Below are 107,692 nucleotides of genomic sequence, written 5' to 3' on the forward strand. Positions count from 1 at the left end.
CCAGCTGTGAACCGCACCCAGCTGTCACCCAGTGCCACCATAGCGAGATGTGACACCACATCCAACGGTGTCACCACAGCCCCCGTGTCCCCGCAGCCACTCCGCGCTGTCCCTGGGGTGGTGCTGGGGCTGTTGTCGCCTTTCCCAAGGGTCCCTCTCCCTTTCCGTGTCCCCTCCCTCGGGTCCCCCCCTCGGGGGGGTGGCACACACGGTGTGGAGTGCGGTGACACCTGGTGGTGGCTTCCCGCAACTGCAGGGATGTGCGGGTCTATAGTTATAAATATATATTTATATATTTTAAAAATATGTATATTTTAAAATATATCTTTATATATTTAAAAATATATCTTTATATATTTATAAATATATTTCTATGTATAGATAGAGATATATATGTGGATAGAAATGTCTGTATATATATACACTATATATAATAAATATATATAAGATATATATATATATTTTAAAAATATATAATGTCTGTATATATATATGTATATACAGGTGCCTGTTTGTGTTCAGACCCACCTTCATATATATCTCTTATCTATATATATTTATATAAATATATATATGTGTGTATATAAGTCTGTATATTTATATATATATTTGAAAAAACACACCCTGTATAAATTTTTAATATGTGTATATATGTGCATGTAACCACAGCCATACAATATATATTATATATTACATATTATATATATAATATATATACACTGTATAGTGTATATATAGTATATATGATACATATTATATATAATACATATAATATGTATTATATATGTAATAATACATATATAAACATATAATACCTATACTACATTATATATAGTATATATTATGTATTATATATAGTATAAAATACACTATATCAATGTAATATATCCATTATACATAATGTATTATATACATTATATAATATATATAACATGAATGTGTCTATTTACATTTACATGTGTATATCTATAAACACATACCTTTGTATATATTTACATATATATACACATGTAAACCCAGTTTTTATATGCTTTTATTTATTTATTAATTTTATATATATATAATTATATCTATATATATATACAATATATATATACACACACACTCAGGAGACCTTTCTCTATTTCTATTTTTTTAAAATTTATTTTCTCTATTCCTTTCTCTATTTTTTCTCTATTTTTTCTCTATTTCTTTTCTCTATTCCTTTCTCTATTTCTATTTTCTGTTTATTTTCTCTATTTCTTTTTTTGATTAATTTTCTCTATTCCTTTCTCCATTTCTTTTCTCTATTCCCTTCTCCATTTCTTTTCTCTGTTCCCTTCTCCATTTTTTTAAATTTATTTTCTCTATTTCTTTCCTCTATTTTTTTCTCTATTCCTTTTCTCTATTTCTTTTCACTATTCCTTTCTCTATTTCTTTTTTCTATTCCTTCCTCTAATTCTTTTTTCTATTTATTTTCTCTACTATTTTCTCTATTTCTTTTTTCTATTCCTTCCTCTATTTCTTTTCTCTATTTCTTTTCTCTATTCTTTTCTCTATTTATTTTTTCTATTTCTTTCCTCTATTCTTCATTCCCTATTCCTACATTCCTTCTCTATTTTAACACGGAATTCCCAAGAATTGATTTCAGGGAATGGGAGGCACAGGACGCGTCCCCTGGTGCCACCAAGGTGTGACAGAAGCCACCTGAACACTGAGACCACAGAGCAGCCAGAGCACGACACCTTTTATTCCAAAGCTGCAAAAACCGAGCTCTAAACTTTGGATTTGGCTTCAGGATTGGCAACAACGAGGGGAAAACCAGGGATGAGACCCCCAGGAAAACATTCCCAGGCTGGGATGTGCTCAGGGAGGGAAGGAGGGAGCTCTGGCCTCACTTTTCCCTTTTCCTGCTGCTTCCAAACCCAAGGCTCAGCTTTTCCTCCCCGAACCGGGGCTGTTCTCTGCAGGCTCCTCGGGATGAAGCTGAAATTTGGGATCTCAATTTGCAGGATGGACACAAAAAATCCAACCCAACAGGATTTGGCGTGGATCAAGCTGGAAATTTGGCCTCGAGGTGGAAGGAGGGGGAACTCTTGGGGTGGAGAGGAGGCTCAGCCTCATCGCAGAGGATCCAGGATGAATTCACAGCATCCTGGTCACCACCATGGCCAGGAAATCCTCGTAGCTGAGGCGGACGCTGCCCTGCAGAGCCGTGTCCTTCTCGCGGAAGGCGTCGGTGAGGCTCTGCAGCTGCATGCAGATGTGGATGAACCGGTCCAGCTGGATGCTGGGATTGGAGGAGCGCTGGGAGTACCTGGCCAGCAGCAGCTGGCTGAACTGGGGGCTCAGGTTGTAACCCATCTGGGAGAAAGCTGGGAGCGAGGAAAATCTGGATTAAATTCTGGATTAAATCTCCCACCGCCCTTCCCACCCTTCCCACTCAGGGTGTGCACGGGCAGGGCTCTCTAGAGCAACCAAACCACAAATTCCAGGCATTTTTCCTTTTACACACACCCAAGAGCTCCTCCCAAAAAACCACTCAAGGCTGAGGGGGAATTCGTGCACTTCACCACCTCCAGTGGAAAAATTCCCAAGCTGCTCTGGAATCCCCACTCCAGGAGGAATTCCAGTTTCCAGCAGGGAACAGTGCTTGTGAGGAGGGGTCAGGACAGGCCAGGTCGGTGGTTTTGCCCCTCACCCACCTTGCTGGAGCTCGCTGAAGCTGATGGAGCCCGACTGGTCCCTGTCATACTGCTGGAAGAGGCTCCTCCACTGCTGGATGAAGCGGAGCAGGGCGGAGAAGCCGTAGACGTCGATGCGCCCCGAGCGCGTCTTGTCAAACATGTCTGGGCAGGAACAGGGCAGGGAGGAGTGGAAAAGCTGCAGAAACTTCCAGGGAGCTCCAGGATCCACGCCACGGCTCCCTGGAATGGTGCTGTGATCCCAAAATTCCCCCCTCACCACGATTGTGATCGACTGGGACCATTCAACCCAAAGCTGGTAAGGAATGGCACCAAAAGCTGAGGTTGGGAAATTCTGCATTTTTTTGGGCTTTCCCTCCCTTTCCTCTCTGTCTTTATGGGATCTGGGGTTTGTGCAGAGCTGGGATTTCCTTTCCCAAGCCGAATTTTGGGCCCTGCACTCATGTCCTGCTGCTTGGTGTGCCCAGCTCTGGCCCAGCCGGGAAAAGGGGAATTCTGCCGGGACGGGCTTCAGCCCAAATCCAAACAAACCAGATGAGCAGCAGGAAGAGGGGAAGGAGATCCCAAACTCACTGATCATGAGCAGACAGGTGTCATCGTTGAACGAGGACCAGTTGTTGTTGACCAGCGCCTGCTTCAGCTCCTTGACGGAGATGAACCCGCTGTGATCCGTATCCACCGTCTGGAACCAGGAGAACGCCTCGGGATCCACCCCTGGGGGGGCATTCCCTGCGTGGGGAGAGGCCATCGGAGCTGTTACCTTCCCCCGGGACAGGCCAGGGGCTGGGCTGGCCCCGGGGATGGCTCACGGGGACGGGCAGAGCTTCTCCTCCCACGGGTTTTACAGCCCGGGAAAAATCCGGGAAAAGGGGCTGGGAATGTTCTGGGAATCAGAGGCTGGAGGAGCTCGGGGACGGAGAGGACACCGGGCACACGGTGCTCGGGCACACCGGGACACGGATGCGGGGTTGTAAAGCTTTAGTGCTGCCTGGCACTTCCTCTTCCTCCTCCTCTTTCTCCTTTCCCTCCTCTTCCTTCTCCTCCTCCTCCTCCAGGATTTCAAAACAATAAACCGGGACGTTGGATTTCATTCTCGTGGTGGCTTCTGCTGAGCTGGGGACACCCTCAACCCCCATCTGTCCCCCGGGGCACGGGACTGGGGACTCCGCAGCCCCCCGATCCCGTTCCGATCCCCATCGCTCCCCTCTTTGTCCCGGGTACCGCGGCACGGAGAGCCCCGGACTCACCTCCCGGGGCCGCCCCGCCGTAGGGTCCGGGCTGGGGGCCGCCGTAGGGACCGCCGGGCGGGGGTTGCCCGTAGGGTCCCGGGGGTGGCCCCCCGCCGTAGGGACCCCCCGGTGGAGGTTGCCCGTAGGGTCCCGGGGGTGGCCCCCCGCCGTAGGGACCCCCGGGGTAGGGCCCGACCGGGGGGGGTTGTCCTGCACCGGGGAAAGCCTGGGGAGGGGACAGAGCCGGTGTGAGGCGGGCACCGGACACCGGGCACCGAGATGGGCACGGGGATGGAGCTCGTGTCATCCACTCTGGACCCACCCCCAGACCAGCCCCCGGTCCGATCCCCGCCCCCGGTCACAGTCCCGGTCCCGGTCAAGAGTCCCGGTCCCGGTCCCAGTCATGCTCCCGGTCCGTTTCTGGTGCCGCTTCGGGTTCCGGTCCCAGTCCCGGTCCTGGTCCCAGTGCCCCTCCGCCACTCCTGATCCCGATCCCGATCTCAGTCCCAGTCCCAGTCCTAGCCCCAGTCCCGATCCCGATCCCGATCCCTGTTCCCCGCTGCCACTTCCTATCCCGATCCCGGTCCCAGTCCCAATCCCGATCCCGGTCCCAGTCCCGGTCCTGGTCCTAGTGCCCCTCCGCCACTCCTGATCCCAATCCCGGACCCAGTCCCAGTTCCAGTTCCAGTTCCAGTTCCAGTTCCAGTTCCAGTCCCAGTCCCGATCCCGATGCCGGTCCCTGTTCCCCGCTGCCACTTCCGATCCCGATCCCAATCCCAATCCCGGTCCCAGTCCCAGTCCCGATCCCGGTCCCGGTCCCTGTTCCCTGCTGCCACTTCCGATCCCCATCCCCATCCCCATCCCGATCCCCATCCCCATCCCGATCCCATCCCGATCCCCATCCCGGTCCCGATCCCGGTCCCGATCCCGGACCTGCCCCGGGTACGCCATAGCGCGTCCTCCGCCCCGGCCGCGCCCCGATGACGTCACACAAAGTCCCAATGTCCATTGGCTGTGCTGGGTGGTGACCACGCCCCCTGGGCGGGGCGCAGGCAGAGCGGTGACGCGCGGGGAGCGCGCGCCCGAGCGGCGCCTTAAAGCGGCAACGGCGCCCGGGGAGGTGGGGCCCACCGGGCAGGGAGAGAGCCGGGAGCGGGGCCGGAATTCCCCGGAAATCAGCCCGGGAGTGGGGCCGGGATCAGCCCGGGAGTGGGGCCGGGATCAGCCTGGGAATGGGGCTGAGATCAGCCTGGGAGTGGGGCTGGGATCAGCCTGGGAGTGGGGCTAGGATCAGCCTGGGAATGGGGCTGGGATCAGCCTGGGAATGGGGCCGGGATCAGCCCGGGAATGGGGCCGGGATCAGCCCGGGAGTGGGACTGGGATCAGCCCGGGAGTGGGACTGGGATCAGCCCGGGAGTGGGGCCGGGATCAGCCTGGGAGTGGGACTGGGATCAGCCCGGGAATGGGGTCGGGATCAGCCTGGGAGTGGGACTGGGATCAGCCCGGGAGTGGGGCCGGGATCAGCCCGGGAATGGGGTCGGGATCAGCCTGGGAATGGGGTCGGGATCAGCCCGGGAGTGGGACTGGGATCAGCCCGGGAGTGGAGCCGGGATCAGCCCGGGAGTGGGGCCGGGATCAGCCCGGGAGTGGGACTGGGATCAGCCCAGGAGTGGGACTGGGATCAGTCCGGGAGTGGGGCCGGGATCAGCCCGGGAGTGGGACTGGGATCAGCCCAGGAGTGGGACTGGCCACCCCACAAAATGCGGGCTGAGGTTCCCCTGGCAGATTCCCGTACAGGTTCCCCTGAGATTCCCGTAGGAGCAGGGCAGGGATGGCGGTCTGGGATTCCCAGGAATTCCAGGCAGGATCAGGCTCAGCCCAAGAGGGGTCAGACTGAGAATAGGGTGAGAGTCCCTGCAAGCTGGGATGTCCACGGGAATTAGTTTGGGATCCCTCTAAAGGCAGAACTGGGATCCCACCAGCTCAGGGCTGAGATGAGAGCTGGGATGTCCCCAGGAATGGGGCTGGCATGTCCCCAAATCACGGCTGGGATTGCCCCGAGACAGAGCCAGGATCCCCTGGGATCAGGACTGACATTCCCCATCAGTCCCACGGAGCTCGAGGTCACCGTGTCCCCAAGCAGAGTGGCTCAGAACTGTCCCGAGCATCATCCCTCGGTGACACAGCTGGTGACACAGCTGGTGACAGAGCTGGTGACGAGGCAGAGAACCACGAGCCACCAGCACAGGTGTATTTTGGGGGCAGGATCCACCCGCCCCCGCGATTGTACAACCCCCGAGCCCCACCCCACGGGCACGGCCCCGGCACAGCGGGGGAACGACAGGAACAATATAAACAGCAAATTCGGGGGGCGCGGGGGGCGCAGCACCCTCAGCCGAAGGGACCCTTGACGTTCTTGGGCTGGAAGAGCGGCTGCTCCATGGGCACGGCCCCCAGGCACTCGGCGGGGCTGCAGTGCCCGGTCTTGCCCGGCTGCCCGGTGGCACCGGGAGGTCCGGGGATGCCGGGGATGCCCTGCTGCCCCACGGGGCCCGGGGGACCCATCTTCCCGTAGCCTGGTGGCCCTTGGGGACCTGGAAGAGATAGATGGTGGGTGGGGTGATAGGGTGAGGGGGTGGTAGGAAAGCTCAGAGTGGGGTTGGGGGGCTCAGGGAGGGAGGGGGGGCTCACCTGGGGGTCCCGGGGGGCCGCTGTCCCCCATCAGCCCCACGCCTTTCTCGCCTTTCTCTCCTTTGGCACCCGGCTCACCTGGGACAGAGGGGGGTGGGGAGGGGTGAGGTTCGGGCACGGCAGGGACACGGCAGGGGAATGTACTGGGGACACTGGGGATGTACTGGGGACACTGGGGATGTCCTGGGGACACTGGGAATGTACTGGGGTAACCAGGGACATCCTGGGGACAGTGGGAATGTCCTGGGGTAACCAGGGACATCCCGGAGACACCAGGAAAATCCCAGGAACTATAGGAACGCCCTAGGGGCACTGGGAATGCCCCAGGGACACCGTGAAGGTCCTGGGGACATCCAGAATGTCGCAGGGACACCGGGAACGTCCTGGGGACAATGGGAGCACCCCAGGGACACTGTGAAGGTTCTGAGGACATCGGGAACACCCCAGGAACACCGGGATCACCGCAGGGACACCGGGCACACCCCAGGGACACCGGGAACGCCCCAGGGACACCGGGAACACTTCAGGAACACCGGGCACAGCCCGGGGGACACCGGGATCACCGTAGGGACACCGGGATCACCAGAGGGACACCGGGAACGCCCCGAGGACACCGGGATCACTGCAGGGACACCGGGAACACCCCAGGGACACTTGGAACGCCCCAGGGACACCGGGATCACCGCAAGGACACCGGGAACACCCCAGGGACACCGGGAACACCTCAGGAATATCGGGCACAGCCCGGGAGACACAGGGATCACCGTAGGGACACCGGGAACACCGGGAACGCCCCGGGAACACCACAGGGACACCGGGAACACCGCAGGGACACCGAGAACACCCCAGGGACACCGGGAACGCCCCGGGGAGCAGCACGTACCCCTCATTCCCGGCACTCCCTGCCGCCCCTCTCTGCCGATCTGGCCCGGCATCCCCGGCGAGCCGGGGGGTCCCGGCCGGCCGGGCAGCCCGTCCTTGCCGGGGGGACCGGGCCTGCCCGGGGCTGCCACCATCTCCACCGGGAATTGCAGCCGCGAGGTGTAATAGGCCATGCGTTCTGCGGGGACACGGGCCGAGCTCAGCGGGACAAAGCGGCGACACGGGGAGGGTCCCCGAGCCTCGTCCCCACCCCCCCGGTACCGTCAAACATCTTGTTCAGCTCCTGCCGGATGAACCTCTTGACCTCGTCGTAATTCACCACATCTCCCTGCGGGGGGACACGAGGGGACACGCGAGGGGTCCCGCGGCAGGGACACGGTCCTGTCCCCACCCCCCGACAATGCCACCCGTCCTTACCATCATCCCCGGGGGTCCCGGTAGCCCGGGGCTGCCCGCGGGGCCCGGTGAGCCCGGGGGTCCCCTCTCCCCCGCGGGTCCCCGTGGTCCCACGAGCCCCATGGAGCCGCTTTTCCCTGGACCCCCGGGCATTCCGGCTCTTCCCTTCTCCCCGGGGTACCCCCTCTCTCCGGGGGATCCAGCGTCACCCTGCGGACAGGAAAAGTTCAGCTCGGGGTGCGGGGACAGCTGTGGGACATCTGGTGGCTCCCATCACCTTCTGTCCAGCCGGTCCCGCCACGCCCGGTTTTCCTGGGGGTCCCTGGAAAACAGGAGCAGCGTGACAGGGATGTCACCACCCTGGGGACACCCTGGCCAGGCAGAGGATGCTGCAACCCAGCGCTGTGTCCAGAAAAATTGGAGAAATTCCTGCTCCTACCTCCTTCCCAACGGGTCCGTCCGGTCCCTGCTCTCCCTGCGAGGTCAGAGAGGGGCAGAGTGAGGAGGTGACACCGCAGGGCCACCCCCGATGTCCCCGCTGCTCCAGGCTCGTGCTGCACTCACCGGTGGTCCCGGGTGTCCCGGGGGTCCCGGCTGTCCTGGCATTCCGGGCAGACCCCGCTCCCCCACGGAGCCGCGCTCGCCCTTCAGCCCCTGTGGGAGGAGGGGTCGGGATTGGGGATCCCAAACCCATCCCGACCCCAAATCCCAAATCCCAAACCCCAACCCTGGCTGTACTCACCACCCCAGCGAGGCCAGCGGGACCCGGCTGTCCTGGGCTGCCGGGGGGTCCCTGGGGACACAAACTGAGGGGGTCACCTGCGGGTGGCAGGGGATGTCCCCGCACCGCAGGGATGGGGTCGTCACGGGGGGGTGGCTCCAACTTACGATGAGCCCTGGGGGTCCCTGCCGGCCTTGGGGTCCCATGGGTCCGGGGTCACCCTGAGGAAGGCGAGGTGAGGAGGAGGAGGAAGGGGAGAGGGTGGTGACAAAGGGCTGCCCAGCTGTCCCCGCCCCTCGCTCACCTCGGCTCCCGGCCGGCCCGTGCTCCCCGGGGGGCCGGGTTTGCCGCAGTCACCCTGAAAGGACAAAGGGACATCAGGGACAGAGCGATGAGTGGGTTCCCAGGTCCCTGGGGGTGTCACCAGCCAGTGTCACCCTCGCTCACCTTCGGTCCTGGGAGCCCTGGGTGTCCTGTCTTGCCCTTGAAGCCCTGGAGAGAGGAAAGAGCTGGGTGGGTCACAGCAGGTCACAGCGGGTGGCCCTGACCCTGCAGGGTTGGTCCAGGGCCACCACCCGCAGCTCAGTGTCCCCAGTGTCCCCTGGTGGGACAGTCCCAGCTCGGGGGACCCCGGGAGGGGTGACAAGGAGGGGTGACAAGGAGGGCTGGCACTCACCGGGGGACCCATCATCCCTGGTGGCCCAGGGGGACCAGGGTCACCCTGGGGAGAAAGAGACACAGGTTGGGGGGGTCCTGGGGGGTCCATGGGGTCCTTTTGGGGTTCCCATCCCCAGAACCCAGAGCCTCACCCTCAGCCCTGGCTTCCCGTCCTTGCCATCCAGTCCTTCCAAGCCAGCAGGGCCCTGTGGGGACAAGGGGACAATGGCACAGGGAGGGTTGCACTGGGGAGCTCTGGGGGTCCCTGAGGGATTTGCTCAGGGCACCCCAGGCTGTGGGGACAGATCTGTGGGAATGGGAACAGATCTGTGGGAATGGGAACAGAGGCCTGGGGGTGGGAACAGATAACTGGGGGTGGGAGCAGGTCCCTGGGAATGGGAACAGGGCTCTGGGAATGGGAACAAGTGACTGGGAATGGGAACAGGGGCCTGGGAATGGGAACAGGGGCCTGGGGGTGGGAACAGGGGCCTGGGAATGGGAACAGGGGCCTGGGGGTGGGAACAGGGCTTTGGGAATGGGAACAGGGCTCTGGGAATGGGAACAAGTGACTGGGAATGGGAACAGGGCCCCAGAAATGGGAAGAGACCCCTGGGAATGGGAACAGGGGGCTGGGAATGGGAACAGATAACTGGGGATGGGAACAGGAGTCTGGGAATGGGAACAGGGCCCTGGGATGGGAACAGGTCCCTTGGGAATGGCAACAGATTTTTGGGAATGGGAACAAGTCACTGGGAATGGGAACAGGGCTCTGGGAATGGGAACAGGTCCCTGGAATGGGAACAGATCCTTTGGGAATGGGAACAGGGCCCTGGAAATAGGAACAGGGTTCTGGAATGGGAACAGATCCCTTAGGAATGGGAACAGGGCTCTGGGGATGGGAACAGGGTTCTGGAAATGGGAACAGATAACTGGGGGTGGGAACAGGGCCCTGGGAATGGGAACAGGTCCCTGGGAATGGGAACAGGTCCCTGCGGTCGGGAACAGCCGTTGTTGCTCCCGGGAGCACCCAAGGGTGACACGAGGGCTCTCACCTGGATTCCCGGGGGTCCCGGGGGCCCGGGGGGTCCGGGCATCCCCGTGGGGCCTCGCATGCCCTCGCTGCCCTGCAAGAGCCACAGCAGGTGACAGGGACAGGGACAGGTACAGTGACAGGGACAGCAGGGGCTGCCACCACACCCAGCCACAGCCCGAGGGACAAACGGTGACACCGCGGAGCCATCGCCCGGGGGTGGCACTGTCCCTGGCACTCACCTTCTCGGCCACAGGCCCTGGTGGCCCGGCTGGACCAACCTTTCCTGGGAAACCAGGGGGACCCTAAAGAGAAGAGGGATGTGGAGTGAAGGGGGGATCCCAGCCCATAAATCCCCGCTTATTTTATTGGGATTGATCTGGGGCTGCTCCCTGCACCTCATCCCCCTTGTAGGACCCCCTGTCCCCATCCCTGGCGCTGTGGGGACATGGGGACACACAACCCCATGTGCTCCAAAGTCCCAGTGGGATTTACTCACCGGTGGTCCTGGGAAGCCAGGCTGGCCCTGGAAACCCTGTGGAGAGACAAGAGCTGAGCCAGACCCCACAGCCAGACCCGACAGACAAACCCCACACAAACCCCACACAAACCCCACAGCCAGACCCCACAGACAAAACCCCACAGACACACCCCACAGCCAAACCCCAAAAACAAACCCCACAGCCAGACCCGACAGACAAACCCCACAGCCAGACCCCACAGCTAGACCCCACAACCAAACCCCACAGCCAGACCCACCAGGGGGTCCTCCTGGTTCTGTCCCTTTTTGGGGACACTCACCTGGTCCCCCTTCTCTCCAGCACTTCCCGGGAGGCCGCGCTCGCCCCTGGGACCCTGTGGGGAGATGGGGTTGTGGGATCCCAGAAATTTGGGGTTTTTTGAGCTTTCTGACCTCAGCAGAACACTGCTTTTGAGGCCTTGGAGACTCAAATTCAAATTTCCAAATCTGAGTGGTGAAGTTAAAATTGCGGGTTTTTGTAGTGAAATAGAAGTTTGGGATTTCTCGTGGTGAAGGGTTTGGGATTTGGGGTTTTTATAACACAGCAATAGGTGTGGGACAAGAGGGAGGATTTTGGGAGGTGTCTCAGTGTTCATCTTCCTTCTTCTTCATCATTTCAGATTGGACAGTGTCACACTGAGGTCATGGGAATTTAGTTATCAGGTTAAAAATATAAATAATGTGGGTATTAATTCTCTATTGCACTGTTCAGCTTGTAGCAGCTGGATCTTCCTCCATTTCACTCTCTTCTTTTTGATGAGATTTACTTTTTGATAAGATTTAATGAACGACCAAACCCAAACATGAGAAAATCCGTTTCCTTTGTGTGTTTTTTAATCCTGGCTCTGAGTGAAGGCAGAAGAGACTCCAAACAAAAACAGACCCCCAATGGAGCAGTGCAAAAAACAGCCAGCACTGCTACAGGGATGAGGGGGTGGGAGCACCCCACAGTCACCCCACAGAACCCACAGAACCCCACAGCCGCCCTACAGAACTCACAGAACCCACAGCACCCACAGCCACTCCACAGAACTCACAGCACCTATAGCCATCCCCTCCCACCCACAGCACCACAGCCCCCACAGCACCTGTAGCCGCCCTACAGAACCCACAGCACCCACAGCAACCCCACAGCCCCCATAGCCACTGTACAGCCACCCTACAGAACCCACAGCATGCCACAGAGCCCCACAGAACCCACAGAACCCATAGCCACCCTACAGAAACCACAGAAGCCACAGCCACCCCCTCCCACCCCACAGCACCCACAGCCACCCTGCAGCCACCCTACAGAACCCACAGCACCCCACAGCACCTATAATCACCCTACAGAACCCACAGAACTCACAGCACCTACAGTCACCCTACAGAACCCCCATACCCACGCCACAGCCCCCACAGCCACCCCCTCCCACTCCACAGAACCCACAGCCCCCACAACCACCACAGCCCCCATACCTCCCCTCACCCCTCAACACCCCACAGCACCCACAGCCACCCTACAGCCACCCCTCAACACCCCACAGCACCCACAGTCACCCCACAGCACCTATAACCACCCTACAGAACCCACAGAACCCACAGCCACTCCCCTCTCACCCCACAGCCCCCACAGCATCCACAGAACCCTACAGCACCCACAATCACCCCCTCCCACCCCACAGCACCCACAATCACCCCCTCCCACCCCACAGCCCCCAGGCTGGGCACTCACCGCTGGCCCCACAGGACCGGGCAGCCCATCCACGCCAGGGGGTCCCTGCAATGATGGGAATGGGATCAGGGGGGTGTGGCTGGGAGGATCCCGGCCCCACAGGGAGGGGACACCCGGGGATCCCCCAACCCCACAGGGAGGGGACACACGGGGGATTCCCCAACCCCACAGAGAGGGGGTACCCCGGGGATTCCCCAGCCCCACAGGGATCAGGGACACCCCGGGGATTCCCCAGCCCCGCTGCCCCCCTTGGGGCGGGGCCCTGGGGTCTCACCAGCTCCCCTTTCTCGCCAGGGGGTCCCACGTAGCCTCGCTCGCCCTTGATGCCCTGGGGAAGGAGGGTGACAAGGTGGGACACGGGGCAGGGGGGGGTTTGGGGCAGGGGGGGCATTTGGGGTAGGGATGGGATTTGGGACAGGGATGGGATTTGGGGCAGGGATGGGATTTGGGGTATAGATGGAATTTGGGGCATTCGATGGGATTTAGGGTATGGATGGGATTTGGGGTATGGATGGGATTTGGGACAGGGATGGGATTTGGGGCACAGATGGGATTTGGGGCACAGATGGGATATGGTACAGGGATGGGATTTGGAGCATGGATGGGATATGGGGCATGGGTGGGATTTAGGGCATGAATGGGATTTGGGGTATGGGTATTGTTAGGACAGGTACAGGGATAGGATTTGGGGCATTGGATGGGATTTGGAGCATTGGATAGGACATAGTACAGGTATGGGATATGTGGCAGAGATGGGATATGGGGCACAGATGGGATTTGGGGCATGGATGTGATTTGGGGCACAGATGGGATTTCGGGCATGGATGTGATTTGGGGCACAGATGTGATTTGGGGCATGGATGGGATTTGGGGCACAGATAGGACATGGGGCAGGGATGGGATATGGCACAAGGATGTGATTTGGGGCACAGATGTAATTTGAGGCACAGATGGGACATGGGGACACAGCCACACCACGCTCAGGGTGCAGATGGCCGTGACACGCTGAACAGGGCACTGGGAATGTGTGGGATGGGACTGGATGGACAGGACAGGGACGAGCCCTGCAGGAATACGGCGCTCTGTGCCCACCAGTGTCCCCCAGCTGTGACATGGGGGGGGTCTCAGGAGGGCCATGGGGACCCCCGAGGGGGTTGGGGGCCGGCAGGGACAGCCTGGTCCCCTCAGTACTCACGGGAAGGCCGGGGGGCCCTGTGGCCCCGGGGTAGCCAGGTTGTCCTGGAGGTCCCTGTGTGTGAGGATGGTGACATTGCAGTGCCACCCTCCAGGGGCCACCAGTGTCCCCCTGTCCCCTCGTTCCCCAGCACTCACCGGCTCCCCCTTGGCTCCGGCCAGCCCCGCAGGGCCACGCTCCCCTTGGAGACCCTTGGTGGGGAGAAGAGAGGAGATGCAGGGGGGTCTCCTACAGCCCCTCGGGGCTGTGCCCACCTGGCAGCAGGACCTGGCACAGCCCTGGGGTCTGTGGGACCGGCTGGGACCCTGCCTGGGCTCCCTCCACCCCTGGCACAGCCACAGGCACCGGGGGCAGTGCCCAAGGTGTGCTGGGGACACTCAAACCCTGGCGCTGTCACTCTGGGGGGAGCTGTGTGAGGTGCCCAGCGCTGGCTCCAGCCCTCAGCACCAGCCTGGTGTCCCCCGTCCTCCCAGGGTGACACAAGGACAGCCTGGAGCGCCATGGGGACCTCCGGGGTGGGTTAGTGACACGGTGCCGAGGTGACAGAGAGTGACAGGACACTGGCACACCGCAGAGCACGGCCCACAGAGAGCCCCAGAGAGCCCCAGAGAGCCCCAGAGAGCCCCAGAGAGCCCGTGGGGTGACGGTGACATTAGTGACACGGCGAGGGGACACGAGCAGGAGCGCAGGATCCTCCGAGAGCCGCCGGCACAGCCCCACCACCGGCTCCTGTGGGGAGCGAGCGGGGCGGGAGCAGGAGGGTGGAGATGAGGATGAAGATGATGGAAATGGAGATGAAGATGATGGAGATGAGGATGGAGAGAGATGGAAATGGAGATGATGAAGATGAGGACAGAGAGAGATGGAGATGATGGAGATGAGGATGAAGATGAAGGAAATGGAGATGAAGATGATGGAGATGATGGAGATGATGAGGATGGAGATGATGGAGATGAAGATGGAAATGATGGAGATGGAGGCTGAGTGACCACAGGAGGAGGAGGAGGGTGAGCCCAGGCAGCACCGGCCACACGCGGGATCCTCCTGGTCCCCACGAGGGCTGTCCCCGGTGACCATTCTCGGTGACAGGTCACCCAGCCGAGGTGGCAGGTCCCGCGGTGGCGAGTCCCCGAGCTGAGGAAGATGATTCTGGAACGCCGGGTCCGCCGGGACCCCCTGCTCTGGGATGGAGGGGTGGGAATGGCAGGATGGAGATGGAGTGGAAGGGGAGGGGCAGCTGTGCTGCGGCTGCTCCCGCCGGGGACAGGGACAAGGGACACAGCCAAACCAAGCGACAGCGACACAGGGCACAGAGCGGAGCCGTGCTGCGTGCTTACGGGCAGTCCGGGTGCGCCCGGCGTTCCGGGAAAGCCTGGGGGGCCCTGAGGGGAGAAACAGCGAGGTCACAGCTTGGAAAAGGCGCTGGGGGAGCCTGGGCTGAGCCCTGCGGGTGTCACGGAGCTCCTGCTCCACCTCCGGGCCGCCAGCAGCTTCACCTCCTTCTCCAGCCTCCATGGGGACATCCGTGTCACACGTGTGCCTCTGTCGCCACGGCCCCCTTGGGTTACCTGCTTTTAGGGGCTCCGAGCCCCCCAGAATCCCCCGCCCCGGGCAGGGTTACTTACGGTGGGTCCGGGTGGTCCTGGAGGTCCGCGCAGTCCTGGGGAGCCCTGGGGAGGGATTGGGGGGTGCCGAGTGTGACCACAGAGGTGGGGACAGCCCTGAGAGCCACCAAGGAGCTGCCAGAACTCCCAGGATGGGCTGGAATGGAAGGAGAGGGTCCGGGGATGGCTCGGGTGGCACCCACCTGCTCTCCTCTCTCTCCTGGCATTCCTGGGGCACCCGGCAGCCCGGGGTCACCTGCGCAGTCAGGGCTGTCACCCTGCGGGGAGTGGGGACACGTCAGCACCCCGGGGTGGCTCTGCCCACCACCCACCACCCCCACAAGCAGGGGAGAGCGCTGGATGCCCAGCAGGGACCATCCCTGGTGTGACCAGGACAGCAGCGTCACTCACCCGAGCCTCCTCCGCCCGCGGGAATTGGGCAAAGCACTGCAAAAAACAGCCCGGAGTCACCCAGTGCGACAGAGGACAGAGCCTGTCCCTCCTCAGGACTGTCCCCGCGTTCCCAGAGAGTCCCCAAAGCGCGTCCAGCTCCCACAAAATCCAATTTCCCCGCACTCGGGAGCGGCTCTCCAACCTCACCCCCGCAGGGCCAGGGGATGTCAGGGGATGTCGGGCACCAAAATTCCCACCCTAGAGCTGTGGGGACACTCACCCGGGCACCCGACATGTCCCATCCCCCCGAAATGATCACCCAGGGGTGTGGGGACACTCACCCTGCCATGTCCCATCCCCCGAAATTCCCACCCAGAGCTGTGACACTCACCCTGCCATGTCCCATCCCCTCGAAATTCCCACCCAGAGCTGTGACACTCACCCTGCCATGTCCCATCCCCTCAAAATTCCCACCCAGAGCTGTGGGGACACTCACCCTGCCATGTCCCATCCCCCCGAAATTCCCACCCAGAGCTGTGACACTCACCCTGGCATGTCCCATCCCCTGAAATTCCCACTCAGAGCTGTGACACTCACCCTGGTATGTCACATCCCCCGAAATTCCCACCCAGAGCTGTGACACTCACCCTGCCATGTCCCATCCCCCCGAAATTCCCACCCGGAGCTCTGGGGACACTCACCCTGGCACAGTTCTCGCTGCCAGGGGCTCCTGGCATTCCCCCATCCCCTTTCTCCCCCTCCAATGCCCCGGGAGCTTCCAGGGCTGCCTGCAGCTGGGCACAGTCCCCGCACAGAGTCTGGGGGACAAAAGGGGGGTCAGGGGCGCTCTGAGGGGTCCCTAAGGACAGGAGGGTGACCCCAACCCCAGCGTCTCACCTTCAGCACCTCGATGTTCCTCTCAGCCACGACGGCCAGAGGGCCCTGGAAAAAAGAGGGAGGGATGGAGGGAGGGATGGAAGGAGGGATGGAAGGAGAAGGGAGGGATGGATGGAAGGATGGAAGGATTGTCCCCTCCATGGCGCAGCAGAGCAGGGGACATCGCCACAATTGTCACCACCTACCAGGTCTCCAGCCGGCCCAGGTAGTCCGGGCAAGCCGTTGTGTCCCGGCATTCCCTAAATCCACCAAGGGAACCGAGGGAATGTTCAAATCCTGCGCTAAAAGATCAGGATGGGTCCCTCTCTCCCGCTGCTGTCCCCTCTCCCATCGCTCACCTGGCGGCCGGGGGCACCGGGAGGGCCGGGGGGGCCCGGAGCTCCGGGGGGGCCCTGAAAAAAAACCCAAAAAATAAATAATCAGAGAGAGGAGAGGGGTGAAAGGGGGTGGGAGAGGCACGGCGGGGGTGGCACCGACCTGCGGGCCGGGCTGGGGCTGCCACGACATCCCGGTCCATAATCCTGGGGCTCCCTGCGGGGGAGAGACGGGGAGGAGAATTCGGGAGGGTGGGATGGGACCGGGGGTGACACAGAGACAGGAGGGTGACACAGAGCCGGGGGGGTGACACAGGGGTGACACAGAGCCATGAGGGGTGACACAGAGCCGGGGGGGTGACACAGAGCCATGGAGGGGTGACACACAGTCATGGGGGGTGACATAGAGCCATTGGGGGGGTGACACAGAGCCATAGGGGGTGACACAGAGCCGGGGGGGGTGACACAGAGCCATAGGGGGTGACACAGAGCCGGGGAGGGTGACACAGAACCATGGGGGGTGACATAGAGCCAGGGAGGGGTGACACAGAGACAGGGGGGGTGACACAGAGACAGGGGGGGTGACACAGAGCCGAGGGGGGTGACACAGAGACAGGGGAGGTGACACAGAGCCGACGGAGTGGGTGATACAGAGCCATAGGGGGTGACACAGAGTCAGGCAGGGTGACACTCACCGGCATCCCGTTGTAGTTGGGGTCCTGGCGGGGGCTGGAGGGGCAGGAGCACTCGCCGGGGTCTCCCTGCGGGCACAGGGGGTGAGGGCAGGGCAGGGCAGGGCGGGGGTGGCACGGGGGGCACGGCTCCACCCGGACCCCCACTCACCTTCTCTCCCTGGGCTCCCTTCTCCCCCTGCCAGAGGAAAACGGAGACGGGGTTAGGACAGTCCCCGGTGTCCCCCACCAGTGGTCACCACTGTGGTCACCCAGCCCCTGGCACAGCCCCTGGCACAGCCCCTGGCACCTACCGGCTGCCCGCTGGAGCCGGGGAGCCCCCGCTGCCCCTGCGAGGAAGAGGAAGGTGAATTAAAGGAGGAAGGTGAGTTAAATCTCCAGGATCGCGGTGCCAGCAGGGTGGCACTGCCCCTCCTGCAGGACAGGACATACCGGTGGCCCTGTGACGCTGCTCCCTGGTGGTCCCGGGGGTCCCGTGGCTCCTTTGGGGCCCGGAGATCCCTGCAGAGGAAGGACAGCAGGAATGGGGGGCACGGGGGACACCGAGGGCTGGGGGACGCTCCCTTACCTTGGCTCCTTTCTCTGCTGCCGTCCCTGGGGGTCCCTGAGGTCCGGGGGGGCCCTGGGGGGCAGGACAGGGGGTTGGTTCCCCCAGTGAGGGGACAACGCTGTCCCCAAAGCCAGCACAGCGCACACAGGGGGTGGCAGGGGTGTGACCCCCCCCACTCCCTGCCCCATCCCCCTGGGCACCCCAAAACCCCAAATTCTACTCACGGGGGGGCCGGGGGGTCCGGTGCTGCCGGGGTCTCCCTGGGGAAAGCAGAGTGTGGGAAAGCCACCAGAGCCACCCGGCATGGGACAGCAGGGGACAGCACAGACACCCCAAAACCCACCTGTGCTCCTGGCTGGCCGATCCCCCGCGGTCCTGGCTCACCCTGTGGGCACAGAGGGGCAGGGAGGTGTCTCCAGGACCCCAGAACTGACACAGAGGGGCAGGGAAGTGTCCCAGAACCCCACACCCAACCTCTGCACCCCAGAACTGACACAGAGGGGTAGGGAGGTGTCCCCAGGACCCCACAACTGACACAGAGGGACAGGGAAGTGTCCCCAGGACCCCACTATGGACACAGAGGGGCACGGAGGTGTCCCAGGACCCCACAACAGATACAGAAGGGCAATGAGTGACCCCAGGACCCCACTATGGACACAGAGGGGCAGGGGGATGACCCCAGGACCCCACACCCAACCTCTGCACCCCACAACTGACACAGAGGGGCAGGGAGGTGTCCCAAGACCCCATATCCAGCCCCTGCACCCCACTATGGGCACAGAGAGACAATGAGTGACCCCAGGACCCCACTAAGGACACAGAGAGACAATGAGGTGGCCCCAGGACTCCTTTATGGACACAGAAGGGCAATGAGTGACCCCAGGACCCCGCTATGGACACAGAGGGACAATGAGGTGACCCCAGGACCCCACTAAGGACACAGAGGGACAATGAGGTGACCCCAGGACCCCACTATGGACACAGAGGGACAATGAGGTGACCCCAGGACCCCACACCCTCCCCCCCACTCACCTGCAGCCCCTTCGGCCCGGCGGGGCCCTGCACCCCCGGCAGCCCCGGCTTCCCCTAAAACACAGCAGGGTCACCCCGAGGACACGATGCCAGCGGGGGCTGTGGCCGTGGGGCGGTGACAGGAGGTGACAGGAGGTGACAGGAGGTGACAGGAGGTGACACTCACGGGTTTGCCCGGCTGGCCGATGCCCGGCGGGCCCTGCTCCCCTCTGGGTCCGGGTTGTCCCGGGATGCCCATCACGCCCGGCAGCTCCCCGAGCACGGCGGGGCGGGGCTCGCAGGCGTCCCCCTGCGGGGAGGGGACAGGACAGGGGATGGACGTGTGGGTGACACCGCGGGGACGGGGTCCAGCTGCCCAAAATGTGTCACGATCTCACCTTGTCGCCTTTGGGGCCGGCTGGTCCCCTGATGCCCGGCTCACCCGCCAGTCCGGGGACACCGGCCATGCCCGGCGTGCCCGGGTCCCCAGGGCTGCCAGCGTCACCCTGGCAAAGAGAGGGGACAAGGTGGCACGGGGAGGGAGGGGACAGAGCCCTCTGTCACCACTGGGAGCCACCCGCAGCCCCTCTCACCTTCTGTCCCTTCTCGCCAGCGCCGCCGGGTCTGCCCTGGGGACAGGCAGGGATGGGTCAGGGTGGGACATCCCCCCAAAAACGGGACACAGGGGACACGGGGGGACACGGGGGGGCACTCACCGCTCTGCCCGGGGGGCCACCAGGACCCCTTTGTCCCGGTGGCCCCGGCACTGCCAGCACTGTCGCTGTCCCCTGGAGCGCTTGCGGGCCGGGAGGGCACTGCCCGCATTGCTCGCCCTGCGGAAGGACATCCCGGTGGCTTTGGGGACCGCGACACGACGGCAGCGAGGGGGGTCACGGCCCTCTGTGCCATCCAGGCCTCAGTTGGAGGTGGCAGGGACAGGGAGGGGACAGCGGTGTCCCCAGGGCTGGGCTCACCTTCTCTCCCTTGAGCCCCCGCGCACCCGGATCTCCCTTCTCTCCGGGGATTCCCTGTGCCAAGAGGTGACAGCAGAGGTGACACCGCGGTCACAAAGCTCGGCTCCGGCACCTCCAGACCCCTCCTGCACCCCTGGGCTCCCCACCCTAAACCCCCGCAGTGTCCCCACTCACCGGCCTGCCCGTGGGTCCCACATGGCCACTGTCCCCCTGGAACGGAGCAGGGCCGGGATCAGGATTGGGGTCGGGATCAGAATTGGGGTCAGGATCAGAATTGGGGTCAGGATCAGAATTGGGGTCGGGATCAGAATTAGGGTCAGGATCAGAATTAGGGTCAGGATCAGAATTAGGGACAGGATCAGAATTTAGGGTCAGGATCAGAATTAGGGTCAGGATCAGAATTGGGGTTGGGATCAGAATTGGGGTTGGGATCAGAATTGGGGTCAGGATCAGAACTGGGGTCAGGATTAGGGTCAGGATCAGAATTGGGGTCGGGGTCAGAATTGGGGCCGGCATCAGAATTGGGGTCAGGATTAGGTTCAGGATCAGAATTGGGGTCAGGATCAGAATTAGGGTCAGGATCAGAATTGGGGTCAGGATCAGAATTAGGGACAGGATCAGAATTGGGGTCGGGATCAGAATTGGGATCAGGATCAGAATTGGGATCAGGATCAGAATTAGGGTCGGGATCAGAATTGAGGTCAGGATCAGAATCCCGACCCCATGGGATGACCCAGCCATTCCCGCCCCTCCCAGGGGTGTGAAAAGGGGACAGGGAGGGGGGCAGGGAGGGGACAGGGAGAAGGACAGGGACGGTCACTCACCTTCTCGCCCTTGATCCCAGCCAGGCCGGACAGCTCCTGCTGGACACCCACATGGTCACTCAGCGGCACCCCCGGGGGTCACCCCGCCATCCCGGGGGTCACCCCGCCATGGGACAGGGGGGTCCCACCCCGGAACTCACCGGCAGCGCCCCCGGCTCCCCCTCGAGCCCCTCGGCGGGGCCGCGGCGCAGCGCGGAGAGGACGCGGAGGTCGCAGGACTGGCACGAGTCCCCCTGGCACGGCAGGAGGGGACAGCTCAGGGGCTGCAGCGACCGAGAGGGGGGTGGCACGGAGGGTCACACACTCACCTTCTCTCCTTTCACCCCCTGGATGCCCGGATCTCCCTGGCAAGGAAAAGCAGGAGCTGGACGGTGCTCGGTGTCCCCCAGGTGGATCTGGGGACAGCCCAGCCCTGCCCGTGTCACCTACCCTGTCCCCTTTGGGTCCCGCGGGGCCGGGTGCGTCCTGAGGGAACAGAGGGAACATCAGGGGTGCTGCGGTGGCCCCGCCCTGCCCTCCACCCCGATAATCCCCGTGCTCAGACTCACCGAGACCCCATCCCTGCCGGGCGCTCCGGGTTCCCCCCGCGGGCCCGGCTCGCCGGGAATTCCGATGGCACCGAGCATCCCCTCGGGGACACTGGGACACACCTGGCACGGCTCGCCCTGCCCGGTGGGAGCAGTGAGGTTTGGGGGGCTGAGGGGTGACCCCCGGGGTGTCCCAGGTAGCCACCGCAGCCACCCTGTCACCGTCACCGCACCCACCTTGTCTCCTTTGGGCCCCACGAGTCCGGGGAGACCCTGCGGGAGGAAATTGGGGAGGGGGCTGCTTCAGGGACCCCCCAGCAGCGCCTCCAGCAGCCCGGAGCTGGCCTGCAGCCGCGTCACGGGATGATCCCGGTCCCAAAGCTCGGATCCCGTCACCTCTCCGGCCAAGAGCAGCCCCGAGCCCGAGCCAAGGAACCCGGCCCTGACCCGCCTTCGGCTCCCGGCTCTCGCTACTCACGGGTGTCCCAGGCGATCCTCCGGGTCCAGGAGCTCCCGGGCTGCCCTGGAGCCAGAGATGGGAAAAGCTGAGCTCAGCAAGGGGGGACAGCACAGCCCTGAGCCCTCTGTGACATCCACTGTCACCCCCAGGGCAGATCCTTGTGCCACCCAGAGGGAGTTTGAGGCTGGCTCTGGGCATGGGGGGCAGCTGGGACCCCCTTCCCTCCACTCACCTTCTCTCCCTTGGCACCTGGGGGGCCACCGGGGTCACCCTGAAAGGGACAGAGGGTGGTGTCAGCCCCGCTGGGGTGGCACCATGGTGACACCGCCGTGTCACACGGCTCCTCACCGGCTTCCCTGGAATGCCAATCCCTGGAGAGCCCGGCTGGCCCGGGGGTCCTGGCTCACCAGCCAAGCCCTCAGGTCCCACGAGGCCAGGATCACCCTGGAGGACAGTTTGGGGGGTTGTCAGTGCTGGCAGTGCCACCAGGTGTCCCATCTGTCACCCCCAAACCCCCCAGGTACCTTCTGGCCCTTGGGTCCCACCACGCAGATCTCTCCAGGCCGGCCCTGCCAGGGGGGGAGTGGGATGTGAAGGGTCCTGGGACGGGACCCCCTCCCCTGGGGGATGCCCAGGGGGTGCCCAGGGGTGCCCAGGTGCCACCAGCACTACTCACATCACGGCCAGGGCGCCCTGGCTTGCCCTGCAGGCCCCCATCGCCCTTCTCACCCTTCTGGCCCTGCAGGATGGACACATGTCACCCATGGTGCCACCCGTGGTGTCACCCAAGCTGCCAGATTGGTGCTGGCAGGTCCTGGCACCTCTGCCACCATCCCAGGTGTGATGTCACCTCACAGGTGGGCTGGACTCACCTTCTGTCCCTCAGTGCCAGCTGGACCTGGGAGTCCCTGCACGGGAAAAAAGGGACAAGTGGGTGCCCAGGTGGGCTCGTGCAGGTGCCAGGTGGGCTCGTGGAGGTGCCAGCTGGGCTCCTTGGGGTCACCTCTGCTCCTTTCATGGAGTTGGACCCGCCCCCCAGCCCAGCCCAGCCCTGCCCAGCCCAGCCCAGGGCAGGGCCACCCCCGCAGTGTCCCCACACCTTGTCCCCAGTGTCACTCACCGCCTGCCCACGCTGCCCCTTCTCACCCCGAGGCCCCTCGGCACACTGGGAGGAGGAGGAGGAGGATGTGAGGGGGAGGCAGAGATGGGGAGGGGGTTTGGGGGGGTTTTTGGGGGTTTGGGGGTCTCACCTGCACGGGGCCGTCGGGGTGGGTGCGCACACAGTCCATGCCCTGCGGAGGGGGAGGTGGCTCAGGGATGAGGGTGGGGGGGTTTGGGGGACAGGGACCCCGCAGGGAGCGGCCCCCCAGCAGGAGGGGACAGGGCAGGGACAGCAGGGACACTCACACGGTCACCCTTCTCCCCTTTGCTGCCGGCTGTGCCAGGGAGGCCCCGCTCGCCCTTGGTGCCCTGCGAGAGAGGGAGGGAGGGAGAGAGGGTGACAAGTGGGCACAGGGAGGGTAACAAACCGGTACAGGGAGGGTGACACAATGGGCATAGGGTGGGTGACAAACGGGCACAGAGTGGGGAACAAGGGGACACAGGATGGGTGACACAACAGGCACAGGGAGGGTGACACAATGGACACAGGGTGGGTGACAAACAGGTATAGGGAGGGTGACACAACAGGCACAGGGTGGGTGACACAATGGATGCAGTGTGGGTGACACAGTGGGCATAGGGTGGGTGACACAACAGGCACAGGGAGGGTGACACAATGGGTACAGGGTGGGTGACACAATGGATGCAGGGTGGGTGACACAATGGATGCAGGGTGGGTGACAAACGGGCACAGAGTGGGGGACACAAGAGGACACAGAGAGGGGTGACACAACAGGCACAGAGTGGGTGACACAACGGGCACAGGGAGGGGAACAAGGGGACACAGGGAGGGTGACACAATGGGCACAGAGTGGGTTACAAACGGGCTCAGGGTGGGTGACACAACAGGCACAGGGTGGGTGACAGGGGGACACAGGGTGGGTGACAAAGGGACACAGGAAGGGTGACACAATGGACACAGGGTGGGTGACACAACGGGCACAGGGTGGTTGACACAACAGGTACAGGGAGGGGGACAGAATGGGCACAGGGTGGGTGACAAAGGAGTAGAGTGGGTGACACAACGGGAACAGGGTGGGTGACAGGGGGACACAGGATGGGTGACAAAAGGACACAGGGTGGGTGACAAACAGGCACAGGGTGTCCCCAGGTCCCTGTGTGTGCCCGCAGATCCTGGCAGGAACGCTCTGGCACAGCATTCCGGGTGTCCTGGATGGTGACAAACCCACCTTTGGACCTGGGGGGCCGAGGGTGACCTGTGGGGACAGGAGAAAGGTGTCCCCAAGGGGGCTTCAAACAGCAGCAGCAGAGCTCTGAGCCTGCCACGGTCCCCATCCTCCTAAGGTGTCCCCAAAACACCCCCCTGCCATCCCCCCCAAACTCCAGCCAACAGTTGTTGCAGGAATGGAACCACATCTGGAAAGAATCAGGGGCTCTCCAGATGTTGCCCTGGGGCAGGAGGAGCTGTGGGGTGGTGGGGGGGGGGGGTTGGTGGCAGCACCCGGTGGCTTTTGTCACCCCCAGCTCACAGCCCAGCCCACGTGCAGTGCCACACTCACATTTCCTGGGGTCACTTGGGGTGAGCAGGGAGGGCACTGGAAGAGACAGGGATGGAAGCTTGGAGCAGCTCCACGTGGCACCCCAAAACGCCACAGCACCCAAAACCTCACACAACAAACCCCACAGCACCCAAAAACCCCACCGCACCCAAAACCTCATAGCACCCCAAATCCCACAGCATCCTAAACCTCACACAACAAACCCCACAGCATTCAAAACCTCACAGTATCCAAAACCCCACAGCATCCCAAATCCCACAGCACTCAAAACCTCACAGCACCCCCAAACCCCACAGAATCCCAAATCCCACAGCACACAAAACCCCACAGCACTCAAAACCCCACAGCAACCAAAACCCCACAGCACTCAAAACCTCACAGCACCCCAAACCCCCACACAACAAACCCCACAGCACTCAAAACCTCACAGTATCCAAAACCCCACAGCATCCCAAATCCCACAACACTCAAAACTTCATAGCACCTCCAAACCCCACAGAATCCCAAATTCCACACACCAAACCCCACAGCGCTCAAAACCTCACAGTACCCAAAACACCACACAACAAACCCCACAGCATCCCAAATCCCACAGCATCCTAAACCTCACAGTATCCAAAACCTCACAGCATCCCAAATCCCACAGAATCCCAAATCCCACAGAATCCCAAATCCCACACACCAAACTCCACAACAACCCAAACCCCACAGCACTCTAAAAACCCACACCCCAAACCACACAGCACCCCAAACTCCCACAGCAGCCAAAATCTCACACACCAAACCCCACAGCAGCCAAAACCCCACAGCACACCAAACCTTACAGTATCCCAAATCCCACAGCACCCCAAACCCCACAGCAACCCAAACCCCACACACCAAATTCCACAGCACCCCAAATCTCACAGCACACCAAAACTTCACAGCAGCCAAAACCCCACAGCACCCCAAACCCCACATAACAAACCCCACAGCACTCAAAACCCCACAGCAACCAAAACCTCACAGCACCCAAAACCTCACAGCACCCCAAGCCCCACACAACAAACCCCACAGCACTCAAAACCTCACAGTATCCCAAATCCCACAGCACTCAAAACCACACAGCACCCCCAAACCTCGCAGAATCCCAAATTCCACACACCAAACCCCACAGTACTCAAAACCTCACAGCATCCCAAATCCCACAGCAACAAAAACCCCACAGTAACCAAAACCCCACAGCACTCAAAACCTCACAGCATCCCAAATCTCACAACACCCCAAACACCACACAACAAATCCCACAGTACCCCAAACCCCACAGCATCCTAAAACCCCACACTCCAAACCTCACAGCACCCCAAACCCCACAGCATCCAAAACCCCACAGTCACTGCCCACCCCCCGTGCACCCCACACCCGTGGGGATCCCCCTGCAGCAGCTCCCCCCAGCCCTGGAGCTCCCTGGGCTCAGGGAATTCCTGGGTGGAGAAGGGAAACCCTCGGTGTGTTGTCCCTGGGGAGGTGACAGGGGCTGCCCTGGGTCTCCCTGCACCTTTGTGGCCTGACCTCGGCTCTGCTGGGCCAAACCCGCTCCAGGCTGATCCCAGGGACTGGGGACAGGCAGGACGTGGCTGTGTCCCCATGGCCTCCACCCCCCTGCCCTGACCTGCACCCCTGTCATGATCCCACTCCTGATCCCACTCCTGGCACCATCCCACCCCTGGCAGGACCCATCCCTGTCACGATCCCACCCCTGGAACGATCCCACTCCTGATCCTACCCCTGGCAGGATCCCACCCCTGGGGGGATCTCATCCCTGTCACGATCCCACCCCTGGAACGATCCCTGGCAGGATCCCAGCCCTGATCCCAGCCCTGATCCCACCCCTGGCAGGATCCCATCACTGATCTGCACCCTGGGGGGATCCCATCCCTGTCATGATCCCACTCCTGATCCCACCCCTGGCAGGATCCCACCCCTGGAACGATCCCTGGCAGGATCCCACCCCTGATCCCACCCCTGATCCCATCCCTGATCCCACCCCTGATCCCAGCCCTGGCACGATCCCAGCCCCAGCACACAGCGATAAATCCCCGCGGTGGGATGAGGAATCCCAGAGACATTGAGGGATGAGGAACGGGAGCGCTGGAGACGTTTCCCAGCTTGGCAGCGCTCCGGAGACGCTCGGAGGGAACAAAGAGGCCCTTGGCCACAGCTGGGATGGCTCCAGCAGCAGCACTGAGCCAGTGGGGCCTCAATCCCTGCTCGGGGGAGCGGAGCAGCCGCTCTGCCCGGCGTCCCTGCAGCGCTGCGAGTTCCCAAATGTGGCAGGGACAGAGCCAGCCTGGGGCTGGGACAGCGGGTGACACCTGGGATGGCGCTGGAAGGGGAGCAGAGCTGGAAGGGGAGCAGAGCTGGGTGTGCCAGGACCGGGACGGCCTCACCTTTTCCTTGGGATCGTCCCTCAGGCTGGTCCTTCCCGAGGCTCTCCCCGGCTCCTGCAGGGAGGGAAGAGCCGGGATTATCCCACCGCTCTCGGTGAATCCCGGGTTATCCTGCCCGGGAAAGGATGAGGCAGCGGTGGCACCGCAGGAACCTTCCCCTCCCTGATTCCCTCCGGTCACCGGCACCTCCCTCCCGAGCCTGGCACGGGCTGGAAAAAGGGAGGCAGCGATTTTCCAGGGGTTGGAACGACTTGGGTACACCGGGACAGGCATGGGATGGGGACAGGGATGGGGAGGGGATGGGGATGGAGATGGGACAGGGATTGGGATGGGATAGGGACAGAGTTAGGGATGGAGATGGGGTGGGGATGGAGACAAGGATGGGGACGGGGATGGGGAAGGGGACCAGGATGGGGTCAGAGACAGGAATGGGAACCAGGATGGGGACGAGGATGGGGACCAGGATGAGGTCAGAGCTGGGGATGGGACGGGATGGGGCTGGGGATGGGGTCAGAGCCAGGAATGGGACTGGGGGTGGAGTTGGAGCCAAGAATGGGATCGGGATGGGGTCGGGGATGGGGTCAGAGCCAGGAATGGGACCGGGATGGGACGGGGATGGGATTGGATCCAGGAATGGGACGGGGATGGGGTCGGAGCCAGGAATGGGAACAGGATGAGGCTGGGGATGGGATTGGATCCAGAAATGGGATCGGGATGGGGCTGGGGATGGGGTCAGAGCCAGGAATGGGATCGGGATGGGACCGGAATGGGGTCGGAGCCAGGAATGGGACAGGGATGCGGCCGAGCAGGCGCTGCCGGAGCTCACGGTGCCCAGCGGCTCCTCCAGGCAGAAGCAGCGGGTGAACACCCGGCCCTCGGGCTGCGGCACCATCTCGATCAGGTTGCTGCTCTGCATCAGCTCCGCTTGCCGGCGAGTCTTGGGCGCTTCGGTCTGGCACTGCAGGGAGACAGCGGGGTCACAGGGACGCTGCCGGGGGACAGCGGGGTCACAGGGACACTGCCGGGGGACAGCGGGGTCACAGGGACACTGCCGGGGACAGAGGGGTCACAGGGACGCTGCCGGGGACACGGGGGCAGGCAGCACCAGGCGGTGACACAAAGGGGACAGACCTGTCCTCACTGCGCTCGGTTTCCCCTGTGGGGAAAACCCTGAGGGTGCACTGGGCAGTTCCAGGGTCCGGCTGGGGTTGGGGTGGGGGCTCAGGGACACACAGGGGTACTCAGGGACACCCAGGGACACTCAGGGGCACTCAGGAACACTCGGGGGCACTCGGGCACACTCAGTGGCATTTAGGGGCACTAAGGGACACTCAGGTGCATTCAGGGACACTTGGGGACACTCAGGGGCACTCGGGGGCACTTGGAGACACCCAGGAACACGCGGGGACACTCGGGGGCACTCGGGGGCGCTCGGGGACACTCAGGGACACTCAGGGGCACTCGAGGACACTCGGGGGCATTAAGGGACACCCAGGAGCACTAAGGGACACTCAGGGGCACTAAGGGACACTCGGGGGTAGTTGGGGGCACTCGGGGGCACTCAGGGACACTCAGGGACACTCAGGGACATTTGGGGACACTCAGGGGCACTCAGGGGTATTCAGGGGAACTCAAGGACACTCGGGGTACTCGGGGGCACTAAGGGACACTCAGGGGCACCCGGGCACACTCAGTGGCATTCAGGGACACTTGGGAACACTCATGGACACTCAGGGGCACTCGGGGACACCCAGAGGCACTCGTAGGACACTTGGGGGCACTCAGGAGTGCTCAGGGACACTTGGGGACACTCAGGAACATTCGGGGGCACTTGGGGACACTCAGGAACACTCAGGAACACCCAGGGACGCCCAGAGGCACTCACCCCTCTGGCCGAGATCTCGCAGCACCCCTCCTGCCTGGCCAGCTCGGCGTCACAGTAGATCTGAGCTTGCTGGATGTCAAACTGCGGCGGGACACGGGTGGCAGGTCAGGGCTGTCCCCAACCCCGCGGGCAGAGCTGCCCTGAGCCCGCAGCCACTCACCCGGACCGGGGTTCCCCGCACGGCATCCAGCCCCAGGAAGGTGTTACCCTCCGGGGACAGCGCTCGCCGCGGCCCCAGCGGCTTGGAGGAGATGGAGGCGCAGTCCAGGTGCACGGACACGGCGTGGCCCTGCACGGCCACCACCACCTTGTGCCACCGCCCGTCGAACAGGGATGCGACAGCCTTGCCCGAGAACACAGCGCTGACGAAAGTGGCTCCCGGTGCCCTGGACTGGAACTCCAGGCTTTTCTCGGGGCCGTGCACGGACAGGGAGAGCTGGGCACAGAGGGGACAATGTCACACTCAGGGACAGCTCCTGGCTGTTCTCTGACACAGGGCACAGAGGGGACAATGCCACGTTCAGGGATGATTCCTGGCTGTTCCCTGACACAGGGCACAGAGGGGACAATGCCACGCTCAGGGACAGCTCCTGGCTGTTCCCTGACACAGGGCACAGAGGGGACAATGCCACGCTCAGGGACAGCTCCTGGCTGTGTCCTGAACAGGGCACAGAGGGGACAATGCCACGCTCAGGGATGGCTCCTGGTTGTTCTGTGACACAGGGCACAGAGGGGACAATGCCACACTCAGGGACAGCTCCTGGCTGTTCTGTGACACAGGGCACAGAGGGGACAATGCCACGCTCAGGGACAGCTCCTGGCTGTTCCCTGACACAGGGCACAGAGGGGACAATGCCACGCTCAGGGACAGCTCCTGGCTGTTCCCTGACACAGGGCACAGAGGGGACAATGTCACACTCAGGGACAGCTCCTGGCTGTTCCCTGACACCCGGCACAGAGGGGACAATGCCACACTCAGGGACAGCTCCTGGCTGTTGTGTGACACAGGGCACAGAGGGGACAATGCCACGCTCAGGGACAGCTCCTGGCTGTTCCCTGACACAGGGCACAGAGGGGACAATGCCACGCTCAGGGACGGCTCCTGGCTGTTGTGTGACACAGGGCACAGAGGGGACAATGCCACACTCAGGGACAGCTCCTGGCTGTGTCCTGAACAGGGCACAGAGGGGACAAAGGACACTCAGGGACAGCCCCTGGCTGTGTCCTGAACAGGGCACAGAGGGGACAATGCCACGCTCAGGGATGGCTCCTGGCTGTTCTGTGACACAGGGCACAGAGGGGACAATGCCACACTCAGGGATGGTTCCTGATTGTTCCCTGACACAGGGCACAGAGGGGACAATGCCACACTCAGGGACAGCTCCTGGCTGTTCCCTGACACAGGGCACAGAGGGGACAATGCCACGCTCAGGGACAGCTCCTGGCTGTTCTGTGACACAGGGCACAGAGGGGACAATGTCACACTCAGGGACAGCTCCTGGCTGTTTTCTGACACAGGGCACAGACGGGACAATGCCACACTCAGGGATGGCTCCTGGCTGTTCCCTGACACAGGGCACAGAGGGGACAATGCCACGCCCAGGGACAGCTCCTGGTTGTTCTGTGACACCCGGCACAGAGGGGACAATGCCACGCTCAGGGACAGCTCCTGGCTGTTCCCTGCTGTCTCCTGTCACATTCCCGGCCGTACCTGGGGGTATCCCTGCCGGTCGGTGACCTGGAACAGGTACCAGTGCTCCCCGGTGCTGTTCTTCTTCAGCAGCAAGGTGACCACCAGGGTGAAGGAGGGGGGCAGCCCCCGGGGGAACACCTGCCTGTGGGGACAATTTTTGGGCTGGCTGAGCCTCGTGGGGTGCTCTGGGGATGGGGTTGGCACCAAGGCTGGTGACACCCATCCACAGGGCACTTTCAGGTGGCAGCATCACCCTGACACCCCCCTCCCGTGGGTCCTGCCGTGATCTGTCCCCTCTGGTGGCACCCCAAATGCCACCACAGTGGATTCAGCCCCACACTGCACCCCAGAGATTTTCCTGCTGGGGTGGCTGCAGCTCTCAGGCTCTCATCCCAGAATTGAGTCCTTGGGAAGGCAGGGAATGCATCCATCATCCCCAAGGCAGCCGTGGCAGCTTTTCCCCAGCTCGCCCACAGCAATTTAAGCACTGGAAAGATTTGCTCCAGGCTCTGCTCCGCTCCCAGCCTTGGCTCCACACCCGCGGCTTTCCAAGCCACTGCTCTGGAGCTGGGCCAAGGGATGGGGATTGGGACAAGGCCAGCGCTCCACGGGGCACGGGGACACCCCGATGGGCACTTGATGGGCACCCACAGCATTTCACAGCCTGGCTCTGGGGCTGTCCCCACGCCCAGACTCCCCAAGGTTGGATCTGGGATTCCAGAATCTGCCAGCCAAGAGCAACACCAGCCTGGAGCACCCACCCCAAACCCATGCAAGGATTTGGCTGCCCGGGCTGGATCTCCTCACCCTCTGGAGAGCCCCGTGCCCGGCAGAGCTCAGTGCCAGCCCCGGGGCGAGGTGGGGACAAACCGCAGCCATTTCCTGCAGGAGCAGCTCCCCAGGACCTGGATCTGCTCCTGCTTTGCCACGCTGCAGCATCCCTGCCAGCCCTGGCACCGTGGGCACCAGACATGGAGGGGACAAAGGCCAGTCCCCCTGTGGCCCCCCTGCAGCCCCCTCCACACCTGCTCGGAGCTTTTCAGGACCCCAAGAGCTCTGATTGCTCAGGGTTTGGCCACCAGCCAGCAGAACCGTGGCAGCCCAGGGTTTGCTTTCGAGGAGGAAGATGTTGGGGCAGCCCAGGGTCCCCCAGTGTCCCCACGGGTGGCACAGACCTGCCTGGCATCCCTGGCACGAGCTGAGGGCAAAGCCCACCCAGACCCCACGCCCGGGGATGGTGCCTGGAGGAGCTTTGGGTCACCTGAGGGTCACTCAGGGGTCACCCAAGGCCACCTTTTGGGTCACCCAGGGTCACTCACTGCGTGGGCTGGACCAGGGGCACGGTGCCCAGGCGCAGCACCGCCGGCCCCCGGGCGCTGGGGATCTTTTTGATGGACGAGATCTTCAGCAGGTCGAACCTTTTAATCAGGTTAAAGCCTGCAGGACAGAGCAGGGGACATGAGACGTGGTCCTGGGACAGGTGACAGCACCCAGGCAGGACACAGAGCCCGTTCTGGGGTGTCAGGGATCCCCTGAGAGGGAATTTCCTTACCTGTGACATTCTCATACTTGTCCCCAACCAGCTCCTCATCCCAGAGCTGCGGGCACAGCTCCCCTGTGAGGGAAACCAGCACATCGCTGTCACTGCAGTGTCCCCAGGTGGGACACAGAGCTCCCCAAGCCCAGGAAGGTCTCAGGGTGCTGCCAGGAGCCAGCACTGACAGAACAAATCCCGCTCCCACAGCAGCTCCCAGAGCAGCTCGGAGGGGACAGAGCTGGCCCTGCCACCTCCCAGGTGAAATGTTTAAATGTTTTCCCCAGCTCTGTTTTGCCTCCAGACAGCCCCGCGGTTGGAATAAGCACCAGGAGACTCGGACGGGTGCCAGGGACACCCACAGTGGCACCGAGAGCTGTCCCATCGCGGTGACAGCTCGGAGCTGGTGGCCTCGGGGACAGGAGAGAGGGTTCAGGCAAAGGCTGAGGCGCAGGAAATGCCGTGTCAGGCGCGGTCACGGGGATGTGCTGCTGTTCACGGGGATAAATCACAGCCCCGGCAGCACCGACCCACCTCCAGATGCGCCAGATGTTGGGAGGTGCGAGATAAAGGAGTAAACAAGGGGGTGGGAGAGGGGGATTTGTTTTGTCTCCAGACAAACCGGCCCTGGAGGGGGATGGGCACCAAAGATTCTCCCACCTCTTCCTTGGGTGTTCCTGGGGGGTCTCTGATCTCCCCTACCCTCTGTCCAGGAGCCTGGCACCACCGTGGCTTGTGCCCCAGGCTGGTCACAGGGCCAGCAGTGTTTGGGGACACGATCTGGCCATGGGGACAACAGCCACAACCACAGCAGTGGGAGTTGTGAGTGTCACAGCCGGGCAGGGGACACAAAGCAGAGCACAAATCACCCCGAAGCCTCTTCCAGCCCTGCTGCTGATCCCGAGGGAAAATCTCTCCTGTCCAACCCTCCGTCCCTCAGGAAGGGCCGGGACATGGACACGGGCACGGACACGCCGCGGCGGGCAGCAGGAGTGGGTGACAGTGACAGTGACGGTGACAGTGACAGTGGCAGCGACAGTGACAGTGACAGTGACAGTGGCAGCGACAGTGACAGTTACAGTGACAAACCCGAGCCCCCCCGGGCCGAGCCACCGCTCCACCCCCTCCGAGCCTGATGCAACCCCAGCGTCGCTCCCAGCGGCTCCTCCCCCGCAGCCCGGAGCTCATCCCAAATCGGGACCCAAATCAGGCCGGGGACACCCCCGGTGTGGCTCGGTCATTGTCCCCCTGTCCCCAGCCGCACATGGACATCCCCCAGCCCTTCACCATCACGGCCTGACCTCGCAGCTGGAGCCAAACCTCCCTGTGCAGCTCTGAGCATCCTCACCCTGCCCGGAGCGGTCCTGGCTCACCTGCCCCGCCCGGACCCGGCTCCAGCCGGCCCCGAGTGTCCCCTGGCCGGACAGTGGCCAAGCCCCATCCCTCCCTGTGGTCAGGGCTGTGTCGGGGTGTCCCGGGCTCGCACGGGATGCTGAGCTTTGCTCAGGGTGTCTCCGGCCACCTGGGGCTGCCCCACAGAGGTGAGGAGGGACGTGGCTCCCAAACCCTCACTCCCGGTGGTCCTTACCTTCCTCCGGCAGCAGCTCCTTCCCCTGGCAGGCGCTGAGGAGCCCGGTGAGCACCAGAGCCCAGAGACCCCTCATGGTGCCCGTGGCAGAGGCTCAGGGCCTGCAAGGGAGCAGTGGGGTGGGCACCTGGTGGCCACCACCAGCCCATGAGGTTGGCCACACCGGGAAAGCCACCAGCACGGAGTGGTGCTGACTGCTGACCCTCCTGGCCGTGGCTCGGTGATGTTTTGGGGGTCAGAGTGGCTCCCATCCATCTGCTCCACACCCACCCCAAGCCTCAGCGTCCCAGCACCCCTGGGTGTCAAAGCCCAGCGTCTGGATTTGGATTTATGCTTGGGATTTACTCCAAACATTTGGAAATACCGTGACTGAGGTTGCCTGGAGTGGAACCGGCACCTCCTGCGTGCACCCCCCCGGGAAGGGCTCTGCACCCCCCGCTTTATCTCCGTGTGGATCCCGGGGTGTCCCCGCAGGTCACCCCGACCTGGCCTCCCTCCTGCTTCCTGCCACGAGGCAAGCTCGGGCTGCAGGCAGCGAGCCGGGGCCGGGACAGACCGGACACGCTCGGCTCCAGGGGCTGCTGCCAGAGCGGGACGTGCATCCCTGTTCTCCATCCCACGCACAGCCCCGGGACCCCCGGCACGGGGCCACCCCTGCCCTGCCTGCTCGGGGCTCTCCCGCACCCCCAGCTCCTCCCAACCCCGCTGTCCCCAACCACAATCCCTTCACATTTGTCCCCTGCGCTGTCACCCCGCTCCCCTGGCCCGGCATTGCCTACACCCCCCACGCCCCAGCTCCGCTCCCCCCGTCCCCTCCCCGCCTTCCCTGCTCCGCACCCTCCGCACCGGCGGGTCCCCGCGGCCCCGGGGCGTCATTAACTCCGCTAATTAACGGGGAATCCCCCCTCACCCTGTCCCGTCCCGCAGCAGGGCCGGGCTCTGCCGGGCTCCGCCTGTCCCCGGTGCGGGGCCGACCCGGGCTCACCTGCGCGGGGCTCGACGGGGACACCGGGAACTCCTCCGGGGGACACCGGGAACTCCACCACGGGACACCGGGAACTCCGCGGTGGGACACCTCCGGGACACCGGGAGCCTCCGCGCCGCCCCCGCTGCCTTCCCCGCCTCCCTCCGGGGGGGTTCCCGAGCCGCCCCCCAAGCGCTGCCCGCCCTCCGCACCACCCCCCCAACCCGGGGGGGCAGCACCGCCGCTCGCCTTCGCATCCCCGCCTTTCTCCTCCTCCTCCTCCTCCTTCTCCTCCATCCCCGGGCGCCTCCCCCGGCAGCTCCTTCCCTCCCTCCCCACCCCCTCCGAGTGCTGGACCCCGGCCCAGCAGAGGGGAACCCCAGTCCCGGGGGTGGGGTGGGGTGTAGCCCATCCCTGCGGAGCGGCTCTTCCTCCCCACAGGGAGCTGAGAGCAGCACCTGCTGTGACCCGCGGGTGGCACCGCTGGTGGCACCGCTGGTGGCACCAGAAGGAAGGACGGTGTCCCCCAAGGATGCTCCTGCACTGGCACCACCCCAGGAGCAGCCCCAGGCAGACCCCGAGGCTCGGGGACAGCCAACCCGCTGTGTGACACGGAGCTGCTGTCCCCTCCCTGCGCCCTGGGGTGGCTTGGGGACAGTCTGGCTCTCAGGGCGAGGTGCCCGGGGGTCAGAGCGCTGAGACGGGATCGCTGCCACCATCGCTGCCGCTGGCACCGCCGCTGCTCCCACGTCCCCAGCAGCAGCAGCAGCAGCGCTGCTGATTTCCCAGAGCTCTGCCAAGCCCCGGAGGGATCCGGCGCCCATCCCGGCTCCCAGCATCCAGCCCCGCGCCGCTGCGACGTGCCAGCCTGGAATGCTGCCCCGGGGCCTGGCTGCCCGGCTCTGCTCCATCCTCCCATTCCCGTGCGTGCCAGGCCGCCCTCATCCCCCAAAAACAGGCAGGGAACGAGCCCAGCTCGCGAAATTTTGGGTCTGGGAGGGTGCAAAGCATCCGCTGGCATCTCCATCGCAGTGCTGGGATGGCACGGGACGCTCGGGATGGCTCAGCTGCGTTTTTTCCCAAATTGTGATGGATCTATTTAGGCTGCAGCTTTACAGACGCGTGAGGGACGCACGGATCTCCATAAACTCGCTAATTAACAACTGCTAGTTAGGCAGAGGCAGTAAGTGAGCTGTCGTGGCAGCCCCAGTCCCGGCGACGTGGTGACAACGCTCCCGCGAGGTGCCCGCTGAGGTAATTAAGGGTAATTAAAACAAGTGGGAACGAAAACACAGCGAAACTTTTCTCGTTCCCACATTTGGGATGATTGTTCAGCTCGATTGTTCTTTGTTTGGGGCCACCCAGCAGCGATGAACCCGGGCCGGGAGCTCTGGGGGGGTTGTGTGTCCTGTGGGTGGGGGACACGGCCCCAAAAGTGTCCCCACACCCCATCCCAACCCCAGAGCAGAGCAGGGATGAAGGGCAGCCCCATCCCATCCTCTCCAGCTCGCGGGATCCTCAATTCTTCTGCAAAACGCTTCGGAGGGGTCACAATCGAGGCGCCCTTCCCGTGCCTCAGTTTCCCTCACTTCCCAAGGGTGTCCCCAACCCCGGTGGCACAAAGCGACCCCGACACACCCCGGTGTGGTGGCAGCGGCCTGGAAAACCCCGCTCCGCGCAGCTCCCGCTTCCCGTGGCTGTTCCAGCGTGCACGGGATCGGCATTTCCAGAAGGAAAAAGAATCTGGATCCCGCCTCCCCAGAAGCGCCGCTTGGAGCGGAGCCGAGCGGGGGGATGGAAAGCAGGATCCTGGATCCCCTACCCACCATCCCAGCATGGAAAAAAAGCAGAGGCACGCTGTGTTTCCAAGAAACTGCCGCGCCGCCTGCCAAAAAACACGAGCCGGAGCAGAGCCCGATAATTTTCGGGTTGGAGACAATTTTGCCTCCGAGCCCGAAGCGTCACCGCGGCGGTTTTGTTACCCTGGGGCTCCCCACTTCTCACACAGCTCTACACCCTCAAAAAAACTCCCCAAATCCAGGGAATGAGGGTTGGGATGACGCTGTCCGGACCGCCTTGGCTCGGAGGCAGCTGCCGGCCTGGCCAAGGCACAGGAGGGAATTCCTGCGGCGAGGATTTCAGCGGCTCAGCATTAATTTCTGCACAATTCCTCCCTCCCTCCCCGCCTAATTCCAGCCAGGAAGGAAAGCGCCTGCAGGAATTCTTTCCAGCTTCGTCGGGCCGTTTGTGTCCGCGGTGCTAGAGCAGCACTTTTGCCTCTTTTTGGTGAAATTTCTTTCTCTGGAGAGCGGAGGGCGAAGCTCTCGCGTCCCCCCCCCCGCGGCCCCGCAGCCTCAGAGCCGCTTCTCCATCATTTCCGCCCCCCTAAACCGCACATTTTTGGCACTGGGGGGACACAGCCTGGCTCCGATGGGAGCTGCAGATGGAGAAAAGGCTCCAGAGCTCTGGGATCTGCTCTGACCCACCCCGCACCCCCCACCCCGCAGGATTTGGGGTTGTCCCTTGTCCCTTATGTTGGGACACGCCACCAGCCCGTGCCTCTCGCCCGGGCTCCGTTCCCTCGCCCCATCTGGCGGCTCCGTGAGTAATAAAAGCTGCTAATTGCCAACAGATGCCCCAGGAAACCCTGACGCTGCCTCTCGCGGCTGTGTTTGGCCTTGGGAGGAGAGGAGGGGAGCTGGATCCCCCCAAAGAAGGGGGCGGGGGGTTCCCAGTGCGTGGCAGAAAGCGGAGCCGGAGGATGTGGCAGGATTGGGGACATCCCAAGGTGTCCCTGACCCACACCCTCCATGGGGCTGGGAGCCACAGGAGAGCCCCTGGCTGTGCCACCCACTGTCCTGAGCCCAAAATCCTGGTGTTCGTGCCAGCCCCCTCCCCGCGCAGCTGGATCCCCCTTAGGAGGTGGCAGTGGAATAATTTGGTTCCTTCCACCCCCTCCTCTTCACTCCCACCGCCACGCTGGAGCCCCCAAATGTCTCTCCCAGCGCCACAAACACGAACTGGGCGCTGCTGGGATGGACTGGGCGGTGAAATTGGAACTTCCATGCCCTGGGGGCTGGGGAGAAATCCTCCACCCCAGGGGTCACATCCTGTCCCAGTGACCGGCACGGGCGTGTTGGGGCTGGGAGTGGCATCTCCTGTCCTGTCCTATGGTCCAAACTGGGCAGTGCCAACCCGAACTGGGCAGTGCCAACCTGAACCGGACAGTGACCACCAACCCGAACTGGGCAGTGCCAACCCGAACTGGGCAGTGCTAACCCAAACTGGGCAGTACCGACCCGAACTGGGCAGTGCCAACCTGAACCGGACAGTGACCACCACCCCGAACTGGGCAGTGCCAACCCGAACTGGGCAGTGCCCACCAACCCAAACTAGAATGGGGTGGATTTTTTGGGCAGGGGGCTGCAGACAGAGCCGGGATGTCCCCACTGGGTGACAGCCACCCCCAGGAGAAGCACGAGGCGGCGGCCGCGGCCCCACGGCACCACAGAGAGTGAACTTTTATTTCCAACAACGACAGCACCTGCCCCGTGGGGTGGGGACGGTGGGGAGGCCTGGGAGGGGGCGGCCGCGGGGGTCCCGGGCTTTTGGGGAGGGGGGAGGTTCCCGGGGGGCGGCCGCTCGCGTGCACACGGTGCACGGCGTGAAGAAACATCCCGGTAGAAAAGAACGAAGGTCCGAGGGCCGCGACGGCCGCTCCTGCCCCGGGGAGGGTGCAGGCGTGAGCGTGGGGGAGCATTTTGGGGAGGGGGCGATGGCGCGGGTCCCCTCCACACCCGCGCCAGGGGGGTGGCAGGAGGAGAACGAGTGGGAAGCGACTCTCCCGAGGGGGGGGAACGGCTCCGGCCAGGCAGGGACCCCCCCTCCCCGGCTGCCCCGGAGCGCGGAGCAAACCCAGCGCGGCGGCTCCGGGGCCGCGCACGGGGCGGAGGTGGTGGCGATGGGCGCGGGGCTCACACCTCCGTCTGGAAATCACCATCGGCCGCGTCCAGGCCGGCGCAGGGGCTGTCCCAGTCTGCCCGGCACAGCTCCAGCCGGTCCCGCTGGGCGCTGGGCAGCGAGCCCAGTGTCATCGCCTTGAATGTGCTCCACGGCTTGGGCGGTGCGGCCGGAGCCTTCGGTCTCTGCTCCTCGGGGCCGGTCACATCCTGCGGGGGGACGGGCAGCTGTGACCTGGCTTTGTCCCACAGTCCCGGGGATGGGATGGGACAACCCCCAGAGGGAGCTCAGGGACTTACATTGCCCGTGCTCTTGTCCCCGCCGCCCGACGAGACGCTCCACCGCTTTTCTCGCTGCGGAAAAACCCCAGCGCTCAGCCCCTCGGTGTCCCCAATGTCCCCGGGGTGTCCCAAATGTCCCCGGGGTGTCACAATCCATGCAGGAGGAGGTAAAGGGTTGCCAGGTGCAGAGCAGGGCAGGATGGGGCCTCCAGGACCTCACCTTGGAGGAGCCGGTGGATGGAGCCCGGTACCGGTCCAGCGTGTGGAATTTCTGGTTGAGCTCGTGGTAGAGCTCAGAGTGGCGTTTCCGTGTGTGCATCACCTTCTGCGGGGGCAGAGCAGAGCCTGTGGCCATCGGTGCTGCCCCCTGTCCCTGTCCCTGTCCCTGTCCCTGTCCCCGCCTTCCTGAGCCATCCAGAGCCCACTCCACGCTCGTCATCGGTGTTTTAATCCAGAGCCAACGCTTGTTGCTGCCTGGTCTGAACCCCTCAGAGCCGCTGGAGGGGTTAAAGGGAGTGGGGACAAACTGCATCAGTCCCCCACGATGGCACTGGTGACACCTCCATGGCAGTGCTTACCTCGAAGTCCAGGTCAGAGTACCGCAACCTCTTCCTCTGGCAGGGGGACAGGCAGGAGCAGGGGGAGGAGACGGAGAAGAAAAGGGAAAGGTCTTTGCAGGTCCGGGATGAGGGCGAATCAGGCTTTAGGGGCTCATGCCAGCCCCAATCCATGCCCGGCTGGGGGACACGGAGCTCATCCCGCCAAGGGAGGGATGGCACGGGGGAAAATCCATGCAACCCTTCAGGAACACACACATGCCACCCCCACACGTGTCCCCACGTGTCCCCAGCCCCCCGCTCACCTCCAGCGACCCCACTTTCATGGCAGAGCCGGGCACGGTGCGGGGCATGGTGCGGCTGCGCTCGGACAGCTCCGAGGCCAGGATCTGCCTCACCGTGGGGTGCTGCTTGAACTGGAGGCCGTAGGGAGCCTTCACCGTGGCGTAGGGCTGGTTCAGGTTCACATTGACGTGATCCACGGCCACAAAACCGGGGTAGGCATCCCCTTCTGCCGCCGGGCGCCCCGTCCCGCCGGGTACCGCCTCCTCCGCGCCGCCACCGAGCGTCCCCTCGTCCCGGGGAAAGGGCTTGAGGCTGCCGGTGCGCCGGGGCAGCATCATGTAATCGCTCTCTCGGGGGGGCTCGGGGGCCCGGATCCAGCCGTATTCCAGGGGCCTCAGGCTGCTCTCCGTGCACAGGTAAACGGGACCCGGCGCCTCCAGGCTGAGCTGCTGCGCCGGGGGCTCGCCCAGCTCCGTCAGCCCCGCCACCACGTTTGGTGTCATCTTGGGCACCTGCACCAGGATGCTGGCGGGGGGGATGTTCCCGGGAAGGGTGGAGAAGCCCAGGCCGCCCTCCGAGGTCGTGTTGAGCTTGGGGTCTTCGTCCCCGTCCAGGGAAATGCGGGACAAGGTGCCCGTGATGGTGGCGGGGTTGCAGGTGTTCACCTCTTTGAACAGCACTGTGGGCAGGGAGCGGGGTCAGAGCCAGCCCTGAGGGTGCCACGGAGGGTGGGGGGGACACGGGGGACACCCCCCCGGCTCGTGCTGCCTGTCCCTCGCAGGTGTGGCACGGCGACAACAGAGGAGAGCTCACCTGTCTGACACGCCAGGTCAACGTCCTTTTCAAAATCTGTCTATAAAAATCCAGAAAGAGGGGAGAGAGCGAGAAGAGAGAGGAGAGAAAGAGAAGGAGAGAGACGGGGAAATGAAGCAGCACGGCCGGCACGGGCAGCGGCGGGGTCTCCAGGGGGGGACCCACTCACCAGGATCTGCACCTGCCCGTTCTTGCAGGAGTCGGGCGAGTTTTCATTCTCCTCGCTCCTGCACCCCCCCATCTGACACTTGACCACGTCCTGGACCTGCGGGGACAGAGCCGGTCACGGCCCCGCGGCCAGGGCTGGCCCCCGGCGCCCCTCCGGCGCCGCCCCACCTCTCGGCGCAGGAAGCCGTGCACGGTGATGATGACGAAGCCCTGGACGGAGTTGAAGACGGCGAAGAGGACCTGGAAGAGGATGGAGCGCCGGTCGGTCATGGCGAGCACGGCCGACATCCAGGTCAGCGCCAGCAGAGGCAGGACCACGCAGGAGCTCCACAGCGATGCCCTGGCGCAGGGAGAGAGGGGTCGGGGTGAGCCCGCGGGGTTGGGGTGCCCCGGGACAGCCCCCCCCGAGCACCGCCCCCCTCCCTCGCAGCACCTCCCCGAGCCTCGCCCCGCGCCCCACGAGCACGGCCGGGGCTGTGTCACCCAGCTGTCCCCTCCTCCTCGGTGTCCCCAAGCCAGCGCTGGCTGGGAACTGAGGGCTGAGGGGACCTGTGGGTTCCAGCCCTCCCCCAACTCAGGTGTGTCCCTGTCCCCACACAGCCACAGGGTGCTGGGGGAGGGGACGCGGGGTCACCGCCACCGTCCCACGGCCACCAGAACAGCAGCGAGGGGATTTTTTTTCCTCTCTTTTTTTTTAAGCAGTGAATTTTGGGGCTGCCTCTGTTGTGACTAAACCCCCCAGTGAGGGGGAACTTGGACACCCCCATCCCCAGGTCAGAAAAGAACCCCCCAACCCCAGCGATGAGGTGACCTGCCATGGGAAGCCATGCCATGCAGACGTGATGGGACACCCCGCCCCGAGCACACAGCATCACCCTTCCTTCCCTTCAGAAACCCCCAACCCTCCCTGAACCCCTTCGGGGAGATGCCCAGAGCCCCCCCCGCGCTGTGCTCGGGGCGGGGGGCGCGGCGGGCACGGGACGGGCACTAACATGGCACTGCTGGCGGTGGCGGAGGTCATGGCCGCGCTGGACACCACGCCGCACTTGGTGCATTTCAGCAGCAGGCTGCCGCACGGGGGGGGCTCGGAGCTACGAGCCCACCGCCCCCCCGGCGCCCCGCGGCCAGGACCGGGCCAGGACCGGCCGGGGTTTGGTGGGGGGGGGGGATGCAGGCACGGGGAAAGGGGTGGGGGGAGCAAGGCAAGGACGGCGGGGAGGGGATGGACAGATGGATGGACAGATGGGTGGAGGGATGGATGGATGGACGGACACAGGCAAGAAGCAAATGGGAGGAGGAGAAGAAAGAGAGAGAGAGAGAGAAAGAGAGCGCCGGGTTAGTCGGGGGCGGCAGCTGTTAATGGCGAGGGGGGGTGGCCAAGCGGCAGGGGAGGGGGCGGGCACGGAGGGGGGGATGCGCTCTGCGGACCCCCCTTCTCCCGAGGGTGGCTGCCCCCCAAATTCTGCCCCACCCTCGGGCTTGGCCCCCGCCGCCCGCTGATGCGGTGAAACCTGCCCCACCCTCACCCTGTGCCGGGGTTCCCCCATGCCCAGCCCTGCAGGGGGTTGGGGGGCGGGGGGCAGCCCCAGGGACCCCCCCGCGGGGCGCAGGGCACTTACCCAGCTCGCTGCTTTTTGGACTTATCTGAAATGCCGTCGCGGGACATGAGTTTGTTGAAGACGATGATGCCCACCAGCATGTTCACCTGCGGGAGGGGGGGTTCAGGGCTGGCACGGACCCCCCCTGCCCGCGGCAGCAGCTGCCACCACCCCCCCCGGGTGGGTTTTGGGGGGTCCGAGGCTCCCGGGGGCAGCTCACCAGCACGATGACGGCTGCGGGTCCCACGAAGGCGTAGAGCAAACCGCCCTCCAGCGAGAGCCAGCAGCTGCAGGGGACCGTGGGTGGCACGTCAGGGGACAGCCCTGTGGCCATGCCCTGCTCGTGGCCAGCCCACAGCAGCCCCCCTGTCCCCTGTCCCCACGTACTAGCTCGCTGTCCCGTAGCCTTTGGTCCGTGTGAAGCCGACGGAGACGGCGACCACGAGGGCTGGCAAGCCTGGAGAGGGGACACCAGGCTGCAGGAGCTGGGGGAACGTGGCATTGTCCCCCCCCCCAACCTCTACCAGCCCCAGGGGTGGGGACAGCGATGACCCCGTGACCTGAGGGTGCCACAACCTACGCCGTGCCTCAGTTTCCCCTCTGATGAGTCTGGGGGTACCAGGATGGGTGAGGGGTACCAGGGATGGGTGAGGGGTGCTGGGATGGGTGAGGGGTGCACCCCCTCCCACCCACACCCGGATCTTACCCCATCCCAAGCACAGGAAGCGCTTCCTGACCAGGCGTGTCCGGATCCGGCCGATCACCGCCAGGTAGGACTGCCAGGCCTCGGTCAGCACCCAGCAGAAGGACGAGAGGAAGAAGAAGTGGAGGAAGGCGGCGGTCATGGTGCACACCCCCTGCAGGGTGGGGACACGGGGACATCAGGGGGACACGTGCCTGGCACTGCAGAGGTTAAACCCCCACGCCCACGGCGAGGTTTGTGTCAAAGCCAGGAGCGGGCGGGGGATTTAATCCCGGGATCAAATTAATCCAAATCCAATCTGCTGCTGCGAGCCAGCAGGGGACGAGACGAGCGGCCTGGGACCCCACCGAGGGTGGTGACAGGGTGGTGGCACCCACCTTGCTGAGCATCTGGGACTGGCCCACGAGGATGAGGATGTTGGAGGCCAGGATGGAGACGCAGAAGTTGAGCAGGATGATGGAGCGCTCCGACTTGATGAACCTGCGGCAGGAGCGGCGTGGGGCCGGGGAAACAACTTGTCCTTGTCATTGTCCTTGTCCTTGTCCCTGTCCCTTGTCCTGTCCCTGTCCCTGTCCCTGTCCCTTGTCCTTGTCCCTGTCCCTGTCCTTGTCCCTGTCCCTGTCCCTTGTCCCTTGTCCCTTGTCCCTGTCCCTTGTCCTGTCCCTGTCCCTTGTCCCTTTTCCTGTCGCTGTCCCTGTCCCTTGTCCCTGTCCCTGTCCCTTGCCCCTTGTCCTGTCCTTGTCCCTGTCCCTTGTCCCACACTGCCACAAGGCAGCGCTGACCTGGGCCAGCCCAGGCATTTTCTCCCACCCAGATTTTCCATTCCCATTAATCCCATTGCTGCTGAGCCTTCCCCGGTGCCGTGTCCCCCTTTGTCACCCCCTCCCCACACGGCCCCACACCCCAGGTGCCCCCCAGGTGCCCCCCAGGTGCCCGGGTGCCCTCGGGTCACCTCCAGAAGGCGGCGTAGATCACCAGCAGGGTCAGCAGGGCCATGCAGGACACGGCACAGCCGATCATCAGCGGCACCGACGGCGTCCCCGAGGGGTCCATGGCCTGGGGGGACACCGAGGGGACTGACTGAGCCCCCCCACAGCTCCCTGCCAGCCCCCTGCCCCCTCTGCACCCTCCACCCCCTCACTGGAGACCCCACAAGGGGTCAGTGACAGTGGTGGCACCTTCCTGGGGACCCCACGCCAACATGGGGTGGGGGGCCAGGGCTGCCCCTGCCCACACAAACCCACCCTGCTGGGGGTGCTGGGGGTGCTGGGGGGTGGTTTTGGGGGTCCTGGGGGTCCTGGGGGTGCTGGGGGTGCTGGGACCCCTCCCCTGCCTGGTGCTGGCCACCCCCACCCCCCAGTGCCCACCCCACCTAGCAGGACACGCTCTGTGCCCATCCCTCTGAACCCCCCCTCTCTCAGCCCGGGGGTCACCCCCCGGTCACACCCCGTGTCCCCAGGCTGTCCCCACCGTGTCCCCTACCAGGTCTTTGGGCAGCTGGGCGAGGACGGCGAAGGTGGCGAGCTGGCGGCACTGGCATTTGGTGTGCGCCGGGAGGGTCTCCAGGGTTTGGCAGCTCTCCGTGTCCCAGTTTCCCAAGCCAGCATCCCTGATTAATGGGCAGAGAGCAGGGAGAGCAATTTGAAATGATCAAACACGAGCAGCCCCTCGCGCCTCTCCGTGCTTAACCCCTTCCTGGCCGTGCCTGGGTGGAGGTGAGGAGGGGGCAATGCCAGGGGACCCCCAGGAGCACTGCCAGGGGACCCCCCGAGCTCGGGGAGGAGGGGGTGAAGCTGTCCTTGCCCAGGGATGATCCTGCTGGGAGCGGGGCACTGGAAAGGCTGCGGGTTTCATCATCCCATACAGGTTTGGGGGGAGGAAACACCGCAGAGAGGGGTGGGGGCAGTGCCAGGACAGGTAGGGACAGCCCCAAGAGTCCCCTGGCACCTGTGTCCCCTCCCAGGAGGGTGATGAGTCCCTCTCTCTATGGGAATCCCTCCTTCCATGGGGATCCCTCCCTCCACGGGGTCCTCTCCCACCATGGGGATCCCCAATTTTGGGCACCCCTCTGCTTTAATGACCCCTGTGCCATGGGGACACCTCCTGCCCTTGGGGACCCTCCTGTCGTGGGGACTTCTCCTGTTAGAAAGGATCTGTCCACCATGGGAGCCCCTCATTTTATGGGGACCCCTCATTTTATGGGGACTTCTCCGTTTATGGGGACCCCTCCTTTTATGGGGACCCTTCCCTTAAAGGGATTTCTCCACCATGGGGACCCCCCCAGTGAGGGAGCAGAACGGGGGTGACCCTGCCATGCCCAGGAAGAGCCACCACAGCTCCCAGCACGTCTGGAAAACCGGGCACTGGGTCTGTGGGACAGCTGGGGACAGTCCCTGGCGCGGAGCTGAGCCCTGCCCTCATCACAGCCAGCACCTCCCCACCAGTTCGGGGGATGAACTGGAACCAGTGACCCCGAAGTGCGGCGCACCCGCGGGTACCTGGGCAGGGGGGCTGGCAGTGCCCTCCCTCAGCCCGCAGCGCTGCCCGCCCCCCTTCCTGCCCTACTTTCCCTCATTCCTGCCAGTGCTAACAAATCACATCTGGCAGCCTGGCGCGGGCGGCCCCGCGGCTCCGGGGCCACATCGATCCCGCGGGAGCGCCAATCACCCGTGCCGGTGGGGCTGGGGTGCGGGAAGGGATGGTGGCGGCTCCTCGTCCCTGCTCCTCATCCCTGTTCCCATCCATGTTCCCATCCCTGTTCCCATCCCTGTTCTCATCCCTGTTCCCCCATCCCTGTTCCCTGTCCCTGCTCTCCCATCCCTGTTCCCATCCCTGTTCCCATCCCTGTTCCCATCCCTGTTCCTTTCCCTGTTCCGTGTCCCTGTTCCCATCCCTGCTCAATCCCTGTTCCCTGTCACTGCTCTTCCATCCCTGATCCTTTCCCTGTTCCCCCAACCCTATTCTCCGTTCCTATCCCTGCTCCCCATCCATGTTCCATCCCTCTTTCCCCATCCATGTTCTCATCCCTCTTCCCCCATCCCTATTCCCATTCCTATCCCTGCTCTCCCATCCCTGTTCCATCCCTCTTTCCCCATCCCTGTTCCTTTCCCTGTTCCCTGTCCCTGTTCCCATCTCTCTTTCCCATCCCTATTTCCCATTCCTATCCCTGCTCTCCCATCTCTGCTCTCATCCCTGTTCCCATCCCTGTTCCCATCCCTGCTCCCACCCCTGTTCCCATCCCTTTTTTCCCTTCCTGCTCCAACCCCTGCTCTTCCATCCCTTCTCCCACCCCTCTTTTCATCCCCGTTCCCATCCCCATTCCCATCCCCGTTCCCATCCCTGTTCCCCCATTCCCATCCCTGATCCCATCCCCACTCCCCTCCCTCCCAGCAGCCCCGACACCAGCACTGCCAGCCCCGCCCTGTCACCACTGTGTCCCCATGTCCCCATGTCCCTGTGCCCCTGTGTCCCCGTGTCCCTGTGTCCCCGTGTCCCCTGTGTCCCCGTGTCCCCATGTCCCTGTGTCCCCGTGCCCCCGTGTCCCCCTGTCCCCATGTCCCCATGTCCCCTGTCCCCGTGTCCCCGTGTCCCTGCCCCTCACTCACGTCCTCGAGTAGTCCCAGGTGACACACTGCGGGTGGGACGTGCCCTGCGGACACGGGGACAGGTTAGAACCACCCCCCAGCCCTGTCCCCACCCCACGCGGAGATGCGGCCCTTGGGGACATCCCAGGGCTGGCACGTCCCCACCGTGGGCACAAATCGGAACTGCCCGGCTCTCGGTGCCTGCAGGTGACAGGTGGGACTGGGGAGTGACACAGGGATGGGACAGGGGGGTGGCACATCCATGGGGTGGGAGGGGACACTCGTGGTGGCGATGACACAGGAGCATTGATGATGAGGAAGGGCCACACCGTGGGAGGGGACACTCACAGTGACAGTGTGGGACAAGGGACATTTGTGTGGGTGACACACAGGGGGACGCAATGACAATGTGGGACAAAGGGCACTTGTGTGAGTGACACACGGGGTGACACAATGACAGTGTGGGACAAGGGACACGTGTGAGGGTGACACACAGGGGGACACAATGACAACGTGGGACAAGGGACACTTGTGTGGGTGACACAATGACAATGTGGGACAAAGGGCACTTGTGTGAGTGACACACGGGGTGACACAATGACAGTGTGGGAGGGGGACACATTCAGTGATGATGAGGGACACGAGCAGTCACGGTGTGGGAAGGGGGACACGGGTTGGTGACGTGGGGAGGGGGACACACATCGGTGACACTGGAGGGGGACACTTACATTGATGTCATGGGAGGAGACACATTGGTGACATGGGAAGGGACACTCACGGTGACACGGGAGAGGGACACTCACACTGGTGACATGGGAGGGGACATTCCCGATTCCAGGGAAGGGGACATTCATTGATGACATGGGAGGAGACACACTGGTGACATGGGAAGGCGACACTCACACTGGTGACAGGGGAGGGGACATTCCCGACGCCTGGGGAGGGGACACTCACACTGGTGGCATGGGAGGGGACATTCCCGACGCCAGGGGAGGCGACACTCACATTGATGATGTGGGACAGCTCCACCAGCACGAGCGGCTCCGCGGGCCGGGTGGGCGGGCGCACGGTCACCGTCAGCACCTTGGAGGTGACAGCCAGGGGGCTCCTGCGGGAAGGGACACGGGCTGTGACAGGCCGGGGGACAGCTGGGGACACCGCGGGCGGTGCCACTCACCTGGGCGGGGGCAGGATGAGCCCCAGCGTGCGGTACAGCACCGCCCCGATGACGAAGTGCGACGACTCCTCGGCTTCTGCGGGGAGAGGCACGGGTGACTCGCTGGACTGCCAGATGTGGGCCCAGATGTGGGCCCAGATGTGCACCCAGATGTGCACCCAGATGTGCGCCGGCCCCGTGGTCACCTGGGCACGCCCGGGGGTGCCGCTCACGGGTGTGTGAGAGAATGGGAGCCAGGTGTGAGCCCACATCTGCACCAGATGTGCGCTGCCGTGCGTGCAGATGTGGAACGACTCCAGATGTGTGCGCATACGGCCGGGCACTCCCAGATGTGCAGGCTCACACTCATGCACAGTTCCAGATGTGCAGGCTCACACACATATTCTCATCCAGATGTGCACTTGCGCGTGCCCATTCATACCTTTGCACACACCTGCCCACTCCCAGATGTGCACACTCACGCACAGCTCCAGATGTGCAGGCTCACACATGCATTCACACACGTGCACAGTTCCAGATGTGCAGGATCTCACACACGCATGCATAGTTCCAGATGTGTAGGCTCACACACTTGTGCACAGTTCCAAATGTGCAGGTTCACACACACGTTCACATCCAGATGTGCACTCGCACTTGTCCATTCACACCTTTACACACACCTGCCCACCCCCAGATGTGCAGGCTCACACACGTTCACATCCAGATGTGCAGACACACATGCACATTCACACCTGTATGCACACCTGCCTACTCCCAGATGTGCAGGATCTCACACACACGTTCACATCCAGACGTGCACTCACACATGCACATTCACACCTGTATGAACACTCCCAGATGTGCACACTCTCAAGACCTCCAGATGTTCAGCCTCACACATTCAAGCACAGTTCCAGATGTGCAGGCTCACACACTCAAGCACAGTTCCAGATGTGCAAGCTCACACACACGTTCAATCCAGATGTGCACTCACACATGCACATTCACACCTGTACGAACACTCCCAGATGTGCACTCATACCACCTCCAGATGTGCAGGATCTCACACACTCAAGCACAGTTCCAGATGTGCAGCTCACACACTCATGCACATGCAGATGTGCACTCACACATGCCCATTCACACCTGTACGAACACTCCCAGATGTGCACTCCCACCACCCCCAGATGTGCAGCCCTGCACACCACACACCGTCCCAGGGCCATTCAAGCAGGTCCACCCAGATGTTTCCCCCTCCAGCTGTGCGCACAGCTGGGCAGCGCCGCTCACCGGCCGAGGCGAGGCTCAGCACCTCCCTGGGGATGAAGAGTTTGTCCTCGGAGCTGCGGGCCCAGTCCTTCATCCCCCGCCGCCCCCGCATGGGGAAGTTGATGTCGCTGGACACGGCGCTGACGGGCTCGCGCTGGATGCTGGTCACTGTTGGGGACACCGTGGTCACCTCCCGCTCGCCGGTGTCCCCTGGTGTCCCCACCCCGTCCTGCCGCTCACCGAGGTTGTCGGTGACGATGAGGGAGCTCTGGAAAGCCTTCAGCGCGTTCCCCACCAGGTGGATGAAATCCTCCACCACCTTCATCAGGTGCACGGAGCCGGGAGACACCTGTGCGAGACACAACCAGCACCAGGGATGTGTCACCACGCTGGTGCCATCCTTTGGTGGGGACATCCCAGCCGCCACCACCCCTCACCTGCTGAGCATCCTCCCACTTCTCGCGATTCTCCGCGTCCACCATGTAGCTCACCACCTGGAAGAAGCGCTGCGGGGACGGGGCTCAGCGGGGCTGGGCACCGCCCAAACCGCCGCCACCTCCCCGGGGAGGGGACCCCGGCTGTCCCCCTGGCCGCTACCTGCACGTCCTCGGAGGATGGGATGTAGGTGGCCCTCTTGAAGGTGTCGGTGACGTTGCGCAGGATGTCCACGGAGAAGAGCAGGTCCCCGCTGTAGTAAGTCTTGCGGGCCATGAGCTCCAGCAGGCTCCGCACCACCTGGGACATGCCCTCCCCTGCCAGCACCCGCTGGCCCTTGGCCAGGTGCTCCCGCAGCTGGGACAGGGGTGGGGACAGCGGTGTCACTCTGTTGTCACCACCCCCCGGCAGTGCTGAGTGTCGCTTATGGTCCCCAGAGCCCCGGGGACACTGCAGAGCTAATTAAGGTAATTAAAGGAGAGGCGGGATGGGAGGGGGGAGGGAGTTCAGAGGGGTTTGGGGACATGCAGGGTGCTCTGGGGACATTCACAGGGGTTTGGGGACATTCACAGAAGTTTGGGGGCATTCACAGGGGTTTGAGGACATTCACAGGGGTTTGGGGACATGCAGGGTGCTCTGGGGACATTCACAGGGGTTTGGGGACATTCACAGGGGCTTGAGGACATCTGTGGGGTCTGGGGGCATTCACAGGGGTCTGGGGACATTCACAGGGGTTTGGGGACATTCACAGGGGCTTGAGGACATCTGTGGGGTCTGGGGACCTTCACAGAGGTTTGGGGACATTCACAAGGGTTTGGGGACATGCAGGCTGATCTGGGGACTTTCACAGGGGTTTGGGGACATCTATGGGGTCTTGGGGCATTCACGGGAGTTTGGGGACATTCACAGGGGTTTGGGGACATCTATGGGGTCTTGGGGCATTCACAGGGGTTTGGGGACATTCACAGAGGTTTGGGGACATTCACAGGGGTTTGGGGACATTCACAGGAGTCTGGGGGCATTCACAGAGGTTTGAGGACATTCACAGGGATTTGGGGACATGCAGGGTGATCTGGGGACATTCACAGGGGTTTGGGGGCATTTACAGGGGTTTGGGGACATGCAGGGTGGTCTGGGGGCATTCACAGAGGTTTGAGGACATTCACAGGGGTTTGGGGACATGCAGGGTGATCTGGGGACATTCACAGGGTTTTGGGGACATCCATGGGGTCTGGATGGGCATCCTCCCCATCCCAAAAGCCTTTTCCCAAACACTCAGGAGCACAACTCCAACCAGAACCACCCTCCAGCTCTGGGATGGGATCCCCATTCCCACCCCACAGGGGATCCATGGGGATCTGAGGGAACCCTCCTATCCCAAAAACCATTTCCCACAGCCACAGCCTGTGTGGGATCCCCTTCCCAGCCCACCCAGCCTCAGTTTCCCCATGCCAGAGGGGTGAGGCAGCTCTCAGGGATGGGACAGAGCCCCGGGGACAGGGACAGGGGACAGAAGGGGCCGTGCCAGAGCGGGCACCTACTGAGAGATGCAAGTATCTGTACTCGTGGGAGACGCAGCGGGCAAAGCTGGGCACACCCCAATAGGCGACGCCGTGGGGGCTCAGCAGGCACCGGCGGCTGGCAGTCCCTGTGACAGTGACAGACATTTGGGATTGGGGCTGGCACTGAAACCCCTTCCTGGCACATCAGTGCCACCCACAGATCCCTGTACAGCTCCAGGGCCAGGGGATTTAGGGGTGATTGACCCCAGTGCCACCCTCTGTGCCTGGGATTTGGGGGTGCTCGTCCCTGATGTCACCCACAGCTCCTTGTCCTGCTCCAGGTGGTCTGACCCCAGTGCCACCCCTGGGGCTTTGGGGTGGCTCAACCCCACCAGGCTCTGCTCTGCTCAAAGGCCAGGGGGATTTAGGGGTGCCTGACCCCAGTGCCACCCTCTGTCCTTGGAGTTTAGGGGTGCCTGACCCCAGTGCCACCCTCTGTCCTTGGAGTTTGGGGGTGCCTGACCTCAAAGCCACCCTCTGTCCCTGGGGTTTTGGGGTGCTTTTGACCCCAGTGCCACTCTCTGTCCTTTGGGCTTTGGGGGTGCCTGATTCCAAAGCCACCCTCTATCCCTGGAGTTTAGGGGTGCCTGACCCCAATGCCACCTTCTGTTCTTGGAGTTTGGGGGTGTCTGACCCCAGTGCCACCCTCTGACCCTGGAGTTTAGGTGCTTTCGACCCCAGTGCCACCCTCTGTCCTTTGGGCTTTGGGGGTGCCTGATTCCAAAGCCACCCTCTATCCCTGGAGTTTAGGGGTGCCTGACCCCAATGGCACCTTCTGTTCTTGGAGTTTGGGGGTGTCTGACCCCAGTGCCACCCTCTGACCCTGGAGTTTAGGGGTGCCTGACCCCAATGCCACCCTCTGTCCCTGCAGTTTGGGGGTGCCTGACCCCAGTGCCACCCTCTGTCCCTGGAGTTTGGGGGTATATGATTCCAAAGGTACCCTCTGACCCTGGAGTTTGGGAGTGCCTGACCCCAGTGCCACCCTCTGTCCCTGGGGTTTGGGGGTGCTTTTGAACCCAATACCACCCACCACCCCTTGCCCTGCTCCAGGTGGCTCGAGCCCAGTGCCATCCTCTGTCCCTGGAGTTTGGGGGTGCCTGACCCCAATGCCACCCTCTGTCCCTGCAGTTTGGGGGTGCCTGACCCCAGTGCCACCCTCTGTCCCTGGGGTTTGGGGGTGCCTGATTCCAAAGCCACCCTCTGTCCTTTGGGCTTTGGGGGTGCCTGATTCCAAAGCCACCCTCTGTCCCTGGAGTTTGGGGGTGCCTGATTCCAAAGCCACCCTCTGTCCTTGGAGTTTGGGTGTGCCTGAACCCAGTGCCACCCTCGGTCCTTTGGGCTTTGGAGTGGCTCAACCCAAATGCCACCCACTCTACTCTGCTCCAGTTCAGAGAGGTTTGGGCCACTTATCCCTCATGCCACCCTGAGGTTTCGAGGTGCTCAACCCCAAAACCACCCAGTCAGCCCCGCTCCAGCCCCGAGGACACCCGCTGTCACCTGTGGCATTGGGGGGACATTTATTGTAGATGATCTCCCCGGCCGCCGTTTTCTTCCAGGTCATCAGCATCACATACTCGTCCTTGCACATCTCGTGGTAAGCTGGGGTGGAAATGATGGATCAGCCCTGCCCAGGTGTGGGGTGAGGGGCGCTGGGGTGGGGGGTACCCCGTACCTGGGCACTTCTTCTCGTTGCAGGTCTTCACCTCCTCGCCGCTGCCCTCGCAGGGGTAGCCCTGCATGCCCGTGCCCTCGCACATGCGGAAGCGCCGCTGCCAGCCGGTGTCGCAGGTCTTGGAGCACAGGCTCCAGTGGTTCCAAGGACCCCACTTGCTGTCTGCTGTGAGGATGGGGACACTGTGGGACACCCGGCTCGGCGAGCGGGCAGTGGCACCCATGGGTGCCGTCGGCGCTGCCCCCCACGCGCGCCGTGAGCCGAAATCCCGCGGGGTGTGAAATCCATGGATGGGTGACTGAAATCTCCTCGAGAGCAGACTGGCATCCTGCTGCAGATGCCACTCATTCCCTGCCACCATCCATGGGCACCGTGGCACGGCCACCACCTCCCTCCATGGCTGCCACCGATGCCGTGACCTCTCCCACAAAACCGGGAGCGGGATGAACAGGACAGGGTGGAAGGACAGGATGAGGACCCCGCGGTCCATCCTGTGCCCGGTGTCCCCCACGCCCAGCCCCGTGTGCGCACGTGAGATGTCCCTCATGCTTCCACACCGCAGCCACCTGCCACCGACGGGTCCCCAACACGAGGACAGCGCCAACCCTCCAAGCTGAGCCACACCCTGGCATCACCCTCAGGCGGAGCGGAGGGGGCTGGCAGCACTCCGGGTGTCACCGGCGGTGTCACCGCGGGTCGTGACCGTCACCCCCCGCTCCCCAAAACCGCCGAAGCGCGCGGGGCCTTACTGGGACAGGTGGGGTTGGAGCACTCCCGGGCGTCGGCGTGGGCGCCGCGGCACTCGGCCCAGCCGTGGGCCGAGACGCTGCACTTGCGCGTGCGCTGCTGGGTGCCGTTGGCACAGGTGACGGAGCAGCGGCTCCAGGCGCCCCACTCCAGCCACTGCCCTTCCACTGCGGGGACAAGGACAGCGGCGTCAGCTCCCTCCGCACGGCGGCCGCGCGGCCCCCGGCTCGCCCTGACCCGCGCCGGGCTCGCCGGGCAACGGGTGCGACCTATGGATGTGCCAGGTGGGATTGGCACGGTGCTGGGGGTGGGGGGTGTCACTGGGACTGGTCCCCATGGTGGCTGTGACGTGAGGGACACGCTCAGGGTGGGGACCTGGGTGTTGCTCGCACCGCACTTGGTATTTTTGGCATCCTTGGCATTGCTTCCAAGCGAACCCAGCATCCCTGGTGTCACTTCTGGCCAAATCCAGCATCTCTGGTATCAGTTATGCCAAATCCAGAAGCTCCAGCATCACTTTCCAACCAAATCCAGCATCCCTGGCATTGCTTCCAACCAAATCCAGCATGCCTGGTATCATTTCCAACCAAATCCAGCATGCCTGGTATCATTTCCAACCAAATCCAGCATGCCTGGCATAATTTCCAACCAAATCCAGCATGCCTGGTATCATTTCCAACCAAATCCAGAATCCTTGGCATCGCTTTCAACCAAATCCAGCATCCCAGGCATCACTCCGAATCAAACCAGAATCCCTGGTGTCACTTCCAACCAAATCAGAATCCCAGGCATCACTTCCAACCAAATCCATCATCCCTGGCGTCGTTCCCTGCCAAGCTCAAGGCTCCAGCAGCCTCTCCACAGGACTGCAGTGGCCAAAGCTGTGCCACGGGTGCCACGTCGCTGTCAGAGCTGCTGCCAGCTCTGCTGCCTGCTCTGAACTCCCTGCCAGCTGTGTGACGTGGGGTCCCCATGGGGACACCATCCAAGACACAGCATCCCTGCCCATCACCACAGAAACCCCACAGCCACCACCACGACCACTCCTGGCACGCAGGAGGAAGGGACAGATGTGGCACTGCCACCTGTGTGCAGACAGACCCTGCAGCCGACCCCTTTGTCACAGTGTCCCTGTGGGAAGGAGCCACCTCCTCTGTGGTCCCCAGGTTGGGGTCTGGAGACCCCAGCACGGCCAATGTCACCGATTTTGGATTTGCAGCGGGGACAGCACGGATGTCCCGGTGTCCCAGCTCCCCATGGCGGTGCCACCCATCCCTGGCAGCACGGCTGGCGCCGTCTCCTGGCATTCCCGGCGGGAAGAAGGAGCGTGGGGAGAGGGAGGTACTGACCGGGGCAGATCGCGATATTGCAGGGCTTGGCCTGCAGCTCGGGGCCCTCGCAGGCCATCCCTCCGCGCCGCGAGGCCGCGCAGCGCCGCGTCCTGGTCCTGGCCCCTCGCCCGCAGGTCACCGAGCACAGGCTCCACGGGGACCACTCCTCCCACGCGCCGGGAACTGCAACACAGCACAGCCGAGGGGCTCCAGCCTCCTCCTCCTCCTCCTCCTCCTCCTCGTGTCCCTCCCAGGACACAGACAGGCACAGCTCCCTGCGCTGCCTGTCCCGTCATTGTCCCAAATCCCTGAGCTGGCAGCGGTGCCGCTGTCGCCCCTGCGCTGCTCCAGCCTCCCTTTTGGGGTCCGGGCACTGGCGGCGCACGTCCCCACAAAGCCACACACGGGTCACCCCAATCTCTGTCACACACCGAGCACACCGAGCACGATCGCAGCTACGGGAGCTCAGCGCTCCCAGGAAAGGATCGGGGCCGTCCCAAAGGAGCCTCGATGTCCCCAGGGTGCCACGACAGGGCTGCACCCCCAGGTAGGGAGCGGAGAGGACACCGAGTGTCCCAGAGGTGGAAATCCCTTGGGACAGCCCAGGTTGGGACAGGGCAGTGCCACCGTGGCACCCTGAGGTCCTGCTGATTCCCACACGAGACGCACGGACAGCACCACGGACAGACAGGACCCTCGGCATCGTGTCTGTCACACCCCTGTCACCTGCCTGTCACCTGCCTCGAGGCACCGAGCAGCTCAGCCCGGGAACCCCTCGGAATGCCAAGCTCCAAACCCCCCAGGTTCCAGCACAAAACCTCGGGGGCGTCCAGGAGGAGCCCACAGCTGGCCAGGGGATGGGATGGCAAGGAGCTCCGGAGCCAAAACCCCGGTAGCAACCCCGCTGGCAGGGCACAGGGCACAGGGCACCCACTCCAGACACCTCCCTTGTGGTTTCCCAAGAGAGGATGGAGGATGCCAACAGCACTCGGAGCATCCCAGCGCAGGGTGGGCACCAGAACCGTGCCAAGCCACCCTCCTCATCCAGCACAGCACCCTGAGCACACCCCAGAGATGTCCCAACAACGCGTCCTCTGTGTCCCCACCCGGCTGCGGGGAGCCAGCAGCGCAGTCCCGCCGTGTCCCAGGTGGTGTCCCCCGTGCCCCGGTGTCGCCGGTGTCCCCCGTACCTGGGCAGGTGGCGGTGTTGTTGCAGGTGCGCGTCTCCCGGAGCAGCCCGCTGCACAGCGTCCCGTACGGAGAGGAGACGCAGGAGCGCGTCCGCACCTGGGAGCCCTGGCCGCACGTCAGGGAGCACACGCTCCACTGGGACCACTCCTCCGCCGCAGGGTCCCCTGGGGGAGACAGGGAGCCTGAGAGCCCGCGGGGGACATGGGACGTGCCACCAGGGAGGTGGGCGGGTGGCACTGGTGAGAGCAGGGGTGAGGGTGGGGTGGTGTGGGTGACGGGGACAGTGGGGTGGTGTGGGTGACAGGGGTGAGGGTGGTGTGGGTGACAGTGGTGGCATTGATGGTGGGGTGGCGTGGGTGACAGGGGTGAGGGTGGGGTGGTGTGAGTGACAGGGGTGGCACTGAGGGTGACACTGGGCTCAGCACCAGGTAGAGCTGGAGAAGGGGTTGGGACCCAGGATGGCAGCTGGGGTGAGGGACAGGATCCACCCCGGGAGGTGCTGGCGATGCAGGCAGGGCAGGCAGGGTGAGCAGCAGGGACAGGATGGGCAGGGTGAGCAGGATGGGCAATGGGCAGCACGGACAGCACAGACAGGGTGGACAGTGGGCAGAGTGAGCAGAGTGGGCAGTGAGTAGCACGGACAGGGTGAGCAGAGTGGTCAGTGGGCAGGGTGGGCAGGGCAGGCAGGGTGAGCAGGGTGGGTAGCACAGACAGGGTGGGCAGTGGGCAGTGGAAAGTGAGCAGTGAGCAGTGGACAGTGATCAGCACGGGCAGCACAGCCAGGGTGGGCAGTGGGCAGTGGGCAGTGGGCAGTGGGCAGTGGGCAGTGGGCAGTGGACAGAGGGCAGTGGGCAGTGGGCGGTGATCAGCACACCCAGGGTGGGCAGTGATCAGCACGGACAGTGATCAGCACACCCAGCCAGGGTGGGCAGAGGGCAGTGGGCAGTGGGCAGCGATCAGCACGGACAGTGATCAGCACACCCAGCCAGGGTGGGCAGTGGGTAGTGATCAGCACGGGCAGTGATCTGCACACCCAAGGTGGGCAGTGGGCAGTGGGCAGTGATCTGTACACCCAGGGTGGGCAGTGGGCAGTGATTAGCACAGCCAGGGTGGGCAGTGGGCAGTGGGCAGTGATCAGCACGGGCAGTGATCTGCACCCCCAGCCCTCCACAGCTCCCTCTCCCCGCCCCGTCACACGCTGACATTTCCAACACCCGGCTCTCATGAAGGTTGATGATGTCTCTGAGGCTCTTGGACAGCCCGGCAGCAGAGCCCATCCGTTTCAATTAAACTGGGATAAATGGGGGAGGGCTCCAAAGGGCACCGTTCATCCTGGAGACAGGCAGGACGCGGGCTCCGTGTCACCCGCGGCGGTGACAACGTGCTGGGGTTGCTCTGTGTCACACAGAGCCACCACTGGGGTCACCCAGGAGCTCTCAGTGGGGCACAGCCCCTGTGAGCAGCCGAGTGTGGCCGGGAATTCTGGAATTCTGCACACCAGGCACATGGAGCAGAGCCGGGGCTCATCCATCTCCCGCTCGCCTCCGAGCCCTCCGACCATAAATCAGGGAGGCTGAGGAGGGGGGAGCAGCACGCTCAAATTACCCAGATGGATTTGCCAAATAAATACATTTGAACGAAACAATTAATAGATTTTTTTTTTCTTTTTTTTTTTTTTTTTCTGCTTTACAACCCTCGGAGGAAAGTGCAGAGGAAAAAATATATAAATGGAGCAAATTAAGGCAGTGCGTGGGCAGGAAGCTAAAGGGAGTCACTCCATCTTTGTCACCCCTGCCCAGGTGTGCGTGTCACCAGTGTCCCCTCCCTGCCTTGTCCTGGTACCTGTGTGTGTCACCAGTGTCCCTCTGCCCAGGTGTGCGTGTCACCAGTGTCCCCTGTACCTGTGTCACCAGTGTCCCCCTGCCTGGTCCTGATACCTGTGTCACCAGTGTCCCCTCCCCAGGTGTGTGTGTCACCAGTGTCCCTCTGCCTTGTCCTGGTACCTGTGTCCCCCGTGTCCCCCTGCCCAGGTGTGCGTGTCACCAGTGACCCCTGACTGTTCCTGTACCCATGTCACCAGTGTCCCCCTGCCTTGCCCTGGTACCTGTGTCACCAGTATCCCTCTGCCCAGGTGTGCATGTTACCAGTGTCCCCTGCCTTGTCCTGATATCTGTGTCACCAGTGTCCCTTCCCCAGTTGTGCGTGTCACCAGTGTCCCCTGCCTTGTCCTGGTACCTGTGTCCCCCGTTTACCCCTGACTGTTCCTGTACCTGTGTCACCAGTGTCCCCCTGCCCAGGTGTGTGTGTGTCACCAGTGTCCCCTGCCTGGTCCCGTACCTGTCTGGGCCATGTAGACCCCGGGCTCATCCGCTGACCGTGGCCATTGGGTCTTCACCTTCTGGTTCTCCTCGACCGCATTGCCTGGGAGAGAGAATCGCCCAGATGAGAGAGGGCAGGGACGGGGGTGGGGACAGGGATGGGGACAGGGATGGGCACAGGGATGGGGACAGGGATGGGGACAGGCCAGCACAGGACATTTCAGAGGTGTACAGGGATGTCTGGTCCCATGCTGAGCACCCTGATACCCCTGAAAGCAAAACCTGGATGAGAATCACCAAGCACACCCCCAGCCCCCCAAACCTTTGTCACAGTGACCCCAAAAGTGTCACAGGGATGGCAGCCAGACCCCAGCCCAGGGTGCCACGTCCCTGGTGCAGGCAGGGTGTCCCTGTCCCCGCAGTGCCAGGCAGAGGTGCTGCCCCGTCCCCACTTCTCAGCTCGCTGCAGTGAGGTGGCACGAATTTATGGCTCGGCTCACCAAAAATAACAAGTGATCCATCAAGAGCACTTGCCGTGAAATTAAGTGGCATGTGCGAGGCTCGGCGGGGGACGCGGCTGCAGGCGCTGGGGACGCCTCCCTCGGCCTCCCCCACACCCCCCAGAGGGACTCTTGTCCCCAAATCTGTGCCGTGGAATTCCCACGGATTCATCCCTGCTGGATGTGCTGTGAGGGGACAGGGGCACAGCACCCCCCCAGGGATGTCACCCCCCAAAAATGCTGTGGTCACCGCACTGCTGTGACATCCAGGAGAGCAGGGGGGTGCCAGCCAAACACAGCGATGTCCCCAAGGTGTGGGGGGGAGGTGACACAGGGACGTGGTGGCTCCCACTGGGACACGGAGTGGGGACAGGAAGCACAGCCTGCTCTGGCACTGATTGTGCTGTCTGAAAAATCCCCAAATTTGCCGAGTTTTGCTTTAAATCAGGGTAACCCAACTCGCTGGCACCCTCAGATTCCCACTCCAGAATGTGGGACATTCCTCTCCATGGAATTCCCGGGAGACACAGGGAGGACACGGGGACAGTGAGGGGGTGCCCAGGGGGGCGTTTGGGGCCTGAATTCCCCACAGGGCCATCCCCCTCCCCAGGAACAGCAGAATTACACACAGAACAGCAGGAGCTTGGGGAAAACCATAAATCCTGAGGATATATGAGGGCGTTCTCCCTGGCTGTGTTCGACAGAGACACCAAATTCAATTTCCTTCAGAGAGCACTAAATCCTCGGCTGTCACTGCCGGGAGGCTGAGCCAACCCTGGCAGCAAACCCCACCCTGCCCGGGGGTCCCAGGAGGTGATTTTGGGGACATCTGGGCTGTTCCTTTGGGGCTGGTTGTGTCCTTGTCCCAGCAGCACCTCGCTGGGGGTTGGTTTCTGAGCAAGGATGGGTTTGGGGTAAGGGAAATCCAAAATTGGAACTGCTTGGCCTCGATGCAGCAGGGTCACCTGGAGGTCATCAAAAAGAAGTGGGGTCACCTTTTTGGGGGGTCTTTAGAGGGGACACATCCCTTTAAAACCTGGAGCAGCACTGCTGAACTCACCCAAAGCCACCCCACAAAAACTCCAACCCATCCACGCTGTCCACCCACGTGCCTGGATCCCCCTGGGAGAGCCCCCCCTGGGCGGGGATGACGCGGGCGCGGGGGACCCCGGGGTCAGCGCTGTGGGGAGGCTCTGGGAAGGTGCCAACCCCACGCTGCTGCTGCGGAGGAGCCGCTGAGATCAGCGCTGGGCGCCCGCCAAGCCTCGGCTCACAGGCGCCATTCAGCCCCCCGGCCCTGCGTGCCACCATCCCCCTGAAAGGCGACCATTCTCCACCCCGGGGGGCCGGGGGGAGGCCAGGTGGGAGCCCGGGACCCCCCCTGGATGCATGAAGGGCGCTCTGTGCTGTGGCCCCGCGGCTCAGCGCGGTGACACCAAGGGGGGACGGTGGCAGCGGTGTGGCACGAGGGGTGGTCGAGGCTGAGTGTCACCCCCGTGGCTCGGGCACGGCAATAGCACTGAGCCCCTGGGCACTGCAGCCTTTAATTGAACGTCAAATGTAATTTGGAGAAGGAGCCGGAGTTTGTGCTGCAGCCGTGGCAGCCGGAGAGGAGGAATGTGGCACTGAGAGCTGCCAGCTCTGCAGGGACCCCCCTGTGCCAGGCTTGGGGAAACAACTCCGCTGAGACACCCCTGGGGATCTGCTGGGGTCGCTGGAGGAGCATCCTGATCCTCCATCCCATCCTTATCCTGATCCTCCATCCCGTCCTGGAGCCCCTGGGGGAGTATCCCACTTCTCCATCCCATCCTGGAGCCCCTGGAGGAGCATCCTGCTTCTCCATCCTATCCTTATCCTGATCCTCCATCCTGTCCTGGATCTTCTGGAGGAGTATCCCACTCCTCCATCCCATCCTTAGCCTGCTTCTCCATCCCATCCTGGATCTGCCCTTTTCCATCTTGTCCTGCATCCCATGTCTCCATCCTGTTCTGGATCTCCCTTCTCCATCCCATGCTGGATCCCCTTTTCTATCCCATGCTGGATCCTATTCCTCCATCCCATCCTGGATTCCACTTTTCCATTCCATCCTGGATCTCCCTTTTCCACCCTATCCTGCATCCCATCTTACATCCCATCCTGCATCCCATCCTGCATCCTGTTTCTCCATTCCACCCTGGATCCTATTTCTCCATCCCATTCTGTATCCCCCTTCTCCACCCCATTCTATATCCCATTTCTTCTTCCCATCCTGGATCCCATTCCTCCACCCCATCCTGGATTCCACTTTTCCATTCCATCCTGGATCTCTCTTTTCCACCCTATCCTGCATCCCCAGGCCATCCTGCATCCCATGTCCCCATCCCATTCTGTATCCCTCTTCTCCATCCCATCCTGCATCCCATTTCTTCATCCCATCTGGGATCCCCTGGAAGAGCATCCTGCTTCTCCATCCCATCCTAGATCCCATTTCCCCATCCCATCCTGGATCTCATTTCCCCATCCCATCCTGGATCTCATTTCCCCATCCCATCCTGGATCTCATTTCCCCATCCCATCCCATCCCATCCCAGATCCCATTTCTCCCCAGACACCCCCGGTCCCCACAGTGTCACCTCTCGGGCACAGGGTCAGCCAGGCCGACCTTGGGGCTGGCACCTGACCCTGCCATTAATCTCTTAATCACCCACGGGCAGTGGCGTTTAGAGGGGGAAAAAAATCATAAAAGGGGAAAAAAACCCATAAAATGAAATCAGCTCAAGCAGCTCCCCTCGGGATGAGGCGATTTAGAGCCCTGCAGCTGTAACGGACCGGGGATTTAGTGGGGGATCTGTCTGTAATGACATTTAACTCCTGAAATAAATGCTAAAACCCAATGAAATTATCTCTACACCCCCAGCCCGGCCCCGCCACCTAATCTGCCGGATAAAGACCCCGCACAGCCCGGTCAGGGATTGCTCCACCCCCCCATCACCCTGAGCCTGCTAAAGGGAACATCTGGCCAGATGTGTGCCACAATCACCTCGCCGGGCAGCACCGGGGTGAGGCGGCGGCGCCGCACAGATCCCGGTGCCGGCTGCTTTATCCTGAGCCGTTCCTACAATCCCGGAACGAGCAAATGGCCTCATTCCGCCTGGTTAATAGCCCGGCCGCCGTGCCGTGACATCCTGCCTGGAAAAACAAGGGCCCGGGCTGCAGCAGTCAAGGGTAATTTGCCACGGGAAAGGGTCATTTTACCTGCAAATTGTTTTCCACGTCTCCACCAAGGCAGAGCGAGCTGGCTCCCGCTCCTGCCCCGTGCCAGGGAGGTGGTGAGCAGGGTCAGGGAGCCACGTGGCAGTGCCAGAGCAGCTGTGGCATCAGCCCTGGCAACCCTGGGGTCACCCAGGCATGGCTGAGCCACCCAAGCTGCAGCTCCACGGGTTTGAAGTTTGTGTGGATTCCCTGCTCCATGCACAGTTGGAAACTCCCAGCAATAAGGGAGGATTCATCCATCCCATGGATTCCCTGCTCCGTGCCCAGTATCCCATTGGAACCTACCAGGACCAATCCATCCCTTGGATTTCCTGCTCCATGCACAGCACCCTCCTGCCCTAAGGAGTGTGTTCAGGCAGGATTCATCCATCCCATGGATACCCTGCTCTGTGTCCAGTGCCCAGCTGGCACCATCCTGACCCAGGAGTGGGCTCAGAGAAGATTCATCCATCCCACGGATTCCCTGCCCCATGCACAGTGTCCCATTGGCACCCTCCAGGATCCATTCACTGCACAATTCCCTGCTGCATGCACAGCACCCTCCTGCCCTGAGGAGTGTGCACAGGTAGGATCCATCCATCCCATGGATTCCCTGCTCTGTGTCCAGTGCCCCCATGGCACTTCCAGTGCCTCCTTGGCACTTCCAGCCCCAGGATTCATCCATCCCACGGATTCCCTGCTCCATGCCTCATGTCCCATTGGAATCTCCCAGCCATAAGAAGTATGCTCAGGTAGGATTCATCCATCCATCCCATGGATTCCCTGCTCCATGCCCGTTTCCCAGCTGGCACTTCCAGCCCCAGGATTCATCCATCCCACGGATTCCCTGCTCTGTGCCCAACGTCGCATTGGAATCTCCCAGCCATAAGAAATGTGCTCAGGCAGGATTCATCCATCCATCCATCCATCCCCTGGATTCCCTGCTCTGTGCCCAGTGCCCCCTTGGCACTTCCACCCCCTGCACAACTCCCTGCCCCACACACAATCCCCACAGAATCCATTCCAGGACCCCAAGCAGCACCCAGGCACCCCCTGCCCTGCACAGGGGGCCCATCCCCGCTCCCCACTCACCGTGTGGCACCTCGGGCAGGTCGAGCTCGTTGGCATTCGCAGAATGCAGCTCGGTGGGGCAGCAGTCGGGCTCGGGGGGCGCGGGGGTGGGCTCAGGGTGAGCAGGGGGCCGGGTCCCGTTGCGCCGGGGGGCAGGAGGAGTCTCAGCCTGGCAGCTGCACCCAGCGTGGGTGAAACCACAACGGCGAGCACCGGGAGCCTGCAGACACTCCTCGAGCCAGCGGCACAGCACGCTGCAGGTGAACTGGCTGGAGTTGTTGTTGTTGATGAGCAGCACCTCCACGAAGCGGAATTCCAGCGCTTGCGGCTCCAGCAGCCGCGGCGCCGCCTCGGGCTCGGCCGCCAGGCACAGCTGCACGAAGTTCTTGTCGAAGTGCAGGAAGGTGAAGGGTCCCGTGCCCTCGCACAGCTCCAGCTCGGCTTCCTCGTCCTCCTCCTCCTCCTGCTGCTGCTCCGGGTGCCGGGGGGTGGGCGCGGGGCTGGCCTCGCCCCGGGGGTCGCAGGTGTAGTTGGCCAGGTAGTGATCGAGCGGCAGCACCATGGGCGAGAAGTGCGTGCAGACCTGCTCCTCCCGGTTGAAGCGGAGGTAGAGAGAGTACTTGGTGGGGTCGGGGTTCTCCAGGGTCCAGGAGCAGCCGGAGGAGATGGTGGGGAACAGGTCCTTGAGGGAGAAGGAGCCGTAGAGGACGCCGGAGGCCAGGGCGGAGCAGGCGCTGGGAGCCGGGTCGAAGCCCCGCGTGAGCCACAGGACAGACGAAATCACAGCCAGTAAGAGGGGACCAGCAGCGGTCATCCTATGGCATTTGCCCTGCGGACAGACAGATGGACACGTGGACAGAGCTTTACCGGGAGGTTTGGTCATTGTGGGGCTGGGCTGGGGGTCAGCAGGGTCCGGCTGGTGTGGGAGCAGCGTCCCAGTTACCCCACGTCCCCACCTGGTCTGTGTCCCCATCTGCCACCTCTCAGAGTCACTCCCTGTTGTGCCAGTGAGTCCCCAGGTTGGGGACAGTGCAGCACAGAGCGAGGACTTCACCCCAAAGCCACCAGAGCAGAGACCCAGCCCCACAGATCCCCACTGCAGTGACCCCCCACCCTCGGCTCACCCCCCCAACCCGATCTGGGCGAGCACAGCCTGGGCAAGGAGCCGCCAAACAACTTCAGACAGGGCTACAAAATCCCTCGGGGCTAATCCTGGTGCCCTGGAGCACGGTGGGGACAGGTCGGGGTGCACAGTGACACCCCAGCACCGTGGTGTCCCCACATCAGCCCAGAGAGCAGGCACAGAGTGAGTAGTCACCACTCAGCACAGATTTCTCGGATACCTCTCTGGGAATGCAGAGCATCACCGTGAATGGCTTTTTAATACCTCATTAATAAAATAATGCACGCGCTGGCCTTATTAAGTGAGCCCGGAGCGCGGCTCTACAGAGGCCGAGGCCGCCGTGCACGTGTCAGCATCACTCAGCCTGTGCCCGTGGCAAGGGGACAGCCCTGGGGACAGCAGGGGACATTCAGGAGGTGGCCACAGGGCCAGACGCCATGGCAGAGGTTGATTCCAAAATCGCTGAGGTCGCCGCTCGCCTCCGCCCAGCCGTGTGCTGGGGATGCCGAGCGCTTGGCACGGAGCGGGGATTGCTCTTCTCCACCCCCAGACAGCAAATCCCGCTCCAGAGCCACCCCTGGCCGAGCTGGTGATACTGGGGCATCCCCCGGCTCACCGGGAGGGACGCGGAGCCTTGGCCGAGCCTGCGCTGGAGCCACTCCGGGGACATTAGAGAGCTAAAAATATCTCATGCAACAGGCTGGAGCTGGCTCCGCCGCCCCGGCAGCACGGGGGGGGCTCGGTGCTGGCAATTCCCCCTCTCCGGGGCACGGGAAAAGGGAACTGGGGTGGAGCCAGAGGAAGCACAACCGAGCTGGACCTCCCCGATGCAATCAGGGGGATGTGGGGCAGAAGAAAATCTCACTTCTCGGGAGTAACTCCCAGCCGGAGACCCCAGGAAATGCAACAGGAGAGACCCAAAAGAACCAAATTCCGACTGCAGCCGGAGCGGGGAGCACCGAGGGGCTGGGGACCCCCAGAGAGCTGCAGCCCCTCCGCTGCTCCGGGAGAGCCGGGGGTGGGGGATGGAGAGGAGGAGGGAGAGGAGGAGGAGGGAGAGGAGGAGGAGGAAGAGGTCAGGCAGGGACACGCTGCTGCTCTGCAGCGAGCTCCTGGGGCTCCCGCAGCCTGGCAGGGACACAAGATGGTGCTTGCTTCCCTCGGAGCAGCGAGCGGGGACGCTCCGGCACCACCATCCGCCCATCCATCCATCCATCCATCCATCCATCCATCCATCATCCATCCATCATCCTTCCATCCCTCCCGCTGCCCAGCCGCCCGCTGGAAGGCTCGGGGTTGGACACAGCCCCCGCCTCACCTCTCCAGGCACGCATGATCCAGATGTTCTGGGATACAGGGAGCTTCCTCCCAGCCCCAAAATCCTGCCGAGGCCGCGGCTTCCCGGAGCCCTGAACGGAACCTGGCAGAGCTCGCCCGGCACCAGCCTCGTTCCCTGCAGCGCTGGAGCCGCCGCCGCTGCCGCTGCTGCTGCAGTGAAAATATTTCACCGAGCTACGAGCCGGGTCGAGGAGATCTTGAACATCTGGGCCACCGAGTCAGCCGGAGGGGTGAGGGGTCAGCATCACCCCCAGCCGGCAGCGCGGAGGGGACCTGGAGTTCTGCGGTGTCACCGTGTGCGCTCCCCGGCTCGGGGGAGCCCGGCCCGGCCGCGGTGCCCGGGCACGGCCGCGCTGGCATCGCCCCCGCTGCCTCCAAAACCGCCTCGCTCGGCGCTGAACGAACCACCCGGCAGCTGGAGACCACCCAGGGACCCCTCCCCGAGCCCCGCTGGGGAGTGTCTGGGGCTCCCTGGGGACAGCGATGTCACCCGGAGCACGGCGGGCACAGCCTGGCACGCTCCAGCCCCTTCCATCTGCCTTTGTTCCCGCCCGGGCGCAGGGAAGGGGGTGGGTTTAGAGCTTTAATTAAAGCTTTTAAAGAGCCATCACAGAGCTGGGAAGCGGCCGGGCGGGCGGAAGCGACAAACCGGGCTCCACGTCCTCGGAGAGCGGTCCCTCTCCATCATCCCTGCTGGAATATCGCTCCGGGAAAAGCAGGATCCGGCCGGGGCTCGGCTCTCCCTGGCCACGGCACGGCACTGCTCCCGACGCACAAACAGGTTGTTTCCCTGAGGATGTTTTTTGCCTGGATTTTGGCTGGATCCCCGTCCAGCTCCATCATCCCGGCACGGCAGGAGCCCAGATCGTGACGGTCTCCAACCAGGAAATGCCAGGGACAAGCAATCTATCCCCCAAAAAAGTGATAAATGGGCAGCACTAACCCCCTCGGCATCAGTAATCTGAGAAACGATTAATGGCAGAGGTTTGGGGGTGAAGGGATGTGGTTTTTAACCCAACTGTTCTTTTAACAGGCTGTAAAAAATACAAAATCCATGGGAAAAAAGACCTGATCTGTGAAAATTCCTAACATGAACGTGGCTTAGGATAAAGGAATAAAAAGTAAGGAAGGGCTGGGGCATCCTGGGTGGTTGATTCACCGTGGAACAGCCTCGCTTCCCTGCCGAAAGGAGCAGGCTGTGAGGCACAGCCGTGAGGCTCCATCCCATGGGATCCCATCCCTGCCCACCCCGAGGTGACAGCGACAAACACGGCGCCACAGGGAGCAATTCCCAGCACCCTCCAACCCCTGGCATCTTCCCTGGCTGTTCAGAGGCATCCAAAACACCTCCATGGGGACTCCCAGCACCGTCCAACCCCCAGGATCTTCCCTGTCTGCTCAAAGACATCCAAAACTGCTCCAAAACACCTCTATGGGGACCATCAGCACTCTCCAACCCCCAGGATCCATCCTGGCTGCTCAAAGGCGTCCAAAACACCTCCACAGGGACCTCCAGCACTGTCCAAACCCCAGGATCATCCCTCACTGCACAAAGGCGTCCAAAGCTGTTCCAAAACACCTCCATGGGGACCTCCAGCACACTCCAATCCCCAGGATCTGCTCTGGCTGCTCAAAGGCATCCAAAACACCTCCACAGGGACCTCCAGTGACATCCAATCCCCAGAATCTCCCCCCACTGCACAAAGGCATCCAAAACACCTCCATAGGGACCCACAGCACCCTCCAATCCCCAGGATCATCCCCCACTGCTCAAAGGCATCCAAAGCTGCTCCAAAACACCTCCATGGGGACCCCCAGCCCCCCCCCAACCTCTAGGATCTTCCCCAGCTGTTCAGAGGCTCCAAAACACCTCCACGGGGACCTCCAGCACTGAGCTGTGGAGTCCTGAGCCTTCCCAGCCCCTCCACCAACAGATCAGCCCCATTCCTGTGAAAAATCCTCTCTGCAATCCCAGCCTCCAGCCCGGGAACGCAGAGCCCAGCACGGCACACACGTGTGCACACACAGACACCCAGCAGGGACAGCGACACCCCAGCTGCTCTGCCACCATTCCCCCAGTGTCCAGGAGCAGGTTTTCCCCTCCCTTCCACGATCCCAGGTCTCCTTTCTCCCTCTGGCTCCCCGGCGTGCTGCCACGGCCTCTCCTGGAGCCGGCAGGCTGGCAGCGGTGCCGGGCTGTAATTAATGGTGCGGCTTTGCCAATCCCTGGCGCGGCCTCGCGAGCACTGGCAAGCACAGCCCTCTTTATTTATTTTACTTAACTGCTGTTGGTAAAACTCCACTCCAAAAGCAAGGCCGGGAGACAGCACAGAGAAATCTCTGCCGAGATTAGGGATTTGATTTCGTGCTGCCTCTCCCCACCCCGGCCCTGGAGGCAAAGCCCCCCCTGGGTTGCAGGGGCTGCAGCAGCCACGGTCTTTTCCAAGGAGTTTCCTCCACATCCTTGGCCACCAGCTCAGTTTCTTCCACATCTCTTTTCCATCAGCTCCAGGAAGGTTCAAAAGGAGGTTCTGAGCCCCAGCAGCAGGATCTGAGCTCATCCCAAACAGCGGATTTTTTTCTCATCCACACCCAGTGCCATGAGAACCTCCGAGGTGCTCCAGGGAGGAGAAGGGGCCTGACTCCATCCTGCTCTGGGAGGGCATCAAGGAGGAGCAGACAGGAGCAGCACAGGGGGGACACGATGACCCTTGTGAGCAGCCACAGAGCTTCTGAGGTTTGGCGACCCAGCCAGGTGGCCCCGAACCAGCCCCGTCCCCATCAGAGGATGGGCCCGTGGTAGGAAATGAGTTTGCAGGGCCTCAGTCCAAATTCCCATGGAGAAGCGTTGAGGCAGCCCAGGGTTGGAGCATCATCTGTGAGGAGTCCATCCTGCAGCCCCCATCTCGTCTGAACAGCAGGGGGTGTGGGGATTTGGCAGCGGTGGGGACACCCGGGCTGATGGAAGTCCCATCTATTCCCACAGCAGTGCCAGGGCAGAGCTCTGCACCGGGAAGAGCCGAGCACCCATCTCCAGCATGGCAGGGAGTGACTCCAGGCAGAAAATTTCACTGCCAAAGGTTCTTGGAGGTGCTGAGAAGAACCAGAGGAGCTGGAAGAGCTGGCAGTGTGTCCCAGTCAGTGCTGGAGCCCCTCTGCCACGCGGCTCCTGGTCCGAGAGCGAGCGCCAGCTCCGAGTCCATTTTCTCTCCAGCACAGCCCGGATTTGTAGGATCCTGGCTCCTCGGATCAAAGCAGGGGCTGGTGACAAGGCTTGACAAGCAACTGGGCAGGCCTGGGAGAGGAGCTGCTGCCAGGCACAGCGGGGCTGGCACTGCCACACAGCCACATCCACTGCCGCCGTGCCATCACCAAGGAGCCCTGCTGGGAATGGGGAGCGGACCCTCCCTGCCGAGGGCGGCTGGAGAGCAGCCAGGTGACGCTGACGGTGACAGCGACAACAGCTGCGCCACCCCGCTCCTCCCCGTGTGAGCCCACGGGGCTGGGTGCCTCCCCACGACCCCCCTCAGCTCAGCCACGGCCTTGAAGGGAGGGACGAGTCTGTCCCCAACCGCTGGGAACAACCCCAGAGGCTCAGCTCAGAGCCAGCCCCGTGCCACCAGCTCCACGTGTGCCCCGCACAGAACCCCCGGCCGGGCTCTCGGCCACCCCGGGGCCACCTCCCCGCGTCACCGGCGGCCCCGGCTGCTGCCAGGCGCCAGCCAGCACAGCCAGCAGTGACATGACCTAGAAAAGCGAAGGGTTGTTCACACGCCGCGCTTCCCCCCCCCCGCCGCTGCTCCCGCCGTGCGGCTGCGGAAAAACCTTCCCGTCCTCAACAAGTGACCGGCGTGGGGCACACGCCTGGCAGCGCTCCGTGCCACCACCCCAAGGCTCTCAGAAGCCTCCCCGGGCAGGGTTGCAGCTCGCCCCAAGCCCCGCTCGCCACCTGGCAGCCGCACGTGCCCGCGGTGGCACACGCTGGGTGCCCACGTGTGCCCTCCCGCACGCCCACGGGTGCCGTGGCACCGTGCCCCCCGCACCACGCTGGCACCGAACAAAGCCCCACACGCGGGGGGAGGGCTGCAAACCCACCCACGAGCCCACCCACCCACTCACCCACCCCCGGGGATCCGCCGACGCGCTCGCCCACGTGCCCCCGGTGCGTGCCGAGTCCCCAGGGCCCTGCCCGGCGTGGGGAGGGGGTGACAACGTGGGGTGACCGAGCCCGCCGAGCACCCACGCTCGCCAGGCTGGCACAAGCCACACGTGTGCCCACAGCGGGGATGCCAGCAGGGAGCCCCGCACCCACCCGTGGCCTTGCTGTGTGACACACCACGGCACCGCGGTGCCACGCGTGTGCCCAGGAACGCGCGTGTGCCCGCGGACACGCGTGCGGCCCCTCCGCCGTGGGGCTGGCACCGTTTTAAAGGCGAGGTGTTGGAAACGGCGCCTGGAGGGGGGCACGAGAGTCCTGAGGGGGAGCGGGACCCCCGGGGAACCGGGGAGAACCGGCAGAGGGGGGAAGAACCGGGGAGCGGCGGAGTAGGAGGAGGAAATCGGCGGCTCCGGGAGATGAGGGGAACTGGCAGCCCCGGATCTCAACCAGCCCCGGTACCGAGCCCTCCGCGCCGCCGCAGCCCGGCGCAACTTCCCGGCAGGGCCGGGGCCGCCTCGGGGATACCGAGCACCGGGCACGGGGCACCCGCGGTGCCGCGGAGCGGCTGCAACTCCCCGTTCCCGCAGCCCCACCGCCGGGGCAGGAAAGTTGGCCGCGGTTGGGGTGGGAGCTGGGGGGGGTCCCCGGTGGAACCGGAGCTCTGCCACCCGGCAGCACCGGCCGCCGCAGCCCGCATCGGCGGAGAGCTGCCGCCCCCGCTGCGCCGCGCCGGGGGGGAGCGGAGCCGCCGCACCGGGGAAGAGCTGGGGGGGGGATTCACCGACAACAGCGTGCACCGGAGAGAGGGGAGGGGGGGGGATATCGGTGCACCGGCGAAGGGGGTCGTGGCCGCCCTTACCTGCGCTCCGTTAGCAGCGCGTGTAGCCCCGGCGCGGCGCGGCGAGCAGCGGGCTGGCCATCCCCGAGCGGCGGCGGCGGCGGCAGCCGGTGGTGCCCGGGCGCGCCCGGGGGAGCGCGGCGGCGGCGGCGGCGGCGGCGGCAGCAGCGCGCGGGGCCGGGAGCGGGGCCGGGAGCGGGCGCGCAGCGCGCCGGGCCCCGGTGGCGGCGGCGGCGGCGGCGGATGCGGTGGGGAGGGGAAGGGAAGGGAGAAGGGGGGGGCTGGGGGAGCGGGGGGCGCGGGGGCGGCGGCGGCGCGCGCCGCTCGGGCACTTGCTGCATGCGCCGGGCGCGGGGCGGTGTGTGACAGCACCGGGCACAGCGGGGACCCCCCCCCAGCCTCCCCTCCCCTCTCCCCGCTCCGCCGCTCCCGCCCCCACCGTGTGTGTGCGGGGGGAGGTGACCCCCGGGCTGCCGCTGCTGCTGCTGCAGCGCTGGGGGGGCGGCGGGGGCCGCACGGGGGGCGGGGGGTGAGCGCTGAACACGCACATGGAGGGGGGGGGTCGCGCTCTGGGGGTGGGTGGCGGGTCCCATCCATCCCATCCCCTCCAAGTGTCACACGCGTGGAGTGGGTCGTGCACGGTTTTGGGGAGGGGGGATGTGACGCGGGGTTTGTACCCGAGGCGCTCGGGGATGTGTGGGGTGCGGGTGTGCGCCCCGTGGGTGTCCCCACACGCGTGCAGGCCTCGGGGGGGGGTCTGCAGGGGCGCAGGGACGCTGAGAAATGGGGCGGTCACACGCACAAGTGGGGGTGACACGGAGCCAGCACCTCGGGGGGCTGCAGAGCTGCGGTTTCCCACCAAAAGAGGAAGCACAGACTGCACAAACTTGAGCATCTTGGTGGCCACTGGCACAGGCACTCCCCTGCAGCCCCGGTCCTGCTGCTGGCCAGGGCAGGGGTGTCAGGGCCACCGAGCCCCGGGCGTGCAGCAGGAGCTCGGCAGGATGCGGCACGGCCTGGCTGCCACGCTGCGGGAGCAGCGCAGCTGGAAATGCAGCACATTCCCTCTGCTGCTGTCCAGCTCTGCCGGACACATCCTGCCCAGCGCTGCGCTCAGCCCGGCCGTGCTCAGAGCTGCCCCTTGTCCCCTCCATCCCGCCCGGACAGCACGGATGGAGAGGGCAGGAGGCAGTTCCAGGACAGCTGCTCGGCACCCTGGGGATCTGTGGCTCAGCACCGGCTCTGATCCATCCTGGGAAGTGCAGGATCGCATCCAGCCCAGAGCTTTGTGCACTTCAGCTCCTTCCCTTCCTGGCATTCCCTTTTCCCAGTGCTTCCCTGCAGTCCCTGGGTGCCTGACCCAGAGTCCCCAGCCAGCCACTCACACCCTGCGGGTCAAGGCTGAGAGAAAGCAAACCAGCTTTTCAGGCTGGTTTTTATCCCGAGGAGAAAAGCAGCATTAGCTCCGCCGGAGCTGGAGGATATTCCCGACCCCGGCTCTGTAAATACAGCTCAGCGCAGCTCCGTGCATGAGCAATCCCAAAACCACGGCTCCCTGGGCCATTCCCGGCTTCCCACGAGGTGTTTGCTCCCTCAGCCAAGCAGCCCAGCACGGCTCGGGGGAATTGGGAATTTCCAAAGGGATCTCTTGGCCCGGCTGACACTGCCTGGCGAGGAAGGCGGGATGAGGCGTGGGATGGAGAATGCAACGTGGGATGAAGGATGCAACGTGGGATGTGGGATAGAGCGTGGGATGTGGGATGCAATGTGGGATGCAGGATACAACGTGGGATGTGGGATGCAACGTGGAATGCACTGCAGGATGCGATTCAGGATACAAGGTGGGATGCAGGGTGCAATGTGAGATGCAAGGTGGGATGCAGGATGCAACGTGGGATACAGGATGCAACGTGGGATGCACTGCAGGATGCCATGCAGGATGCACCACGGGATGTGGGATGCAGGATGCAATACAAGATGCAACAAGGGATGCACCCCCGTGGGGTCTTCCCTGATCCTGGCTCGTGTCACTGTGTCCCACAAGGCCACCACCCCCTCCTGCTCCTCCCTGCCAAGTCCCCTGTGCCCCAGGAGGGCAAAGAGGAGCTGGGGGGCTCCGGCTCTGGGGGTGCTGAGCTGTGGGAGCGGGAGGCACCCACTGTTACCAGGACAACTGGGTGCTCTCCCGAGCCGCTTGTTGCTGCTGCTGCATCCCTGCAAATCCTCAACGGGGGGGTGCTCATCCCCTCCCGGCCCCAAAGCACAGCTTGGAAAAGCACTGGAGATCCCCCCCAGCTGTTCAGGGTGAGGGGTCTGAGCCCCCATCCTCCTCCTCAGCCCTGGGATGTGGGAAAACACCGATCCGGCCTCTGCGGGGCTGGGAGCGAGCGGAGCTCCTCGCAGGGTGTAATTAGAGGTGGTGACACCAGGGCTTTATGGCTCGCTGGGAATCACAACCCGTCCATTAAGGCGATAATAACCCGCTGGGGTGACACACGAGGTCCCCAGTGCCACCTGTGTCGTTGGGATGGGGCACACCGGGACAACAGAGCCCTCCCCAGGCACCCGGGCCCGCTGCTCCCAACACAGAGCTCTTGTTTCCCCTTCATTTGGCACAGAAATCAGGGACAGGGAAGAGTCACCGAGGTGGCAGCTGCTCTGTGCCCAGCGAGGATCCAGACAAGAGTTGAGTCCAGCTCCTGGCCGGGGGTTTGGGGATGCTCATCCAGCTCCCTCCGCAGGGATTGTCCCCCCTGAGCAGGGCAGGGAGCTTTTCACAAAGGTTTATCAGGAGCCCCGGAGCAGCCGGTAACCACAGCCGCTTGTCTGATTCGCTTCTCGTAAACTTGGCGGCGAATCGCTCCAGCGGGAGAACAAAACCAGCCGTGAGCGGGGGGAGTTGGGGCTGCAGGATAATCCGCTCCGATGGCAGCGCCCCCGGAGGAGCTTTCGCCACTCGCTGGTGTCACCACCGGGCGGAGGGACGGGCCCTGCCCGAGGCCACCGCTCCCTGCCGGGGACCTTCACACCCTGCGGGTGTCAGGGAGAAAAACCCAGGAAAAAAGAGAGAGTGAAGAGCAGGTGATGAGAGGCAGAGGAAGGGCTGAGTGAATTATGGAATAAATTTCACTTTGTGGTTTGTTCCGCACTAGAAGTCCATCCTGAGTGGCTCCCAGGCCTCTGGATGTGGCTGCTGTGCCCACCAGGATGGATTTCTGCTCAGCATCCCCATTTTGTGTAGTCAAGGATGGATCAGGGTTGATCCTTGCCCACCTGTGCCAGGTGATGCTGTGGCACAGGGCAAGGCCTGAGCTGCCAGGCACGCTGGGGAGAGTTTTGGGGCAAAATCCTGGAATTTCTGCTGACCTCCCTGCTGAGCCTGCAGGACTGAGGGATGAGCACAACCCCACTGGGATAAATGTGGGATTTTCACCTCCGGGCGCTTCCTGGGAGATCCTCCCTGCCCCAGAGCAGCCTGGCAAGGAGCAATCCCACCCTCAGCCCCTTCTGCAGCTCCATCCACCGGAGCCATCTCACTGCCCAGCCCGGCAGCAGCGGCCAGATCACGCCTGCACTCGAGCAGCCGCTCCAGAAGAGAGGAACTTTGCATAAATATTCATCTCGATTAATAAACATGAGGGCTGCAGAAAGCCCGGCTGCAGCGGCTGCTCAGCCTGGCAGCAAGGAGCTCAACCCCGACACCTGAGGGGTTTTGCCCAGCAGGAAAACCCAGAGGTTGGATGTTGGGAAATCGCTCAGCCGCGTCCTTTGTTCCCTCGTTAGAGAGGGGGTGGCATCTCCCCGGGGGACTGGAGCCCAGTAAGATCGAAATGGGGACACTGGGAGACAAGGGAACTGCCCTGGTCACCCCTTGTGACAACCCCACAGAGTCCCAGTTCCCTCTGGGTGTGGCTGCACTGGGATGGAGGCTCTGGAATAGCCCAAAACCTCATCTTGGTTCCAGCGAGGCAGCGAGGACAGGGCCATGGCCATCCCCGGTGACAGCCCCACAGTGCTGGGGACAGCTGGCACTGAGGCTGTGGTGCCACCCCGGAGCAGCTAGAGGGGTAAATCCAGGAATTCCCATCTCCTGTGGGGGAAACTGAGGCACGGGGGAGGTGACAGCGACAGAAACAGCAGCTCGGAGGCGGCGGGGCCAGGTGACGCGCGGTGGCACCTGCGGGACGCTGCCTTTGTCACTCCGCCAGCAACCCGGGGCATAAACAAGTGCCTGACATTTCCACACAGCCGCCAGGCCCTCGGATTAAAGCAGAACATAATTAGCAAATTAATCAGGAGACAATAGGCGCGGATCTGAGGCTGCCGAGCTGTCACCGGCTCCGCGCGGAGCTGACCCCGGGCATGTTCGGGGCCGGGGATGGCCGCGAATTATTGTCGCTGTGTCCCTTCCCTTGGATTTCCCCGGGATTCCCTGCCCCGTCAGAACCCTGGGAATGAGATCCCCAAAGGGCAGCACCTTCCTCTGGCTCAGCGGGACACGCAGAATTCGGGAATCAAGGGTGAATTTACATTCTGCCTATTAGACACCCGGCAAACACGGGCGAACCTCGTTCAAACACATTCCGGTGATAAAATGATATTGACTCTGAGTAATTAAAAATCATTTCCATATTCAAATACGCCTGATTGAGGAGAAATAGCTTCCCTTTAATTGCCTGGAGGGGAGCGGAGCAACTTTGGGAGCGTGCAGCCCCGGTAAATGCATCTCCGCTTGGCAGCGTGAGAAAGGAGGGGAGGAGGAGGGGAGGAGGAGGAGGAGGAGGAGGTGTAGGAAGAGGAGGAGGAGGTGGAGAAGGTGGAGGAGGAATGGAGGAGTGACGGTGTGACCCTGCTTCCCTCTCTGGTCCCCAAGGATCAATCCCGGCGCTTCTTCCTCTCCCTCATCCCAGGGTATTCCAGGGAAATGCCCCCCGTGGCAGCAGGGTTGCAGGAGCAGCCCCCAAAAAATCCCTGTGGCTCAGGAGGGGATGCTCTGGGTGAACCTGGTCACACCAGCACCGGTGACAACCCCATAGAACCGGTGACAACCCCACAGCACTGGGTACAGCCCCACAGCACCGGTGACAGTCCCACATTACTGGTGACAGCCCCACAGCAGTGGTGACAACCCTACAGCAAAGGTGACAACCCCACAGCAGCGGTGACAGTCCCACAGAATCGGTGACAACCTCACAGCACCGGGGACAGCCCCACAGCAGTGGTGACAACCCCACAGCATCAGTGACAGCCCCACAGCACTGAGGACAGCCCCACAGAACCGGTGACAGCCCCACAGCACCAGTGACAGCTCCACAGCAGCGGTGACAACCCCACAGCAGCGGGGACAGCCCCACAGCACCAATGACAGCCCCACAGCAGCGGTGACAGCCCTACAGCACCAGTGACAGCCCCACAGAACCAGTGACAACCTCACAGCACCAGTGACAGCCCCACAGAACCGGTGACAGCCCCACAGCACCAGTGAGAGCCCCACAGCATCAGTGACAGCCCCACAGCACCAGTGACAGCCCCACAGCACCAGTGACAGCCCTACAGCACCAGTGACAACCCCACAGCAATGGTGACAACCCCACACTACCAGTGACAGCCCCACAACATCAGTGACAACCCCACAGCACCGGGGACAGCCCCACAGCACCGGGGACAGCCCTGCCCCAGCTCTGTCACCAGTCCCAAATCCCCATTTCTCCCCCCCACACCACACCAGCCACCCGAGTGCCACCCGAGTGCCACCGCGCTGTCACTGTCACCGCTGGGACAGCGAGGCTGCCGGGGGAGGGTGCGGAGCTGCTCTGGAGCCCCTCCAGCCCTTCCCTGCGGGATTTTGGGCTCCGCTTGGTTTCCTAGGGAAACCGGGCTGCGGCTGAGCTCAGCTCCGCGCGGGGGGAGCGCAGGGGCGGGGGTGCAGGGGGATTGGGGGGTGCAGGGGGGGTTTGGGTGTGGATTTGGGGGTGCAGGGGGGATTGGGGGGTGCAGGGGGGGATTTGAGTGAGCAGGGTGGGATTTTGGTGAGCAGGGGGGGATTGGATGTGGGTTTGGGTGTGCAGGGGGGGTTGGGTGTGGATTTGGGTGTGCAGGGAGTGATTTGGGCATGCAGGGAGGGATTTGGGTGTGCAGGGGGGATTTAGGTGTGGATTTGGGTGTGCAGGGGGGTTTGGGTGTGCAGGGTGGGATTTGGGTGTGCAGGGGGGATTTAGGTGTGGATTTGGGTGTGGGTTTGGGTATGCAGGGGGGTGTTGAGTGTCCAAGGAGGGATTTGAGTGTGGATTTGGGTGTGCAGGAGGGAGTTGGGTGTGCAGGGGGATTTGGGTGTGGGTTTGGGTGCTCAGGGTGGGATTTGGGTGTGCAGGGGAGGATTTGTTTGTGGATTTGGGTGTGCAGGGGGGGTTGGATGTGCAGGGAGGAATTTGGGTGTGGGTTTGGGTGTGCATGGGGAGGTTGGGTGTGCAGGGTGGGATTTGGGCATGCAGGGAGGGATTTGAGCATGGATTTGGGTGTGCAGGGTGGGATTTGGATGTGTGGGGGGGGGTTGGGTGTACAGGGAGGGATTTGGGTGTGGGTTTGGGCATGCAGGGTGGGATTTGAGTGAGCAGGGTGGGATTTGGGTGTGCAGGGGGGATTGGATGTGGATTTGGGAGTGCAGGGAGGGTATTTGGGTGTGCAGGGTGGGATTTGAGTGAGCAGGGTGGGATTTGGGTGTGCAGGGGGATTTGGGTGTGGGTTTGGGTGTGCAGGGGGATTTGGGTGTGGGTTTGGGTGCTCAGGGTGGGATTTGGGTGTGCAGGGGAGGATTTGTTTGTGGATTTGTGTGTGCAGGGAGGAATTTGGGTGTGCAGGGAGGGATTTAGGTGTGGATTTGGGTGTGCAGGTGAGGTTGGGTGTGCAGGGTGGGATTTGGGCATGCAAGGAGGGATTTGAGTGTGGATTTGGGTGTGCAGGGTGGGATTTGGATGTGTGGGGGGGTTGGGTGTACAGGGAGGGATTTGGGTGTGGGTTTGGGTGTGCAGGGAGGGATTTGGGTGTGCAGAGAGGGATTTGGGTGTGGATTTGGGTGTGCAGGGGGGTGTTGAGTGTCCAAGGAGGGATTTGAGCGAGGATTTGGGAGTGCAGGGAGGGTATTTGGGTGTGCAGGGGGGGATTGGATGTGGGTTTGGGTGTGCAAGGGGGTGTTGAGTGTGCAGGGTGGGATTTAGGTGTGGATTTGGGTGTGCAGGGAGGAATTTGGGTGTACAGGGGGGATTTGGGTGTGGATTTGGGTGTGCAGGGGGGCTTGGATGTGCAGGGAGGAATTTGGGTGTGGATTTGGACCCATCTCAGAACAGTCCCAGGCCCATCCCAGGCCCATCCCAGGACAATCCCAGAATAATCCCAGGCCCATGCTGGGACCATCCTGAATCCATCCCAGGTCCATTCTGGCCCCATTTTGGGCCCATCCCAGGACAATCCCAGCCCCATCCCTCTCCCATCCCACTCTGCTCTCCAGGGAAAAATCCGGAATATAAACCCAGAGCAAAGAGAGCTAAAACTCCATAATTAAAGGGAAAAAATTTTCCAGGCTGCTGGAGACAGGAGAGGATCATTGTGTTTGCCTCCCACATCCCAGATGGATGCACGAGGGCCGCAGACAACGCCGGGGAGCGCGTGGAGAGGAGGAGAGGAAGGGTGTGAGCGAGACCGGGACGTGTGTGAGCAGAAATTGAATTTTTATCAGCTCCTATGTAGATTGTGTTTATTCATCTGTCTCCTCTCCATCTCCCCCTGCATCTCCCTATTTCTTTGACAAAATTACTTTCCTCCTTCGGCCTAATTTTGTTTGTACAGATAGCAGCTGCTTCCTCCCCGTGCTGGAAGAAAAAGTATCCAGGTAAATGAGGTGTTCATGTCCCCAGCACAGGTTGGAGCAGCTCCCTGGAGCAATATCAACCCCTGGCTCCATCCCAAAAAATCCCAATTTGGGGAATTAAAATCCCATATTTGGGGTTAAACCCCCCTTATTTGGGGCATTAAAAATTCACATTTAGGGGGTTAAAACTGCACATTGGAGGGGGTTAAAACTCCATAGTTGGGGTTAAACTTCCCTTGTTTGGGGTATTAAAAATTCACAATTGGGGGGTTAAAACTGCACATTGGGGGGGGTTAAAAATCCATAGTTGGAGTTAAACTCCCCTTTATTTGGGGGGGGTTAAAACTCCATATTTAGGGTTAAACATCTTTTATTTTGGGGGTTTAAACTCCATAGTTTTGGGGTTAAACATCTTTTATTTGGGGGGGGGGGTTAAAACTCAATATTTGGGGTTAAACCCCCTTATTTGGGGCATTAAAATTCACATTTGGGGGGTTAAAACTGCACATTGGGGGGTTCAAACTTCATATTTGAGGTTAAACCCTCCTTATTTGGGGGTTAAAACTCCATATTTAGGGTTAAACACCTTTTATTTGGGGGGGTTAAAACTCAATATTTGGGGTAAAACCCTCCTTATTTGGGGGCTTAAAATTCCATATTCAGGATTAAACCCCCCTTATTTTGGGGGTTAAAAATCCACGTTTGGGGGGCTAAAACTGCATATTAGGGGGCTCAAACTTCATATTTGGGGTTAAACTGCCCGTATTTAAGGGTTTAAAGCTCCATATTTAGGGTTAAACCCTCCTTATTTGGGGGTTAAAACTCCACATTTGGGGCTAAACTCCGTATTTGGGGTTAAACCCCTGTAGGGAAACTCTTCTAATCCATATTAAGTGTCCTGCCAGGGGAGATGAATGGAGCTGGGATGATCCTGAATAACAATCAGGGCAATTCTTTTTCCCCCAAACACCGTTCTTGGCAGAACCTTTCACTCCCCCTCTCCCCTCCTGGGCTGGATTCTCTGGGAATTTTCAGGAGAGACGCCCGCGTGAGGCTCTGGATGCTCCCAAAATTTAGAAACCCTGCAGGGATGTGCGACCCCAAATCCCAAAAATTATCTCAGGAAGATCCACAGAGCAGGGGACAACCCAACACCGATCTGAACACCCCAAAAACAGCCTGAAAACCTTCCCAGGGCTTTGACAGGGGGTGTTTCCCAGGAAAACGAGGGCGAAAAAGGAGCCACGAATCTCTTTGTGCTCCCTGGCACGAGGGAAACTCAGTCTGGTGATGGATTTTCCCCCAGGGCCACCATTAAAAATGTATGGAATTGCTCATGCAAAGTCCCGCTTGCACACGGGGCTGTTGTGGGGACATTAAAACCGGCGTTTGTCACTCACTCCCTGCTCGCAATTTGCTCCCGTTTATTATCGGCAATGAACCGCCGGCTATTCTGGTTTTTTTGGTTTTTTTTTTTGTTGTCTGAGCTCTCCCAGGCTCGCCCGCGGGGCCAGTCCCACCCCAAAAACCGGCACCCAAACCCCCCCTGCCATGGGGGAAGCACTTTTTGGGAAAGCAGGAGAGGATTGGGGTGCTCAGAACTCTCAACATCTCAGTCCCTGTCTCCTCCCCGCTCCTTTCCCGTGTCTGAGTGGGGTTAAGAGAGGATTGGGATGCTCAGGATCCTCAGGATCACGGTCCCCATCCCCTCCCAGATCCCTCCCCACATCTGAAGGGGGTCAAAGCCCACAAGGAGAGGATTGGGATGCTCAGGATCAGGCTCCTCGTCTCCTCCCAGATCCCTTCCCAGCTTTGAGGGAGACAAAACCCACTTGGGGTGAGGCCAGGAGAGGACTGAGACGCTCAGAATTCTCAGGATCAGGGTCCCACATCCTCTCCCTGCTCCTTTCCCAACTCTGAGAGGAGGCAAAGCCCACCAGGAGAGGACTGGGGTGCTCAGAACTCTCAGAATCAGGGTCCCCCATTCTCTCCCAGCTCATTTCACAGTTCTGAGAGGGGGCAAAACCCACCAGGGAAGGATTGGGACGCTCAGAACTCTCAGAATCAGGGTCCTACATCCTCTCCAGCTCCTTTCCCAACTCTAAGAGGGGGTAAAGCCCCCCAGAAGGTTTTTTGATACTCAGGGTCCCCAAATCCTTTCCCAGCTCCTTTCCCATCTCTGAAAGGGACCAAAGCCCCCCCAAGAGAGGACTGGGGTGCTCAGAACTCTGAGGATCAGCGTCCCCCATCCTCTCCCAGCTCCTTTCACACCTCTGGGAGGGACCAAAACCCTCCAGGAGATTTTGGGATATTCAGGATCAGCCCCCACATCATCTCCCAGCTCTTTTCCCACCTCAGAGAGGATTGGGATGCTCAGAACTCTCAGGATCAGGGTCCTCCATCCTCTCCCAGCTCCTCTCACACCTCTAGGAGGGACCAAAGCCCTCCCGGGAGGAGGTTCAGGAGCATCAGGACATTCAGAATGGAAAAGGATTTCTCTTCACCTACAATCCAGGTTCTCACCCAGCCCCATCCCTCGTTCCCTTCCTCCCTCCAGGCCAGGCTGGGTTGGGAACCTCCAGGAGCCGAGGAAGGGACAAAACCCAGGGGACACAGCCACAAAACCCAGGAGACACAGCCCAGGGAGGGCAGGAATTTGGGGATATCGCGGCTCGTGTCCCTGCCTGGGAGGAGGAGCAGCGCTGGAATCACAGAGCGCTTCCCCTCTGCTCTCAGAGATTTCACCTCGGCGTGCACGTCCCTCCCCGCCTCAGCACCTTGCCGAGTCAAAAAGACAAATTTCCCGATGCTTCAAAAGCTGCTGAGAGCCACAGCTCAGCGCTCCGGGGCCATCGCTCACCGCCAAACAGCGCCTGCCGCCCTCCCCTGCCATCCCAAATTAAAAATTGGGATTTTCAGGGTGTGCTTTTCTGGTTTTTTGGGGGGATTTGTGCCTCCAAACCATCACTGACACAGCCAAAGGGCCCCTGCTGCCCTCCCCTGCCGTTAAAAATTCCAAATCAGGATTTTCAGGGCTCTTGGTGAGGGGGGTGAGCACAGGGAGAACCTTCAGGATAAAGCGGGACAAATTTCCAGCAGAACCGAATCCTCCTGAATGAACAATGCCTTCCCTCTGTCCCAATCCCAAAATTCCCAACAGAACTGAATCCTCATGAGGGAACAACCTCTTCCCTCCTTCCCAACCCCAAAATTTCTGGCAGAACTGAATCCTCCCGAGTGAACAATCCCTTCCCTCCATTCCAACCCCAAAATTCCCACAAAAGTCGAGTCCTCCTGAGTGAACAACCCCTTCCCAATCCCAAAATTCCCAGCAGAGCCGAATCCTTCCAAGGGAACAACCCCTTCCCTCCTTCCCAACCCCAAAATTTCTAGCAGAACCGAATTCCCCTGAGTCAACAACCCCTTCCCTCCTTCCCAACCCCAAAATTCCCACAAAAGCCGAGTCTTCCTGAGTGAACAACCCCTTCTCTTCATCCCAACCCCAAATTTCCCAGCAGAACTGAATCCCCCTGAGTCAACAATCCCTTCACTCCATCCCCAACAACAAAATTCCCAGTAGAACCAAATCCTCTCAAGGGAACAACCCCTTCCCTCCTTCCCAACCCCAAAATTCCCACAAAAGCCGAGTCCTCCTGAGTGAACAACCCCTTCCCTCATTCCCAACCCCAAAATTTCTGGCAGAGCCGAGTCCTCCTGAGCGAACAACTCCCTCCCAAATCCCAAAATTCCCAGCAGAACCGAGTCCCCCCGAGGGAACAACCCCGGGCACGGTGGGGTCAGGGTGGCACCGCTGCCTTCGGAGCTGGCCCGGAGCCGCAATTAGTGAATTAATTATCGAGCGGTAACGGAGATTTCATAGCCCGGAGCTGTCACATCACCAGTGTTTTGTCAAGCGAGATGACGAGTGGTGGAATTATAACTGCTGGGGGGGAAGAAAAGAGGAGAGAGAGACTTGCAGGGAGAGGGGAGGATAAAAATATAAAGGGAAGAGCTTGGGAAGAACAAGATAAGTGGGTTTTGTTGCTAATGGAAGCTGGCACAGAGACAGAATCGCAACTATTAGAAGACAACACACTACGCTACGAGTGGCTCTGAATGATCCTCTTAATTAACGGCGAGCACAAAAGGAGCCCCTGCCCACCCCCAAAGCCGGCGGCGCTGCTGGAGGAGCAGCCACCGCTCCGTGAGGACGCCCACGGATCCAGACCGTGCCCAGCAGCGACACGGAAAGAGGAAAAACAGGAAAAACCAGCACGAGGTTGTCACCTCAGCCAGGCCCAGGCACGGGGAGGGTGGCACTGCTGGATTCGGGCACTGACACGATTTTCCTTCCCCACCCTCCCCTTTTCTCCTTCATCTCCCAGGGCCAGATTGAAGCTGCGTATCCAGCGCGGTGTAAAAATAACAGCCCGCCCTCCCACTTGGGAAATGGATTCCTGCGCTTCCCACCCGGCTCCGGTTTAAAATATCCACATTTAGATGCAGATTGTGCTGCTCCCCCCCACCCAACCCTGCACCGCCTGCTGCGGAGCCCGTGGGTGGCCGGGACCTCGTCCTGCCGCTCCACCCCAGCCCGAGGTGGCGACAGAGCTCCCGGAGGTGCCAGCTGTGCCCTGATGCTCCTCGCTAAAGCTGGGAGGTGACACAGAGCGGTGGCACTGCCAGGGAGCTCATCCCAAATCCAAACCCCCCCTGCAGCCAGCCCCGGCTGCTCCCCCTTCCCCAGCACGAGGAGCAGCAGATGCCAGGGATGGGGAGGGGATGAGGAGAACGTGGGCAGCCGTGGCTGCGCCCTACTTTCGCAGGGCAAAAATCTGGAAAAAATCTGGAGAGGGGAAGCGGAGCTGTCGTGTGAGCGAATCCGGCATCTGCGCCGGCTGGCAGAGCTCAGAACCACGGCCCCGAGCCCTCCCACGGGGACAAACCGGGCCGGGGAAGGAGGACAAGCGGTGTGAGAAGGAATTTTGGGGTGTCCGGAGTGGGATCATGTCCATGGAGCTGGGGGATGTGGGGCAGGAGAGGTGTGAGAAGGAATTTGGGGGTGTCTGGGGTGGGATTGTGCCCATGGAGCTGGGGAAGGGGAAAAACGGTGTGAGCAGGAATTTTGGGGTGTCCTGGGTGGAATCATGTCCATGGAGCTGGGGAAGGGGGACAAGAGGTGTGAGAAGGAATTTCGGGGTGTTCTGGGTGGGATTGTGCCAGTGGAGCCGGGGGATGTGGGGCAGGAGCGGTGTGAGCAGGAATTTCGGGGTGTTCTGGAGTGGGATCATGTCCATGGAGCTGGGGAAGGGGGACAAGCAGTGTGAGCAGGAATTTCGGGGTGCCTGGGGTGGGATCATGCCCATGGAGGCAGGGGATGTGGGGCAGGAGGGATATGAGCAGGAATTTCGGGGTGTCCTGGATGGAATCGTCCCCATGGAGCCGGGGGATGTGGGGCAGGAGCGGTGTCAGCAGGAATTTTGAGGTATCTGGGGTGGGATCATGTCCATGGAGCTGGGGAAGGGAGACAAGAGCTGTGAGCAGGAATTTTGGGGTGTCCTGAGTGGGATCATGCCCGTGGAGCTGGGGGAAGAGGAACGAACGGTGTCAGCAGGAATTTTGGGGTGTCTGGAGTGGGATTGTGCCAGTGGAGCCGGGGAATATGGAGCAGGAGGGGTATGAGCAGGAATTTCGGGGTGTCCTGGATGGAATCGTCCCCATGGAGCCGGGGGATGTGGGGCAGGAGCGGTGTCAGCAGGAATTTTGAGGTATCTGGGGTGGGATCATGTCCATGGAGCTGGGGAAGGGAGACAAGAGCTGTGAGCAGGAATTTCGGGGTGTCCTGAGTGGGATCATGCCCGTGGAGCTGGGGGAAGAGGAACGAACGGTGTCAGCAGGAATTTTGGGGTGTCTGGAGTGGGATTGTGCCAGTGGAGCCGGGGGATGTGGAGCAGGAGGGGTATGAGCACGAATTTCGGGGTGTCCTGGATGGAATCGTCCCCATGGAGCAGGGGGATGTGGGGACAAGAGGTGTCAGCAGGAATTTCGGGGTGTCCTGGATGGGATTGTGCCAGTGGAGCCGGGGGATGTGGGGCAGGAGTGGTGTGAGCAGGAATTTCGGGGTGTCTTGGATGGAATCGTGCCCGTGGAGCCGGGGGATGAGGGGATAAGCAGTGTGAGCAGGAATTTCGGGGTGTCCTGGATGGGATTGTCCCCATGGAGCCGGGGGATGTGGGGCAGCAGCAGCAGCAGCAGCCGCGTGCTGTAACTCCAGAGGGGAGGGGAGGGAAGCGATGGGTTTGAAGGAGCCGCCGCGGGGCTCCCAGAGGGATCTTTGCCAGCTTCTCAAAGTGTTTAATTCCTTCCCCTGGAGCAGCCCAGATTGATGGCAGCGCTCCCGAGCTTTATCCCTCCCTCGCAGCATCAGGAGGGATCCAGGGAGCTGCGGAGCTTCTGCCTCCACCAGAATCCAACCCCGGGGCAGAGCCCGATCCTCCCCAAATTCCTGCTGAGCGCAAAACCTCCCCCGGCGTGAGTTCCCTCCCGGGGTGATCTGGTGACGGCGCTTGGCCAAATTTGGGTGGAAAACCCCAGGATTTAAAGGAGTTTCTGGGAAAAAAAAAGGGTCACGGGTGCCAAGGGGAGTTCACAAATCCATCCTCGCCCCCCGGCAAAGCTCCGTGTCCCAGCATTCCCCGATCCCTAACGCCTCCCGGGCTGAGGTTGGCAGGAAAATCATCATTCCTGCTGAAAAGGAGGAGGCAACAGGGCGAGCACAAACAGCATTTACATATCCTTAATTCTATTTTAGCACCTCTCGGGTTATTTTTGTCGCGGCAGGAACACAACAGGAGTGCAAGGCCAGAGAAAGGGCAAGGAACGGCTCGGAATGTGGGACAGAGGGAGAGAGAAAATAAATCCCGGGCATGGGAATGGCTGAGAGCTGGGGCCTGGTTTGCTCCTCCGGGTGGGACAAAGGGACACGAATGTCACCAAACCCGTGTGCAGTGTGGGGGTGAGGAGGGGACAGTCACATCCCGGCTGGGAAAGATGCAGAGGGGACAGGAGAGGGAACAACAGAGGGACAGCAGAGGGGACAGGAGAGGGACAGCAGAGGGACAGCAGAGGGGACAGGAGAGGGGACAGCAGAGGGGACAGCAGAGGGACAGCAGAGGGGACAGCAGAGGGGACAGCAGAGGGGACAGCAGAGGGACAGCAGAGGGGACAGCCCCGGAGCCGGAGGGGACAGGCCAGGCCTGGCTCTGCAGCATCCTTGCCCTGTTGCCAGGACAACGGGATGTGACGGAGCCACCTCCATCCACCCGGGCCGGCTGCGGGGCGCTGGGGCCACAGCAGGCGGCTGGTTCGGGGTGCTGGGGACATCCCCAAATCTCGGCTCCACGGGAAAACCCCCCAGGAGCCGCCTGCAGCCAGAGGGCACAGTGGGAACAGCGGGATGGGATCACTGGGACAATGGCACATCCCGGTGGGGGACACAAGGCACAGCCCCGGGGCTGCCACACCGCGGTGCCTGTGACCCTGCAGCGACAGCGGGGGTGTCACAGGGTCCTGTGTGTCCCTCAGCCCCGGGCAGGGGGCGGGGAAGCCCCGAGGCTCCGAGCAGCCATAAGGTGCGGCTCTGTCGCCGCGCTCCTGGTGCCATGGCAACCTCTCCCTGTCGGCTTAATTACAGAGCGGGGGGCCGGGTCTGCTCCGGCCCTGCTCACTGCCTACTCACTGCCTACTCACTCTCTACTCACTGCCTACTCATTCACTGCTCCGGCTCTACTCACTGCCTGCTCATTCACTGCTCAATCACTACTCCATCTCTGCTCTTTCACGGCTCATTCCCAACTCATTCCCTACTCACTCCATGCTCTTTCCCTGCTCCATCCCTGCTCCATCCATCATCCATCATCCATCCATCCATCCATCCATCCATCCATCCATCATCCATCATCCACCATCCATCCATCATCCATCCATCCATCATCCATCCATCCATCATCCATCCATCCATCCATCCATCCATCCATCCATCCATCCATCATCCATCATCCATCCATCCATCCATCCATCATCCATCCACCCATCCATCATCCATCCATCCATCATCCATCCACCCATCCATCATCCATCCATCATCCATCCATCATCCATACATCATCCATCAATCATCCATCCATCATCCATCCATCCATCATCCATCATCCATCATCCATCCATCCATCATCCATCCATCCATCATCCATCCATCCATCCATCATCCATCATCCATCCATCATCCATCCATCCATCCATCCCAACTGGAATTCCAAGCAAAGCCAGACCAAACATAACGAGGATTTCCACTTTCAGTCACCCCAGGCCTTGCTGGAACCATTCCCAGCTCAACATTTCCTCCTTTTTCCCTGAGGAAACCAATTTGGGGTTGGATCCTCCATGGGGGCCATACAGGAAAAATCCCTCCCACCCAAAGCAAATCCCAAACAATCAGGGATGTGACATCTCCATCCCCAAGTGAAGCTCCCTGCTCAGGGCAGGGCTCTGGCTATAAAATCTCTTTGTAATTAATTACAAACAATTATCCTCCCGTGGCAGCTGACCCCGACCCCGTGCCCGGGCAGGTGGGGCCTGGCTGGTGGGGATTTGATGCCCTCACTGATCCCAGAGAAATCCCACATGCTGTGCTTGAGCCCCTCTCCAGGGACAGATTTTGGAGGACTGGAAAGGCTGTGGGAGGCAGAGAATCCCTGGGAGGAATTCAATTTATGGCAATTTAAAAAAAATGAGAGAGGGGAAAAGGAACCCTTTGGAGCTGTGGAGAGCGTGAGAAAAAAAAAAAAGAGAGAGAGAAGCGAAAATATAAAAAACCAACCCAAGCCAGCAGCGGTGCTGGGTTTCAAAGGTCACCTCTGGGCATGAATTTTAATTTCACACAGGAGTTTTGTTCATTTGTTAATTATTTTCAGATGAAAAGGGAGATATTCCTGCAGAGGGTGAGGAAAGGGCCACGGCAACATTTGAATTTCAAAGGCGAGGCTGTTTGCAAGGGAAACACAAGGGGAGAGAAGGGAGGGAGAACCTGGGGAGGAGAGGGGGAGGCTGGAGAGGTGGGGACACGCCGAGGGCACGGGGACTCCAAAAAAAAAAAAAATCTGGAACTGCATCCTGATCCTCTTTGAGGGGAATATCGTGCACAGCACGGGAACACATCATGGGCTGGGGCATCCTGTGCCTCCCGTCCCCTCCAAGGAATGGGAACAGCGGGATGGGCGCTGGGATGAGGGTCCCAGGATGTTGGGAATCTCAGGAAAAATCCCAAAACCAGCTCCAAGAAGGATTTTTTTACCTCTCCACAGGTTTTGCAACCCCAGGAGGAGGAGGAAGAAGCAAGAAAAAACAGCTGGAAAGATCCAGGCAGGGAATAAACCAAGGAATGCTTTTGGTTTTTGGGGAATGGATTGGGGCACCTGTGCCTCCTCTGCTCTCCAAGGAATGAGAACACCCGAGATGAGGTTTATAGGATGTGAGGACCTCAGAAACAATCCCAAAACCAGCTCCAAGAAGGATTTTTTTACCTCTCCATAAGTTTTGCAACCCCAGAATGAGGAGGAGGAAGAGGAAAAACAGTCGGAAAGATCCAGGCAGGGAATAAACCAAGGAATGCTTTTAGTTTTTGGGGAATGGATTGGGGCATCCTGTGCCTCCTCTCCAAGGAATGGGAACAGCGGGGTGAGCCCTGGGATGAGGGTCCCAGGATGTCGGGAATCTCAGGAACGATCCCAAAACCAACTCTGAGGGGGATATTTTTACATCTCCACAGGTTTTGTAACCCCAGAATGAGGAGCAGGAAGAGAAAAAGCAGTTGGAAAGATCCAGGCAGGGAATAAACCAAGGGATGCTTTTAATTTTTAAGGAATGGTTTGGGACATCCTGTGCCTCCTGTCCCCTCCAAGGAATGGGAACACCCGAAATGAGGTTTATAGGATGTGGGGACCTCAGAAACAATCCCAAAACCAACTCCAAGAAGGATTTTTTTACCTCTCCATAAGTTTTGCAACCCGAGGAGGAGGAGGAAGAGGAGGAGGGAGAAGAGAAAAAGCTGTTGGAGAGATCCAGGCAGGGAATAAACCAAGGAACGCTTTTCCTCCTCCTTTTAGCTTTTAGGGCAGGCGTTTGCTTTTTATGGAGCATCACTTAAAACACAAAGGAGGGAATTAAAGCTGCCCCCACCCCCGAGGGCAGCGCAGCCGGAATTCCCAGCACTTCCCAGCATCCTGAATCCCAAATCTGCTCCTTCTGGGATGGAGCACATCCCTGGAAACGCGCCTGGATGGAAGGAGAAGGGGATCACAAATTCCCACCCAAGCAAATCCCACCTGGAATTTCTCCTTCCCGGTTTTCCTTTTTCAGCAGAGCCGGGAATTCCCAGGAATTCGCCCCCCAGGAAGGGCCCTGCCCGTTTTAGGGACACAAAATGTGACCCCACGGATGGCAGGAGCAGAGTGATTTCCCCATGGATAAAGGAAATATTTCCCTTCTCCCGATAAAATCATTTATCCCATGAGAAGGGGTGGGAGGGAGGAATCTCAGGAATCTTCCCCAAAACCCCCAAACCCTCCCCGCTGTCCCTGCCTCAGTTTCCCCTCCCAGCTGGGCACGAGGAGCGATCCTCGGCGAGAGGAGGATTAGGAGGATTCATCCTCATTGCTCTTCAATTCCCACTGAAACCGCCGGGGGGGATTCCGCTCAGCTCCTCAAATCCAGGGAAAAGCCCAATTTCCACACTTCTGAGCCCGTCCTGATCTCCTAAAACCCAGCGATTTTCTGCCTGATGAGGAATTAAACCTCGCTGGAGGAGTGGATGGTGGGGCAGGGGATGATCCCTGGGATGGGAAGGCAGGAAAAGGCCCTGGTGACCCCAAAAAGAGGAGAAGAGAACACCCCAAATCCTCATCCCAGGAGATTCGTGTCCCACCCCATAAATTTTAGTTTGCCCTTCTGGCTAAAGAGGCAGCAATAAAATTAAGGATAAAGTTATTAACGAAGGGAAGCAGCCCCGTTTCCCTTCTAGATTTGGAGATTCCCGGTTGAATTCCTGCTGGAATTACAATTCCCGGTGGCACCGGGGCTGGCAGTGCCACAGCCCCGAGCTGAAGCCACCCCCTGTCCCCACCCTGTGTCCCCACCCTGTGTCCCCACCCTCTGTCCCCACCCCCGGCACCTGCGCTGAGATCGCTCCGTATTTTTTTGAGGCTCCGAGAAAACACCGAGCGGAGTTTTTGCAAAGATCGGGCCGCATTTAAATGCAAATTGCGTTATTTCTGTCTCGGAAAAAAAAAAAAAATTAAAAAAAAAAAAGCGTCATTAATACATTTTCTGCAATTTGGAGAAATCAGTGGCAATTATTTTTTTCGCGACGGGCCATTAGCCAACTTTCATTTGAAAGATGGGGGGGAGAGGAAAGAAGAAAAAACAAAAAAAAATCTGAAAGAAATCATTCAGTGACTGACACATTTCCTCCCAGGTCTTCAAGCTGCCTCGAAGAATTATTTGGAATAATTACAAAAGGGAAGGAGCTAAAAGTGCTTCCAGGAGGCGGATGAGCACCAATCCAAGTGTTTTTTCCAAGGGATTGATGCAGCACGTGCGTGCTCGGATCGGCAGGATGGAATTTTGGGGCTCTTCAAGGATAATTTTGGGTTGGGAAGGGCTTAAAAACCAATCCCAAGCTCTGCCCAACCTGGCCTTGGGCGCTTCCAGGGATGGGATATTCAGGATTTTTCCTGGAGCTGTGAATATTGAGGGTCCAAAAGCGTTTCCTGCTGTTCGTGCCCGGGTGGTGAAGGGTTTGGGGAGGGATTTGGAGGATGGGGAGGGAGGAAAAGGCCTCACATATCCACACATCCAGGTGGTTTCTGCCTCTGGTCCCCGCTGGAATTGTGATCTCCCGCCCTGCTTTGTTAAATGAAAGGGAGCTGAGAGGAGAAGCGGAAAAAGAGAGATCCGTGGGGAGATAAAAGGAAAAAAGGACCAAAAAAAATTGAATAAAATAAAAAAAAGGGTCCTCGCTCTTGTTCGGGTTGCTCGGGGTGAGCAGCGAATTTCCATAATGCTGGAAGTGCTCGTTAAGTGACAGTCCCACCCCTGGAGCCTGCAGGGCTCTGTCCCCACCTGGAATGCACATTCCAGCCTCTCCCGGCTGGGATTTGGGGTAAACCAGAGGTGCCAGTATGACCTGGGGACAATCCTGACCCCATTTCTGGGTGGGATTTGGGATAAACCAGAGGTGCCAGTGTGACTTGGGGACAATCCTGACCCAATTCTCAGGTGGGATTTGGGATAAACCAGAGGTGCCAGTGCCAGTGCGATTTGGGGACAATCCTGACCCCATTCCCAAACGGGATTTGGGATGAAGCAGAGGTGCCAGTGTGATCTGGGGACAATCCTGACCCAATTCCCAGGTGGGATTTGGGATAGACCAGAAGTGCCAGAGTGACCTGGGGACAATCCTGACCCCATTCTCAGATGGAATTTGGGATAAACCAGAGATACCAGTGCCAGTGTGACCTGGGGACAATCCCGACCCTGCTCCCAGCTGATTTTCCTCATCCTCCCTCCCTGCTCACCCTAACAGGGCAGCAACCAAAGCAAAGATCCCCAAAACCACCCAAAAATGGGTGGGGAGGGACAAAATCCGATCCAGAAACCACAAACCCATAAACCCACAAGCCCCTAAATCTCTGTTTCCTTTTCCTGGGTTAATTCCAGGCTCCTTTTCCCAGGATAATTTATTTTCCCAGGATAATTCCTTTCCCTGAGTTAATTCCAGGCTCGTTTTCCTGGGTTAATTCCAGGCTCCTTTTCCCAGGATAATTCTGGGCTCCTTTTCCCGGGATAATTTATTTTCCCAGGATAATTCCTTTCCCTGGGTTAATTCCAGGCTCGTTTTCCCAGGATAATTCCTTTTCCCAGGCTAATTCCAGGCTCCTTTTCCCAGGATAATTCCAGGCTCCTTTTCCCAGGATAATTCCAGGCTCCTTTTCCCAGGATAATTCCTTTCCCTGGGTTAATTCCAGGTTCGTTTTCCTGGGTTAATTCCAGGTTCCTTTTCCCAGGATAATTCCTTTTCCTGGGTTAATTCCAGGCTCCTTTTCCCAGGATAATTCCTTTTCCTGGGTTAATTCCAGGCTCCTTTTCCCAGGATAATTCCCGGAGGTGACAGTGATGGATGAGCGCTGCCATCCCCTCTGGCCCTTTCCTATCGACTTTTATTTTGATTTTATTTTAGTACACATCAAAAGCCCGGGATGGAAAACACCTGGATCAGCACAAGGGATGGACGGGGAGCGTAAAACATTCCCAGGATTGATGATCCCTCGGAAAAAGGACACTGAGGGTTCCAGCAGCCAGACAGGGGTTGGATATCAGCCCTAAAACCGCCCCAAAATGTGCCCAGGTGGGATCAGAGGGGGTGACTGTCCCCACAGTTTAGGAATTTCGAGAATTAAATCTTGGGATTCCTGCTCACAGCAGGATTTGTGTCCTGTGATTGTGAGGACAGGAGAATTTTAGGAATTAAATCCTGGAATTCTTGCTGAGGGCAGGATCTGTGTCCTGTGGTTAAGGGGACAGGAGAATTTTAGACATTAAATCCTGGAATTTATGGCGAGGGCAGAATCTGTGTCCTGTGATTGTGGGGACAGAGGGTAGAGGAAAATTTTAGGAATTAAATCCTGGAATTGCAGCTGAGGGCAGGATCTGTGTCCTGTGGCTGTGGGGACAGAATTTTAGGAATTAAATCCTGAATTGCTGCTGAGGGCAGGATCCCTGTCCTGTGGCTGTGAGGATAGGAGAATTTTAGGAATTAAATCCCGAAATTCCTGCTGAGGGCAGGATCTGTGTCCTGTGATTGTTGGGACAAGGGACAGAGGAGAATTTTAGGAATTAAATCCTGGAATTGCTGCTGAGGTCAGGATCTGTGTCCTGTGGCTCTCCAAAAATCCAGAATTTCCCTCGCTCATTCCAAGGTTTTCCCCAAGAATTCCCGGCACTTCCCATCCCGAGGGAGCGCCGGTTTATCCCAAATCCCAGATCCCCGCTCAGCGATCCCATCCCCGAGAGCAATCCCTGCATGAGGCACAGCGCTAATTAAAGCGCACAATTAACAGACAATTAGCAGCACAAGCACGAGCTGGCAGCGAGACAAAGCCCCCTGTCCCTCCCGGAGGGATGGATTCACCCCACGGGATTTTGGAGATCCCTGAGCCGGGAAATTCCAGCTGGCCCCCAAACCCCAAAAGATTGAGGGGACAGGGATGGAGCTGGGGTCACCACGTGTGACATCCCAAATTCCCACAAAATCCACGGGGCCACCTCGGAGAGGGACGGGGACAAGGACAGGGAGAGCGGCGTGGTTGTTTCTGTCACCCCCGGGGGAAATAAAAGCAAATAAAAGGAAATAAAATCATCTCTAAATGACATCAGTGCTGCTGCCAGGCTGGGAACGGCAGTGAGGTGGCTGCAGGTGACACTGGAGCCTCGGAAATGCCGTGACAGCAGCGCTGGGGTCACCTCCGTGTCCCCAACCCGCCGATCGGGGCTGCACCCAGCACAGGGAACGGCTGGGACTGAGCTGTGCCTGTGAGGCTGCCCAGTGTCCCCTCTGTCCCCATGGCCCCGTGACCCCTCTGTCCCCATGTCCCCATGGCCCCTCTGTCCCTCTGTCCCCATGTCCTCTCTGTCCCCATGGCCCAGGCCTCTGCTGTCCCCTCTGTCTCAGTTATCCCCTTTTTCCTCTCTGTCCCCTCTATCCTTACTGGACCCACTGTCCCAGCTGTCCCCTCTGTTCCCTCTGTCCCCATGTCCCCTCTGTCCCTTCTGTCCCCATGACCCCTTTGTCCCCTCTCCCAGCTTTCCCCTCTGTCCCTATGTCCCCTCTGTCCTCACTGTTCCCACTGTCCCCTCTGTTCCCTCTATTCTCACTGTCCCCTCTTCCCACACTGTCCCCTCTCTCCCCACTGTCCTCACCGCCCCCGTCTCCCTGTTGTCACCTGGCCCTGTCCCCATCTCTATCCCTGTCCTCTGTCCCCATCCCTGTCCCTGCCCCTTTCCCTGCCCCATCCCTGCCTGTGCTCCATCCCTGTCCCTGTCCCTGTCCCTGTCCTTGTCCCTGTCCCTGTCCCTGTCCCTGTCCCTGTCCCTCCCCACTGAGGAGCAGCAGGCAGATGTTTGCTCGGTGCCAATCCACATCCTGCTGCATTCCATAATGAATTCCAGCACCAGCCCCCATTTCCCTCCACCCAGAGATTCCAGTTCTTGGGAAACAGGAGAGAAAAAGCCACCAGCTCGTGGGTGACACCAGGACACATTGTCCCTGTGTCCCCCTCATCCCTGGGATGAGCTGGGATGATCCAGGGGGACTCAGCACCAAAGGGATGAAACCCCAGCCCAGGAGCATCACCCCAAATTCCAGCATCAACCCCCGGCTGCTCCAACCGCAGGGATGCAAATTCCTGAGAGGCACAAAAGGAGGAGCTCGTGGGTGGCAGCAGGACAGAGGTGTCACTTGGGGACACCCCTGGGATGAACCACGGGGCTCCAAAGGGATTAAACACCAACATCAGCCCAAATTCCAGCCTCAACCCCGCCTCCTGAACCCCAAGGAAGGAAATTCTTGGGAGCCAGGAAGGAAAGAGCCACCAGCTTGTGGGTGACACCAGGACAGAGGTGTCCCTTGGGGACATCCCTGGGATGAACCACGGTGCTCCTAAAGGATCAAACCCCATCACAGGAACATCACCCCAAATTCCAGCCTCAGATCCACCTCCCTGAACCCCAAGGAAGGGAATTCTCTAGAGCCAACAAGGAAAGAGCCACCAGCTCGTGGGTGGCACCAGGACAGAGGTGTCACTTGGGGACACCCCTGGGATGAACCACGGTGTTCCTAAAGGATCAAACTCCATCACAGGAGCATCATCCCAAATTCCAGCCTCAGCCCAGCACCCCTGAACCCCAAGGAAGGAAAGACCTGAGAACCAGGAAGGAAAGAGCCACCAGCTTGTGGGTGGCACCAGGACAGAGGTGTCCCTTGGGGATGAACCAGGGTGTTCCTAAAGGATCAAACCCCATCCGGAGCCTCTGGATGTGACAACCCCAAATCCTCACACCCTCAGTGAGCATCCCAAAACGCGCTGCCGGGTTTTTCTCACTTCATCTCCTTCCCTGCGGAGGGAATGGGGTCGGCCCCTCTCCCTCCTGCCTCCCCCGGCTCCCCGAGGAGCAGCAGGCAGATGTTTGCTCGGTGCCAATCCACATCCTGCTGCATTCCATAATCACATCAATTATCCCGAGCTCTCATCCACGGAGCTCTGTGCTCCCGGGAAATGGAGATGGATGGAGCCGCTTTGCCAGGGGGGTCCTGGGGACACCCCGGGCTCGGTGACAGATGGTGGGAGAGCCTGGGGCTGGATTCCCTTTGGGAATTTGGGAAATGCTGCAGAGCTCCTTCCCTTCCCAGCTGGAGGGGCCGCCCCGAGCGCTGGGAAAAGCAGAAATTCCTCAGGATATCCCAGCTCCAGGCTGGGGATACCTGGCAGATGGCATTGTCACCGCGTGTCACCTGGCTGGAGCATCCCTGCGCTTCCCTCTCCCTCAGGGGTGAGGGTGGCAACACCCCAAATTTCCCTTGGAAAATCGGATTTTCCCCAGGGGTTGTGCTGTCCCTTTTTTCCCGGGGCTGCCCCACAGGGGTGGGGGGATCCTTTTTTCCCACTCCCGTTCCTATTTTGGCAGCGCTGGAGTCAAGTAGCTCAATTAAGCAATAAGTGCCTCTGTACAGCTGCCCACACAGCCTGCGGTAAATAATTAAACGCTGAAATAATCCAGCAGATGGGAAGAGCGAGCCGAGAGGAATCCTCCCTCCTGCCCTGCCACAGCGCCAGGACACCACAGAAATCTGGGGAAACACCTGGAGGGGAAAAATCACAACTCCCCCCTCCCCCGGGGAGAGGCAGAACGTGAGGAAAACATCACGGAAAAATTGGTATTGATCTGGAGGCGAAGCACATCCCCGAGCCAGCCCGTGGCTCCTCTCACACATCATCATCCGCGTTTTATCTGCTCCAAGCAGAGCTGGAGCATCACTGAGAGGCCTAATTAGCAGCTACTGATGGATAAATATTAATTCCGAAGCCTCGGGAATGAGGATCCGGCGTGGAGGGTTTGGCACGGGAGTGTGTCCTGAAGCCACCAGCGTCACAATTGCTGTCCTGGCAATTCCTGGAATTGGCACCATCCCTGTCTGCTCCCAGGAGAGCTTTTCCAAGGGTGCTGCACTCCTGGGAAAGCCACAAACCCCTTTAACGATCCCTAAAATCAGCTCCAAAGGAGGAATCAGCCGGCGGGATGTTGTTCCGTGGTGATCCCGGCCTCAATCCATATTCACATTTCCATCACATCCTCCTCAGACAGCTCCGCTCCTCCATCTGCTGAAATGCCACCCCCGAGAGGGATTGGCTGGGAACAGCTTCTCCCCTCGTCCTCCTCCTCCTCCTCAGGATTTGCGTGCTTGATCCCGGGAATTCGCCAGGGTTTTGGATTTTCAGCCTGGGGATGGGGCAGGGAGTGGCCTCAAATCCTGAATTTCTTCATGGAAATGCGGGTTTGGGGTGCAGAACAGCCCGGGAAAAGCTGAGGTGTCCGATCCCAATGTCACCCCCTCGGGGACATCCCTGGGGAGGCTCCCGCGGCCGCCAGGAGGGATTTATTCACTGAGTGGGGATTGAATCTCAACTGGGAGCAGATTTTCATGACAGATCCACCTGCCCGGGAATTAGATCGGGAAAATGATCCTGGAAATCAGATCGGGAAAATGATCCTGGGAACCAGATCGGGAAAAAGGTCCCGGGAATTAGATTGGGAAAGTGATCCTGGAAATTAGATCGGGAAAATTATCCTGGAAATTAGATTAGGGAAGTAATCCCGGGAATCAGATCGGGAAAATGATTTCGAAAGTCAGATTGGGAAAGTGATCCCAGGAATTAGATCGGGAAAATGATCCTGGGAATCAGATCGGGAAAATTATCCCAGGAATCAGATGGGAAAAAGGTCCCGGGAATTAGATTGGGAAAGGGGTCCTGGGAATCAGCTTGGGAAAGTGATCCCAGGATCAGATCAGGAAAATTATTCTGAGAGTCAGATCGGGAAAGTGATCCTGGAAATCAGATCAGGAAAGTGATCCTGGAAATCAGATCGGGAAAGTGATCCCAGGAGACGCCTCCCAGGTCCTTATCTCCGTTATCAGCTCCCGGCCAATTCCTGAACAGCCCTGAGCTCAATCCCACACCCAACCCATCCCCACGGGGCAAAATGCACTCCTGGGATGAACTGGGATGAGTTGGGATGTTCCGAGATGCTCTGGAATGCTCTGGGATGAACTGGGATGTACTGGGATGCTCTTGGATGCTCTGAGATGAACTGGGATGAGCTGGGATGCTCTGGGATGCTCTGGGATGCTCTGGGATGAACTGGGATGAACTGGGATGCTCTGAGATGAACTGGGATGTTCTGGGATGCTCCAGGATGCTCTGGGATGCTCTGGGATTAACTGGGATGTTGTGGGATGAACGGGGTCCCCCCCCGGAAATGCACACGAGCTCCTCAGCGATTGTCCCTGGATCTGCTGTCACTCCGGCGGCTCCATCCTTTGGCCAAACCCCCTTTTGTCACCTCCCAGCCTCCCTTTGGGGACCCCCACTCCTGTCCCCCCCCGTTTTTGTGCCGGGGGCGGGGGCAGAGCGCAGCTGCTGCTGGCAGGGATGTGACAGGGTGTCACACACGGCCCCGTGCCACCCCCCCGCGCTGTCACCGCGCGTTTTCCCCGGGAGCTGCTGAATAATTTGCATCCTCCACGACGCAGCTCCTGGGCCGTGATTGTCAGAGTCAATCCGCGCCTCGCTGCCTCCGGAGCTTCCGACGTGACCGCGGCTCCCGGGCTGGGCTCGGAGCTGCACGGCCGGGGTGGTCCCGGCACCTCCTGCCCGTCCCAGAGCGGCTCCCAGAGCCGAAAATTCATGGGAAGGGGGAGGGAAAGAGCTACGGGCTCGTGGGTGGCACAAGGACAAGGTGTCCCTGTGTCCCCTCATCTTTGGGATGAGCTGGGATGATCCAAGGGAACTCAACTCCAGCTCAGGAGCATCACCCCAAATTCCAGCATCAGGCCCCATTTCCCTGAGCACCAGGGATGCAAATTCCTGGGAAGCAGAAAGAAAAGAGCCACCAGCTCGTGGGTGACACCAGAACACAATGTCCCTGTGTCCCTTTATCCCTGGGATGAGCTCTGATGATCCAAGGGGACTCAACACCAGCTCAGGAGCATCACCCCAGATTCCAGCATCAAATTTCTCTGAACCCCAGGGATGCAAAATCTTGTGAGGAAGCCAGGAAAGAGTCACCAGCTCGTGGGTGACACCAGGACAAGGAGTCCCTGTGTCCCCTCATCCCTGGGATGAGCTGTGGGATTAAACCCCAGCACAGGAGCATCACCCCAAATTCCAGCATCAGCCCTCATTTCCCTCCACCCAGAGATTCCAGTTCTTGGGAAGCAGAAAGGAAAGAGCCACCAGCTCGTGGGTGGCACAAGGACAAAGTGTCACTGTGTCCCTTTATCCCTGGGATGAGCTCTGATGATCCAAGGGGACTCAACACCAGCTCAGGAGCATCACCCCAAATTCCAGCATCAAATTTCCCTGAACCCCAGGGATGCAAAATCTTGGGAGGAAACCAGGGGAGAGCCACCAGCTCGTGGGTGACATCAGGACAAGGTGTCCCTGTGCCCCCATCCCTGGGATGAGCTCTGATGATCCAGGAGGACTCAGTACCAAAGGGATTAAACACCAACTCAGGAGCATCACCCCAAATTCCTGCATCAACCCCCGTTTCCCTGAGCACCAGAGCTGCAAATTCCTGGGAAGGAGAAAGGAAAGAGCCACCAGCTCGTGGGTGACACCAGAACACAATGTCCCTGCGTCCCCTCAGCCCTGGGATGAGCTGTGGGATTAAACCCCAGCACAGGAGCATCACCCCAAATTCCAGCACCAGCCCCCATTTCCCTCCACCCAGAGATTCCAATTCTTGGGAAGCAGAAAGGAAAGAGCCACCAGCTCGTGGGTGACACCAGGACACAATGTCCCTGTGTCCCTTTATCCCTGGGATGAGCTCTGATGATCCAAGGGGACTCAACACCAGCTCAGGAGCATCACCACAAATTCCGACATCAGCCCCCATTTTCCTGAGCACCTGGGATGCAAATTCCTGGGAAGCAGAAAGAAAAGAGCCACCAGCTCGTGGGTGACACCAGAACACAATGTCACTGTGTCCCCTCATCCCTGGAATGAGTTGGGATGATCCAAGGGGACTCAACACCAGCTCAGGAGCATCACCCCAAATTCCAGCATCAAATTTCTCTGAACCCCAGAGATGCAAAATCTTGTGAGGAAGCTAGGGGAGAGCCACCAGCTCGTGGGTGACACCAGGACACATTGTTCCTGTGCCCTGTCATCCCTGGGATGAGCTGGGATGATCCAAGGGGACTCAGCACCAAAGGGATGAAACCCCAGCCCAGGAGCATCACCCCAAATTCCAGCATCAACCCCCAGCTGCTCCAACCGCAGGGATGCAAATTCCTGAGAGGCACAAAAGGAGGAGCTCGTGGGTGGCACCAGGACAAAGGTGTCACTTGGGGACACCCCTGGGATGAACCAGGGTGCTCCTAAAAGATCAAACTCCATCACAGGAGCATCACCCCAAATTCCAGTCTCAGCCCAGCACCCCTGAACCCCAAGGAAGGAAATTCTTGAGAGCCAGGAAGGAAAGAGCCACCAGCTTGTGGGTGACACCAGGACAAAGGTGTCCCTTGGGGACATCCCTGGGATGAACCACGGTGTTCCAAAGGGATTAAACACCAACACCACCCCAAATTCCAGCCTCAGCCCGCGACGCTGGGTGGGCTCGTCCCTGTCACCCTCGTCCCTGTCACCCTCGTCGCTGTCACCCTCGTCGCTGTCACCCTCGTCGCTGTCACCCCCGTCCCTGTCACGGCGGGCAGGGACCAGCGGCGGCTCCTGGATGTTCCTCGGTGGCAGCTGTCGATGCTGCGATGGATTTGCGCTCCCCGGGAGCCTGGCTTTGTTCCCGGCACAAAGGAGCTGCCAGGGAGCGGTGACAGCCCCGGCACGGGAGGAAAAAGGGGTTTGTCACAGCCCTGCCAGGCGAGGTGACACCGAGGGGAAAGAGGGAAGAGCCGGGGGTCCTCAAATGGGGCTCAGCCCCTCCTGGGTCATTCCTGCTCCTCGCTGAGCCCAAAACCGCCCCGAAAATCCCTTTTTGGGGTGCTCCTACCCGTGTGTCCCCCATTTCCTCACCTGGGGAGATGAGGGGACAAGGGTGACAATGGGGACACCTGGGGGTGGTGACAGCGGTGCCACAGCCCCGCTGGGGTGGGGTCAGAGCTTTTCCAGCTCTCCCCGGACCCTACACAGCCACATCTGGCACCCGGGGCACCCCAAATCTGTGACCTCCAGCACCGCTGCCCCATCCCCAGGGCAGGACACTCTGCTGTCCCCTCCCTCAGCTCCGTCCAACCCCAATTCCGACCTCTGCCACCCCCGGGACCCCCTCCCTGCCTCACTCACCGTCCTGCCAGCCCTCCTAAATCCCGGCGAGCATGTCCGGGGTTCTGCCGTGAGGCTGCATCCAGGCGCTCCATGCACGGGCTCCCCTCCGCTCCCAAACCCCCCAATTCCAGCCGAGTGGGGGCTGTTCTCACTTCCCTGCGCTATCTATAGTCCCCTCTGTACCTCTATATATAGATTCTATAGCTCGCAGCTAATCCCTCCGCAATCATAAAGCCATTAAATTAATTAACCGAGGGAAAGGGAGGCAAAGGGCTGGAGCCCCCCTGAAGAACAGAGGAGGGTTTGATATTTATTTATACTCGGATTTAAGGCAGGTCAGCATCAGGGGTTGCCAGCCCAGAGCAAATCCACGAATCCAGCAGGAAAGCTGAGCCATCATCCCAACCTCTGCTCCTGCTGATGTTCCACGTGGGGAATGAGGCAGGGAAAGAGCTGCGGGTGCTGGGATCCGCATTTCCAGCGCATGGGATGGGTGGGAGGGCGGTGCTGAACCCCACACCCATCCATCCCCCTTTTCCCGGCTCCTGGGAAGAGCTGGGAGAGAATTCCGGGGGTGGGAAGGGAAGGTGCGAATGGTGAAGGTGAAAAATTTCAGATGTGGGAAGGGAAGGTGCGAATGATGAGGATCCAGGAGAATTCCAGATGTGGGAGGGGAAGGTGTGAATGGTGATGGGCCAGGAGGAGAATTCCAGGGTGGGGAGGGAAGGTGTGAATGGTGAAGGTGAAGGAGAATTCCAGGATGGGAGGGGAAGGTGTGAATGGTGACGATCCAGGAGAATTCCATGATGGGAGGGGAAGGTGGGAAGGTCCAGGAGGAGAATTCCAGGGTGGGGAGGGAAAATGTGAAGGTCCAAGAGAATTCCAGGGGTGGGAAGGGAAGGTGTGAATGGTGAAGGTGAAGGAGAATTCCAGATGCAGGAAGGGAGAGGAAGGTGTGAATGGTGACGATCCAGGAGAATTCCATGATGGAAGAGGAAGGTGTGAAGGTCCAGGAGGAGAATTTCGGAGTGGGAAGGTGTGAAGGTGAACGAGAATTCCAGGGTGGGGAAGGAAGGGAAGGTGTGAATGGCCACAATCCAGGAGAATTCCAGGAGCAGCCGAAGGCTCTGGATGAGCCCCAGGGTTGGACGCAGCTCGGCCTGGGTCGATTCCTGCCTTGGCAACCAAACCCAGCCCCGGCTCGTCTGCTAGGGGTTGGGGAATGTTGTCACCCCGGGCTGGGCATCCCTGGAGCCTTCCCAGGGAATGTGGGACAAATTCGGGGTGGAACGGAGAGGGGGAGGGAGCACCCAGGTGGAGAGATGGGAAATGGGAGAGATGGGAATGGGGAGAAGGAAATGGGGAGAGGTGGGAATGGGGGAGATGGAAATGGGGAGAGGTGGGAATGGGGGAGATGGGAATGGGGGAGATGGAAAATGGGGAGAAATGGAAATGGGGAGATGGAAATGAGGGGAGATGGGAATGGGGAAATGGAAATGGGGAGATGGAAATGGGGAGATGGGAATGGGGGAGATGGAAATGGGGAAATGGAAATGGGGAGATGGAAATGGGGGAGATGGGAATGGGGGAGATGGAAATGGAGAAATGGGAATGGGGGGAGATGGAAATGGGGAAATGGAAATGGGGAGATGGGAATGGGGGAGATGGGAATGGGGAGATGGGAATGGGGGAGATGGAAATGGGGAAATGGAAATGGGGAGATGGGAATGGGGGAGATGGGAATGGGGAGATGGGAATGGGGGAGATGGGAATGGGGGAGATGGGAATGGGGGAGATGGAAATGGGGAAATGGAAATGGGGAGATGGGAATGGGGGAGATGGGAATGGGGAGATGGGAATGGGGGAGATGGGAATGGGGGAGATGGAAAAGGGGGAGATGGGAATGGGGAGAAGGAAAAGGGGAGGATGGAAATGAGGGGAGATGGGAATGGGGGAGATGGGAATGGGGAGATGGGAATGGGGAGAGATGGGAAAGGGGAGGAGGAAAAGGGGGAGACGGGAATGGGGGGAGATGGAAATGAGGGGAGATGGAAATGGGGAAGATGGACACAAGGGGAAATGGAAATGGGAGAGAAGAAAGAGGGGAGATGGAAATGGGGAGATGGAAATGAGGGGAGATGGAAATGGGGAGATGGAAATGGGGGAGATGGGAATGGGGAGAAATGGAAATTCTGCAGATCCACCTCACCTCGGCCTTCACCACCCCCCGCGTGTCCCCATTGTCACATGTGTCCCCTCCTCTCTGTGGGACACTGAGGGAACCCGGGTGAATCCCATAAAGAGATTTTGGGGCGTTTTTGGGCTCAGCAATGAGCAGGGATGAGAACCTGTGGCTCTTCCCTCCTTCCCCCAGGGACAGAGAGCACGGAGCAGGCGGGACCGGCGGGATTTGGGATTTCTGACCCCCCCGGCTGACGGATCGCCTGTCTGCCCGCAGTCCCCGGCCGTCACTCAGCTCTAATCCGCAGCCCTGGCGCATTCTCCTCGCTGACAAGGAGCTGACACGCTTTTCATCGCACTTAATCAGCTCTCCAAATTTCATGCCCCCATCGGCTGCATCTGCCCCGCAAAGCTGGAGGGCGGCAGGAGGGAGGGAATCCCTTCCAGAAGCTCCAAAAAATTAAAATAAAAATAAAAAATAAATCGCAGCTGGGCTCTCAGGCGGTGCCTTTTCCTCTCCTTCCTGTGGGAACAGAAATCAGCCGGGCGTGGTGGCCTCGGGGCTGGCGGTATCTGCCCCGCACAGTCCGGGAATTCCAAACCCCTGGATCGCCAGGAATTCACCCAGAGGGACCCTGTGCTGGGAGGTTTGCTGGGATGAGGGAGAGGAACGTCGGGAATGGCACAGCTGGACACATCTGGGCACATCTGGGTACCTCCTGGCAGCCAGAGCCAAGCTGGGGGTGATGGGCTTGGTTCCACCCCAAAAACTTGGAAAATAAAATAAAAATAGTGGGGATGGGGAGGCAAAGAGGGTTTGGGGGTGGGCACAGGGAATGGGATGGGATGGGATGGGATGGGATGGGATGGGATGGGATGGGATGGGATGGGATGGGATGGGATGGGATGGGATGGGATGGGATGGGATGGGATGGGATGGGATGGGATGGGATGGGATGGGATGGGATGGGATGGGTACAGGGAATGGGATGGGATGGAATGGGATGGGCACAGGGAATGGGACTGGTGTAGGGAATGGGATAAGGACAGGGATGGGCACAGGGAATGGGATGAGGATGGAATGGGATTGGTCCAGGAATGGGATTGGTGCAGGGAATGGGATGAGGATGGGATGGAATGGGATGGGATTTTGGGATGGGATTTTGGAATGGGATGGGATTTTGGGATGGGTACAGGGAATGGGATGGGCACAGGGATGAGCACAGGGATGGAATGGGAACAGGGATGGGGTGGGATGGGCACAGGGATGGGATGGGAACAGGGATGTGGTGGGATGGGCACAGGGATGAACACAGGGATGCAGACAAGGCCGGAGCAGCTTCCCAGAGATCCGGGAGCCGCTGGAACACAACCAAGGCTCCCACCCAGCCCAGCCGAGGGCGGTGTGTCCCTGTGGAGCCCGCACGGTCCCCTGGCTCAGCTGCGATTCCTCCCTCCCTCCCCAGCACCTCCCGGGTGCCAAACCCTTCCCGACCAGAGCTGACACCTCCCTCCCCAGGCAGAGATCCAGGGAATTGGGGACAAGAGCGATTTTCCTCCCTTCACCTTTCTTTGTACTCCTATGCTAATGACAACAATGGGAATTAAACATCTCCCGAGCAGCAGAACAAAGGCCTCTGTTGAGAGGAGATCAGCGTGACCGAGCTGGAGGCGCTTCCAGGCGGATAAAAAACCCCTGGAGCAGGAACAGGAACAGGAGCAGGGATAGGGGCAGGGACAGGGACAGGGGCAGGAGCAGGAACAGGAGCAGGGACAGGGACAGGGGCAGGGACAGGAGCAGGGGCAGGGACAGGAGCAGGGACAGGAGCAGGGACAGGAACAGGGGCAGGAGCAGGGACAGGAGCAGGAGCAGGAGCAGGAGCAGGGACAGGAGCAGGAGCAGGAGCAGGAGCAGGGACAGGAGCAGGAGCAGGAGCAGGAGCAGGGACAGGAGCAGGAGCAGGGACAGGGGCAGGGACAGGAGCAGGAACAGGAGCAGGAGCAGGAGCAGGAGCAGGGACAGGAGCAGGAGCAGGAGCATGGACAGGAGCAGGAGCAGGAGCAGGGACAGGAGCAGGAGATGCAGCAGGGGCAGGAGCAGGGGCAGGAGCAGGGACAGGAACAGGGGCAGGAGGAGGAACAGCGGGGTGGGGGGCACCGCACACCCCTGGAGAGCCGAGGCTCATCGGGGCTGTATGGCAGCGCTGTTACCCCTCATCCAGGGGGAAAATCTTTGGGAAGAAAGCTCCCAAGCCTGGGCCAGCTGGCCGCAGCCCGAGCCCGAGCCCGAGCGGAGCGGAGCGGAGCTGAGCGTGCCCGCACACACGGATGGGCAGCCGCCCCCTCGGGCCCCCCTCGCCCTCCCCAGCCCTCACATGCCGCGCTCCGTGCGGGAAGGCGATGGCCTGGGCTGCTCCAGCCTGCCCTACATTGCTCCTAAATATAGAAATATAGAAATGTATAACAGCCAGGTGCTGCCAGGGCCGCCGGGCCGGGGGGGGGCGGGGGTCCGGCCTGGGGGGAGCTGGGGTGGGGCTGAGATGGTACTGGGTGGTACTGGGATGATTCTGGGATTATTCTGGGATGATACTGGGATGGTGCTGGGATGATTCTGAGATGATGATGATAATGGTGCTGGGATGATGTTGGCATGATACTGGGATGATGTGGAATGATACTGAGGTGATACTGGAATTATACTGGAATGATTCTGGGACGATACTGGGATGATTCTGGGATTGTTCTGGGATGGTTCTGGGATGATTCTGGGATAATACTGGAATGATTCTGGGATGATACTGGGATGATTCTGGAATGACACTGGAATTATACTGGGATGATGCTGGAATGATTCTGGGATGATACTGGAATGATGCTGGGATGATACTGGGATGATTCTGGAATGACACTGGAATGATACTGGGATGATACTGAGGTGATACTGGAATTATACTGGGATGATACTGGGATGGTGCTGGGATGGTTCTGGGATTATACTGGGATGATGTGGGATGGTGATGATAATACTGGAATGATACTGGGATGATACTGGGACGATACTGGAATTATACTGGGATGATGCTGGAATGATTCTGGGATGATACTGGGATGATACTGGAATGATACTAGGATGGTGCTGGGATGACACTGAAATGATGCTGGGATGATACTGGGATGATTCTGGGATGATGTGGGATTATTCTGGGATGGTGCTGGAATGATACTGGGATGCTGATCCCGCCACTCCCATCCCCACCCTGGTGTCCCTTCTCCTACCCTGCCTGTGACAAGCAGGGGCTGGTGGCACCCTGGGGACACACCAGACATCAGAGGGACAAAATCCTCGGGGGTTTTCCCTCCCCAGCACGGGGAACCATCCCAGAACCAACCGGGAGCAGCTCCCCGAGGAGGAGAGGCAGCTCTCACCTCCTGCTTCCCAAAATTCCACAGCACTCCTGGCTGAATTTGGGGATTTTTTCTGAGGGGATGAGTGTGGCTGGGTGCTTCAGCATCACTGAGCACTCCTGGCTGGATTTTGTGATTTTTTCCTGCCTGCAGGACATCGTTTGCTGCCAGCACAGCCAGGCCTGGTGCCCAGCCTGGCACTTATTTGTTCCCTGCTGGTTTTGTTCAGGACTCTGCCCCTCCAGGTCTGACGATCCCAATAAACCCCCCTGTCCTACAGGGGCTGTGTTGTGCTGGATCCCAGCTCCCAAAATCGCTCCCATCCCGAATTTCAGCTTATCTTTTGTCCCTAAATCCCACAGAGAACAGCCTGTCCCCATTTGGTGCTCAGCTCTGGGTCACCCCAGACCCCACCCCCAGCAGCCCCCGATGCTCCCACCCAGGGATTTCCCCCATCCTGTTTTTTCCACCCTCCCCTTCCCCAGCACCGCCTTTATCCCTTCCCAGCATCACGGAGAGGCAGAAATTCTGGAATCCCGAGGTGAAATCTCTCCCTGATCTCCCAGGGCAGGATCCGAGCCCCACCCGGGGCTGGGGTGGGTGCGGGGCCGCGCTCGGCTCGCTTGGGTGCCCATGCGAGGGAACATTGGCCACTTGTGCGTGAGCCCTGCCCGCTGATGCAGAAACCGCCCGGCAGCTCCGGCACAGCCCCGGCCCCTCCCGCGCCCGGCCCGAGGCTGCGGATCCGTTCCCAGTGCGGACTGGGAGACACTGGGAGTGCGATGAGGAGGCTGCCCCGAGGGGGCTGAGGAAGTGGTGCTGATGTCGCTGTCACCGCCGATGTCAGCTCTCGGTCCCTGCCAGCCCTTCATCCCTCCAGCCCTTCCTCTTCATCATCTTTTCCTTCCTGCCAGTCCTTCCTCATTGTCAGTCCTTCCTCTTCATCATCTCTTCATCCCTGCCAGCTTTTCCTCTTCATCACCTCTTCCTCTCTGCCAGCTTTTCCTCATTGTCATCCTTTATCCATCATCCCTAACTTCCTGTCAGCCCTTCATTCCTGCCAGCCCTTCCTCTTCATCATCTTTTCCTTCCTGCCAGCCCTTCCTCATTGTCAGTCCTTCCTTTTCATCATCTTTCTCCCTGTCAGCCCTTCATCCCTGCCAGCCCTTCCTCTTCATCATCTCCTCCTTCCTGTCAGCCCTTCCTCCTCATCAGCCCTTCATCCCTGCCAGCCCTTCCTCCTCCTCATCTCTTCCTCCCTGTCAGCTTTTCCTCCTTGCTAGTTTTTCCTCGTATCAGTTTTTCCTCCCTGTCATTACTTCCTCTCTGCCAGCCCTTCTTCTTCATCATCTCTTCCTCCCTGCCAGCCCTTCCTCATTGTCAGTCCTTCCTCTTCATCATCTGCTCCTCCCTGCCAGCCCTTCATCCCTCCCAGCCCTTCCTCTTCATCATCTTTTCCTCTCTGCCAACCCTTCCTCATTGTCAGTCCTTCCTCTTCATCATCTCCTCCTTCCTGACAGCTTTTCCTCATTGTCAGCCTTTATCCATCATCTCTAACTTCCTGCCAGCCCTTCCTCCTCATCATCTCTTCATCCCTGCCAGCTTTTCCTCATTGTCAGTCCTTCCTCTTCATCCTCTCCTCCTTCCTGACAGCCCTTCATCCCTGCCAGCCCTTCATCCCTGCCAGCCCTTCCTCCTCCTCATCTCTTCCTCCCTGTCAGCTTTTCCTTCTTGCTGGTTTTTCCTCCTATCAGTTTTTCCTCCCTGTCATTCCTTCCTCTCTTTCAGCCCTTCCTCCCTGTCAACTTTATTCCCCTGACAGCTTTTCCTCCCTGCTAGATTTTCTTCCCTGGCAGTTTTTCCTCTCTGCCAGCCCTTCCTCCCCATCAGCCCTTCCTCCTCATCATCTTTTCCTCCCCACCAGCTTTTTCTCCCT

The 107,692-nt window shown here is 60.7% G+C and overlaps 3 protein-coding genes across 11 annotated transcripts; all 3 read right to left on the reverse strand.

Moving 5' to 3' along the window:
* Positions 1 to 1,711: 1,711 nt before the first annotated feature.
* Positions 1,712 to 4,887, reverse strand: PEF1 (penta-EF-hand domain containing 1). Of its 2 annotated transcripts, XM_033080796.2 has the most exons (5): positions 4,847 to 4,887; positions 3,932 to 4,139; positions 3,258 to 3,413; positions 2,685 to 2,828; positions 1,712 to 2,354 (listed from the first exon to the last, which is right to left on the reverse strand). In XM_033080796.2, exons 1-5 carry the CDS (start codon positions 4,862 to 4,864, stop codon positions 2,125 to 2,127), a joined length of 756 nt encoding a protein of 251 aa, XP_032936687.1. In that variant the 5' UTR covers positions 4,865 to 4,887; the 3' UTR covers positions 1,712 to 2,124. The 2 variants fall into 2 exon arrangements, with proteins under 2 accessions (XP_032936687.1, XP_032936686.1); XM_033080795.2 differs by lacking the exon at positions 4,847 to 4,887 and having other exon boundaries at positions 3,932 to 4,235.
* Positions 4,888 to 6,150: 1,263 nt separating this feature from the next.
* Positions 6,151 to 34,879, reverse strand: COL16A1 (collagen type XVI alpha 1 chain). Its single transcript, XM_033081025.1, has 71 exons — positions 34,761 to 34,879; positions 33,776 to 33,876; positions 32,206 to 32,268; positions 31,973 to 32,090; positions 30,672 to 30,795; positions 29,121 to 29,396; positions 28,961 to 29,041; positions 27,902 to 28,033; positions 27,076 to 27,129; positions 24,647 to 24,682; positions 24,317 to 24,343; positions 23,373 to 23,435; positions 23,216 to 23,257; positions 23,086 to 23,130; positions 22,838 to 22,873; positions 22,642 to 22,704; positions 22,490 to 22,534; positions 22,314 to 22,409; positions 22,198 to 22,236; positions 21,984 to 22,028; positions 21,743 to 21,778; positions 21,527 to 21,643; positions 21,408 to 21,443; positions 21,287 to 21,322; positions 21,119 to 21,211; positions 20,979 to 21,017; positions 20,329 to 20,364; positions 20,155 to 20,208; positions 19,897 to 20,013; positions 19,774 to 19,809; positions 19,579 to 19,686; positions 19,368 to 19,490; positions 19,202 to 19,255; positions 18,513 to 18,554; positions 18,394 to 18,429; positions 18,188 to 18,241; positions 18,052 to 18,120; positions 17,913 to 17,948; positions 17,771 to 17,797; positions 17,623 to 17,688; positions 17,091 to 17,144; positions 16,952 to 17,005; positions 16,799 to 16,852; positions 16,614 to 16,658; positions 16,418 to 16,534; positions 15,735 to 15,770; positions 15,527 to 15,601; positions 15,345 to 15,389; positions 15,057 to 15,101; positions 13,857 to 13,910; positions 13,720 to 13,773; positions 12,799 to 12,852; positions 12,525 to 12,569; positions 11,092 to 11,145; positions 10,790 to 10,825; positions 10,533 to 10,595; positions 10,313 to 10,384; positions 9,413 to 9,466; positions 9,280 to 9,324; positions 9,051 to 9,095; positions 8,908 to 8,961; positions 8,771 to 8,824; positions 8,625 to 8,675; positions 8,447 to 8,536; positions 8,322 to 8,357; positions 8,160 to 8,204; positions 7,904 to 8,092; positions 7,748 to 7,814; positions 7,488 to 7,664; positions 6,605 to 6,682; positions 6,151 to 6,507 (listed from the first exon to the last, which is right to left on the reverse strand). The coding sequence occupies exons 2-71, from the start codon at positions 33,849 to 33,851 to the stop codon at positions 6,305 to 6,307; spliced, it is 4,821 nt and encodes a 1,606-aa protein (XP_032936916.1). The 5' UTR covers positions 33,852 to 33,876; positions 34,761 to 34,879; the 3' UTR covers positions 6,151 to 6,304.
* A 3,364-nt stretch (positions 34,880 to 38,243) lies between these two features.
* Positions 38,244 to 70,723, reverse strand: ADGRB2 (adhesion G protein-coupled receptor B2). 8 transcript variants are annotated; one of them, XM_042779999.1, is made up of 32 exons: positions 70,651 to 70,723; positions 63,193 to 64,000; positions 58,389 to 58,472; positions 56,051 to 56,215; positions 54,879 to 55,043; positions 53,532 to 53,696; positions 52,783 to 52,944; positions 52,608 to 52,709; positions 51,090 to 51,196; positions 49,711 to 49,905; positions 49,551 to 49,619; positions 49,354 to 49,462; positions 49,135 to 49,281; positions 47,866 to 47,941; positions 47,694 to 47,796; positions 46,710 to 46,753; positions 44,587 to 44,713; positions 44,057 to 44,160; positions 43,482 to 43,584; positions 43,108 to 43,258; positions 42,789 to 42,858; positions 42,622 to 42,688; positions 42,423 to 42,508; positions 41,796 to 41,894; positions 40,972 to 41,143; positions 40,805 to 40,900; positions 40,636 to 40,675; positions 39,843 to 40,501; positions 39,559 to 39,594; positions 39,201 to 39,305; positions 38,999 to 39,052; positions 38,244 to 38,908 (listed from the first exon to the last, which is right to left on the reverse strand). In XM_042779999.1, exons 2-32 carry the CDS (start codon positions 63,983 to 63,985, stop codon positions 38,714 to 38,716), a joined length of 4,650 nt encoding a protein of 1,549 aa, XP_042635933.1. In that variant the 5' UTR covers positions 63,986 to 64,000; positions 70,651 to 70,723; the 3' UTR covers positions 38,244 to 38,713. The 8 variants fall into 8 exon arrangements, with proteins under 8 accessions (XP_042635933.1, XP_032936497.1, XP_032936498.1 ...); XM_033080606.1 differs by having other exon boundaries at positions 52,783 to 52,947; XM_033080607.2 differs by lacking the exon at positions 70,651 to 70,723 and adding an exon at positions 67,916 to 69,130 and having other exon boundaries at positions 52,783 to 52,947.
* Positions 70,724 to 107,692: the final 36,969 nt, after the last annotated feature.

This window comes from Catharus ustulatus, chromosome 26 (genome assembly GCF_009819885.2).
Source record: "Catharus ustulatus isolate bCatUst1 chromosome 26, bCatUst1.pri.v2, whole genome shotgun sequence".
NCBI classification, from domain to species: domain Eukaryota; kingdom Metazoa; phylum Chordata; class Aves; order Passeriformes; family Turdidae; genus Catharus; species Catharus ustulatus.

What these genes read in the sequence shown, in the direction of transcription:
- PEF1 (XM_033080795.2), bottom strand. Translation starts at nt 4,220, where the DNA reads ATGACACGAGCTCCATCCCCGTGCCCATCTCGGTGCCCGGTGTCCGGT. An exon ending in CACCTGTCTGCTCATGATCA is followed by an intron (nt 2,829 to 3,257) that starts GTGAGTTTGGGA and finishes GTTCCTGCCCAG; the next exon opens with ACATGTTTGACAAGACGCGC. An exon ending in CTTCAGCGAGCTCCAGCAAG is followed by an intron (nt 2,355 to 2,684) that starts GTGGGTGAGGGG and finishes CCTCGCTCCCAG; the next exon opens with CTTTCTCCCAGATGGGTTAC.
- COL16A1 (XM_033081025.1), bottom strand. Translation starts at nt 33,851, where the DNA reads ATGAGGGGTCTCTGGGCTCTGGTGCTCACCGGGCTCCTCAGCGCCTGC. An exon ending in TGCGGGGAACCCCGGTCCGG is followed by an intron (nt 29,042 to 29,120) that starts GTGAGTGGCTGC and finishes GTCCCGCCGCAG; the next exon opens with TTTGACATCCAGCAAGCTCA. An exon ending in GCGAGATCTCGGCCAGAGGG is followed by an intron (nt 28,034 to 28,960) that starts GTGAGTGCCTCT and finishes GTCTCCCTGCAG; the next exon opens with TGCCAGACCGAAGCGCCCAA.
- ADGRB2 (XM_033080606.1), bottom strand. Translation starts at nt 63,985, where the DNA reads ATGACCGCTGCTGGTCCCCTCTTACTGGCTGTGATTTCGTCTGTCCTG. An exon ending in ACGGCTTCCTGCGCCGAGAG is followed by an intron (nt 40,901 to 40,971) that starts GTGGGGCGGCGC and finishes CTGTCCCCGCAG; the next exon opens with GTCCAGGACGTGGTCAAGTG. An exon ending in GGGACAAGAGCACGGGCAAT is followed by an intron (nt 38,909 to 38,998) that starts GTAAGTCCCTGA and finishes GTCCCCCCGCAG; the next exon opens with GATGTGACCGGCCCCGAGGA.